Below are 144,179 nucleotides of genomic sequence, written 5' to 3'. Positions count from 1 at the left end.
TTGTGTATTTCTGCTGATAATTTTTATACTTTTCATTGTTTTTGTTGTCTCAATGTCCATTTTTAAATTAATTTTGTGTATTTTTGTTGTCCTAATGTTTGTTTTTTAATTCATTTTGTGTATTTATGCTGTTGATTTTTGTATTTTCTGTCATTTTGTGAATTTTTGTTGTCTTTTAGTCCATTTTTGCTGTTGATTTTTGTATTTTTTGGCCATTTTATGTGTTTTTGAATTCATTTTGTGTATTTTTGTTTTCATTTCATTTTTCCTCATGTGTTTGTAGTTGTCTTGTATGTTTTTCATAAATATATATATATATTTTTTTTTTCCTTTTGTGTATTTTTGCTTTTGTTTTGTGAATTTTCCTCTCGTTTTGTGTGTGTTTGTAGCCACCTTGTGTGTTTTTTTTGTCTCTTTCTGCTGTTGATTTTTTTTACTTTTCATTGTTTTTGTTGTCTTAAAGTTTTAATTCATTTTGTGTATTTCTGCTGTTGTTTTTTGTATTTTTGTGTAATTTTGTGTAATTTTGTTGTAATTTTGTCTTTCTGCTATTGAATTTAGTATTTTTCTCTCAAATTGTGTATTTTTTATTGTCTTTTAGTCTTTTTGCTGTTGATTTTTGTATTTTTTGGTCATTTTGTGTGTTTTTGAATTCATTTTGTGTATTTTTGTTATCTTAATGTGTGTTTTTTAAGTCATTTTGTGTATTTTTGCTGTGGATTTTTGTATATTTCTGTCATTTTGTGTATTTCTGCTGTGGACTTTTGTATATTTCTGTCATTTTGTGTATTCCTCTGAGTCGCCAGTTGCCCACGTCTGATTTAGATCACTTACGCTGAGTCAATGATGACAACAAAATGAATATGGTCACATCAAATCTTTGATTCATGATCGAGGCTATGTGTTTGTTATTAACAGTAGAATACATCATTAGGGCTGTGTTCGTGTTGTGTTTATGACCCTAGAGCATAAAGGTTAGCAGCACAAACCTCTTGCTCTTCACTTTTTACGTGTTTGCAGTCCAGACTATAATTATTTTAATTCCATTCACAGATTTCACAGCTCCTCCACTTCAGCTTTTTTGGAAGACATAACATGTATTTTAGAAACATTCATTTGAGGCCTAATCAGCTGAATTATCAATATCTTGTTCCATAATAATGTCTTTTGTGCCTCTTGTGAAAAAAAAAAGCGTGAGTTATTCATCTGTTGGAGAGCGTGTCGCTCACATTCCTCCTGTCATCCTCCTCAGGCCTTTTCCCTCCATCTGTTGCTGTGCATCTCTCACTATCTGCTATTTACACACACACACACACACACACACACACACACACACACACAACAGCAGTCCATTTTCCTCAGACAAGAGTTTTCCTTTGTTTTTTATGGCTTATTTTCCTGTGCACTAGCTTAGAGCATATCTATATTCATTGGTCTCTCTGTCTGGGTGTCGGGCTGTAATGAAGCATTTTGCTGCTCTCTCTCTCGCTCTCACCTTTTATTTTATTCTCTGTCTCTGCTGGATTTACTTCTTGTTTGTTGTTTCCCTTTAAGCTGCTTTTCAACCAACCAGCATCTTTGTTTGCAGAGTCAAGCTTCTGCAGAGTTTCTTTCTGTAGGTTTTATACCAAAAACGCAACAATTCATCACGCTTTAAAGGAAAATATTCACAATTTCTACAATCCCTTATGAAATAAATAACATCTTTTTCTTGGCCAAGGTTATATTATTTTGGTTTAATGCACTGTGGATTAGGGATAGACCAATATGGATTTTTTAGGGCCGATAGCCGATGACCGATACGCACTGCCGATTTTCTTGAGGCGATATTTGTAGCCGATACTTTTTTTGCTCCCTCAGTTTACATCATAAGAATTACACAATGATGATAACAAATGGTTTGAGTCTCAATTTTTAAAAAAAAAAAAAGAACATTTATTGAAATTAAAGGTGAGGTAGAACGACAACAAGTTAAAAATATTTATTTTATTTATTTTCTCTCTTTTTTAGCCTTTTTTTCCTCTTTTTTCCGTCTTTTGACGCTTTTTTCTTTTTCTTCTTCTTTTTTTTCTTTTTAAAAATGAAAATAAGAAAAAAGTGAAATAAAACGCTCTTCAAGCTTTTTTTAAATGTTGAATAGACGAACATAAATTACATCCACCATAATTATCAATACTAAACAACCCGAATAAATACATAAAATACAATATGCAGGAAATGTTATAATTTACTACAACATGTTTCTTTGTGTATGTTTTTCCTTTATTTCATTTTTTTAATTTGGACCAGTTGACCGACACACTAATGATTAATTATTTCTTTGAAATACATATAACATATAACATACATACAACACTTTGTCATTGTTAAATCCCAGCATTCTTCTTATTTGTACATTATCTTAATGGATGTCTGTTCTCATTAGACTTTTTAATCTCACTCTGCTGAAAGTGTTGATGAAATAAAATAACAAACAAAAAGTTGAAAAATATTAAAAGGAATAACCATGAGAGGAACTGTAGCCACAGACAGGAAGGGGGGGGGGGGGGATTGGGATTAGGGATTCTTTGTTGAAAACGTATTGGTCCATTTAGATTGACTGATGATGAACAAACCAATCACAGCCAGATATTTGATGAAGTCGTCGTTCTGAGAAGGTAAACAAAGAGTTAACAGTGATGAGTAAAGTGTAAGAAATGTAAATAATGAGTTACAAAAGGTGGCAAAAGATGGTCCAAAAGTGGCAAAAATGTGGCAAGAGAAGAGTGAAAAGTGACTGAAATGGTCAAGAGTGGTAAAAAATGTAAAAAAAAAAAAAAAAAGGAACCAGGTGGTATGTAATGGCTAAAGGTAGCTTTTAAATGAGCAAAATGTGAAATTTTATTGGGTTAAAGGGAGCTTATTTGGATGAAAAGTGGCAAAGAAAGGTTAAAGAATCGACAAATATTTTATAAAATGGGCAAAATGAGGAAAAGGGATAATTATTGACAAAATGAAGCTAAAATCTAAAAAAAAAACTCAAATTTTTGGGAAAATGGTCAAAAATGTGACAAAGGAAGTTGCAAAATGGCTGGAGAAAAAGGTAAAAAGGGGTTAAAAAGTTTCCCCTTTTAAGGTTTTCTGGGGTTATTAAAACATAAAAAACCACATGTTGAGAATCACTGACTTAAAGCTAATATCCGGAGTTTCTGAGAATGCTCTCCATGTCCCGCCCTAAACAGCCTCACTTCCTCCCACTGCCTCTGCCAATCTACCAGAAGCCACGCCTCTATTTTTCTGCACGTGCATCACGGAACATAAGGTCACATTGATATACAGTATGTCTATGTGTCAGGTTAGAGCCTAAATCATATTTACACAGTTCCACATTGACTTTGATTGACAGACTCAAAAACAGGAAGTCGAAGCCTATTGGCTGGGTACACTTGTTGATCGTTTCCATTTGTATAGGGGTCTATAGGACGAAGGCGGGACTTACTGTATATACATTTATGTATATGAATGACCACCGGCAGTAGACCATAGTCAAAGACTAGTTAGGTATTTTTTTGCATTTCAAAAGAATGATACATAAACATAGATTTCTCAGAAACTCCAGATATCAGCTTTAATAACAGCTTTATCATGGCTTTAGTAAAATAATTTAATAAACTCTCACTTTTAAAATCTCTGCTGCAGGGCCATTAGAGAGGAAAAGGGAACAATATAGAAGGAAAAAGCAGTAAAAGCTCTGGGTCAGACATGAGTCTGACCCAGAGTAACACGAAGAATCAAGAGAAAAATGTATCTGAGAGCAACGCATCTCTGAGGTCTGGATCAAAAAAAGTTTTCATGGCCTTTCAGTTATTTTTTTCATGCACGTCCACATCAAAACATCCTGCACCGTTTGCCAAATGATCTGAGCAGCTCACTTCATGTTGACTTCAGTGAAGACGGTGAGGAACAGCACAGACTCAATGACGCGTGTCATTGCAGCTGAAGGCTGTATCGCCCACAGAATGAGCTTCACCGTTGGTTTACAAACACAACTTTATCAAATACCTGGAACTGTTGGAGGGAATGAATCTGCCTCACCTTTGGAACACATGTTTGCACTTAAAGTAGCCGTATGTAGAATTTGCAAAAAATTTCTTGTGGCATATTACTTGTGACAAGTTTTTTGTTTTGTTTTGTTTTAGTTTTTTTTAAATAGGATAAAACCTTGTTTTTTGTTATTGTAAGTTTGTATTTATTATTATTATCATTAAAAACAATAAAGAAACAATAGGTTTTGTGTGTGATCTTTATTTTGTTGATGTAAGTCACCCAACCAGTGGAAAAAATGTACTACAGGTTGGTTGGGCCGGCAATATTTATTACTGTATATATAACTATGTACTGTAATCTAAAAAAAAATCACATATGGCATGACAGCCAAGGACTCAAATTTAGATTTTAGGTATTTCAGACATATTCAAAAGTTGAAAATTCACAATAATTCTACATACTGTATGGCCCCTTTAAAGGTCCACTATTAAGCTAATGTTCACACATCTCCATTTGTTCTAAGAACCCCTTATTTTCCCAAACCTGCCTGTTTTCTGGAGTTTTATGCCTCTGAAAAGTCACTTTCATGACGCTCCTAAAAACAGGCTGTTTTGGGGCCTTCATGTATATGCGTGAGTGGGAGTGTCTGTTGACGCAGACTTCACACCACAGCTTTATCACCATAGCGATTTTCTTTTGCTATCCACACACTTTGTTATTGTTTTCAGCCAAAAAACTTCACATTACAGTAAAACACATTGCTGTGTGTGTGTGTGCGAGAGCTGTTTCAAACACTCACCGGAAGTGTTAAAGCTGCAGTATGTAGAATCCTCTCTCTGCTCCATTTTAAAACCGAACCTGAATCTTAGCAACTTTTTTCTCATTATAGACTCGTGACAAGTGTTTGGACTTTATCTTGTGTTTTTTTGGGGGGGGTCCCCCAGTCTGAGGCAGAAAAGGTGCTGCAGTTTCCTTTCGTTACATTACTGCTGCAGTTCCACTGATAGAACGTATCACTGATGAGAGAACTACAGAGTAATCTGAGTAAAAAGAGAAACTCATGTCATAAAGGCAGAGATACACCACGGAACTCCAATAGAACTCATAATCATCATCTTTACATACTTCATCAGCACTGTTTAAAGGCTTTGAAGACAGTCAATCAAACATTATTATCATTATTATTATTTCATTTCATTTATTTGTTTCCAGCAGGAACAAAGAATAAAAACTATTTGTGTAAAAGGAAACCCCAACAGTGAAAACAAACAAAAATGTTCTATACTATATTAAGATCCATATACACTATAATCAATAACAATGAATAATATGTTAGCTAAAAAAGGAGTAGAAAGAAGAAAAACTTCCCTTTTTTAAATTTTTTTTTTTACTAATTTATCATATTGCTTTCTTATCTGTTTGGACTTTTAATAATTAAAAAAAAAAAACAAATACTAAACACATTAATCTGCTTGACATTATTATTATTATTATTATTATTATTATTATTATTATTATTATTATTATAACATTTGTGTTACCGTTATAATCTTACAGTAGCATTTTATTATAATTGCATATTATATTTGATGTAAATAATGTAATTTTATATGACAAAATGTTTATCCAATTAATATTAATACTAATATTTAGAATATAACTATATTAGTATTTGCATTATAGTCTTACAGCAGCATTTTAATTATATATTATATGATGTAAATATAATTATTTTATGTGATAAAATATTTATCCTGTTATTATTATTATTGTTGTTGTTGTTGTTTTTTTCATCATCATCATTATTTGTATTGTCATTATTATTGTTGATAAATTACAGAATAGAAATTTAATATAATTCTTTGCATTATCTTTCTTCTTTTGTTTAGTGTTTATTCTTTTTATTTGTGATATTTATTGTAATTTCCTCCTGGGATAAATAATAGTTTTATATGAACAAATGTTTATCCAATGATATATTATTATTATTATTATTATTATTATTATTATTATTATTTATTTGTGCTGGCCATGATCATTAAAACTCTGGATACATGATTTAATATGCTTTTCTCAGGCAGAAAAATAATCCTTTCATTTAATGCTTTTTCTAGTGTTAACTTCATCTAAACATGTTGTTTTTGTTGGGTTTTAATCCTACAAATCATGTGGATTAAGCTTGTTCATACCACCAAGCTGTCGCTATGACGATAGAACCTGATATCATTTAATATCTGCTGTCAATCAGAAGTGAAATAAATCAATAAATATATGGATCAAATCAGTTTGTCAAACCTTAATATGAAAGTAGAATCAAACAGATTTCTGCAACAACCCCTAATTTTCCATCAAAACCCAAAGACATGTTTGTTTTAGCATATTATAAACATTATTAATCACATTCTTGATTAGCATAACAAATATTCACACACTGGAACATTTCCAGCACGACTTTTATTCTTCCAACAAAACAGTTTCACACGTTCCTGCTTTGTCACAACATTACAGTCATTATTACACATTGGAGTCAGAATTGTTTAAACACGAGTTTACATTATGGTCATTGAAACATATGGCATACGTATAGTCTTCAACAAACTGGAAAATATTCACATTATTATTTTTTGTGAACACGTTTCTATTCTTTCTTTTAAACTCACCCCAAAAATCAGCGTCTAGTGTAAATGTTGACAACTTTTTACACATGTGAACGTCCACGTAAACATATATTCAGTCATTAAGGCCAGATTTACACGTGAAGCAGCAGTGATTGAGACGTAAATCAGAAGCACAACGCAACGGTTTCTCTCTGTGGTTCACCGGATGGTTCTGAATCCTTGGATGTTTCACTCAAACATTGTCCTTCACTTTTTCCATCCAAATGTCTCCTTTGCACCCACGACTCTTGCAGTCACACTTCAGAGCATTGCAAACAGACATTTTTTTTTTTTTTTTTTTTGGTTTCTTACAACAAGAATGCACTCAAAGAAAAAAAAATAATAACCTGCATGATGTCATTTCAGCCTGAAGGAGGAAACATTCGCTTACTCTACAACTTCCAAGTGCAACTTTACCTTCTTCAATATTCAAGTTGGATCAAGTTGGACTAAAGGTTCTGCTTCAAAATGTGAGCGTGTGACCAAAGCGTGTGACCACAAAGCGTGTGACCAAAGTCCAATGTAGAAAAATGTCCAATAGAATTGGTGTATGGTTCATTCTTTGGTTATTTCGTTTCAAAACCAAATAAACTGCGGTTATTTTTGTTTTACTGATTTAAAACCAAAATACAAATACAGAAAAAACAAAAATCTGCAATTTTGCAGAAATGTGTTTTTGTGAATATTATTAATTTTTTTAAATTATCATCCTGAAATAAAGACACAAGAGTAAAATGGATGATAAAAAACATAACAGTCATTCATTTACAACAGTGAAGTGTAGTTTAGGTTAAAAAAAAGTCTTTAATTTTCACTTATTCAAAAGGGACTGCAATAAATGTTATTCTTCATCTTTTTCATCCTAAAAATCATATTTCTTGACAAAATCAATCAAATATTTTTCTTTAAAAGGGTCAAGAAGGGATAAACAAAACTTTGAAACTGTCTTTTTTTCTGTTTCTAAAAACAAACCATCAGGAAGTTGCCATTTCCAAAGTAAAAGCCACTTTAGGAAGTGAAAAATCAAATAAACCCTCGTGTTTTTTTGTGGTTTTAAAATAATTTTCTCATCGGAAAATCCAATGACCAAAACATACACCGAGCCGTGAAGCTCAAAATGCGTGATCGCAGCGTAAAACAACTTTTAGCTATCATCTAAGAATGTTCCTGTAAAATATCCAAACCACAAAAACAAAATTCGATTTTGCCATTTTCTCCTTTGAAATTTTAAAACACAAAAAAAACAATATGCTAAGGTTTAATTTATACACGACACATCAAAGTGATCTGCAATAAAGTAAAAGGACTAAAAGCAAAAATGATTTGTCAGGAAATTTACTTTGATGTTTCCTTGAGACATCAAAGGAACATCAAAGAAAGATCAAAGTAACATCGAAATGACATCAAAGTCAAGGACACATCAGCAGACGCCACTGAGGAAGATTAAAAAAAAAATTTCTACACTTCTGTTTTGGTTTTGAATCAGTAAAAAGTTATTTTTGTCTTCTTTTTTAAAAATAATATGTTATGGTTTCATTTATTCAGACAAACATTTTTCAGGAGATTTACTTTGATGTTTCCTCCGTGTATTACCCGGAAGTCAAGGAAACATCAAAATAACATCAAAGTCCAGGACACATCAGACGCCTCTGCGGAAGATTGACAGTTGGCAGTCGAAACATGTCAGGAGAAGTACATTTCAAAGTAAATTTTCTGAAAAATATTGTCTGAATAAATGAAAACTTTTAACATATTTCAAAAAAGAAGACAAAATGAACTTTCTGGATTCATTACAGAAAAACACTGCTTACATAAATGACTCATGTATTTTTAATTTTTTTTTTCCGACAGTTCCGTTTTGGTTTGGAATGAGTAAAAAGTTATTTTTGGCTTCTTTTTGAATAGTGTGTTAAAGTTTCATTTATTCAGGCACACGTTTTTCAGGAAATTACATTTGATGGTTCCTTGACTTCTGCATATTATACATCAAAGTAACATCAAAGTCAAGGACACATCAAAGCAATCAGCAGACGCCTCTGATGAAGTCTGACAGTTGGCAGTCGAAACGCTTCAGTAGATCAAAGTAAATTTCCTAAAAAAAGTTCTCTGAATGAATGAAAACTAACATATTTCAAAAAAGAGACAAAATGAACTTGCTGGAATTATTACAGAAAAACGCTTAAACATAAATAAATTACTTTTATTTATTTATGGTTGGTTTTAAATCAGTAACATAAAAAAAACCTTTTTTTTTTTTTTCAATTTGGTTTTGAAACCATAGAAGAAACCGTACACAGATTCAATAGTGGCAGTTTAGTTCATAGATAAAACACTGTTTTCACGTGTGATCTGCTTGAAGAGGAGTGCATTCGGTGCTCACCTGTCATGGTAATAATTACAATGATAATTACATTTATTACATTTGTGTACAGCGACAAGGAATGGACACGAGCGCAATGACTTCGGAGACAATGAGACATTTGAATGCAGTTAAGTCAGTTATTTCTTGCAAACTCTGCATATCAAACAAATGTAAAATGTATTCCACCACAACCCCTCCATACCCCCGTTTACCTTTATCCCCACAGCTGCATAATTTCACTGGAAAATGAGTCATAAGAAGAATAAGAAGAAGAAAAAAAAAATCATTAACATCAGCAAAAACTATTCCAGGCAGAGAGAATGGCTCAATGATCAGAGCAGCCAGCAGGCTTTACAGCTTCCTGTGTCCATTCTTATTGCTCTCACAACATCTAAAGTACATGATGTGGAAGTAGCACTAAAAACACATCTCCTAAGGACATAAATGTGAGAGGGTATGACAGCAGTAAATTGGCTTTTTCCTCCCCTGAGCCTCGCTGCAGATTGTGTGCCGAGCAATTTGAATTGAGCTGTAATTGCTTGTGTTGCTTTCGTCTCCTTGTGATTTTTTTTTTTTACACTAAAATTTAATCGCGTTACTTTTGCTTCTGGTTTGATTCTCCAACACTCACAGTTGTTGGAGAGACATTAAGTGGCATGTTTAAAGCAACTGGAGACTAAAATGTTTGTTTATTAATTTTTTTTTACAGATAAAGACATAGTGTCGGCCTCGTTGATCAATAAATTGAAGATAATTTCGTGGAGAAAAAGACAACCTGTGAAAAGGTTCAAATAGCTGCCCAATGGTTTGTTTTGATCTTCACTGAAAACACTCTCTTGTTGATATTGTCGGAAGAGGTTGGTGCATTGCATTGTGGGATGTGGAGTCTTTTGGACAAAAGCATAGCAGTGTTTTTACTTCATTCTAACTGTGATTTCAGAAAAGGAGGACAGTGGCTCTGTTACTTTTACAGTTTTTCACAAAATAAAATTGATATTTCAAAAGTTTCGACAAAGTATAATTGTGCTTTAAACGTGTTTTTATTGAAGGTGGTTTTGGAGCCTCGTAACTCCTGTGAAATCACTTTTCAAACCTCCTAAAAACACTCTGTATTCCTTTGTTGTTTCACGTCTAATGTGACAATATTTTTATGTACAATGCTAAGAAATATCTTCTCTTCTGTCCACACGTACCGCGCCATGTTTTCTCAAAGAGAAATGGTCACGTGACCAGGTACGTCACGTCATGTGACGTGAAATTACGGAAAAAAGTTTTTTAAAATTTAGATTCAATATCGAAACGTCTGAAAAACCTCTGAATGAAAGAGTACACATTTATTAGCGGTATTTTAGTGTTTTTACGAAATTATTTCCATCATCAGTTTTTATTGCGCTATTTACATTTTGCGCATTTCCAAGGGTATTGTGCATTGTGGGATGTGGAGTCCCGTAGATGGAAGCATATAGTATTTTTACTTCCTTACTGTGATTTCTTGTGTCTTCACCAAACAAGGACAGTAGCTGTGTTTCTCTTACAGTTTTACGCAAAATAAAATGGATGTTTCTTTACGCTTGTAACGTGTTTCCACTAAAGGTGCCATGTTTTCTCGGAGAGAGGTAGTCATGTGACGAGGAACGTCATGTCCTCTGATGTGTAATTGCGGAAAAAGTGTTTCCACTGAGCTTTTGCGATACATTTTAATACCAAAACATCTGTAAAAACCAATTATGGCATGAAATCTTTTTAGCAATATTTTAGGTTTTTTCCCTCGAAATGTAGGTGTTTCTATTACTAGTTTCTATATTGCGCTATTTAGATTTTGCGCTTTTCCAAGGGTAATGGAAATGCAGCTATTTTCGGAAGAGTTTGGTGCATTGCATTGTGGGATGTGGAGTCCTGTAGACTGTTTTTACTTCATTCTTGTGTGATTTCTTGAGTTTCTTCTTGTTCTAGTTTGTTCCCAGTATTCCCAGTGATATCACCTCACTCCGTGAGACATTTACATTTCTGCCAGTTTGTGATCTTTCTGTGTAAACACCATATAAAACATCCACCATTATTTTTGCAGCAACTTTCAGTGAAAACATCACATCTTTGGCACAATTAAGCAATAAAACAAATGTAATTGTTTCATTGCAATATTAAAACATGCAATAAAAGATTGCACTACATGAAGTGTTGATCTAAGATAGCAAAAATGCAGACAAGGTAAAAAAAAACAATACAAATAAAAAGGGACTCCACATCCCACAATGCATTGCGCAAAGCTTTTCCAACAGTGTCAATAAGTGAGTGATCAAAACAAGATTTTGAGCTTCAATTTCAACCTTTTACATTTTTTTTCCAAGCAAAATATCTTCCATTTATTGATTTATGAGGCCTGTCTTTATCTGTTAAAAAAATATTGCCACCATCAGCTTTTAAGAAAATGCGAATCAATGGTTTCATCTTAACACCTTATAGACAGAGGTGTGTAATGGTTGGTTGTTTGCTGAACAGTGGATGATCACACTTCGCTGTAAACGCTGAGAAAGGAAGAGCCGAGGGGTGGGGTGGGGGGTGAGGGGGGTACTGAGGAACGGATGCGACATGACTCATGAAATATAAATCAAAGTATACGCTCTTGCCTGGATGCAGGCGAAAAAGCAGTTTTTTTTTAATTTTACTACTATTTTTTAGGGTAGTGTACAGTAGGGCCTGTGGCGATGTGCTTCTCGTTACAACATCGGATGTAGTCTGAGTATGAAGAAAGAAGCCACAGATGAAGCAATGCTTCATGCCTGTTAGGGTGCTTTCACACATATAGTCCGGTGGTTCAGGCGGTGAATCTGCAACACTGTTGCATTTTAATTTGGTCTGGTCCACTTTCACATATGCTCTTTGCCAAGTGCACCAAGAGAGCAGGTGAAACATAGAGCAGTTAGATGTGCATGTGGGAGTAATACGGAAGAGAGTGAGGAAATGTTTGTGATGTGTTTGTTTGTGTGCTGACAAAGCGGATCTGAAAATGGATGGATGGATGAATATTTGTGTGTGTGCTGCCTGCTGGAGCGCTGGGTTGTGAGTGTGTGTGTGTGTGTGTGTGCCTGCTGCTGTGTGCTGCCATTGCCCAGTCACTGATGGAGTTGCTCCATCACAAGTCCTTCACTTGGTCCTGTTTGCTTTCTCACATGATTAAAAACCGCACCATGCTTCGCTTGAGACGAACCAGACCATCATTTTATAGAGGACCAGAGTTCACTTGTTTACTCCGCATCAGACCTTGAGTGAGCTTTCACATTATCGCAAAAAGACCGGATTATCCGAGGAAACAAAGAGGTACTGTATGTGTGAACGCACCCTTAATGTATCTGTTGGTTATGAAAACAAACAATGTGTTTGAAGCTGCCGCAGCACTTTTACTATTAAACGGAAGAGAAAAAAAAAGCTGTACAAAAATAAAAACGCCAGTCTTTTTTTTTTTTTTACATTTCCTCTGTGAATCGTCCTCCGTGGTTCATTCTACGCTGTGGGATGATTAGCCGTGTTACATGAAGGCTAAGAACGATACGAAGGCTCCGGTCGCTCCAACGTTCTCCATCAGAACGAACACGGACGGCAGCAGGAGGGGCAGGAGGGGCAGCGCTCGGCTCGCCCCCCCTCGCTCACTTTCTCTAGCTCTGGAGCCAACGTTGGAGTCCTTTTCAGAATACGGTGGAATGACATTAAATTCCTCGCTTGCCTCTTCCTCCTGCTCTTCTTCCTCACTCTCTTCAATCTGTAAAAGCACAGAAAGTGGGAAATATTTCCACTGCATGACTCACAGCTTCAGGATCGTTACACTTTAAAGATATTTAATAATATTTGTTGCTATATTAAAAAAAAATGAATGAATAAGGAAGTTTACTCTCTAAAACACGTGTTAAACTCAAAGCCAAATCCAGCACTTTGGAGCAGTGTTTCTCAAATGGGGGTACGTGTACCCCGAGGGGTACGCGATGGCACTACAGGGGGTACTTGAAAGAGAGAGAGAGTGTGAGTGAGTGAGTGAGTGAGTGAGTGAGTGGAAAATGATCAAATAAAGAGTCAGTTTTGGTCCTACCAAGTGTGAGATGACTGGAAATGATAAAAACTATCAAAATAAATCTATTCAGGAGCCACTGAATCAGTGTTTTTCAACCTTGGGGTCGGGACCCCATGTGAGGTCGCCTGAAATTTCTATAAGATTATTTTATGTTTTATATAATTATCAAATAAGATTATCTTATGCTTTATAAGATCATTTCAGAACATTATCTTTTGTTTTATAATATTATCCTATAAAATTATCTCATCTTTATCAAGATTATCCTATAATATTATCTTTAGTTTTAATTAGATTATCCTATAATATTATTTTTTGTTTTATAATATTATCCAATAATGTTATCTTTTGTTTTAATTAGATTATTCTATAATATTATCTTATCTTTTATTAAGATTATCCTATAATATTCTTTTATGTTATATTAAAATTATCCAAAAATATTATCTTATGTTTTATTAAGATTATCCTTTAATATTATTTAATGTTTTATTGAGATTATCCTATAATATAATCTTGTCTTTATTAAGATTATCCTATAATATTATTTTATGATTTATTAAGATTATCCTATAATATTATTTTATGTTTTATTAAGATTATCCTATAATATTATCTTGTGTTTTATTAAGATTATCCTATAATATAATCTTGTCTTTATTAAGATTATCCTATAATATTATTTAATGTTTTATTGAGATTATCTGTTAGATTGTATATTTCCTAAAACCATGAAGCACTCAGTGTTTGCATCTCTGATGAAACGTAGCTGTTACCACCTGATATACAGACACTTTATTTATGTATCATCTCATCTGACACTACGACGCCGCATATGGTGAGAAGAGCAGGAGCTGTGAGGACTCACACTGTTGAATTCTGGGAGGGTGTTGACTCTGACGTGGACTCTCTCCTGGTAGACTCGAGGGGGGGGCTGAGACGCTGGCACGGGGGGAGTGTTCTCCACCAGAGGAGTCGCAGAGATCCCCATGGAGCTGATGGCGTTGCCTGCAACAAAACCAGCAGGAGGCAAACCTCATTAGGTTCACATCCATGTTCACATTTCACAAACTAAACCAAGCCAACAGCAGAGATTCTGAGCTTCACTGGACAACCAGGAAAAAGACGTTTTATTTTTGTGACATAATGTGCTGTAAACCAGTGGTTTCCAACCCCCAGGCCGCGGACCAGTACCGGTCCGTGGGCCAGTTGGTACCGGGTCGCACAGAGAGAACACATAACTTAAATTGTTTTCGTTTTCTTTATTATCTGAGAATGATGTTTCATTCAGTTTAAGCTTTTTTATTTTTCATGCACTTTATATTTGTTTTTGTGGCATATCTTATGTTTAACCTTGACGCTGCTAATGAAGTTGTATACAGTGGATTCACGTTTAATATTTAGAAATTAACAGTTTTTTTGTTTGTTTTTTTGCCACATCTTAAAGGCCGGTTCGTGAAAATATAATATAGTAGTAAATATAATAGACATTAAACCGGATCAGTGGGGCTTATTAGGTTTAGGGTCAATTATAATTGTAATCGCTTCATTGATAAGTAATTACAGTTATGGCGTAATTATAATTGTAAATATAATTTTAAAAATCTGTTGCTGTTGTAATCACCATTAAATTGTCATTGCGTTGAGATAATTCACTTTGTAATTGTATTTGCTATGAACATTTTTTATAAATTGTCAATTGTAATTTAATGCTAAATTGTGGGACCATGTTACAGTTCAATATGTACAGTTCTACACATATGTAGTTAACAATTATTAAAATATGTTTTCATTGATTACGAAGCCTAACAAGGAAACCAATAGATAGGAAATAAATTATTATTATTATTATTATTATTATTATTATTATTATTATTATTATTATTATTATTATAATAATAATAATAATAATAATAATAATAAATGCATTGGATTTACACTCCAGACACAGTGGTGGTAAGCTACTATTGTAATTTCTGTAATAGTTGAGGTCTAAAATGGCTGATTTTGCAGCAAGAAAACTGCAGCAAAAGTTACAGCATTATGAGGTTTTATTATTTTCTATAACTTTACCTAAACTGGTCAATTTGCCTTTGAATTAAATACAGAAAAGAGCTCAGATTCACAATAATTTAACAAGATATGGATTATTTCTAGGGCTGCCAACGTTGCTCGTTTATTTTCAATACCGTTTAAAAAAAATGTAATGCACTTATATTAACGATAAGGATTAAATGTCAGATATATTTTATTTAATGCCTAAACATGATTCTATGTTCAGAAACAGCTGTGTAAGTGAGGGCTGGCTGCAAAAAATAAATAAAGATGTTGCGCTTCAGCTGTCAGCGCAGTGTGCTGAGTGAGCGAATTAAGCACAAGCATCCACTACTGAATCAATCCTTTTTCTGCACAAGAACATGGATTATCCTTATATTTGATATGTGGATTATGTAAATAGATCCACTGCGCATCTGTGTTTGACGTGCTTTTTTTAACAGTTGTTTATTAATAAAATCAGACTTACCACTAAAACAAACGTAAATATATCATTTGTATGAGGAAAACATAGGTTTTAATAGTTGGTTTCAGGTCTTCAGGGCTCTGACATAATTACCTAATGTCTGTCAGACCTGTAGGTTTCACTTTTGTTTTGTCGGGTTCTGGTCAAAGCTTGAATAAAGTTCATATCATAAATGGTTTGTTTTTAAAAGCTAATCGGCAAAACGCCAAAAAAAAAAACATTTTTCTCTCTTTTTCTTTCTCCTCGTCCTCCTCTGCACCTGATCATTCATTTTCCGTTTTGGTCGACTAATCACTGCCATAGTCTTGGTCGACCAACCGTTTCCTAGGTTGACTACAGCCTTGATTATTTCCATCACATTTTAAAGGTTTCCAGTGCAGAGAATATTACAGAGAATCAGTTTATTAAAGTTTTTGAAACAGAAACAAAAAAAATCCTAAAATACTGCAGATCAAACTGATAATAAGTGATATTTTGTGAGTTTCTTCCAACAGGTCGTGACAATCGTATTCACACGTTTGGTGAATGTTTTCTAGAAAGTGAGAAACTTGTGAAGTCAGATCCTTTGATGCTCATCCCTTCCATCTGGCTTTGGGACCAGATCAACATGAAGACATATTTTGTTTATGGGACTTGGCAAACACAGAGATTGAGGATCAACATTCACATTTGGCAGGCGGCTGCACACCTGGGAGGAAGTCTCCTGCTATTTAGTTATTCATAAGGAAACATTGTGGTTCATTGCTTCGCTCTTGCTGTCATCAATTATGATCCATCTCTTTCAAATTTATAATTATCTTACATTAATTGCCATGTGAAGCTACATTTGAAATGTAACATTTTGTCTGTTATAGTAACAGAATCCTGATACTTGCCAGTCAAACTGAATTATTATGCCACAAAGATAGAAATACATTTTAACAATTTAAAGCTGCTTGAGATAATATTTTTTTATAAATAAAGACATAGTGGAGGCCTCGTAGATCAATAAATCAAACATCATTTACTCAAATAAATGCAAAAGATGAAAAATGATGCTCGAAAGTGTGTTTTTATCTGCACTGTAAACACTGTTGGAAAAGTTTCCTGCATTGCATTATGGGAGGTGGAGTTCCATATAAGGATGCATGAAAGTGTTTTTACTTCATTCTAACTGTGATTTATTGTGTTTGCTCCAAAAAACTCTGACAAGGTGACTTTCCAACACATTTTTACTAAAAGTTGTGGTGAAACAATAGAGGAAAAAAATAATTTTAATTAAAGGAAGAAAAAAAAACTTTGCAATATCTCACAAAACTAGTTACAAATTTAGTTACAAATTAAAGTGTAAGTACACCCCCAGGTTTGTGCTGACCTGCCACTGGGGGGAAATTCAAAAAATGCCTTGATTATTGGCGTTACACCTTGAATAGTTAAGCCACGCCCAGTCACAGCAGCCCCGCCCCCTCAGCGCTGCACAGTTTTACATGGGGCTGTCAATGAATACCCCCTGAGGGCTGAAAGAGGAGGAAACCTAGTTCCTCCTCCCATCTTTTATAGGAGGGGCGGGGCCAACAGTGATGTCACTAGTTTGTTCTCTAGCAAAATGAAATTGCAATAGCCCACATTCAACCCATAGAGGACAGTCACTCCGATAATTCACAACTAAAAACGATCAATTCAAATACTTTGACTAAAATGTGAAGAGTGGGACTAGGATCAATAAACATTACTTCATAACTAATCACAAATGTGTAAAGTATAAAGTATAAAGTGTTTTTAAAGTGGACTTACACTTTAAATTGGACCAAAACAGGTAATTGAGGATTAGCTAATGCTTAGCAACAGGAAAAATAGACCAACATAAAAAAAGCACATCACGTAAAATAAAAAACCACAAGCTTCAGTTAAACTGTTCAAAAAAAAAAAAAAAGAGCAAAAATTCAGTTAAAAAACCCATAGAAACTACACTTAATAAAATAAACACAGTTTACTCTGCATCATGGTTGTATATGTAAACAACACTATTTGACATTTTTACTCACGCAAACATTTGTTGTTGCTGAACATGTGCAGGATGCGCTGGCAGGCCTGCAGCTCGTTCCCACTGCCGTCACACGTGCACCACTGGGACACCTCGGTGCTGCTGTTGCTCACGTAGTTGGGAGTCATGATGGTTCCTGGGAACACAAACAGGTGAAAAGTCATAACGCAGTCGCTACTTTTTACGCTTCTTTGGAAAAAAGTACATCTCAATTCAGCTCTGTGTTTTCTAAGGGTGAAACGAGTCATCCATTAGATCGATGAAAAAAAGGGAGAAAAAAGAAAAAAAAAGAAAAGAATTGATTTATATTTCTACGATCCAGCTACATCGATCTGTGCTCGACACGTTGACCTTCCTTATGGCATTAATCGATCACAATAAAATCGTTTTAAAAGGTAATTATTAGCACTCCCCTAGCATTAGCATCAGCCTAACTTTTGCATTAGCCTACCAATAACATTAACCTAGTATTAGCACTAACCTAGCATTAGCATTAGCTTAGTGTTAACATTAGCCTAGCATTGGCATTAACATAGCATTAGCACACACCTTACATTTGCTGAAAATTAGCAATACGAATGAAATAATTAGTGCCTCCCGCATCCTCACTAATTACCATGTTGTAATTAATGACCAATTACACAATTACAATTATAAATGATCCCAACGTTGATTGCAGGTATGGAAAACTGTGGCCTTAGATTACCCAACATTTTTACCCAAAAAATGCTGGAAGTAAAGTTTCACATTTTTTTTTTTACAGGCTGAAGCTTTAAACCAGCAGCTTTTTTTAGACGACCACATGTGTGAACCACTGAATGGTGATTCTGAGCCGTATGAAATGAATCTTGTAAAGTGTCGGTATCACTGTTAGACACCTGCTGATAATAAGTCCTGGGAGGGAGTTCAGCCACTTCTGACTCTTTAATTTGTTTTCCTCCATCTCACCTATGAGTCCAGCGTAGGCCTTCAGGCACATGGCTCGACTCTCCCGCACACAGCCAGAGGGAGAAAGAGGCGAGGGCTGGCAATTCTGCTGGAAATCAGCAAAGCGGGATCTGAGATACACACACACACACACACACACACGATAAAAGAGGAAAAAGAAGATGTGTGTAAGAAGCACAGAGAAACTGAAGATGCATTTATTTCTTTTGATGATTTCATTTTTGGGTTTCAAAACAAACAAACAACAACAACAAGAGCAAATGTTTGGAAGCAGACAGCTGGGCTCCTGCACAGATTGTGTCCACGGAAAACATGGGAAAATATTTATTTTTCAACCCTGAGTTAATGCAGCAATCTGCTTTTTGTTGTAAATATTGTTTTTTTTCTGGTATTTTACAACTTGACATTTAATTAGTGTCTGCGGTGATAACGACAGCGGCTGCTGCGTCATTTTAATAGCTTTTAAATGTAGTTTATGTTGATGTATTTTACAACATTGGCTTCTATGAATTATACACTAGCTCCCATTATGTTTAGTCTCCAGTTCAACATGCTGCCGACTTAAATCATCTGTGTGAAACTAGGCATAGGAAATATACTGTATCCAGATTCAAGATATATCATAGCGCTGGGCGATATGTATATACAGGATGATGGGAACATTTTACCTTTACATCTTAACTAAACCTCTCATTATTTCCAAATTCAGATTTTATTTTCATTTTATTTTTCTTGTTTTTATTAAAACGACTCTCATCTAGGGCTGGGCTGGGCGATGTGGACCAAAACTCATCTCGATGTTTTTGCTGAAAATTGCAATAAATGATATTAAAAAAAAGATATTTTTTTTGTTCAAAGTCTGACCAGAAAGACAATTCTGAATACAAAAAATAGTATAAAAAAAAGGATATATATATATATATACTGTATATAGGTAATATTGTAATTTTTTTATATTGCCAAAATAGTGAATTCAATATATCGATATACAGTATTGCCCAGCGCTAATACATCAAGATTTCTATTTTGGCAATATAGCTATATTTTATAGCTTATGTTGTATTAAAATACTTGTTTTTGGAGAGCTCACTCACATGTGCTGTCCTTTTTAAGAGAAAAAGCCAAAAAGTGGCACATATTGTGCAGCTGTTTGTAAAATAAATGGTGCCTGTGTGGCACAAATTTAACCCAGAATTGTCTTTCTGTTAAGACTTTATTGAGTTAAAAATATCAGGATGCATATCATACAGTGTATTGCCATTTTGAGAGAAACATTTTGAGATATGAGTTTTGGTCTTTATCACCCAGCCCTATGTGAAACTATCTGTGTCTGTGAAGCATTTGTTTTAAATACAAACATTTTTAAAATCTGCTAAATAAGCTTGTATTCCGTCTGAGTTTACACCATAGTTAGCTACAGCACACATTCCACGTGTTTGTTTTTAAAGGCTTGTATTTGGAAGAAGAAGAAATAAAAAAATACCCCAAGGCGAAAAGAATCGTTCCGTGAAACATGCAAACTGTCTGTTACATCTTATCGTAAGTAGCTGAATCACTCACAAGTTTATCAATTATGAAAAAACCGACACGTGGGTTTAATGTGGCGCCACATAAATGTGAAAGGGAAGCTTTTCTTCAGCTTTACTTCAATTTATTTAAACTTGTATTGTGTTTCGTATGATATGGCAGCAAAATAACAAATTACATCAAAACTAATTAAGTTTCATCATCATTAAACGTGAGTTATACCGACTCTGAAGGGTTAGTCTTACTCTGAGGGGTTATACTGACTCTGAGGGGTTATACTGACTCTGAGGGGTTATACTGACTCTGAGAGGTTATACTGACTCTGAGGGGTTATAGTGATTCTGAGGGGTTATACTGACTCTGAGGGGTTATACTGACTCTGAGAGGTTGTACTGACTCTGAGGGGTTATAGTGATTCTGAGGGGTTATACTGACTCTGAGGGGTTATAGCGATTCTGAGGGGTTATACTGACTCTGAGGGGTTATACTGACTCTGAGGGGTTATACTGACTCTGAGGGGTTATAGTGATTCTGAGGGGTTATACTGACTCTGAGGGGTTATACTGACTCTGAGAGGTTGTACTGACTCTGAGGGGTTATAGTGATTCTGAGGGGTTATACTGACTCTGAGGGGTTATAGTGATTCTGAGGGGTTATACTGACTCTGAGGGGTTATAGTGACTCTGAGGGGTTATACTGACTCTGAGGGGTTATAGTGATTCTGAGGGGTTATACTGACTCTGAGGGGTTAGTCTTACTCTGAGGGGTTATACTAACTCTGAGGGGTTATACTGACTCTGAGGGGTTATACTGACTCTGAGAGGTTATAACGATTCTGAGGGGTTATACTGACTCTGAGGGGTTCACCTTATGCTTCCTCACTTGCATGTTCTTGCGAAAATGCAGTTTGTTTAGTTCTAAAACGAATACAGAAACCATTAAGTTGAGGTTTTTAAGGTGTTTCGTGGATATTTAAGTAATTTTTGTTTACCTGCACAGCTCGTCTCTGGTGCAGAAGTTCTGCAAACTGAGGCAGTTGGGCTTCCCCACTCTGTCCTCTCCTCTGACGTTCTCCTCGTAGGAGCACGAGGGGACGATGGTCTTCCTCCTGCGCTCCCCACACAGCGTGTCGGAGCAGGGACAGAAGAGCAAAGCGAAGCTGTACTCCTCTGGTACGCGCTCCAGGAAGCGCCGCAAGGCTTTGTGGCATTTCTGGCGGTTACAGCTGTTATCGGAGGCGGTCGTTCGCTTGGTGCACGCCACCACGTACTCTGAGCGCAGCGAGCCACATTTCTCATACAGACCACAGTCCTGAGCCGCCTTCAGACACTGGTTCTGTCCGTCAATGGAGAGAGAAGAACCTCGAGAGACGTAAAAAATTACTAGAATATTTGCATTTCCTGAAGAAAATGCAAGTGAGGATGCAGATGCTGGCCCACGTCGCACTGTGTTAGCATTAGCTAGCATTAGCATAAATTAGCATGAGCTAGCATTAGCATAAATTAGCATTAACTAGCATTAGAATTAGCTTGCATTAACATTAGCTAGAATTAGCATTACCTTAAAGTTCCATCCATCCATCCATCCATCCATCTTCATACCCGCTTATTCCCGTTTATCAGGGTCACGGGGTACCTTACAATTAGCTTAATATTAACAATAACCTAACTTTGGCATTAGCCTACCATTAGCATTAGCCTAGCATTAGCATTAATCTAACATTAACCTATTAGCACTAACCTAACATTAGCATTTGCCTAGCAATACCCTAGCAATAGCATTGACCTAGCATTAACATTAGTCTAGCATTAGAATTAACCTAGCATTCACCTAGCATTAGCACTAACTCACCATTAGCATTAACCTAGCATTAGCACTAACTTAGCACTAGCCAAGCAATAGCATTAACCTAGCATTAGCCTAGCAATAGTATTAACCTAGCATTAGCCTAGCAATAGCATTAACCTAGCATTAACATTAGTCTACCGTTAGAATTTACCTAGCATTAGCATTCGCCTAGCATTAACACTAATCTACCATTAGCATTAGCCTAACATTAGCACTAACTTAGCATTAGCACTAACGTCGCATCAGCCAAGCAATATCATTAACCTAGCACTAGCCAAGCAATAGCATTAACCTAGCATTAGTTAGCTTCTAGCTAGCGTATAACTAAATGAGCTGCTCACTCTAAAAATAGGATCAGAGCTAAAAAGTCAATGCAGTTTCACAAAAAATGTAATATCTCCAAAAAGTTGAAAAGTTTCAAATGATAAAAGTACAAGCATAAATCTCTGGAGCTTTATGAACGTTTTGATAGCTTATTCGTCAGAATCTGACAAATGGTGTAGGAGGAGTTAACGACAGACGGAAGAGAAATATGTATAACAATAGTGAGGATGGCGTCCTAATGAACAACAAAGGTGTTAAACGGAGGTAAAAGGATTCTATTACCTGCCACAATGGAGGCCATATGTGACATCTCCAGGCTTCTCACAAGATTTAACTCCAGCTCTTCATATGGAGACACTTCATATTCATCATAGGCTAAAACAAAAAAGCACAATGAAACACATGTGGAACAGGAAGTGGTGATTTATAACAACTTCTTTAACCCTCCTATTATCCTCAAATATTACTAACACATTTGATATTTGCCTCCACAAAATGATTTTTAGAAAGTTGTTGACTCAGGCCTTGTCCGCACATAGCTGAGTGTTTTATAAATGTATATCCACCCTCCTTCATTTAAAAAAAAGTTACGTCCACAAATCATCGTTTAAAAAATAAAAATCCATCCACACCAAACCCATAAATGTGTTTTCTACAAGTGAATGGACGTCACTCTGTTGTTGGCAGCTTTATGTATTGGGGTCCCAAGTGCACCGTTATAGCTTGCACACCTGCCTAACAATGTTTGAGACTCCGTCCATGTATGAGGCCTGTCTGGTGTGAGCCCAACCCGTCCATACAGCGGGCCCACCGGAGAGGGTAGATGGCACCACGGCCCCAGGGACACGCTGAGCAGCACGGCCGGAAACCCAAGGAGTACGGTGGCACCTCCCACTCTCCAGGCACAGGGGGTACCAACCACACCCCCCAGCAGTCCAGGGGGCGACCCCCGCCGCATGCCGGCCCCGAGCGACCCACGTCGCCACAACAGAGAGCAACCGCGCAGCAGAGAAACCCACGGCCGCCCCAGTACCAGCACAGGCCCGCAATGCCCCACGATACAACACCGTCCACAGGGTGGTGGCCCCCGGAACCCCCGACGAGAGAGGACACCTTCAACCATTCACAGACTGACAAGCAGGCATAGTCAAACACCCTCAACCGGGCACCGCGACCACACACCAGCACAGTCCTCGTGATGTTTGGAAATTTAAAACTGGAGTTTTCCCAAATCTTCACTTTGTTTGGAGTTTCCCAAAAGCCCTGTTTTTAATGACCTTATCCTGCATGTTTGTGTAAATGAGAGGCCAAACCACAGACAGATATATTCGTTTTAGCAGATACGCGTGGACAAGGCCTCACAGAGTTATACACTTCTAAACTTTCTGCGCCGATGGTGCTCGCTCGTGCACCACGCGAAACCCCCTATGCTGTGAAAAATTCCTGGTGAGAACCCTGGAAGGGTTTCACCCACCTGCAAACCTCACGGTCCAGTAGACCCTGAGGCAGGGCTCCTCTCTGCGGGAGCCGCGCTGACACTTGCAGACCTGAAGGGGGCGATGGCGCTGCAGGGAGTTCTGGGCTTCCAGGCACTCTAAGCGGGCGTCTGAGCTGAGCGGGGACACGGCCTCCTCAGCGGTGCAGTACTCCAGTAGGCGGTACAGGATCATACAGGACTGCTCCTGGATGCAGCCCTGCTCCGCCACCAGGCAATCTAAGGACGCAGACACTGGAGCAAACCCTGAGGAAGAGGAGGAGGAGGAAGAGGAGGAGGAAGAGGAGGAAGAGGAGGAAGAGGAGGAGGAAGAGGAGGAGGTTAGAGCACAATGGGGGAAAGATCTTTACTGAAGATGATAGTTGTTATCCTGCATCTTCTTCTTTCTATCTTCTTCTTAAGAGGAAATCCTACTTCTGCCTCAGTAGCAAAAACAGACAATGGTCCTAAAAGTGGTGCTACATACTGTATGTGCTACAGATTTTCAACTTCGTAAATCGCTATTTTGCGAAACAAGGTCAGATGAACTACGGCCAGGCCCACAGAACATCTCCGGGCCGAATAGCACGTACCACGTTCCAGATATTTCAGACCCTGGCACTCCCGTGGCACATACGGAGTAATGGGCCCCTTTCATATACTGGTATGTGTCAATGTGTCCGTACCACCAACTGTTGACTCACAAATAAATGAGAAAATGACTTTAAATGGCAATTGGCAAAAAATAAAAGAAGAATATATACTGAAAAATATAGTGAATAAAAAAAACAACAGACAAATAACAACAAAATACACAAAATGACACCAAAAACACACACAGTACGAGAGAAAAATACACAAGATCACTACAAAATACACAAAAATAACAGCGAACCATACAAAACGACATAAGAAACAACCAAACGACACCAAAAACACACACTGAAAGATAATAATTGAAATAATACCAACAACACACAACGACAACAAAATACACAAAATTACACTAAAAATACACTAAAAACACACACACTTACACTAAAAACCCACAAAATGACACAAAAACACACAAAATTACACTAAAAACACAAAATCACACTAAAAAATACACTAAATTACACTAAAAAACACACAAAATGACACAAAAACACAAATGACACTAAAACACAGAAAATGACACTAAAAACACACAAAAATTACACTAAAAATACACCAAATTACACTAAAACACACAAAATTACACTAAAAATACACTAAATTACACTAAAACACACAAATTGACACTAAAACACACTAAATTACACTAAAAACACACAAAATGAAACAAAAACACACAAAATGACACTATAAACAGAAAATGACACTAAAAACACACAAAATTACACTATCAATACACTAAATTACACTAAAACACACAAAATTACACTAAAAATACACTAAATTACACTAAAACACACAAAATTACACTATAAATACACTAAATTACACTAAAAACACACAAAATTACACTATAAATACACTAAATTACACTAAAACACACAAAATGACACAAAAACACACTAAATGATGAGAGAAATCATCTTGATTAGAACATAAACTGAAAATACAAGGGTCAGTCTTTGTCCCACATCAGGAAATGGTTAAAAAAAAATTATAGAAATAAATCTATTTAGGAGACACTAAATAATATTTCTTTCCATTTATTTACAAAGTTAGATTCTTTAAAATGTGTGTTATCAGTCATTCATTCCAGCGTTATGTTCTATAGTGAATTTTTCCACAGAATTCTGAGGGAAATGTAGGAGTCGGACATGAGGGGGTACTGGCATTTAAAAGTAAGAGAAAGGGGGTACTTGAGCCAAAAAAGTTTGAGAACCACAGAAGTCTAGAAGTAATTATAGACCTAAAGATAAGATGGTAATTCTTCTGAAACAGCATTTAATGAAAAGATCCAAGTAAAGGTTTTTGTTTTACACAGCGAAGCTGAATTAATTTAAAATCAAGTCAGAGAATTAGAGAATCTTCGTTAGAAACAGGAGGAAACTCATAGTCCAGGAGTCATTTTAATGTACAGTTATTAAATATAGCTATCCTACGTCACACTGTTTACAAAGCTGCTGCTTCTGGTAATCTTCCACTAGTCATTCCTCTCACATCTTCTCTACGATGTGAGTTTCGTGCAAATCTCTTATCGCTGTTCTCACGGCCGTTGGATAAGGATATCCCACACATACCGACTTCTTTTCTTACTATCAAACTTCAAGCCTGACTCACACGTACATACATAAAAAATACTGGGACAATCATGTTGTCATCTTAAAAACACATTTCTAACCGTGTAGAGCAGGAGTAGGCAACGTTTATCACAGCGGGGCCACAAAGATGTGTTTGCTTGATCAACATTCATTTAAAATAATCAGCGATCTGAGCATTAATACAGGAAAGAACAAAGAGTTTTTATCCTCATTTTGTGTTTTTCTTCTGTTCTGTGTGTTTGTTGTTGTCTTGCTCGTTGTTGAGGCATTTTGTGCATTTCTATTATCCTTTTGTGTATTTTTCCTGTAAAATATATGTTTTTGGAGTCATATTGTGTATTTCTGCTGTCATTTTGTGTTTTACGGAGTAATTTTTGAGTATTTGTGCAGTTGTTTTGATTGTTTGTTAGTACACTTGGTTTTCAGAGTCATTTTTCTGTAATTTTGTATATTTTTCTGTGTAATTTTGTTTATTACTATTGTCATTTTGTTCATTTTTGTAGTAGTTTTGTGTGTTTTTTGAGTATTTTCTGTGTTTTTCGCTTGTCTTTTACTGTATTTTCCTGCAATGTTGTCATTCTTTGTGTTTTTTTAAATGCATTCTTGCCTTTATTTTGTGTATTTTTCTGTCGTTTTGTACATTTACTTTGGGGGCTGCATAAAATTAGACCTAGGGCTGAATGTTGCTTTTGTCTGCTGTAGAGTGATCACTTATAACTGATAAAAACTATAGAAATAAATGTTTTCAGGTGGCACAAAATACTCTGTCTTCATTTTAATTCATATGTTAAGGCTTCATTTATACAGACAACTGTTTTTCAGGAAGTTTACTTTGATCTCCTGACATGTTTCGACTGTCGACTGCCAGTCTTCTTCAGAGGTGTCTGCTGAATGTCTTCTCTTCTTCATGGCGTCTATGAAACAGCGGAGTTTTTAACTTTTACTGCTTTTTAGAGCAATACAAAGCAGTACAAATTGTGATTTAAATCATCCTGAATGCTTCACCTCCTATAGAACTCAATGGATCAAAAGGGGCGATTGGCGTCATCAATGACATCATTTCAACATAGCAGCGCAGAGACTCGAAAATAATGAAGTAGTCCTATTTTAAAAGTTAATAAAACTAAAATGGTGCAAAATAATGTGTTTTGTTTGGCATAGATCTACTAATAAGGACATTTCAAAGGTTTCACATTTGTGAAAACAGTGGAGGATCCCTTTAAGTCTAGCTAAATTATGTTATCCTGACTTGATTAAGCTTATTCAGATCTCTCTATTCAGTTCTTTTCTATTATAAGATTTGACAAAAGGTTGTTCCCTCTCAGCCTGGTTCAATCAGTGTATTTTAGTTGTTTTTTTATTCTAAATTCTAACTTTACTCTTTGCCAAGTCATGGTGACTTCACTGTTTGTGTTTAAATTTAAAAAAGGACCATCTGTATTTTCATCGTCATCATCATCTGAGCTCTCTGAATTCCCCTTTGATATAAACCCAGGCAATGCCTTTAACCAGAGCTTCACACGCTGACAATTCATCAGAGCTAAACGGATTAATCCTGTGAAATCACAACCGTTTGATTACAAGTGAGTGAGCAACAAATAGTTTTGTGTTCAACAAATGTGTTCCTGTGCTGAGGGGAAAAAAATCAGCGTCGGATCCAGAATAACTGGATGTTGTAAAGAAATAATAAATAAATAAATGAATAAAACTAATCATTAATCATCATAATGATAATCGTAGCTGCATGACAATCTTTCAGACGTGCCCGAGGACGAGGAGAGGCAGCTCTCATTATATAAAATCATTCATTCAGTCGGACAGTTTTAGGATAAAAGTGAATATAAATGTGACTCATAATTGTTAATGGTGAGAAAAGATAAAGTGAACTATATGCACACATAATCATGCTCCTACGACGGAAGAGGATGAGGGACACTGAAAGAAACTAATAAAAAAAAAACAAGGTCCAATATATTTTATTAGTATTAAAGCAGAACTAAGTAACTTTTTCACCTTAATAAATTATTCTCATAGTCCCTGTGAGGGTAATACAAGTGTTTATGGGGTGATTGGGGGGTCTTTTTGGCCAGAAAACTGCACTTGCAACTTTCAAGACCTACTGCTTTACGGCAGCCCAATACAAACTAATGCTAGATTAAACACAGATTAAACACGGTTGTCTACTAATTCACTTTTTCCAAACTTATATCAGGGCGGAGCCAGCAAAAAAAAGGCAGAGAAGACCTTTGTCTGAGGAACAGAGCAACTCCATGCAGTGACAGCTCAGCAGCAACACAGCAATCACAGCACACTGTCGTCGCGGTAACAGGCATGCACACACACTCACAACCCAGCGCTCCATCGGGCAGCACACACACAAATATCCATCCATTCTCAGAGCCGCTTTGTCAGCACACAAACAAACAGACACACACATTTCCACACTCCCTTCCGTATTACTGCCACATCATTCACTTAATTCTGCTTTAATGTTCTGTGAAAAAAGTCAGAATTCTGAGGAAAATAGTCAGAATTTTCAGTTTAAAGTGAGAATTCTGAGATTAAAGTAAAAAATCTGGGGAAAAATTTCAGAAAATGAGGAAAAAAAAACATTTCAGAATTCTGAGATTAAAGGCACACTGTGAAACTTTTGGCCACTAGGGGCGCTAGACCTGTAACTCACGTCAAGTCACCACAAGCGCCACAGCATTGTCGCAACATTCAACAAACAGTCAGTCGGGCCAGCCTCTATTGTCTTTTGATTGTGTATGCAGACAATAGTTGACCTGGAACTTCAGGATAAGGATTGGCTCTAAGGGCTGGGGTGCAAAGTGGGGCTGGGCTCGCGCTGTGGCTGAATGAGGCCTGGCACTCAGCTCTCCTCGCCACGACGGTGGCACTCCCCCACTGCTCCCTGGCCTCATGGCTGTCATCGGCACTCTTCGCTGGGGGTCGTCGGGGCGGACGGGCGACCCGGCGTGCGAGAGGCGGAGTCCGGCGTCAGGCGGAAGGTGGGTCGGCGGAGGGGGCCGGGTCTCAGCGACGTCTTTTTAGCCTCCTCAGAAGCAGTTTTAAACTTTTTGCTTGCCTCGGCCATGACCAGGAGCCTTTTAGCCCAATGACTATATACGAGTCTGTGGTCACGTGACTTTCGTAAAGTGATACGTTCTCCAGGCATTGTCAAGGTCACATGACCTTGCCAAAGATGGTCCGTCTCTCCAAACATACATAGTCGTTATTTCAAGAGGGAAGCCACACTTGGAGCATTGATACTGTCAATCGCTGTATATTGGCCTGAGGAATTATTTAAAATAACTCATATGGGTCAACTCAAAATGTGCATGGTGTGCCTTTAAAATCACAATTGTAAGAAAAAAAGTCAGAATTCTGGGGAAAAAAGAACATTATTAATAATGTAAAAATATTGGACCTTGTATTTTGTTTTTCAGTGGCCTTAATCGTTCTCTGTTAGTCACAAAACACAAAAACTGATGCCAATTTCTTGAGGCAGCTTCACCTGTTTAACCCTCACGTGCACACACACACACACACACACACACACACACACACACACACACACACACACACACACACACACACACACACATCATTTACACACACACTTTGTGTTTGATCAGTCACACACTTCGATTAAACTCCCGCTGACTGATGCCACGGCAATCCAATTCAGCTGCTTCATGTTCTCCAATCTGCGGCGCCGTGTGAGGTCCATGTCTCACTTAAGGACGAGACGTATCATAAACAGAGGCTACGCTTCATCGGCGCTGCGGGAAAACTTTTAACGCCACTGCAGGAACCCGATGGGGGGGGGGGGGTGGTGAATTGACAACACGCGGAGAGCAATGAGTCACATGTTCACAGTCACTGCTCGCAACAATCTATGGCGATGGTAATGATTGGTTCCACAGAGCACAACATGGAGCACAACATGGAGCACGACACCTCCATGAGAACAGCATCACGGTGAATGGAATATGTCGCTGTAAAATTTACCTTCTGTTTGGTTTGTTGATTATTTCTCTTTGTGTTTTAAAGAGAGACACTCAGCACTTTTAGTCTACAGTTACACACACACACACACACACCCACACACACACACCACACACACACACACACACACACACACACTCACACACACACACGCAGTGCCTCACACACGCATTGATTAACACAACCAGAATTAGGTACTGAGTGGCTGTGTGTCTGCCCCCCCCCAGAGACAATTCAGAATACTTTTAATAACTCCAATTACTTAATGTCAGGATGATAAAGAAGCGCTGAGTCCACATTATGCAGTTAATTATACAACACAATGTGAAAGATTGGCCTGAATGTGGGAAGTTGTTGGTCAAATATTCTTCAGTCGCGTTCACACCGAACGCGACTGAAGTGAGTGAAGCGACTCGATTACCTTCAAATCAAGTTATCTCCCCTCGAGCGACGTGACTTGCGTGATTTGAGCGACGAGGTCAAGCGCGACCTCGTCGCTCAAAGTTGAAAAATTTGAACTTTTAAAGCGACTTCAAGCGACAACTCCACCGTCCTTCACTGTCTGTAGAACCGCGGCAGCAGCCCCTCCCTCCCACTACAGAGCAGACAGCTGCTGCTGCGGAGGGCTGTACTACACTTCCTCAATTTATCGGGGCAAAATTAAAGCTGAAAACTTCTGGAACAAGCCTACATTCTGAGTGAATTTATCCTTTAGTGACTCGTAAGTTGATCATTTAATCCGTAAAAGCAGAGCTGTCTGATAAGTGCTGTACACCGATTTGATCGGCAATATTGGATCAGCCGATATTTAGCATTTTATGCAATTAATGTGATCAGCTGTAATGTCTTATTTCGCTGATTCAATCAATGACGTCATTGTCGTGATGCAACTTTCTGTAGATGCTCCCATTGCATTGTTTTATCGTCTCATTTACACCGAAGAGTTGTTCGCGTTACGTGACACGGCTTTATTTTACTCACATTTGTGCACACAGGTGAAAACCTGAGTGAACGGTGAAAATGTCTCTCAGTTGGAGCGGAGCAGCTGAGCGCCTGTGTAGTGAAAAATAATCCTACGTGTGAAAGCCTCCTACAGGCGCATGCGTACTAATAGCGTAGTAAATATTTACACGTATACGTACAATATTTTACTATCTTAAATTTTCCTACTATGATAAACACTAACTCTAACCTTAAAACTAATCCTAAAAATTAAAGGAAATATTAATACCTTTTTCAACATGGCGGACGCGGCATGCGCAGTTCGCCAGGCGTCCATGACCATTTGTGTACCGTAGAAAACTTTCACGGTAGGGTTAATCTACACTGCACCAAACTCTTCCCCAGGATACCGGCTCTGAAACCGGAGAGAAGTGTCTGCGTGAGGTGCGTTTGCGTTGTGTGTGTGTGTGTGTGCTGTGTGTGTGTGTGTGTGTGTGTGTGTGTGTGTGTGTCAGCTTGAGCAAGTAAAGTGAGAGTAATAGAGCGGAGCGATACACTCCCGTTTACTTTGGCTTTTATACCATAGACTTCTGTCCATTTTCAGGGTGATGATGGACACAGAAGCGTGCGTGTGTGTGCGCCCCCCACCTCCGCTGTCCACCTTTGAATACACGGAACTCTAAGCAACAGCAGGTTTTGCAATGCCACAGTCAAGAAAGTCTGTGTTTGCTTCACTAATGCTAATGCTAATGCTAATGCTGATGGAGGCTTTACGTACTTTAATTCCAGCGTGTTCTGCCTCCACAGGACTCTCTGTAGTCGACAGCTGCTGTTCAGGGACTAAATTACTGATTTAGCTCAGTCAGCATCGCATTTTAAAAAGTGGAGCCTTTTGCGCTGCAATGTTATGTTCAGGTCCTGCATGGAAATAGCTAACTCTTCCACTCTCTCACAGTCACAAGGATGCATTTAGGTCCCAAAACATGGCACCGTTTGATTTGCCGTGAATCTGTATCAGGTAGTACCAAAGGAATTTGGTCGTTACCGGAAAAAAAACAGAAAACCTGAATTTATATGATCAAATCAGTGATGTTTTTTTTTTAACTCACTGATTGGTTATCGGTGATCGGCCCAAAAATCCTGATCTTGTAAAATAAATTAAATATTTAAATTAAATAAATATTATATTATATTATTATTAATGTTTTGAGAATAACATTAAAGATTCAATTCAGAATGAGCAAAAAAAGTGAGAATTCTGAGTTCAAATTCATAATTCTGAGATTTAAGTCAACATATGGAGATTAAAGTCGGAATTCTGAAGATAAACTCAGAATCCTGAGTTTAAAGTCGACATTTTGACATTAAAGTCAGAATTCTGAGAAACAAAAAGTCAGGATTGTGAGTTTGAATTCAGAATCCTGAGTTTAAAGTCGACATTTTGACATTAAAGTCAGAATTCTGAGAAACAAAAAGTCAGGATTGTGAGTTTAAATTCAGAATTCTGAGTTTAAAGTCGACATTTTGAGTTTAAATTCAGAATTCTGAGTTTAAGTAGGAATGCTAGATAAAGTTAGAATTTTGACTCTCAGCACTTTAGTCTTCAGTTACACACACAACATGCGCACATGCAGTGCTTTACACACGCATTGGTTAACACAACCTGAATTAGGTACTGACTAGCTGTGATGCCCCCCCCCTCCCCCCAGAGACAATTCAGAATACTTTTAATAACTCCAATTACTTAATGTCAGGATGATAAAGAAGCACTGAGTCCACATTATGCAGTTAGTTATACAACACAATGTGAAAGAGGGGCCTGGATGTGGGAAGTTGTTGGTCTGAGGAAGGGGAATGTGTTTAAAAAAAGGAGAAGTTAAGTGATTTTGAGATGAATTACTGTGATATCTGTAGCATAATGCACTCTAATGATTTCTCACCAGGGTGATTAATAGGATTTGTGAAGCAGAGCTGATGAAGGTTAACGCCAAAAACCACAAATCACACACACACACACACACACACACACACACACACACACACACACACACACCCAAAACATAGCAGCTCGTACAGCGAACAAAATGCTTTAGCAAATTTCCCTTTTTTTTTGTTCTTGGAACATTCTGGGCAGGCTGGAGGGCAAGAGACTTGTGGGCTTGTAATTTCAGATGAGGAAGTAAAACTACGACGTGAAGTGAAATGTACTCGAGAACTGTGACAGTGAAGACAGCACTTGATTTGCAGTAGAAAAGAATGGAAAACAGGCCACGGCATTTGTTCCCTGATATTGTTTGCTTTAGAACACAGACATGGACAACTGACGACCCCGGGGCCACAGGAGGCCCTCGGGCTCCAAAGTTAAGGAAATGTCTCCAAAAAACCATAAAAAGACAGAAAAAAACACTATTAAAGGACAATAAATAACAAAATGACACCATGGATAGAGAAAAACACATAAAAAAACAACAAAAATACAGAAAAGGACAACAAAAATACACAAAATGACACCAAGGATACACAAAAACACACAAAAGACTACCAAATACACAGAATACACCAAAGATACCAAAAAACACCCAAAACGCACAAACATGACACCAAGGATACAGAAAAAACACACAAAAAGACAACAAAAATACAGAAAAAACACACAAATGACATTGAAAATACACAAAACGACAACAGAAAACACTAAAGATACCAAAAAACACCCAAAAATGCACAAAATGACACCAAGGATACAGAAAAACACACAAAAGGACAACAAGAATACATAAAAAGGACCATGAAAATACACAAAATGATGCCAAAAATACACAAAAACACACAAAAGGACAACAAAAAAGTATACAAAACGAACAAGACATGACACAAGAACAAAATGACCCAGAATAGACTTCAAAAACACACAAAACAACAACATTAATACGCCAAAAGTATACAGAACGACAAAACTGACTAAACTAAACATTTGTGTCGAGGCCTTGATTTTTTTTTTGGCAAACAGAAATTGTGACACTTTTTCCAAATTCTCTAAATTAAGAACTTAATGTAAATTTGATTATTTAAATCAAATAAAAAATAAATGTGATTGTAAATGTGGTCTTTATTTAAATTGTTCCAACACCCAAAATAAAATGTGTGTTATTGGAGCTAAAGTAAAGAATCTTTGTGCTATAATGTATATAAATATTGGGCTGAAAGTCCCTGATTGAACACTTTACGTTGTGATACGCTGTAATAATGGCTGTGTTTCCTCAGAAGGACACGGCAGCTAATCAGTGCTGATTAAGCCTTTTATGTTTCCTTATCGACATGTTCTCCTTCTACTTATCATCAGCTCACAGTGTTCCAACATTAAACTTTTTCACATCATTATAGATAATATACTAAGGACAAATTGTCTTTGGTTTGATTATTATTTTTGGGACACCTTGGGGCGACCTTAAACAAAACGGGAGAATTCTAACAAGTATCTCCTGAAAGTCCATCTTTTTCCCATGATGCTTTGTTTTTTTTGCAGAATAAATGGTCCTATGGTTATGGTTAATGGTTAAGTGATGAATGACTGTTATGATGACTGTTATCTGTTTGCTCAGGCTGTGATTTACACTTTATGACACATGTAGACGGGAAAGCAATTTCATTGTTTGTTTGAGCTACTGTTACATGTTATTAGTCTTGCAGGTATGAAACTACTTTAATATTCATATATTGTATTTTATTACATGGATTTCCACTTGCCAATTAGAAGACTATGAGAGCAAACTAACAGTGTCTAGTGCAGACCACTGAATAGATGATGCATCCAACATTTGTAGACGTCAGCTGTCTGTGTCTGACATTTAAACCAGTAACGGGAAAAATAAAGAAAAACACACAGAAGGACAATAAAATATAGAAATGACAACAAAAAATACATAAAACACACATAGTTACAGCAAAAATACACAAAATGACACCAAGAATAGATAGAAATACACAAAAAGACAACAAAAATACACAAAATGACAGCAAAAATAGGCAAAAACTCACAAAATGACAACAAAAATACACAAAAGGCCAACAAAACACACAAAATGACAAGAATACAGATAAACGCACAAAATGACAACCACGATACACAAAAAGCAAACATACACAAAATGACACCAAAATACAGAAAAATACACAAAAGGACAATAAAAATATAGAAATGACAACAAAAAATACACAAAAACACACATAGTTACAGCAAAAATACACAAAATGACACCAAGAATAGATGGAAATACACAAAAAGACAACAAAAATTACACAAAATGACACCAAAATACAGAAAACACACAAAGGGACAACAAAAAATACACAAAGGACAGCAAAAATAAAGAAAAATACACAAAATAACACCAAAATACAGAAAAATACACTAAAGGTAACAAGAGTTACAAAAAATGACACCAAAAATACAGAAAAACAGTAAAATATGCAAAATGAACACAAAATGACTCATAACACATGGCTGTTGTGTTTTTAAACCATGTGTGTATTCCTGCTTGTGTGCGTGCGTCTTCCCACCTCCAGGTTAAACCAACTTGTTGGTTTTTTCCTTGGTGTATCTTTGCGTGTTACTTTCTAATTTTGAGTTGAATGGTTAAAAAGCAGAGGCTGAGAGGCTCCTCTCTCTGCCTCTGTCTCTGTCTCATCCGACGCTCATCCCGTGTGATGCTCGGGGGTCTTTGTGCGTGAGGCTCCAACCATCTGTGCCCCAAAAATCCAACTGTCATTCACAGTCACTTCCATCATTTCTTCTTGCTATCTATGATACCCGCCTTAGCACAAACTCCCACTGCATCATGATTGCATTTTTCAGCATCTTTCTCAAACTAACTGACCCTGTTTTTCCTTCACTTTTTCCCTCACCGCTGTAAACATTTCAACATCACATATTTCTGATTTGGATTTCCTTTTTCCTTTTCTAATCCCACTGAAATGCAGCAACTGCAGGATTCTATACCTCCAAATCTCTCTACGCCGTGCACTGGAAAACTAGGGTTTACAGGATTTCAAACGCTCATGCTTTCCATTGGACCTCACCGAAAATAAACACACACCGCCAAAGCAAACCATAATGTGTTCCTGGCAGTGCAAAGTCAAGATGTTTCTTTACATTTCATATGCCTGCTGCTTAAAAGGCTGGAGGGAGGAATACACCAGTGTGTCGACCTACGGTTCAATATCAAAGCCACAATCTGTCCTGGTTTTAGCATAATCTGCTCAAACTTTATGAATCCAAAGGTGTTGTTTGTGTAGATAAAATCATAATTCTAAGTTCAGTTATGAAAGGGATCCTCCACTGTTTTCACAAATGGGGCCGAAAATCTTTGAAATGTACTTATTAGAAAACTCATTAAACGAATAACCATAATTAAAAATGAGACTACTTTACAGTTTTAATACCTGTGTTCCGCCATCTTGAAATCATGTGATTGATGATGTCACACGGCCCCACTGCTTTGTCAACATGCCATTGTTTCCTATTGGAGTGAAAACATTCAGCCTGATTTCTAGATCATTTAGAAGCTTTTTCAGTCAAAATGCCAACTTGTGCCGCTTTTGATTGGTCTAAAAAACAAGGAAAAGTAAAGATGAAGAAAAGCTTTCCTAAGGGACCTTTACTCTCCCTTAAACAGTGTGCTGACACGCTTTGGTGGGTGGAGTTAGTGGAGTAATCACGGACTTGAAGACACACAACCCTGAGGATAGAAGTCCTTTTCGGTGGGAATCCTTTACGGTAAAGGTAAAGGTAAAAAGTAAAAAAGTAAGGTGCCTTTGGAGAGCTATCTTCTCTGCTTTGTTGTCTACTCTGAAACTCCAAAGCTGGAACTGTCGCCCCCTGCAGTCACATTTTTTTTTCAGATCGCAGCTGTTTTTATTGTTATTTTCCTGATTAATTAGTTACTAGTTACTTCCTACTTACTAGCAACCAAAAGCAGCGTGTTGTCATTTTAACCTAAAAGCTGCTAAATGATCTAAAAACAGGCTGAATGTTTCACTCCAATAGAAAACAATGGGATGTTTACAGGCAGTGGGGCCGTGTGACATCATCAATCACGTGATTTCAAAATGGAGGAACACAGGCTCTAAAACTGTAAAGTAGTCCCATTTTTAAAAGTTAATACAATGAGAATGGTGCATAATAATGTGTTTTATTAGACATAGATCTACTAATAAGGATGTTTCAAAGGTTTTGGCCACATTTGTAAAAACAGTGGAGGAATCCCTTTAAACTTGGTATGAATATTTAATTTATTGAGCGGTGCATCCAATCATGACCATACGTAACTTCTCTGTGATGCCCATCAGGTAAAATGCATCATCAAAGCACTCAGCTTGTCTCCAATTTGAAGCTTCTGCTGTTTTTCAGTTCTGAGTGTAGTCCTAAATTTCAATGCGCTGGCTGGTTTTAATACAGAAATATTTGGCAGATATGTATTTGGTGAGGTTTTGATGTGTCTCCTCAGGTTAATCCATATTTACTACTGCTCATTCAAACTCAAAAATCTGTTTGGTTTGGCTTTGAAGAAACAAACTGATGAATTTACCAAAAACATCACATACGTTTAGAGGAAACAGCAGCATGTGTCAAAAATACAGAACACACTGCAGGGATGGGATCAATTACATCTCAATTACAATTAATATTACAGTTATTATTTCCTCCTAAAAGTCAATTACAATTATGTTCTGAATGACTAAAGTTAAATTACAATTAATCAGAATTACCCAACATGAAATAAATAAGCCCATCCTCTTGTGTTAGCTTCCTATTAGCATCTCTATTGATAAAGGGTCTTAAATCAGCTGTAAAATGGACTAAAAAATATTATCTATCATTCAATTTGTTTTTCATCTCTTGGTCTCCTTGTTAGGCTTCATAATCAATTAAAATATTGATATTAATATTTTTGGTGTGGGTGTCTGAGCCTTTTTTGTGTCAGTATACATATTTACATTTCTTTTAAATGTAAATCTAAATGTTATATCTAAACATAAATGTTAAATGTAAATCTAAATGTTTTATCTAAATATAAATGTGAAATGTAAATATAAATGTAAAATGTAAATATAAATGTTATATCTAAATATGTGTTAAATGTAAATCTAAATGTTATATCTGAATATAAATGTTAAATGTAAATCTAAATGTTGTATCTAAATATAAATGTTATATCTAAATATAAATGTTAAATGTAAATCTAAATGTTATATCTCAATATAAATGCTAAATGTAAATATAAATGTTATATCTAAATATAAATGTTAAATCTATATATAATGTTAAATGGAATCTAAATGTTATCTCTAAATATAAATGTTAAATGTAAATCTAAATATTAATAATATAATTAATATCAAATATAAATGTTAAATGTAATAAATGTATAAATATAAATGTAATGTAAATATGTATATCTAAAAGAAAGGTTAATATAACTAAATTATAAACTGAAATAAATGTTGATGTAAATCTAAATGGTATAACTGAATATAAATGTTAAATGTAAATCTAAATGTTATATCTGAATATGAATATTAAATCTAAATGTAAAAGATAAATATAAATGTTCAATCTAAATCTAAGTGTTGTATCTAAATGTAATTGTTCAATCTAAATATAAATTTTATATCTTTTAAAATGGTAAAATGATCCTCAAGAGAACTGATAAACTTGATATGAAACATATTTTAATCATTTTTAACTACACGTGTAAGCCATAGAATTGTAACATGGTTCCACAGGTTTGTATTTAATTAATATATATAATTGATATATTTAATGGAATTTTCATGCCAATTACAAAGTCAAATATCTGAACTCAATTACAATTACAACCTATTTTTTCCAATTATAATTGTGTCAAAATTGTAATTAATTAGCAATTATGTGATTACAATTATAATTGACCCCAACCCAGGAACACAGTTAATGTTTTTTGTGAGAAAATAAGGTAAAATAAGCATTGTTTGCTGTCAAATTACAGTCAAACAGTGTCATTCTTTACAATTTTTCCATATTTTTGAGATACACAGTATATTTTTATAGCTTATTTTGTATTAAAATACTTGTTTAGGAGTCACTGCTTTGGTTAAAAGCATGAAAAACACAGTTAGATGAATTACCGAGTGCGTCCTAACTCGGCTGAACGATAAATTGCATTTGCGATATTATCGCAATATAAAACGCGATTGTCTAATCGCAAAGGCTGCATTTTTTTTTTTCTTCTTCTTCTTTTTTTTATGTATTTATTTATTTTACTTTTTGTCTTGTACTGTCCAGTTAAATTCAGAGTGTGTTTAAGAAGTGCAGTTCACATGTTTACATGTTTCATGAAACGTGAAGTTAGTTACATATGTTGAAGAGGTAAAGCCACACATTTCTTTGCTTTATTGTTGTAATCTGTGCTTTGAAATGTACATTTTATATTTATTTCAAGTTTAAATAAACCTGAAATTGTTTATTATGAAAAAGATTGATTTATTGCTTGTGTTCATTGAAAAATACATGACAAGAGGCACTTGAAAAAATTATCGCATATTAATCGCAATCGCAATATTGAGGAAAAAAAATCGCAATTAGATTATTTTCCAAAATCGCTCAGCCCTAGTCCTAACACAGATTTTCCCCTAAACAAGCCACACTACAGAACTCACTCACACGTGCTGTCCCTTAGGGGAGAAGAAGCCATAAGTGGCACATATTGTGCAGCTGGTTGTTAATAAATGTCTTTGTGTGGCATTTTTCATTCGCAAATTTAACTCAGATTTGTCTTTCTGGTAAGACTGAGTTAAAAACATTGACATTAATAGGAGAAAAAATATTGAGATATGAGTTTTGAGCCCTACTGTACATGTTTGCACTTTGAAGTAAAGTTAAACACACACGCTGCTCCATGTAAATATGAACTCATGGAACACCCGTAAGGAAATCTTCACGGCCTGAAAATGAGCTCTAATAAATATATGACAACAGTGTTGGGGCTCAATCACTTCTCCCCAAATGAGGTACGGAAATAGCAACACTCAATCAGTGGCTGCAGTCTGCTCCGTGTCTTTCAGCAGTATTCCACAGGGACTCGGCAACAAAGGGTCAAAATCGGGTTTCCTCCCATGTATCTGACAAACATCCTTCACAGTGACCTCATACATTATTCATAACAATACTTCAGGAACAAATAAAGGCTAAAACACACTGGTGTAGAGGAAAACTTCAATCTATAGGCCAGTAGGGATGTAACGATTAATCGTAAGGCAGTTAAAAATCAATTCATAGGTATCACAGTTGATATCGACTTTCTGAAAATTGAATCGCAGTACTTTTTTTAAACATATATATATTTATCCTTCTCTTGTCCAAATGCTGAGGTGGCGGGCGGAATCTGCTACTACTTTCTTTCTGGCCGCCTTCCACTCTTAAATATGTTCATAAATGATTCTTTACCCCTTTAGCACCGAAAGAATATCTGTAATATTATGTGAATATCTGTAAAAGTCACGTTTTTCTATTAGCTCTATCTGCTAGCATAGCATCTCTTCTTCACTGCACAGAATATCTGCATGCCAACCGACCACTGGGTTACCAGCGCCCTCTGCTGTTTTTTTTTTTTTTTTTTAAGTCCAATTGTTAAGGCACAAAATACATTTTCAGTTGCACTTTTAAAAAGAACTATATGCAGTTTTGCATTGTTTACTATAGAACCAGAATTTAAATGAATAGACTTCTTCTTCATTTGTATTATACCTTTATTTATTTCATTCAAGATTTATTTTTAGTTAAATTGCATTGTTTTGAATAGTTTATCAAGGGATTCTTTTGACAATGGAAAATAAAAGGAAAATAATACAGTATTTTCTAGTTTTTTCCCAAATAAAATAAAGGCATATTTTTCAATCATCATTTGTCTACAGTCCCATTTTGTAAAATAAACTGTGAGAGAATCGTATCGTGTACCCAGTATTGTGAATTGTATCGGAAGTTGAGTGAATCGTTACATCCCTATAGGCCAGTATTTAACGATCAGTTTTTTAAGAAAAAAAATTTCCAAAGTCAAATCTGCGACTTTAAACAAGTAGGAGGTGGGATTTGGACACAGTCACTCCTACATCAGGCACAAGACGCGCTGCACACAGTCACTCCAAAGCAGGGGTGCTCAGACTTTTTGGACACTGAGGATTTTACAAGGGAGACCCCAAAATCCTCACGTCAATAACACACAATTTACTGCCCTTTGTAGCCAATAGCCACCAAATAATGGTCTATTCTTTGAATATTTCATCATAAACAGAAACTAAACCCCAAAACCAAATATAATTGGGTGTGAAGTAGAACTGTTGATTGATCCTGGTCAAACTCTCAACATTTTAGTCAAAGTCTTTCACTTTGTCATATTTAGTTGTAACTGCCCTCTATGGCAGGGGTTCTCATCTGGGACCCACATTTTACTAAGGTCATTAAATTGTGACCCACTTTTTTAGAATTCAACCAATTAAATTTAGTTTTTCAAAAACAGCTGTTGAAAGCATACACACACATATAGATATATAATCTTTTTTAAAACATAAATCTATATATTTTTCCTTGCAACATGCATTTTACAGCATGCTTGTCTAATGAAAAGGTTATTTTAAAATAAAAGACAAGTCCAACATGAGAGACATTAAGTATTTGTTCATTTTTTACCACAGCTGTCCACGACCCACCCAGTACAGGTATGCGACCCACTTTTGGGTCCCGACCCACCAGTTGAAAATCCCTGCTCTATGGGTTGAGACCCAGCGATTACAAAAGATTTTTGCTATTGGCTGAGAATAATTCATCATGTGACCTTCTGGGACCAACTTGCCTCACAAACAAGCACTTTTAGCCCCGCCCCTTTTATAAAAACTAGCACCTGTGGGCTCTACAGGTCCCCAGGCCCCAGTTTGAAAATTAGAGAATATGTTTTCGGACCATGCAGGAAACAGTGAGACCATGCAAGCATGTTTACTGGTTCAACTTTCAAAATATTTAGCTGCAAGGATTGATCCAAACTCGTGACGTATCGAGAGTTTTAAAGGTTCAACGTTCACAGACACTAATGTCTCATGGTCTCCTTCACCTTTAATACATTTTCTCTTCATTCTCGGTAACCACGCTCACATGCACAATGCGGCTTTTCAAGCATCACTGGCGTGCTGATGATAACAAAGACTGTTGCACTCACTCACTCAGTCAATCACAGAAAAGGTTATAAAACTAATAACCTCTGACCAGCAGGATTTATATCCTCCTGTGGGAGACATTTGATTCACTCGTGGTCACATCACTGTCTAAAGTCATAACGACCAACGTGATGATTGAGGTTTCAATCAATATAATAAAATGTCAAATCTCTCACATCTTTTTTTTGTTTTTTTTTTTTTTTTTTTAGATACACAAACATGATAAAAGTGCTCCCCTGCGTTACAGATTAAGTTCTGGCTTTTTCATGTACGTGCTTCACTTTAACACTTTAAGTGCTACATTTTTCCCATGCTGTGATACTGTAATCAATAGCTCTCTTTGGAGTGATTCCAGGGAACCAATAACCAGCGTGACCTCTGATGTCATCCTGATGTTAAACAGAATAATTATCCTTACCATTTGGTTATATATTATATTAATCAAACACACTGTGCGGACTGCAGCTTTTTCTTAAACACATCTTAGATACATTCAGTTGATTTAAATTAAGATGATTTTATCTACCAGTTAGAAAAGCACTTCTTAAATACTATAATAAGTGTTTACAGTTTCACTTTAATTAGAGGCTAAGATGATAAGGAAGGCTAGCAGTAATGTAAAAAGGTGCAAATGTTTAAGTTTCAACACACAACACTTTATTTCTCCTAATTTATGCAATTGTTTCATTTTAATTACATTTCATAGAAAATTATAGTCTTCTTATTTTACTAGCGACAAACAGACAACTTTTAATTAATCGTATATAACATGTAACATTCATAAAATGTAACAATTGTCATATTTTATGAAAATCCACCTTGCGTTTTTAAAAATGATCTTTATCATTTTATACTGCAGTGGTTCTCTTTGTCTGATTGCAACATTTTGCTTAGATCTTGTATTTTCACTTCATTGTGTGTTTTTTGTGTCATTTTTTGTTTTGTTGTCTTTTCTTTTTATTATTCAGTATATTTTTCTCTTATTTTGAGTGTTTTTGGTGTCGTTTTGTATGTTTCTCTGTTATTTTTGTGTCTGTTGCAATAATGTTGTGTATTTTTTCTCTCATTCAGTGTCTTTGTTGTCGTCTTGTTTGTGTTGCTGGAAAATTGTAAGTATTTTTCTCTCTTAGTGCATGTGTTTATGATGTCATTTTGTGTATTTTGTTGTTTGTGAGTTTTTTTTTTTAGAATTTAGTGAACTTTTTCTCTTATTTTGTGTGTTTTTGTGAGTAGCTGGTAATATTTAGTATGATTATCATTTTAAACTAAAAATAAACGAAATAAAGCCCCATATTTTTAATGCTTTCATCCCCCCACACACTTCCACACTCTGGTAGTGCCATCAAGTACCCCTAGGGTGTTGAGAAACACTGTATATAACATACCACACACATAGACCATATCTGCAACAAAAATATAATAATGTTTCAGTGAAAATAAACATTTAAAGATGGTAATTCAATACTAAAACTAATTATGTGTATATATCTTCCTCTTTTTTTATTACACTTTATTTATCTGTTTATTCATCTCCTGCTGCTGAAACACTGCACATTTCCCCTGTGGGACAATACAGGTTATCTGATCTGATCTTATCTGATCTGATCTGATCTGATCTTATCTTATCTTATCTTATCATGTCATGTGCAGCAGTATTTAGCTTAAATACTAACTATATCTCTCATATAGCTACTGTATCTTTATGAGTTTGAATCCTGGAAAGTAAATCAGATTTTAGATGGAGCTCATTGGTGAGTAGAGCTCCTGAGGGCCCCTCACTTGGTCCGTGCGGGCTATCTGGTGCCCGCGGGCACCGTGTTGGTGACCACCTGATTTATCTAACATCTACAGAATAAATAAATAAATAAATAAATAAATAAATAAATAAATAAATGAAAACAGCACAAAACAAGCAACATTTGATGGAAATAAGTGTAAATACAGAGCGCTCACCGTGAGAGAAGACATGAAGCAGGAGTCCAATGATCATCATCATCCTGTTAGTTGACATTGAAAAGTTACAGAGTGAGAAACTCATGGTGGTCTTTGTTCTCCATCCACATCCACCCTCTCCTCTCCTCTCCTCGTGCTGCTCCCGGACGCACGGACGGACTCTGTGACCGCGGAAAACGGCGCAAACTTCTCCACAAATAAAAACCTGAGCGACTCAAGTTCTCCTGTGGGTTTGTGACATCCCCATGTGATCCCACGGTGTGGTTTGTGACCTCTGGATAGATGTTAATCCATGGAGTGGTGGTACTGACTGACACTGAGCTCTCATCAGTCACACTGGCTCCGAGCGCGCGCCGCGCACAGGCGCATGCACGCGCCGCTGCTGCTGCCGCATTTGGCTTTTGCGTGCGCAACTTCAGCGCTACTGTCCGGTCAGAGCGCAGATTCCCCCCGTCTGCCAGAGAACACCCGTGGGATGCTGGAGTGTTTCCTGTTGGAGAACAGCCGCTTTGTGCAGCCTCAAGCAAGGTTTTCAACCTCGGGTCGGGACCCCATGTGGGGTCGCCTGGAATTATAATGGGGTCGCCTACAATGTCTAGTTGCGGTGCGACAATGGCTCAGTGGTAGAGTGGGTCGTCCATCGAATCCCGCTCTATCCAAGTCGTTGTGTCCTTGGGCAAGGCACTTTACCCACAATGGATTGGCTGGTATGAATGTGGTGTGTGAGTGAGTGTCGGAGGGACTGATGGCGTACTATGGCAGCCCCACTTCTGTCAGTCTGCCCCTCGGCAGCTGTGGCTACATTAGTAGCTTACCACCACTGTGTGTGGAGTGAAAGAATAATGCACATCAATATAAAGCACTTTGAGTGTCTATGAAAAACTGCTATATTAAATCCAATGCATTATTATTAGTAATTGTTAAAAAAAAAAAAAAAACATATAGGTAAGGATTTATTTTTTATTTATTTTCTAATTATTATCATTATTTTTCAAATACACATCACACACAATTAATATCAAATAATTGTTTCATAAACTTTCTCAAATATGTATCGAGTTCAAATAAAATGTAGTATAAAAATATCTGACAGATCAAATACTCCCATCATATCTACGTTTTAAAATGCTTTAAAATCATATTTTTACCAATCTTAATGTATATATCATGTTTTATTTCCATTTATTTAATGGTGTAATGAAAATATGTGTTGATGTACCTTTTTATGTAATGTTTTTGTATATTTTTAACTGTCTTTGATTTTTTTTTCTTTCCTTACATGTACTAGAATCTTGATTTTTTTTTAAATTTTTATGAAGGATTAGCTAATGGGGATCCAATTAACTAATAAAAAAATAAAAATAAAAAACATATAGATACTGTAAATATATAGACGAGACTCGCGCCAACCACAATGTGTGTAACATATACAGTAATGCAACAATGATTAGTAATGTTTACTGCAGTACCATACATGACCTGCTGGGTGCAGTGTCGCTTCACCATTTACATTATGAAGAAGAATTGTGCAACAGAAGAAGAACCAACCTAAAGTCTCAAAAGTTTGGGACCATTTCATTGAAAACTTATACTACTACACACCTGAGGTAGAACTAACATCTGTGACATTATACTAACAGTAATATGTTAGCATCAAAGCAGCAGAAAACTATTTTATTATGAAAAAATCTCAGTAACGTGGCCTTGAAAGGAAGATAATGGTCACAAAATAACTTGTATCTTTAAAAGAACAACAAATTAATATATATATTTTGTACTGTCTGTGTTTTATGGCACTTTAATGTTTATTCACGTACCACCTGTGAAAATTTGCGTACCCCTGGGGGTACCCGTACCCTACTTTTGAAACTCAATTTAGTTCAGGGGCCAAATACAGACCAGTTTGACCTCACGTTCCATGTATAACTGATATATAAATGATAAAGTAGGTGAGTATAGCAATCCCTGCAGGATCTTCACTTACGTTTCCATGATTTTAGGAATTTTGGGATTTTCAGGAAATAATTTGTGGAAAATTTGCCAGATTTTGAAAAAAAAAGCTGAGCTTTGCAAATCTTGTGAATTTTAATTGAGTTTTTGTATTTGGGGAGGAGCTGAGATATATCTACAGTTGAATTTTTTTGTGTGTTGTTGGTATTATTTTCATTATTCTATCTCAGTGTGTGTTTTTGGTGTCATTTTGTATGTTTCTCTGTTATTTTTCTGTATTTTGTAGTGATCTTGTGTATTTTTTCTCTTATTTACTGTGTTTTTGGTGTTATTTGTTGTTATTTGTTCATTTTATTTTTCGCTTATTTTGTGTGTTTTTGTTGTCGTTTTACGAGTTGCTGGTAATATTTAGTTAATTGTCATTTTTAACTAAAAAGAAACATTATAAAACCCCAAATTTTAATGCTTTCATTTGTGAAATGTTCGCTTTCTCTCGCTCTCAAGTAGCCCCTGTAGTGCCATCATGTACCCCTAGGAGTACACGTACCCCCATTTGAGAAACACAGGTCTAAAGGGCCAGTTTTGGCCCCGGTGCTCTGAGTTTGACATGTGACGATGCTCAGGTGATCTTAAATGTCACATCAAACCAGCCTCTCCGTCTTTCCATATTTAATACATATCAGTTCTCAGCAGACCTGAAATTATGAAATCTTCCTGAAAGCCTGACACGCACGCTTTTACTCCTAATCAATGTCATTTCACCAATATACTGTAAATACTTTGTACAATCTCACATGTATTTGTTTCAAAGGAAAAAGTTCTGTTTAAACAGTTTTGTAAAAGTTTTCTCTCTTATTCAAAGCAATAACTTGTGCCCCAAAATGTCCCTGAATAACCCAATAAAACTAAAAAAAAAGGGGATTGAAATCAAACAAACCCATGGAGGTGTGGAACAAAATGAATGTAAATGTGCATGAGAGCACCGTGCACTGACCGTGCACTGTGATTAAAACACATGCAGCAAAGGGATTAACGGATTAATTTACACATCATGTATAACTGAATAATAATAAGAGGCAGTGGCAAGTGGACAGTGATGGTCGTTAAAATGCACATCCAAGCAAAAAAAAAAAAGGACTGCAAAGCAATATTTTTAAACAGCAGCAGTTTATGGTACACTCAATCTAAAACATAGTTTATGAAATTTAACATTTGTTAGTGAATGATTGCTTAGTTTCCAGTAGATTTCATCCTTTTGTTATACTTTGTTTCCCAAAGAAACTTTCATTGTCTGCACTTCTCATAAAACACATCATTTATTTGTATCTCTATCTATGTTGTGTATATTTCTCTCATTTTTGTGTCTTTGGATTAAATGTGTGTATTTTTTGTTCTGTTTTTGTGTATATTTTTCTAATTCTTTGTGTATTTGGATGCATTTTTGTATTTTTGTTGTCATTTTGTGTATTTCTCTCTCATTTTTTGTGTCTCTGGAAAAAGTGGGCATTTTTGTCATCATATTGTGTATATTTCTCTTGTTTATGTGCCTTTGTTGTAAATTTGTGTATTTTTTGTTCTGTTTTTGTGTATATTTTTCTCATTTTTGTGTCTTTCGGGTAAATTTGTGTATTTCTGTTGTCATTTTGTGTATATTTCTCACATTTTTATGTCTTTTGAGCAAATTTTATTGATTTATTTAATTGATTTTGTTGTTTTTTGTCTATTCTCTCTTTTTTTGTCTTTGGAATAAATTTGTGTATTTTTGTATATATTCCTCCAATTTTTTGTTGTCTTTGGGGTACATTTGTGTATTTCTGTTGTCGTTTTGTGTATATTTCTCACACTTTTTATGTCTTGGGAGTAAATTTGTGTATTTTTGTTGTTTTTGTATATATTTCTCTCCTTTTTATGTTTTTGGAGTAAATTATTACATTTTTTATGTCAATTTATGTATAGTTTTCTAATTTTCATTTTTTATGTCTTTTGAGCAAATTTTATGTCTTTTTGTTGTTGTTGTTTCAAACTATAACTTTCATTTATTTAGTTTTTTTTTTAGTGATTTAGTTTTTCATTTTTTGTTTTGGAGTCATTTCTAATTAATTAATTTTGTGTATGTTACTTCATATTTTCTATATCCGTCTCTCTCTATTTTATGTGTTTTTGGTTTTATTGTTGTTAGTTTTTAATGATTAAATATAATGTGTGCATGCATGGTGCAGACTCACACTTTATTTTGTGTGCTGTTGGAATAAAAAGGAGAGTTGAATAGATTGTTCAGTCACCCGTTTTATTACAATAAATATCAGTGAAATCAGAGATTTGCCGCCCTCTTGTGGTCATTTTTGTGTAACTCACGTGTGGTATTAAACAGGTGTGTGTAGATGAGTGAGTTTATGTTGAAAACTCAAATAAATCCATCCACAGCAAAGGTTTGGCTCAACTATAAATAACTAAGAATTAAACAAAGAGTGTTTTTATTCTCTCATTAATGGCAGAATAATACATGTTTATAAAAGAATAACTCACAGTTTTGTGTTATGTATTTAATTATCTACTTGTGCAGGACATAAATGTGTAAAAACTATACTATATTAAAACTGTTTTAATTCCAATGCAAACATTAATAGCTTTCATAATTAACGTGACATTGTTACAGTAAAATACCCACAGTTGTGTTTGGCAGAAATTCAAAATGAACGTTACATTCATATTGTTGATGATATTAAGGGTTAAAAAATTAAGAATTAAAAAAAATAGCTATTGGTGGTTGGCAAAAATTTATGATGTCAATGCAGAGCACATTACGGTAATAAATATACGGTAAAAAAATTAAACAAAGTAGTTTTTACTGTCAAGAAATACCTTTGTTGCCAGAATTTTAGCGTAAAAACTACAGTAAGACATTTAACAGTTTTATTATAGGGAAAAGATAAGTAAGTATGTAGTAATAAGTATTATGCAAAAAAAAAAATAATTACGGAATTTTAGCATAAAAACTATAAAAAGACATTTTATGTTTTTTATACAGGGAAAAATATTTTGCAGGAAAAAAATTATCTGGTTCGATTGTCAAATTATTATTTTTGCATAAAAACTATGGAAAGACATTTTGTGCTTTTATTACAAGGAAGAAAAAATTACTGTAAAAATTTAAAAAAAAATTAGCGAGTGATTTTCATAATTTTAGCGTAACAACTAAGAAATTTTATGTTTTTATTACAGGGGAAAAATATGTTTTATGCTAAAAAAAAAAAAAATAAGAAATTAGCTATTTCAATTGTCAGAATGTTTGCGTAAAAACTACAGTAACGCATTTAATGTTTTTTGATGCGGTTACAATATTTGCATTGCTGTTTTTTTTTCATGTATAGTCCCTGGGGGGTTTGAACACAGAACGGTTGCTGGACTGGTTCGTTTTCATTCCATGCTCGTGTCTTTTCTCCCAAAGGTCACGTAAAGTCAGGCAGTTTTTCCTTGGTTTTGCACTTTGTAGTTTTGAGTTTAATCATTAAAAGGACTCCTGACTGCTGACAATGCAAGACAACTGTATTATACCAACAAACTAATAAAACATCTTCAAAGTTGGAAGAAGAAAATTATGTACGAAATGTGATTATCTAAAAAATTAAATGAAAAAATTTAAGTCATATTGAATTACAGTATGAAGACTACTGGTCACAAATAAAAATAATAAAAACAATAAAATGTACTGTATATCTTTATATATACTGTAAATTTCTCTCATTTTGTGTCTTTATCTTCATGATTTTCTCTCATTTAATATGCTTTTTGTTTTAAAAGAGAATAAAGGTGCACAAGTTTTGATTAATATACAAAATGTGTTCATTTAAAAAAAAGTCACATTGAATTACAGTACTATATATATATATATATATACTACTACTAAAATATAAAAGCAAAGACATGTACATATCTATTTGTGTATATTTCTCAATTTTTTTTCTGTCTTAGGAGTAAATTTGTGTGTTTTTGATTCATAAAGGTGCGTATGTTTTGATTAATGCACAAATGTGTTCATTTAGATTGTTTCTGAGTGTTTGAATGATCAGAATGATCAGACCTCGTTGTACAATGTTTGTTTTTTGTTTTTTTTGTTTTTTTTAATTTGTGACCAGTGGTCTTCATAATGTAATAATTTTTTTTTTTTTTTAAATAAACACATTTTGTACATATGTACCTTTATGGTCTTTTGAATCAATAAGTTCTGATGAACTACGGCCTGGCCCGAGGAACGTCTCCACGCTTTATAGCACATATCTCGTTCCCGAGAATTCAGTGAAATGGCTCGGTACCACCGAGTAAAATAAAGTAAACTGTGCGACGTAAAAATCATAATCTACGTTGAATTGCCTTTGAAATGATATATCACATGACTATGTTACGATAAAGTTAAAAATTACCGGAAAAGGGCATTAATGCGTACACATCCATAGATTATAGTTACCACATTTCAGCCCGATACGTTCACCAATAACAATAACAGAGGAGTAGTGATTTTAACTAGTGTACATAACTTTTTCACTTCCGATACGATACCGAAATTGCAGCCTTGAGTATTGGCCGATTGCGTTATCGATCCGATACTATATCAGCACAAACCCTACATAGTTATTTTGTAGTGGAATGTTAGAAAAGGCTTGATCAAGTGATGTCACTCAAACAGAGAACAATAGTCAACAATTCAAGTTCACTTCATTATTTTTTACTGTCAGTATATGGTGGGAACAACTGAGGGCGGGGCCAAAAAAACAATAACTTATTGAAGCGCTTATATTGGAGATTTTAGATGTAGTCCGATAAAATCTGATATTCGTTTTCTGGCTGATATCAGACCAATATCAATATCGGATCGGGGCACCCCTAATACATACATACATAGATACTGTACATACATGTCATTGTTTTTATTTTATTTTTATTTGTGACCAGTCGTCCTCATTTAATGCAATGTGACTTTTTTTTTTTTTGCTTTTTAAATAAACGCATTTTGTACAATAATCAAAACGTATGCACTTTTATGCTCTTTTGAATCAAAAAGCATATTAAATGAGAGAAAATCATAGATAAAGATCAACAGAAATACACAAATTTACTCTAAAGAGACAGAAAAATTAAACAAATAAGAATAAATACACACATACATGTAATTCTTTTAATGAAAAAAAAAAAATTGTGACCAGTAGTCGTCATCATACTGTAATTCAATGTGACTATTTATTTTTTTAATAAACCCATTTTGTACATTAATCAAAACATATGCACCTTTATGCTCTGTTGAATCAAAAAGCATATTAAATGAGAGAAAATCATAGATAAAGATCAACAGAAATACAAATTTATACTGTTATACTAAATACTAAGAGAAATATTTCAAATACATATAATAAATAAATAAAAATACATGTCATTGTTTTTATTTTCATTTGTGACCAGTAATTTATAATTTGTGACATTCAATGTGAGTTTTTAAAAAACTTTTTATTTATTTATTCAATTATCACAATTTCAACATTAATCAAAATGTATGCACATTTATGCTCTTTTGAATCATTTTGGTATTAATTTGGCTTAATTATGTCTGTTTCATTTTCTTTCTTTTTTTTTTTAGATCTTTTATATCTTTCATTTACTTGTTTTAAAGAAATATAATAATCTGTTTCCATGTCTTGTTCTACATTACATTAGTGTTTGAATGACCAGGCGTTGTTGTACATTGTTTTTATTGTTTTATTTGTGACCAATAGTCTTCATACTGTAATTCAATGTGACTTTTTTTTAAATATATATATATATACTGACATTTATTTGTTTTAAAGAAATACAATAATCTGTTTCCATGTATTGTTGTACACTAGTTAAATCTTATAATTATCTGAGTGTTTGAATGACCAGGCCTGGTTGAAGTCCTTGACAGGGAGAGGAATGAAAGTCGCGGTGACTTTCCTCACCATAAATCTGTCCCTGTCTTGTTTCTTGTCCTCTAGTCACAGGACGTGACTTCTGACTCAACGCAGAATACAAACACACACGTGCTATTAACTCGTCTAAATGTCTGTCCGTTTTAAAACTCGCTCGATCCACGTGGTTTTAATTTAAACGTTTTACGAAAGAAAAATTCACCACCACGTCCTGGAAAGAATGTTACGCAATCTGACGTCCTCCCAATCGGCGCGACTCGATTGGTGGAAATCTGCCTGACGTCACGGGCTAGAAATCACAGTTCCCATATGTTATCGCGATATGTTCTGTTACATAAATCCCTCGCGCGGCTCCTCAGTCGGCCATTTCGTTTTGTGCAGGCCGCCAGCAGAGCTCAGAGGGCAGAGGGGACTGCGGCGTGTTTCTGATTCACCTGAAAAAAAAAAGCAACAACATCGAAACATGAATGAAACGGCAATTTCATTCGCCAAGGACTTTTTGGCCGGCGGTATCTCAGCTGCCATCTCCAAAACAGCCGTCGCTCCCATTGAGAGAGTGAAGCTTCTCCTTCAGGTAACGATAAAAGCGCTGCCTTTCCGGTACGCACTGCGTTAGCTTGGCCCGGCTAGCCTGTGTAACCTGTTGGGCAATGGACGCATTCCAGGGTTTAGTTCAACTATCATGTTATTACTAATGTTGTTTAAATTAACTGCATTACGGTGGGGCTTAAGTTTCAACGTGTTTTGCTATGAATTCTGAGTTATATGAGTAGGTCATCCATGAGATGAGGAATGACCTACAGGAGCCCGGCTGCTAACGCTGCTACTAGCTACATACGTTAACCTTAGCCGGTGTAAGCTAACAAAGGACAAACGCTGTGTGACATTGGAACATTATGTACAAACAAGTTTCTTTTAAGCTTTTTCGACATTTATGGTGTTATCCATGCGTAGCCACGGGTAACCGTTTTACTTTGCACACATTTGATGAGAATAATGAATGAGCATCTTTAGGGAAGCTAGCAGGATGTAAAGGCCCGTCATCACTTTCACATCCCGTTCAATTATATTTACGTTCCTTTCTCCACGCAATACGTTTTATTATTTAATGTATTATCTATTATTTAACACTATATTCTTAAATAACTAAGCAGGATGAATCAAAGCTTCTGGTTGATCCTTAACCTAGTCAGATACTCATACTCAAGTCTTGAGTTTTTTTCCCCCGTGGGTCACAGATAGTTGACCTTGTCACTCTTTACCTCCATTTTTAACATTCACCCCCGTCTATTTCCAGGTCCAACATGCCAGCAAGCAGATCACCGCAGACAAACACTACAAGGGTATCATTGACTGCGTGGTCCGGATTCCCAAGGAACAGGGATTCCTCTCTTTCTGGAGGGGTAACCTTGCCAATGTCATCAGATACTTCCCCACCCAAGCCCTCAACTTCGCTTTCAAGGACAAGTACAAGAAGATCTTCCTGGATGGTGTGGACAAGCGCACCCAGTTCTGGAGGTACTTCGCAGGTAACCTGGCATCCGGTGGCGCTGCCGGGGCCACCTCCCTCTGCTTCGTGTACCCCCTCGACTTCGCCCGTACCCGTCTGGCGGCCGACGTGGGAAAGGCTGGAGCCGAGAGGGAGTTCTCCGGGCTGGGTAACTGCTTAATGAAGATCTCAAAGTCTGACGGCATTAAGGGTTTGTACCAGGGCTTCAACGTGTCTGTGCAGGGCATCATCATCTACAGGGCTGCGTACTTCGGCATGTACGACACAGCTAAAGGTATGTACCGCTATCTCTTACGCGTGCGCACTATTGACATCGTCTGGTGCTGTTTGTTCATGGTTTCATCTCTTTTTGTCTCCACAGGTATGCTTCCAGACCCCAAGAACACCAGCATATTGGTGAGCTGGATGATCGCACAGTCTGTGACGGCCGTTGCCGGCCTAACCTCGTACCCCTTCGACACAGTCCGTAGACGTATGATGATGCAGTCCGGACGCAAAGGAGGTGGGTCTTTAAGTCATTGCACTATTTTTTTTTTTTTTTTTTTTTTTGGTAAATCAAACTTTTGTTCTTCTTGAGCTAATATTTTTGTATTTTTTGCTTTTAGCCGACATTATGTACACCGGGACCATCGACTGCTGGCGCAAGATTTTGCGCGACGAGGGCGGCAATGCTTTCTTCAAGGGCGCCTGGTCCAACGTGCTCAGAGGAATGGGCGGAGCCTTTGTGCTAGTGTTGTACGATGAGCTGAAGAAAGTCCTGTAAATCTTCATTTTTGTTTGTCACATCACTGTCCAATTTGGCTAAATGTAACAACTCTCTCCATGTCTATGGACTCTGCATTCTGCCTTATTTATGGGGAACAAAACTAGTGTCTCACCAATAGCTGTTGGCGTTGGCTTGTATTTGCTCATCTTTGATTTTAAAACGTTCCACGCCCCACTTTATCTTTACCAATGTCATTCCTGTAAAGCGATCTGATACCTCCTCCATTCACTAGGTTTGTATGATCCCGAGTTAAATAAATCTGTTCTGGGGAACAAACTTAAACCTCTGTCTCTGACTGATCATTGGTTAAAAGGGAAATGCATGAATCGGCTTACACCGCACTGCTATATTTACACACGCTTATCTCCCTGAGCCGTTCTGGTGAGACTGGTTTGTCACGGCGAGGATTGGAGCGACCACATCCTCGGAGTGTTGGTACATTTACTTTAGCTCTATACATGGATTTAAATAAGATGCTTTTTAACTGAAATCACAATTATTTGGATCAATAGTTTAATCATGATTATGGAATATTATTTAGCTGACATTTATTTGATATGGACATCATAATTACATTCGTTTTCCAGATGTATTGTTGCTATATTTCACCACCTGTCCACAGGAGGCTTTTAAAACATTTAAAATTAGCATAAAATAAAGTAAAAAGCAAATATGCGCATTAAAATTTGATTAATTTTGCAGCCTCTTAACAAAGTTTTTGTTCAGTGAAGAATTTTAATAAATGTTAAGCAGGGTTTAATTTATCTAATTTAATTAAACCTTTTTTTCTCATCACCAGGAGAATAGTTTGGTACAACTGTGTTAAAGCCACGTTAAAATATTTAAAAAATCTGAGATTAAATTCACAATAAATAAAAATAAAGTTGTAGTTTAAAGTTTGACAATAAATTTAATTTAAAAAAAAAAGAGCCCTTTAATCTTGAAATGTTAGAATTTAAATCTCATAAATTAAGCATTTTGCTCTTTACATGAATTTGATATTTTCAACTGAGATTCAGTCTCCACCCACATGTGATAAGGTTTTTATAAAGTAAAATATTTAAATAAATGTTTGGCAGGATTTAATTTATCTAATTTATTTGTACCATTAAATAACTATTAGGAAAATAAAAGTTGCATGGTTTGACGGCGTATTAGGGCCTCATTAAAAAACCACTACGAGATTAAAGTTGTAATAATATGAGAATAAAGTCGTAATATTTTGAGAATAATCATAATTTTGTGAGAATAAAGGCGTCATTCAAAGAAAAGTAACTTAATTGCAACTTTTTTCTTGAAATAATACGACTTTAATCTTGAAATGTTATTTTAATTTCACAAAAGTACAGTTTTATTAAGATACGACTTTGTTCTCATTAAAAAACACTTTTTTTTTCCCCCTCAAAATATTATGACTTTAATCTCGTAGTGATGATTTTTTATTTATTTTATTTTAATGTGGCCCTAATACTGTACTAAGGTTTCAGTTTGTCTTTGAAATAAAACATTTTTGACTCCATGTACCAGAAGTAATCAACAGGGGGCGCTAATAGTCAAGTTATGACAGTTACATTACAGCAATAAAGCTAACACAAGCTTAATGTGATTTATTTCACAATAAGAGTCACACATTTCTAAGTGCCGTCAATACGCAGCAGATTTAATGTTAATTATTGCAACAATTTGTTTTAATGGATGTTTAATTTATTTCCCAATAATCAATGGACAATAATCCCAGTATTTAAGGCATTTTTGTCATTTATTCAAAGTAAATACTTTTATTATATTTTTTAAATTGGTTTGCCCTCTCACCTAACAGTAAATACTTCAAAAATATACCTTTTCACAATAAAAGCTAATCGTTCAAGTTAATTTAGCTTAATATTTTCTTACTTTACTAAAGGAAAAAGGGTGTAAACTGGAACAGAATTCTGTTAAATTTGCCTTTTCTTAGTTGATTAATTTAGGTAAACTGTATACACTCCAGTATCACATGCTTGTGTGTGTGTGTGTGTGTGTGTGTGTGCTTTTTGTCACCTTTTATAGCAGCTTTTCTGATAATTTGCAGCCATTGTAAAAAAAAAAAAAAAAAAGAAATAAAAATGTCAGTGGTTGTAACTTTGCATTTCTATAATAGTGATCGTCACAATTATTATTGTTTTTATATTATTTTTATTACACTACCTTTAAACAAACATGTTTACAGTGCAAAATGAAGCTTTAAATAAAAGTTATACTATAATTAATGTACCAAAGGCTAACAGAATAAATACATTATTACAGAGTGCAGAGCCTGTAATTTAAATGTAAATATTGCCAACGATCAGGTAAATTTAATCATGGCTGCCAAAATCATGACCATGATTCAAATTTGAATAATTGTTCAGCCTAATTATTCATAATATTTGATCTGAATTGACTAGATTAAAATGAATTGCTAATTATTATTTGAGACAACATGAATTATTAACCAAATGGATGCTGTTGCGTGACGCTTCCAAACGTCTTAATTCACATCTGTTTGGATCAGCTTATTCTTGGGGCTGGTAAAGGTTTACATGTACTGAAAAGACATTGAAATTTCATGTTGAAGTGGCAGAAAAGGGCGTAATGTAGCAAAAATGCATTAAATATGGCAAGAAAAAGTGATTAAAATAGGTTAAAATATGGTACGTTTGGTGTAGTCTTAGTTTCTTGAAGGCATCGGGCTGACCCCCACCCAACCCAAATAGGACCCTGACCCCAAGGTTGAGAACTCCCACGGTGTAAAATGAAATATAACCATATATACTGTAATAAATGTCTGACTGGCAGCTTTTCTGTATTGTCTCTTACCTTGTGCCCAGTGCATTCTGGGATACCTTCCAGCCTGTTGTTGATGATCTCATCATTTCTAACTGGGTTTGGAGTCAACAGACACGCTAACGTAGCAGGCTAATAATCTGAGCAGGCCCTGATTATGGCTTTGATTACACTTTGATTAGATCAAAGGCAGGCTGAGGTTTGCACTCCCCTGTATCAGGAAGTCTGGAGATGTTTTACAGTTTGTTTGGTGAGCAGAAAAAAAGTGCACGAGAAGAGAAAAAGCAGCACAACCTTCTGTGAAGTACAGGAAAGTACTAGTTTTTATTCCTTCATAATCAAACTTCACAAACAGCTTGAACTTGTACAATACCTCAGAGAGTGAAAATTACAAAAAAAAGTGCTGGTAACCTTTACAAAAATCATCCTTACTTAGCAACAATCAGTTTTATTTCTTCCACACTTTTTTTTTTTTAGTCTTTTGTATTAAGGCTTAATACTTCTGTATAAAGTATATGCAAGATAAGTCTTCACAGTTTTTCGAAAAAAGTCACAATAATATGTAACATAATGAAGCTTTTACGGCTATTTTTCTTTATAATAACAAATACACATCACTGGTAAATATATGTGAAATACAGGGCTTATTGTAAAATGGCAGGTAATGTTACTGTTTGCTGAGATAAATTGATTCCACACGTGTTATAGAAAAGTTCGGACATACCGTTGCTATAACTGAAGGAGAAGATGATGAACATGGAACAACAATGTGGGGGCAGGGAGATCGCCTCCAAACTTTGGCACAATTTGGATCAATTATCGCCGAGGTTGTGATTTTGTTTTTATTTTGTTGTTTTTTTTTTGGAAATGGTGCAAAATGGAAGAATAAGCTAAAGTGACGTTAAAGTGAAAACATGCTGTGGAGTAATTAAGGTGCTAAATCAGATATTACACTGTCAGCCTTTTTTTTTTTCTGCTCACGTGCGACTGACACGAATAATAAGGTGCGTTTTTGTAAAAGACTCATAGCATGTCGGATATTTTTCAGACGTCAGCAAAAATAAATACGAGTTTCTGTTTGTGTTCTTCGAGAACAGGAAGTGTCAAACTCATTTTAGTTCAGGGGCCAAATTAGGACCAGTTTGCTCTAAATTTGCACTTCCACGTATTAATAAATGATAAAAAATGTACGGCACTGATAATAATAAAAGCAATGAGTGACATTAATCAGTCACTGCAGGATCTACACTTTCAATTTATTTGATTTTGTGACACATTTTTAAGTAATTTGGGGAAATTTTGTGGAATAATTTTAAGAAAATTGCAGGATTTGGTAAAAATTGAGAATTCTTTTAACAATTACAGTTTTAAAATGATTGCCAACCGACAACTTTAACATTATTATTCCCTAGTTTTTAACATCAGTTCAATTCACTTTAAAAATTATTGATTTTTTGTTACCAATTTTTGTGTAATTTTGTGCAAGATTTGTCCAAAATATTGATTTTTTTCCACATTTTTCAATTAAAAATTACTGCATTCATGTGATATAAAAAACAAATAAATGCAAGCCACTTAAAAATATTGTCCATTTGGTGAATTTGAGATATCTCGACAACTGAATTATTTGGTAATTTACACCAAAAAAATTCATGTTTTCTGTCAATTTGAAAAAAAATCTTAGGATTTTGGAAAAATTGAGAATTCTTTTAACAATTTGAGATTGAAAATGACTGCCAACTTTAACATCATTCTGCCTTAGTTTCTAATATCAGTTAAATTCACCAATTTGTGTGTAATTTAGAGGAATTTTGTGCAAGATTTGTAAGAAAAATGTAGTTTTTTTCCACTATTGCATTCATGTGATATAAAAAACCAAAAAAAGTAATTTGAGATATCTGGACAACTGGATACTTTGGTAATTTACACCAAAAATTCACAGTTTTCTGTCAATTTGAGAAAAATCTCGGGATTTTGGACAAATTTAGAATTTTTAAAAAAAAATGTGAGACTTGAAAATGACAGCCGTTGAGAAAAACTGTCATCGCTGTAAATATTGTGGAGTTTCATTGAATTTGTGTATTTGGAGGGACTGATACATCTACAACTGGTAATTTACACCAAATATTCATGTCTATTACTGTCATTTTGACTTTCTAATTGGATGCTCTAAAAGGGCCACATTTGGCCCCCGGGCCTCGAGTTTGACACGTGTTCTAAAACAACCTGAATCGACTTCTTTGGCCAAAAGTCTTGAGGCGACCTCGTGCGTTCCCATCAACTTTTAGAAGAAGAAGAAGAAGAAAAAGAGTGGATTAGATTTTGTTTTTTGTAGTTGTAGTTGTAGTTGTTGTAGGCGTGTGACTCAAACTGTGGTATGTGAAAAGTAAAAGCTGTACTTATGGTATGTGTCATTTGATTTTTGATATTTTTTTTTTTACATTTTTTTCCTTTTTTTTGTTTTTCTTACTTAAGTAGTAGTAGTTATTGTTTTTGTTTTTTTGTTGTTTATTTTTGAAACTGTGACAAAAATAAAAACTCGACAAGGTAAAAGGAGATGGAATTGTAAAAACTATAAGCAGAACTAAGCCAAAGGTATATTATTCACAAGATCCTCTAAAGCTGCACTGGTTTTACAGGTCAACAGATGAGAGCTCTAGCCCTAGACTTTTTACCAAAAAAAAAAAAAAGAACAAAACATATTCACCCTCATGCATACTGTACGGTTAAAGTGACGCAACAAGCTTGCTTAAATAGTCTACATCACACACAACAAAAAAAAAAACCAACAAAAAGAAGAAGAAGAAGAAGAAAAAAAAAAAGCAATTTGGTTTTTAGTGCAAACACAATTGGCTGGTTTCAGCTTTCTCAATAATAAAAACAAGCTCACCAAAGGAGATTTTACAAGAAAGGCACATACTTATGCTTCCTCGAAAACACACACACACACACACGACATATTTAGACACATCTGTCATAACGCCACAAAGCGGTTCGGGGGGGTAAGGGGGGCGGGGTTAGGAACAGGAAAAAGCTACTACATCCACATTTAAAAATGGTGACGGTTTTTGCTGTTTGTGAGCGCGCGCACGCAAGAGAAAGAGGAAAAAATGTACACTTATAAATAAGTGCTTTTTTTTTTTTTTTTTTTTTTTGGGTGGTGAAGTATGATAAACAGTTTTTTTTTGGTGGACGCGGATTAGTAGTAGCCAATAGTGCTGTGACAGAAAAAATATAAATAAGGTGTTTTATTGTGTCACTTTAATAAAGCATTGTTTTTTTTTTGTTTTTTATTGTAACATCCCGAACGAAACAAAAAAAGAAAACAACAATAAAAGTGACAAAATACGCAATATTCTTAAGACAAGTATTTTCCTTTGAATAAAAGGGAAATGTGTGACGGCAGTGGACAGCTGGGTTTCTCTTTTGGCTTTTTGGGGTTTTTTTATGTTGTCGTGGCGGAGCTGTTGTGAATGAACGAATGAACCCCTTATTTCTGTCTTTTAACGACACATCTCGTTCCAAAAAAAAAAAAAAAAAACAATCAACAGGAGGAAACAACAAGGTTTATTTAAAGCCCCCGGGTAGAAATATGGATATTAATACCCGGGTAGTGCTGGGTTTTCATTAGAAAAATAAGAAACGCGAGATACAAAGAACATGTGTATGTCATGTGCATCTAAATATGATTGTAACGTGTACCTTTTCAAGTTAAAGTCCATCATCACTGATTACTCAGCATTCCCACTGATTACTCAGCATTCCCACTGACTACAGGTACAGTGACGTGTGTCCTATTACTATGGTTCAAATGTGTCGAGTGACTTATATATTGCTTTTTTTTTTTATTTGATAGAAGAAGACCAAAAACAATCAGTCTAGTGCAAATCTCTTTTCTGGTTTGAGAAGTGGTGGAGACACGACGGTCGAACAAAGCAGGTGATGTTTGTGGGAATCTTTTTGATGGACAATTTCTCTTCCTAAAACAAAAACAAAGCTAACACCGTCTCAGCCATGCAGCAAATTTACGGGGAACCAGCATTTTCTCGTGATTTTCATAACTGCAGTTAAATTAAGATGAATTTAAAAGGTGAATCGAATAAAGAGTAACTAAACCCCCGAGGTTTTGCTGACCATGCCTTGATTATGGGCGGGGCATCTGGAGCAGTTAAGACACGCCCACTAGTCTACACCAATTCAATTACGATTACAGTAACCAGCATTATTTCTCAATTACTATTAAATTACAATTATTTTTGATCCGCAGAAAGTAAATTACAGTTACACTCTCAATTACTAAAGGTCAATTACAATTAATGAGCCTGAAATAAATAACCTAATAAAAGTTGATCTTCAGTCCTCTTTCTGTTACCATCAGCTGTAAAATACACTAAATATATTATATATATATCATATATAGCTTCATTAGGCTATGCAAATATAAGTTTTACTACTTAAATGTTCTTTGATTTATTCTTTTTTTGACCAAATTTGTATTTAATTTGAGGAGATTTTGTGGAATAATTTAAGAAAAATTGCAGGATTTTGGAAAAAATGTTGAATTCTTTCAACAACAATTTACAACTGAATTATTTTGTAATTTAAACAATGACACATCATTTCTCTGTCATCTTCACTCTCTCCAGGGGCCGAATCCGACTCTCTGAAGGGCCTGATTCGGCCCCCGGGCCTTGAGTTTGACACGTGATCTAAAATTACATTTATGTTTAATTACAACGCAATTAAGATTACGTTGAATGGCGTTTTTTTTCCCAATTACAATTAAAATTACAGTTATTAATTTCCCCCCCTAAAGGTAAATTACAATTACATTCTCAATTACAATCAATCATAGTGACTAAGTCTTTAATAAATCACTCTTTATTAACACCCTTGTGTTAGCGTCTCTCATGTCTTAAATCAGCTGTAAAACACACTAAAAATATTACATATCATTAAATTAGGTTTCTCTTTGCTACATTGCTAACTAGCTACTCAATACTCACTATACTGGAAGTTTTTATGGAAGGGGCGTGGCCAAAAGTGGTGTTTTGTGATGTAAGAAGCCACCAAATTCTCCCAAATTACCACAAAATGTGATTGTAATAGCGAGGTTTTCACCCATAGAGGGCAGTCTTTTACATTTTTACACCATAATATGCCAACATTTAAATACTTTCCACAGCTGCAACTGGTTTTTTATAGAAGGGGCGTGGCCAAAAGTGGTGTTTTATGATGTAAGAAGCCACCAAATTCTCCCAAAGTACCACAAAATTTGATTGTAATAGCCAGGTTTCCACCTATAGAGGGCAGTCTTTTATATTTTTACACCAAAATATGGCAAAATTTAAATACTTTCATGCTAGTTTTTTTTATAGAAGGGGCGGGGCCACCTGTGCTTGTTTGTGACGGTCCACTGACGTCATAGAATCTTGTTCAATTATTTGTAATGGCAGGGTTTCAACCCATAGAGGGCAGTGACGCAGACAAAACTTAATACTTTTGACTAAAAATGTTGAGAGTTGGACCAGGATCAACTACTTAATATTCAAATATATTTGTTTTCAGCAAGTTTTTTTTTTGTTTTTGGGGGGGGGGGGGGGGGGGGGGGGGGGTGTTTAGTTACTCTTTAAGATTTGTCGTTTATGTGTCGCCTGTGCAGTTGTGTTGGAAACATTTCTCAACTTGGAAATAATGGAAAACTCACTCCAGTCCAGTGTTTGACAAATCATATTAATAATAATAAAAAAACAAATGTCCTCGCACCCACATCACACACACACACACGCACACACACACACACACACACAGAGAAAAGAAAAGAAATGATAAATCCCCCCTATGTCAAAACAGCAGTCAATACATTTCAAACAAGCTTGTTTCATAACAATAATATTAAGATGAATAATAATAATGATGATAATATTCATATAATAGTCAAATACAAACCAACTCGGAACATAAATTATCAAACACAAACCGAAAACACGTTACTGCAGCATATAATTCAGGGTTTGCTTAGTTGGGATTCGACTACTTTGACTAACGACGACGGCTCGGCTTCGGGATCTTATAGAAGTCATTTGTAGGGAAATAATAATAATAATAAAATATCACAAAATACATACACAAATATATATATGCACAATTCATAGTGCATGTTTACCAAAAAAAGCGTCGAAAAACAAGGCAAAAAAAAAGCCGAAAGAAGAAGAAAAAGAAACAATGAGCTGCTTTAAATTTGGGGTGCCTGGGTTCTTATTAAATTGATATTATTATTATTATCTATCTCCAGCCCAGGAACGACGTTACAGTGATTGAGTTTCTCCCGTTTGGAATACACAGGATGACAAATATACAGCAGATTCGCTTACAAATTAGACCTTACAGTCAGGAAAAAAACAAAACATAAAAACAACATCGTTCGTGGCCAAATGTCGAGAAATTGTGGATCTGGAGCTGGATCTGACACGGTTTTTGATACAAAAATATACTCTCTGGTAGTTTCTTTGATAAATATTTGGGACCACATTGCAGCGCCTTACATCCATCGTACGCGTTTGGTTTGACTTTATGTTTATTAATCTTGTTGTTGTTGTTGTTGTGTTGATGGCTGGCTCTGATGCTTTTGCTTGTTTGTGTGTTTGTTTTTTGTTTTTTTAGCAAACATGAAAGGACGTAATATTTGTTCTTAGATCATCTCAACAAGGTTGGATTTACAGTGACTGAAAGTAGTGAATCTTTACTCTTTTTTTTTGGCTTGAAAACTACAAAAAATAACCTACAAATATGTGCAAAATTAACATATTGGTCCCTCTCAAGTATATAAATGGCTGTTAGAGTGTTAATATGTTTTGGGACAGTGCCGACGTATAATAACCAACTATGCGACGTTTACAATCCGCCACCGTTTTCAATGACTGCTGCTGCGTATGAATCATTTCAATGTATTTGCGGTTTTTATCCTAAAAACACGTGTTTTGTTTGTTTTTGTTTTTTTGGTCTAAACAGGCAAAATGAACACAACTAAATAACCACACGTATGCATCCTCACGAGCACTCAAAAACAGCAACACCGTAGAAAACTAAACCCAACTATACAAACCCCGTAAAATCCTCCAAAAACCCTTCTTTGGTTTTCAAATGAAGAAAAAAAAAAAAAAAATTGTCTAATGCAGCTTTTGTCTGTTAATGTTGCGCGTGGCCCCACGTTTTAGCAAATTACCACCAACGGCACCTTTTCGTGGGTGTTAACGGCGCTAAAAATCTCAATCCAAGTCTGGCAGAATCAGCGTTTGGCTGAGAAAGTGGTCGACGCCGCGAAGAAGAAAAAGAAAAAGAAGAAGAAGATGAAGATTAGGAGCCTCGACTTTTCTCTCCCTGCTGTTTTGTGTTCCATTAAGCCACGTCTTTACAATGAGATGGTGATAAATACGCGTCAGTGGAGTTACTTTAGTGTGATCTCGTGAGGAATTCGATCAAACAGATGAAGAAGAAAGGGAAATTTGCTCAATTTCATATTGATTTCCCTTTTTTTTTGGTTTTTTTCCCCTACAATGAGACCAGATGACTGTCAATACTTCATTGAATGCATCACTTGGGTACGTGTGGAACAAAATAATAATAATAATTATTATTATTGCCAGACTTGGAGTAGTTGGAACGTGCTGGACTTACAAACAGGAATGCATGTTTTTTTTTTTTAGTTACAATAAAACATGATAGTCTGATCAAGTGAAGGGACGTGTGGTGACTTTGGAACACAAAAGAAGAAGAAGAAGAAGAAGAATCTGGGTGTGTTTTGTTTTTCTCTCCTGAGGCTAAAATACGCCCGAGGAAATAATGGAGCTTTTTTTTTTAAAACAAAAAAAAAAACAATTAAAAACAAATAGCTTGTGCTTGGGGAAGAATAAAAAGTAGAGCCAGTAGTGGACACAGAACTGCATGCTTCATTAGGACTGATCAGTGTAGAATATTATGGAGCTGATGAAGAGGACGTTTCATTAGAAAAAAAAAAAAAAAAGCTCATCAGGCGTTTGAGTAACGACTGCAAAAAAAAAAAAAGAAAAAAAACAGGAAAACGCAGTGAAAATAGCTTTAGCTTAGCTGCGTTTCTGTTTTTTTATTTTTTACAGTGAAAATGAAACTAAAACGTGGATATCTGACATTAAATCTGTGTGATAGCGAACAGGGACTAGCTTTATCACATCCAGGGCTGGGGTCAATTACATTTTTCAATTACAAAATACGTCTTCAATTATCCATATTCAATTACAGTGGAATTTCGATTACAATTTTTTCCCAATTAAAATTAAAATGATTATTTTTTCCCCCTGAAAGACAATTACACTGACATTCTCAATTACTAAATTTCAATTACAATTCACCTGAAATAAATTAGCCCATAAAACATAACCTTTCTCTTGTGTTAGCTTTCTGTTAGCATCTCTTAAATTAGCTGTAAAACACATTAAAAAATATTATCTATCATCTAATTTGTTTTTTAATCTCTTAGTTACATTGTTGGGCTTCCTAATTAATAAAAATATTGATATTAATATTCTTGGTGTGGTCTTTTTACCCCTAGATTATTGCCATAAAACACATTTTAATAATTATTAACGACATATGTGTAAGACATAGAACCGTAACGTGGTTCCACAGTTTTGCGTTTAATTAAATTGTAATTGTACAACAGCAAGAGATTTATTTTAATCACAATTATGTTGTAACTGTAATTAATCATCAATTACAGCGATCACAATTAGAATTGACCCCAACCCTGACCACATTGCCTATATTTGTAAAATGTCACATTAATGCTATATATAATATTTTTGATGTCTGTTAAAGGAAGTTGTCAGTTAATCATAGCAGTTTTCTCCTAAAGCTACGTATTATGGAGGATTTAAAGATATAAATGAAACAGCAATCACATTTCTTACGTAAAAAAACACATTAATAGTGGAATAGTTCATTTTTATTATACTTCTGTATCACTTCTAATTAGACAGTAATTTAGATGTCACCCCCCCCCCCCCCCACCGTCAACCCCCCCCCTGTAATAAATCTGGCATGGTTATCAGGCTGGATAAGGTTACATAGAAAACACTGGTAATTAGTCCACAGGGGACGATATAATCACCTTTTATCTCTCAATCTCCAAACTTCATGAGTGTTTTTTATTTTTTAATATCTCCCCCCCACCCCATTTAATTTGTTTTTGTAATTTTTTTTCCTCTGTTGTTCATCCAACCTTTCAATATCCCATTCCTCTAAAAAAATAAAAAATAAATAAAAAGGACGAGCAAGCCGTGTTTTTGGGTGGGCAGCCAAATCTAACGATATATCTATATATGGTTGTGGCTGTACACACCTTCATCCAATTTACAATTACAAGCGCTACATAAACAAAACAAAAGGTTCAGCGATAAGATAAATAAAAGGTTTAATGATCGCACGAGGGTTGCATCATGTGATAAGCGCCGCAATCAAGGTCAAAGGCACAACGTGGACTTTGACCCCAAAAGAACGCAGTGTTCCCCCGCGTTGATTAAACAACACTGATTTCACATGTCATTAAAACAAAAAAGAACAAAAAACATGCCACTCAATTGTTTTTTGATTTTTTTTTTTTTAAAGAAAAAGTTGATTTTTTAATCTATAATTTTATGTGAACCTTCACCTTTTCCAGCTGATTTGTTGCTCCCCCTGCTGTTCATTAAAGGGCAATGACATCTCCCCCCCCTCCTTTATATACAGTACATATATAATACATATATGGCTTGTTTTTAAATGAAAAATAACTAAAAAAAACACAACTGGATGATGGCAACAGCAATTTTTAATTATTTCAGGTTCTAATTGTTGTCTATATTTTCTGCTGCCGTCCAAACTACATAATGCATTTATTTATTTAGATGTCAAATTGTGATTGCATTTCATATCTTTGTGTCCTCCACATGGTATAGATGCAAGATCTTTATTTTAAAAAAAGCGTATTAACTGTATATGAATAAAACATTTCAGCTATCGTAAAGGGTTTTATTATTATGACGCTGCGCTCCCCCCCAAACCTCCAGATTTTCACTGTAAAAGTATACATAGTATATTTGTAATAGTCCATTGTGTATATACTGCATTCGTCTGCACTGTAGGAGAGAAAAACTATGAATATTCTGTAATATTTGCTGTATGTAATGTACTGTATGTATGGACAGGCACTTGATAGGCATAATTCCCTATATTCGACAAGGTATTGTTAGACTCTTAACTGCAGTTATGTTATTCTGGATCTGTGTGGAGATGGTAGCATGTAATATAGATATCTCGTATATATGTATTTCATTCTTATGTGTTCTGTGAAAGAAAAAGCAAAAAAAAATTAGGAAAAGCACGTAGTTAGATTTCAACTTTCAAGCTTGAATCGAAAGCAGAAAAAAAAAAAAGCTGAACTAAAAGGAAACCATTTCCTTGTTTTTCATCTCAATGCGAAAAGGTTTGTATGTATACGCGTATATAATACACTGAAGGAGGAAAGTCGGAATTCCAAAAAAAAAAAAAAACAACGACGTACAACGGCAGACCCTGCGTCTCTACGCTAAGATAAAAACCAAACCGACATGGAATATATATTTTTGAAACGATACAAACAGCTGCAGGCTCAAGATTAATAATCTACTTTTTATTAAGGTTTGTTTTTGTTCTGGAAAACATGTGTACAGTACACGTTTGCAAACGGAAAAAGTTACTAAGACTAACGACTAGAAGAAAGCACGAGTGAGAGAGAGAGAGAGAGAGAAAAAAAAAAGGACTTCTCGCAACTTTTTCAACTCTCTGCAAAAAACACACCGAGGAAAGGAAAAAACCAAGCACCATCACGAGTTCGCAGAAGGAATATTTCAAACTATGGACAACAGTGAAGAAGAAGAGTAATGTGATGCTAATGCGACAGCGTTCGAAGGGGAAAGAGAGGGTGAAACGCTATTTCCAAAGCCTGCTCTTGCTATTAAAACATCGTATAATACAAGAAGAAAGTCGACTTGACTTGACGACAGGACGCGTTATTGTTATCGCCGTCGTCGAATAAACGTTGAAAATCGGCTACGTTTTTGTTACTCCCGAAACAAGTGAAAGAGAAACAATCGATAGTGTATAAGTACGAAATTAAATAGTTTCAACAAACCAACATCGAGCTACTTCACCTACTATTTAGACCAATGATACCACAAAGCTGGTTGTACTCATCTAGCTACAGTCAATAGTGCATTTGATAATATATGTGTTTACACAAAATATGTCAAAATTTAGGTGCCATGAAGGAATGCTAAATTACCAAACACACACACACACACACACACCACACACACACACATTTACACTGAAACATATCAATATCTCTGCCTTTTGCTGTAAAGAAGAAGAAGAAGAAGAAGAAGAAGAAGTGGTGACGTCATCATCAGTTTGTTTGGCAGTGTTTCGAACCTCGACGCCGTCGGAAAGAGATCTCGGCAGTTTGCGTACATATTCAGTTATTTAGTGCATTGTCTGTTTAAGGCATGAGATTACCCTCCACGTGCTGTGTAGAGACAAATGTAGCACTAGCACTAATAGCATGCAGCAATATCGCCAAAAAACCCTCCCTCCCCGGCACCAGCAGCTACAAACAGGAACCACACAATTTTAATTAAATATGCACACGTGAAATACGAGACAAGCCCAATCAAAATAATGTGTAATAATAAATGTGCTACTTTTACTTTTTTTTACTTTTTTTTTTTTTTTTTTTTTTTTTTTTTTAGCATAAAGTCAATATTTTTGTCTTGTTTTAAGCTGAAAAGCAAAAGCTCTGCTGGGGACACTGAGACTGAGCTCACAGTGATGTTAAATCTAAAGTAGCCATTCCATGGATTTCGCATTAAAAACACTTGGGCAGCAACTGTCGGCGGAGAGCTGCTTGTATAGTACCTGCGCTGCATATTGCAAAGGAAGCCCTCCAGCTCAGATACACAACTCGTCAACAAAATGATCAGGCTGTACACCACACGCGCACATGCACACACACACACGCACAGACACACACAGACAGATACGCACAGACACGCAAACACTTAGGACGACAAAAGTGTGTACAAAGTGACGCAAGGATAACAACAAAGCTTCAACCCATCACCTCCACACACACACACACACACACACACACATCAATTGTATGTTACACACACTCATAAACACACAGTATAAATGTATTACTATTATCTGCATTTTTCCTTCTGCCGAAGTTTCTTACTGTTGTTTAAATTTTAATTTGGATTAAGATGTTATGGTTTAATTTATTCAGACAAATGTTTTTCAGGAGGTTTACTTTAATCTCCTGACATGTTTGATGTTTCCTTTGATTTTTCCTTGACTTTGACGTTACCTTTGATGTTACCCTTGATGTTACCTTTGATGTTACTTTTGATGTTACTTTCGATGTTACTTTTGATGTTACTTTTGATGTTTCCTTTTATGTTTCCTTTGATGTTTGAAACATCAAAGTACATTTCCTGAAAATGTTTGTCTGAATAAATTAACCCTGAACAACATTATTCAAAAAGAAGCCAAAAAGAACTTGCTGGAATTATTCAATTTGGATTTTCCAGAAGGGAAAAAAAAAAAAAAAAATCTGCTGCGATCATAAACGGACTCTTCGAGTTCAAAGGTCGATACAGATAAAATGCACACGTCGGCACAGAATCAAAAGAAAAAATATTGAAGTGTTTAGACTGTAAGGTAACAGCAAGCTCTAACGAGAAGCCGAGGATTGTTGCGTCGTCCAATGAAATCGTCTAAAACAGGTGACGACAACCAAAATGTTAGGTTTAAAAAAATCTCTTTTCTAAAAACTATATCTCTGTTAACAGTAGTGCACTTATTGGTTAAAGCAGTGCAACATATACGCAAGGAAAACAATGCAGTCCACTTTATCGACATTTTTAACAGGTTTTCTTTTCTCGACTGAAAGAAAAATCAAGGTTCATTTAAGAAACGATTAAATATTAAGCACAAGCGTCTTTTTTTTTTTTTTAAAGATAATGCGCAAAAAGGAGCACTTTTGTTTGTTTTTTTTAAAAACTAACAGCAGGTCTTTTGAAGACCTCCTCAGTGCGCACAATTTTACGCTAACGATACAACTACGACGGAAGTGTTTGCAAACCCTTCAGATCGCAGTTGCAGGCAGTTTCATGCATGTGTGTGTCTGTGTGAATGCACGTTTGGATAAAGAGTAATACAAATATATATTCCAGGCGGGGGTGTGTGTGTGCGTGTGTGTGTGATTAAATGATGCACAGATGTTGACTTGCACACACACACACACACACACACACACACACAAGCTTCCCTAATCTGTACACGCTTTAGGATGTTCAGGGTTTTTTGGGGGTGTTTTTTAGTATTTCAGGAATGTACGTTCTCGTCCGTTTGCGGTTTATGGTACGACTCGAGCATGTGTGATTACAGTCGACGGAGTGGCGTGGGTGACTTTTCCCCCTTTTTAAAACACTGCAGAACATTTGAGCCTATCTGAACACACGCTGGAGGACTGATGGATGTAGCTCCCCGCGGCTAAATTAGCTTTGCATTTGTAACAAAGAGGCTACACCCATATTCCAGGTGTGGGATGGCGATGTTATTATTATTTAAACTGAATTATCTTCTCTTAAACAGCACCAATCAATTCAATCCTCCTGGTGTTGGATTCCATTATTGATTTAAAGCCTTGCGGGCCACTTAGCTAAAGTCATTTAAAGAGTAACTAAAGCCACTGTTTTTTGCTGAGCTGCCACTAGGGGAAGAAATTCAAAAAATGCCTTGATTATGGGCGGGGCTCCTGGAGCAGTTAAGACACGCCCAAATCTCCAAAGAACAATCTATTTCAGGGTGTCAAACTCAATTTATTTGCTTTTGTGACCCATTTTTTTTGTAATTTGGAGACATTTTATGGAATAATTTTAAAAAAAATGGCATTTGGGAACAATTTGGGATTAAAAAATGACTGTCATCAAGTGCTAAAGTTTAGGATCTGCAACTTTTAAAGGAGTGGGGGCCACAAATATAGGATTGTTGGATCCGAAGGTCACATTTTTCTAAAGTTTGGAAAAAAGACCAATCTTTTGTTTGGTTCTCCGATCATTTTAGTTAACATTTGTTGTTCTACGTATTCTTTTTTGTGTTTTTGGGGGTCTTTGTGTGTGATTTTGTTGCAGTTTTGGGGGGGACTATACTACAAAGCTAGATAATTATATCCTGGATTTATCTCCGTTAGCGGGCTTTACCTAACTTGTCTTTTAACTTGTCTGTGGCTCTGATGTTACGTTCATACAGATCAGCCTAAATCATAAGGTGGAATATATTTATATTTTATATTATCTTACAGGACTGAGACTCTCAGTGTCACCACAGAATACATTAATGAATTTATCAGTGTGAAAGTGCCCAATGCAAGCAGGCTTCATCAGTTGACATATTTTACTTATTTTAATTTAATCAATCTATCAGATAAAAATCTATATATTTTCTATATGATGTCATCGGTAAATGAAAGGATTGCATCGATGTTTAAATATTCTCTCTCCTGTCAGCGTCACATCAGATCCACGCAGTGACGTGTTCAGAATGATCCTCCTTTTATTGGACAGCTCGCTTTATAAGAGAACTGATTGGTCAGGAGGCGGGGCTTTAGTACTCGCTCAGATCTTATCCAGAACAAAAGCTGGTCATGACCAGGTTAGTCATTCAGCCTAAGTTACCATGGTGAACTTAGGCTGAACGTTAGCTAGCTTCATAGGACAGCACACACTGATTGAATCCAGGAAGTTAGCACGATAAGAGGTAATCTAGCTTTGTAGTACAGGCCATTTTGTGCATAATTTCTTTTCTTCTGTCATCTTGTGTTTTTGGAGTCAGTTTATGCAGTTTTTTAAGGGGCCACACAAAATTGGGCAGCATGTGGACCCCGCACTGCCAGTTGCATATCTCTGATGGGGGGGGGGGGGTATACATGAGCCTATTGTGGAGTTTCATTAAATTTGTGTATTAATGTGTAGATATCAAGCTGAGATGTCTACAGCTGAATGAGTTGGTAATTTACACAAATAAACAAACAAATACATGTTTTCAGCAGAAAAAAAATAATTTTGGGGTTTAGTTTCTCTTTAAATAACTTCTTTCTTTAGTTTTAGCTTTGAAATCTTTATCTTATAACAGTCAGGTGCAGGTAAAGAAGCAGCAATTTACGAAAGAGAGAGAGTTGACTTGTGTTTTTCAGTCGGCCAATGAACGTGGATGAGAGGAAAAAAGTTCAAAAAGTCGAAGGCAAAAAATAGATTTCTCTTTTTGTTTCTTTCCCCTCGTTGGGTCCACACGCCTTAACAGTCTGTGAGGATATTAGTGGCAGTGTTCGCCATGTGTTCAACCCCGAACGTTAGGAGGAAAAAAAAAAAGAAGCCCATTTTTTTTACCTGGCGACGGACGTCACGGACAGTAATCGGTAAACTATGAATGACGCATCCTCGTCACGACTTTGACAGGAAGTTACACCTCAGTAATGTGAGCGGAACTGGTACCATGACAACAGCTGCATTATAATCCTTTGATCACAGAGGAAAAATAAAACCCAGTGTCAAATTAACTACTCTCCTTTTTTTTTTTTTTAGTTCATAGAAGAAGGCAATCGTGTGACCGTCAGTATTTTAGAGGGAATACGTATAAGCCCGACTCCAGGTGTCCTTTCTTTTTCTTAACTTATTATTGTTGTTAATTATACCACAGTAAGTTTGGACGTCTGTAGTTTCCAAACTGGTCAGTATGGGTTCAAAACTGCCATGACTTTGTGTTTCACGGCTGTCTTTACACACACACACACACACACACACACACATGCGCGCACACTCGCAAACACACGCACGTGCACGCACACACATCTGTGCACGTGTGAATTCATTCAGTCGTATCTACACTAACGGTGTGTTTGTGTGTATGTGTTTCTCTCGTAGGCCTTTCGGTAGTGTTCAACACATAAATCAGTATTTTTAGGAAAGCATACATTTAGAGGCCTGTAGTTCGGATCCATCCAGTAGATCAATATCAAACTACTAAGCCTTAAGGCCACCATCTTTTTTTTTCTTTTAGAATAAGAGAAAAGAAAAATCTTTTTGGGAAACTTAATGTGCCAGTGTCTATACTCATAACTCTTCATACCTCACAATAAGAAAAAGGAAAATCTAGTGCCATTTTATTTGTCATTCTTTTTGAAAGAAGTTTTTTTTCTCGTTTCTTTTCTATTTGTACTTATCCATCGGAGACATGCATTCGCATGTGGTCATTGAAATGCTCCATTTGGTCAAACTTGACGGGGCAGACGGAGCAAACGTAGGAGGTCCCTTCTTGGCAGCCCGCCTCAGCAGCTACACCCACTCCCGTTCCAACCCCAGCCCCAACTCCTGCGCCTCCATCTTACTGGCATGGAGAGGGCACCACTCGGCCGGCTCCGGCACGCCACGGGGATGGGATGGGACGGGGCCGGGCGCCCACGCCTCCGACAGGCCCGTGATGGCGCTGCCCGTGCTGTGCAGGGCCATGTGCCGCTCCAGCAGGGTCTTGTGCGAGAACTTCTTCTTGCAGATGTAGCACTCGTAGGACTTCTCGCCGCGGTGCAGACGCATGTGGACGTTGAGCGAGCTCTTCTGGGTGAAGCGCTTGTTGCAGATGCTGCACTGGTACGCGCGCACCCCTGTGTGTGTCACCATATGTTTGATTAAGTAATCCTTGAGGGAGAACGAGCGCCAGCAGATGCTGCACTGATGAGGCTTCTCACCTGGATGTACATGCACGACACAACAAGGAGGGAAGCACAGACACACAGAGACAATGAAATCACTTCAAAGCTTCACGGATACAAGAATCCAACTCTTGTTACTTTGCATTACGACTCAGCGATTCAGTAACGACGCAGCAAAATACAATGATGCAAACACACAGCACTGCATATGTTTTAGGGACAGCTTGGTTGCAGAGAAATATTTTGGCCAAATGAAGAATCAAGTTGAAATGTCAAGAATAAGTTGAAATACAATGTCAAGATTAGAGTCGAATTGTCAAGATTAGAGTCGAATTGTCAAGATTAAAGTTGAAATTTCGAGAATAAAGTTGAAGTTTTGAGAATAAAGTTGAAATATAATTTTGAGATGAAAGTCGAATTGTCAAGGTTAGAGTCGAATTGTCAAGGTTAGAGTCGAATTGTCGAGAATAAAGTTGAAGTTTTGAGATTAAAATTGAAATATAATGTCAAGATTAGAGTTGAAATGTCGAGATTAAAATTGAAATGTCGAGATTAAAGTAAACATTTTGAGAATAAAGTTGAAGTTTTGAGAATAAAGTTAAAATATAATCTTGAGATTAAAGTTGAAATGTCGAGATTAGAGTCAAATTGTCAAGATTAAAGTTGAAATGTCGAGATTAAAGTAAACATTTTGAGAATAAAGTTGAAGTTTTGAGAATAAAGTTGAAGTTTTGAGAATAAAGTTGAAGTTTTGAGAATAAAGTTGAAATATAATCTTGAAATTAAAGTAGAAATGTCGAGATTAGAGTCGAATTGTCGAGATTAAAGTTGAAATTTCGAGATTAAAATTTTTGTTTTGAAAATAAAGTTGAAATATAATTTTGAGATTAGAGTTGAATTGTCGAGATTAAAGTCAAATTGTTGAGAATAAAGTTGAAATTTTGAGAATGAAGTTGAATTATAATGTTGAGATTAAAGTAAAAATGTCCAGATTAAAGTAGAAATTTCGGGAACTAAATTAAAATATAACATTGAGATTAAAGTTGAATTTTTGAGAATCAGGGGAAACATAATACCGAGATTAAAGTAGAAAAGATGAGATTAAAATTGAAATAACATCAAATCTACAGAAGCTGACTAGGACCAAATCACCATATGACAACAAACATCAGATCGTGGTCGTCTATAAAATGCCATTTACTGATGAATGTGTTAAACTATGATTCAAAGTTGCGTTTAATAACAAAGATTATTTCTCATAAACACAGAGTTGTAATATCTTTAATTTGTTCAGAAAGAAAAACCAGTGAAGTTATGAAGAGGCGGAGCCTTCAGTTCATCTACGGAAACACATTAGGGTCAGTTTGGATGGAGACTGTTGTTTTATATGGTGAATTGGTCCTCGTCAGCTTCCTTAGATTTGACTTTATTAGAAAACCTTCTACTTTTATTACAAAATTGTATTTTGTACACTTCATTCTTGATTTGCCCAAAACTATTTTCTTATTCTTATTATTTCTTCTGTATAAATTATAGAGTTGTGTGTTTGTTTTAAAGCAGCACAGACGCAGGCTTTTTTTCTTCTTTAATCATAATAAAAATATGAACGTACTGGCTGCAGACAAAGCCACTCATTGATGTGTTGGGGACACTCTGTGGAGACGTGCGCCATTATCATTAACGTCTTTTACTGCCGTTATTAGTGGTGAAAAATTAACATATGAATTATGCAAAACAAACAGGTAGCTTTGGAGACTGATAACACTGCAAACAGGCAAAACGGCGGCGTGCACGTTAATGAAGAGCCGCGTATCAATTGATTTCTGCTGCACTGACTGAGTTATTGTTCAGCTACCAGCTTTGCTTTAATGAAGCCAATAATTTGTTGGGAGACTTTACTTCTTCTTCTTCTTCTTCTATTTTTTTTTTTTTTTCCTCCTCAGTCATTTTTCAGCTTCAGATGCAGCCGACACTTTACTTTGCAGTTTTTTTTAAAGACACAGGCTTTAAAACGAGCAACTGCTGTGATTGCATTCAATGTTAAGTACTTATATAATAATAAAAAGAAGTCAAATCCTTTTAAATATTTCAAATTTTTAACAATTCTCTGTCTAAAGTAATGGATGTATAATTTAATTTCCCATTCAGTATGTCATCACTTCACCGAGAACAATCATGTGAGTGTAAATGTAGTTTTTAAAGCCTTCATATAATAATGTAATGAATAATAATGGCTTTTTGAGTATGGCTTGATTTCTGGGCGGTCGTCTCATTAAATGGTATTCAATTCAATTCGCACTTTTCTCCGATGATGATTTTACCTTCATGTGCCAGAGGAAAGCAGCGCCCTGAGAACTGTGAGCTTTTGTAAATGAAAAAAAAAACGATAAAGACACTTAATCGAAATCCTAAGTTTTTAATGCTGATTTTTATCCTTTTTTTGTAGTAAAAGTAAATTTCCAAAATAGGAAATGCTTTAAAGTTACATTAAATAACTGACTTTAATGGGATTGTGTGATTAAAAAGTTGGTTTATATATTTTTTATTCTATTTCACATTAAATGTGAGCAGCCTGCATTAACATTTGCCTTTTAATTATGCTACCATATTGTAATATTGTCAGCACCTATTTGGAAGATTTTAATACATTTGAATTAATCGACTAAAGGTATTTAATTGACTTTAAAATACGTTAAAAAAATTTCCTCATATTAAAAGCTTGGTTCTAACTGATAAAAATTATCAAATTTCAATGTGTTGATGTTCATTTTTTTTTTTTAAATTTCTAAGATGTTTGAGGGTTTAGATTTTTTTTTTTTTAAATTAAGCGTAAAATATTATATTTCCAATTGTCGACGCCTTAGTGAGAACAAACTAAACACGTGAGTAGTAAACTGGAATATTAAAGGGAAATAAATTGCAGTATTAGCAGTTTTTGTACGAGAAGAGGAATATTAACACAGCGCTCAAAAGTTTGCACAACTATAAGGACGGAAGGCATTAAATTCACATTCTGAACTGAATTTTTTGTTCTTTATTTATCTAAAATCTTGCTCTAATATGACATCGTAATATCTAACATGCATGTTTTGGAATTTATCATCAATTTAAACGATAACTGATTATGTAGGTAGCAAACGGATGAATATCGAATCAAATTACGCTCATAATTTTGTTATATATATTGATTTGATGTAGATTGATGTAGAAAATGACAATATCACCTACATATATATTATTCTATGCTTTATTTTGTATTAAAATACTCATTTTAGGAGTCGCTGCTTTCACTACTTCTCAGAATATCATGAAAAGCTCAATTAGATGGATTACTGAATGCGTCCTAACCCAGACCTTCCTCTAAACAAGCCAGACTACAGAACTCACTCACACGTGCTGTCCCTTAGAGGACAAAAAGCCAAAAGTTGTTGTTAATAAATTTCACCCAGAATTGTCTTTCTGGTCAGACTTCATTGAGTTAAAATTATTGAGATTTATATCGTATATCGCCATTTTAAAAATAAGGATGCGTAAACACATTTAATTACGACATTTTGGAGATTCCACGTTGGCCGCCATTCATGACTGACAAAACTTCCGGATAACTTCAAAATAAGAGTCCTATGTTAAAAACAACAACTAATGGAAGACAAGAAGAGGTGCTTTTGTTTGAAAGGGGAAGTTTGTAATTTTATAGCTTGAAGCCGAAGCCAGGACGATTTTAACGTTCCGCTCGCAATGCATCATGGGGCGGTTGAGTATGACTCGTATGCCCAACGTGCACAAATTTAGTTAAGCGTTGATGAATCCTGACTAAATATTCTTACTTATCCAAATCATTTTCATCTAAAGACAGATTTATTTGTACTTACCAGTGTGGACAAACATGTGTTTGACGTAGTTCTGCTTTGCAGTAAAGGTTTTACTGCACAGAGTGCATTCGTAGGGCTTCTTCTCCCCTGGACCGAGTCCTCCTGCAGATTGTTGCTGCTGAGCTGGCGCTTGTGGTACCAACATGGAGTTTGGGAAGGATGGCATGGCGGGGGGCGGCACTGCCACAAACTGGGTTTGCTGCTGGCCGGTAAGGTACGGGAAAATCTTGTGGTCTCTAGCCGGTTGTGTAGGAAAGAGTGTGGGCAGGAAGTTGCTTCCGGCGGTGCCCATCACTTGGGGGTTGCTGGTCACGGTGAGCGGCATCCTCAAGTTGCTGGTGTGAGATTCTGTCTGGCGTATGTACCGGGACAAAGGACTGAGTTTGATTGAGTTTGGCTGGGGCTGAATCATGCTACTGTCACTAGTGCTGTGGGACGTGTCCCCGTCCTCCGTCTCTTGCGCGTGCTCAGGGGACGAGTCGTTGACTTCGATCTGCACTGGAGCGCCGTTGCCATGGTGTCCGTCCCCGCCGCCATCCTGACTGAAGGCGGACAGGTACGGCTGCTGCTCCATGGTGTCCGGCTCAGTGCTAATGGAGGAGCTCACCCCTGAGTCAAAACTTTCAACCTTGGATTCGCTCTCGACGCCCTCGGTGTGGTCGTTGTCCTCCTGGCCGTCCCCCATGGTGTTGTAGCAGCTGTAGTCGTCTTCGGCCTCCTGCTTGATGTGCATGCGTACCGGGCGCGGTTGCTTGCGGCAGTGGGTGGACTCTGCTGAGCTGAAGCGGTCGACCTGCTGAGATGGGTCCTCGTTGCGGTTCATCCAAGGCAGATCCTGAGATTGCTGGTCCTTCTGAGTGCTGAGATTTGGATTGTAGTTTGCCGTCAAGGGGTTAATGTAAAGGGGACGCTCGCGGGTGCCGTTCTGCAGGGAGAGGCTAGTGTAGGGGTACATGGACGTGTACTACGATCCCACTTTGCTGTGATGTCGCTTGCATATAACCTGACTCCGCGTCGCTGCTGGGCCCAGAGGTGCCAGACTCCGGCGTGCCACGAGGCGTCTCCTGACCGGAGTCTCCCGGTATGACTTGGAACCCCCCCGGCCCGGCCAGGCCCACATTCTGGGACACGATGCGGGTACACTCATCGATGACTGTCTTAATCTTAGATGCTGGCGGCAGTGAGGATCTGCAAGGCCTCTGACTGAGACACCCGCAGGATCCCACTGTACATAAAGTCAATCAGCTTTTGGATGGATTGCACTGAGACCACGGAAGGAATCTCGATGTCGCTGTAGCCCAAGAGCAGCTTGTCCTGAAAGAAGGGGCTTCCAGCAGCCAGCACGCAGCGGTGAGCTCGCAGCATACTTCCATGGATCCGAACGGTCACGTCACAGAAGTGCCCACGGTTGCGCTGCTCATTGAGGGTCTCAAGTACAGAATTGCTGAAGTTGTGGAGATTGATGTTATGAATGCGCTCGGTCATCCCCTTGCAACTAATGTCACCTGGAACGAGGAAGCAACACAGCTCACCAACACGTCACATCTAACATGCATTCACCCTAATATACAATTATTCATGTATTCATTCCAACTGTGATCAACATTTGATAACATAATGTAAAATCAAAACACATTTATTTGTAATTTTTAGCATAATCTCGCCCGAGGCTCCGTTTGTAATTTCTTTTAGAATATTCACAATCCTTAAAAAACAACATCATAAAGCCATTAAACAAGCAAACAAACAAATTATGAAAATAGCGTCAGTTGGGGAGCATGTGCTTCACCAGCTGCTATTTCAAATGCTGATTTAATGTCTCAGTTTTAATTAAATACGTACTTTGTCGTACTGTCATATGTGTTTAACTCAAAGTATTTGTCGGTTGTGTCGTTTAATGGCCGGACTGCAGATGGGAAAGAGCTTCAAGCTAAATCTGCTGTTGCACATGTTGTCTATTAATCTGAGATAAACGTATGTAACAAATGGCCCTAAAAAAAAAAAAGGAAAACACTTTATCGTCAAGAAAAAACACTAAAATGATTTGCTCTTGTCTGTTGTTTCAGCAACACCTGTGAAAACTGCTTTGGTAAAATTGCTAATGCTAATATTTGTGATTGTGTAAAACTTTAGGGTTTTTTACTCTATTTAAAAAACCTTTTCCACTATCGTTACAGCAGGTTATATAATGTGCATATTGAGAGTGATACAGAACAAAAAAATGCCACCATTTTAGGCAAATATTCTGTCATTCTGCTATCTTTTGCTAGCATGCTAACCCTGGGAAGTTTTCCTAATTATTTTCCTTCAGCTATAGCTCCTTATTTTAAAAGTACAATCTAATTAACGTAGTTATTGGTAAAATGTAATTAGGTTATGTTATGTTATGTTATGTTATGTTATGTTGTTTAATGGTTGGACTACAGATGGGAAAGAGCTAAAAGCTAAATCTGTTGTTGCACATGTTGTCTATTAATCTGAGATAAATATATGTAACACATGGCCCTAAAAATAAGACAATTATGAATGAGAAACACTTCATTGTTCAGAAAATAATTTTGAATAATTAACTTTTATCTGTTGTTTCAGTAAAACTGCTTTGATAATATTGCTAATGCTAATATTTGGGATTGTGTAAAACTTTATGGGTTTTACTTTATTTAAAAAACGTTTTCGACTGTAGTTACAGTTGGTTATATAATGTGCATATACCTAAAACTGTAAAGAACAAACAAATGCCACCATTTTGGGTAAATATTCCTAACTTATCTTTTGCTAGCATGTTAATCCATCTACTTTGGTCAAAGCTCCTCATTTTAAAATTACAATCTAAATAATTATTGGTAAAAGTTTAAATTAAATACGTATTGATTTGAACTGTCAAAGTATTTGTTGGTTGTGTTGTTTAATGGTTGGACTACAGATGGGAAAGAGCTAAAACCTAAATCTGCTGCTGCACATGTTGTCTATTAATCTGAGATAAATGTATGTAACAAATGGCCTTAAAATAAGACAACTATGAATGAGAAACACTTCATTGTTGAGAAAAAACTCAAGTTACAGCCGGTTATAAAACGTGCATATCTGAAGCTGCAAGGAACAAACAAATGTCACCATTTTAAGCAAATATTCTGTCATTCTGTTACCTTTTGCTAGCATGCTAATCCTGGGAAATTCTCTTGATTCGTTTCCTTTATTTATAGCTCTTCAATTCTCTCTACAATCTCTACAATTACATATCTAATTGGTTATTGGTAAAAAGTAATAAGGTTATGTTATGTTATGTTATGTTATGTTATGTTGTTTAATGGTTGGACTACAGCTGGGAAAAAGCTGAAACCTAAATCTGCTGCTGCACATGTTGTCTATTAATCTGAGATAAATGTATGGCCTTAAAAATAAGACAACTATGAATGAGAAACACTTTATTGTTCAGAAAAAACTTTAAAATAATTTGCTTTTTATCTGTTGTTTCAGTAACACCAGGGAAAACTGCTTTGATAATATTGCTAATGCTAATATTTGGGATTGTGTAAAACTTTATGGGTTTCACTTTATTTAAAAAACGTTTTCGACTGTAGTTACAGTTGGTTATATAATGTGCATATCTTAAGCTCAACAAACAAATATATGGTTATTCTGTTATCTTTTGCTAGCATGCTAATCCTGGAAATGTATTCTACAAGCTAGCTATAAATATGAATGAGAAACACTTTATTGTTTAAAAAAAAAAAAAAAACCTCTAAAATAATTTGCTTTTGTCTGTTATTTCAGTAACACCTGCTTTGATAATATTAATAATGCTAATATTTGGGAATGTGTACAACTGTATCGTTTCATGGTATCAACTATAGTTACAGCAGGTTATATAATGTGCATATTTAAAGCTGTAAACAAATACCACCATTTTAGGCAAATATTCGGTCATTCTGTAACCTTTTGCCAGCATGCTAATTGTGGAAAATTATTTTTGATTCATTCCCTTTAGATATAGCTCCTCGTTTTAAATTTCAATCTAATTAGTTATTGATAAAATCTAATAAGGTCAAAAAACGAGGACATTTTAAAATGGTTCCTAATTAAAGCTGCTGTTTTCCCATTCAGTGAACATTAGTGGGAGTTCCTCCACCAACCGTTAGGTGGCGCACTGGGCTTAAAGGACAGTTGGCCCTCATTGTTGGCCATGTGTTCTCTGTGATGGCGTTTCCAAAATATCCTAGCAGGAGTAAATGGGCTTCAGAAGGAAAATCTACGTGTCAAAAAACCCTCATTTTTCTGGATTTAAATGTGAAATATTCATTTTTAAAAAAAACCCAAAAAAACAAATAACAGCGACGTGTGTTTAATTAACGACACTGAAGCCGGTTTGCTTGTCACATAAAAATGATTGAGTGTGACAGAAAGTAAAAGCACATGAGCTGGTGAAGGACACGGCCATCATTTAGATTTTAATGATCAAATCATGGAGGGGGAAAATCCAGACTTCTGTGTATAGAAGCTATATTTGTTTAGGGAAAACTAGAACAGAATTTGCTCTTAACACCTGACACAAGTTATTTAGGTCGAGGCACATGCACGGATTAAGGTTACAGAAAGGTTACAATATGGAGATATGAGGACTTACAAGTTTGATGACGTTTTTGGTACGAAGATGAGAGTGTGTGGTGAGTGGCTGGTGATGAGGAGCGGGTCCGTTTGCTGGTGGAGATGGTTCTGAGTTCTGATTGCAGGCCTGGTGCTAAGCAAGGCTGTCAGTCCTCTCGTCCAAATCATGTGTTGCTCTGTCAGGTTCAGGAAGGAAAAAAGAGGGGGAACAGAGGGGAGGGAAAGACGTAAATCTCAACGTTTGAACCAACAACAATGTCCACACTCGACCTTTTCTGTGCTGCAATGAATGTGTGGCAAACTTTCTTTTTTCTTTTCTTTACAGCGAGCAAAACAAACGCGTCTGTGTGCAAATAAAGTACAATGTGAGTATCATTTCATTGACAGCCAAGAGTTATCTGAAGCAACAAAACCACACCCTGTCTCGACAAAGATCATCTAAATTTTTCTCCTAAATTTACACAAGAAAGCCCTTTATTTGTAGAAACGCTCTTAGACCCATGTGCGTTTGTTCGTGTGTGTGTTTTACGTCGTTCGAAGCCAAACTCCAAACACTCAGATGTCTAATACAAAGATGTAGCAACATTAAAATAGTAAAATAAAAGAGTACGATACAAAAATGGCCCCAAAGGCCTTGAAAAACACGAGGCTCGGCTTTAAAGCATGTGACGTGTTGTGCTCAGAAAGGCTGAAACTTTAAATGTTCACAAACGCATAGTTGTGCAGATATTTGACCCTGCCAAAAAAAAAAAAAACAAAGCAATGAAGAACCAGCCACATCGGCACAAACAAATCCCAAAATAAAAAAAATATCAATTAAAAATGTGTTGAACTTATGCACAATGCTTTTTTTTTTCTCCAAACTAATTCCCTTCTTATTCATCCCACGTTGTTCAAAGTGCCATCAAGTTATTTCAACTAATGACGGCTTTGAACAGTACCTGTAAATTATGCAGCGTGCAAGATGTGAATATTTATCATTTAAAATGAGGGTTCAGAACAAAATTCCAAGTCTACTGCTATCATGTTTTCTTTCTTTTTTTATTAAATGGAGAGAAGAAAAAGAAGAAGAAGAAGAAGAGAAGAAGAGAAGAAGGAAGAAGAAGAAAGAAGAAGAAGAAGAAGAAGAAGAAGAAAGAGAAGAAGAAGAAGAGAAGAAAGAAGAAGAAGAAGAAGAAGAAGAAGAAAGAAGACAGAAGAAGAAGAAGACAGAAGAAGAAGAAGAGAAGAAGAAAGAAGAAGAAGAAGAGAAGAAGAAGAAGAAGAAGAAGAAGGAAGAGAAAGAAGAAGAAGAAGAAGAAGTGTGGCCCTCGCTTGCTACAACGCGAACATCGGGTGCTTTCAGTGAAATACCAGAAACTACAATGTGTGCTGCTGGTGAACAGATTGGGGCCAGGATTTGACCAGACCTGCACATTACTGTCGACACAAATTATTTCTCTACGGCTCTTTGGTAGCACTTTAATACACACACACACACACACACACACACACACACACACACACACACACACACACTGTGATAGAGCGTCTATCCCAGTCGATCACACACCCATTCACTCCTTCTGGCAATTTAAAAAAAAAAACAACCATTTTCACAACGAGGAGCCTGAGCCAACTCAGACAACCCCACAGAAACACGAGGAGAACTGGGATTTTCTATGATCATGAAGAAAAACAGACAGAAAATTTACGATTTGGAACTGAAAATTTTAAAATCAAGCTCCAATACGACACAGAAATACCTCACATGCACGTTTTTTTGGAACAATTTCAAGCATTTATATTCTAGTTTTCCTAAAAAAAAAAAAACCTGAGTGAATATTTAGTTCACGTGTAAAACTCAAGGCCAAATCCGGCCCTTTAGAGCATCTAATGTGTCTTTCTTGCAGGAGGAAGTAAAAATGACATAAATATTGTTGTAGATATCACAGTCCCTCCAAATACACAAGCTAAATGAAACTGCACAAATATTTGCAGGGCTCACTGTTTTCCTGTTGCTTATATCACATGATGGCTGTCATGTTTAATTCCAAATGTTCCTAATTTTTCAAAAATTCTGAAGTTTTTTTCTAAATATTCCACAAAAATTCCCCAAATGAAATAGTAATTGCTCTCAAAACCAAGAACATTTTAAGTGAAAGTCATGCAGGGACTGATGTATGTCACTTATTTCTTGTATATTGTTGGTGCTTTACATACGTATATGTATAAGGACAAACTAGGGCACATTAATATTAAATTAATGCTTGTTTTTTTGCCTAAAATCTGCTTAAACCTCCTTAAGATCAAACTAGTTCATATTTGGCCCCTGAACTAGAACGAGTTTGGACGCCCCTGCCTTAGAGCATCCAATGACGTAGAAAACATGGATTACCAAATAATTCAGTTGTAGATATCTCAGTCCCTCCAAATACACACATTTAATGAAACGTCATAAATATTTGCAGAACTCACAGTTTTCCCCAATGCTTACATCACATGATGGCTGTTATTTTCAAGCCTCAAATTGTTGAAAGAACTACATTTTTCCAAAACCCTGAGATTTTTCTGAAATTATTCCACAAAATTTCCCCAAAATACATAAAAATTGGTCACAAATTAAAAGAAATTTAAATAAAGATCCTACATCAACATGATATATGTCACTTTTTGCTTGGATTACTGTATATCAGTTATACAAGGAATAAGAATGTTGAAATAGCTCTTTCTCTCCAACCTAAAGTCTGTGGCCCACTTAAGGTCAAACTGGTCCGTATTTGGCCCCTGAACTAAAAATAGACGAACATGGCACATTTGGCTCATAATCTCATTCAAAATCTCATGCTACGTAATCACGATTGCTTCGGAGTTTGTACAAAATAAAAAAATGAAAAAATATCTAAAAGACACAAACTAAATGTTTTGGGACCATATCACACATTTTTATGGTATTTTTCCCCCCATTAAACAAGCGGATGAGTTTCTAGCACTGTAGCTGTAGCTAACGAACATTCCACGACGCAATCTCGCGTGATTTCAGCATAACCCTCCTGACTTCTGTAAATCATCTGAAGCCTATGAATATAGATCTAATAACAGTAGTTGACTCTATTAACCCTATTTAGCATGTTTGGTACGACTTTGGGAAGTTTAATAGCTAGAAAAGTCATTTAAAAAGGAAAGGAAGATTAAACGGAATTGGAGAAATTCTGAAAGGGAAACGTTAAATAGAAAGGTCAAATGCGAGGCTTTCCTTCTGTGACACGTTGAATTTCCTAATGTATGCTGAGGCCACAGCTGCCTCCGTGTCACACTTCTTACCCTAAATGTGCCTCAAAGATGATGATTGTATCCATAATTTAACACGAAGCAGCTGAAAATCAGGAAAGGGAACATAAGAGGGAAGGAAGGGGAAGAAGACGCTTTGCCTACAGGCCTCAGATTGAGAATTCCACGACACTATTAAAGATATATCCCCTCTAAAACATGATGGAATCTTCCATTGCCTAAGGTCTATCTTTGGTGCTTTTGACGTGATTAATCCTGTCATTAGACGAACAAATAAAATAAATAAAAACTGGTGAAAATATTAAAGTGCAAAGTAACCAGTAGCTTAACTTAAACATAAGCATATTTATTCTACAATTTACATTTTACAATGGCGACGTAAACGCGAAGGCTTTAATTAATCTTTAATTCAGAATAAAAATGAAATCCTCTTTAAAAAAAGATTAAAACTGACCTTGTAAACACCTAATTCCAAATGAAAATGGCCATTCCGACTAAAATTTAAATGCTGGTTTATTCTGATTTAATTATTCTGAATAATTCCTTGGTTTTTTAAACGTTCATTCCGCTTTAAATGAATTCTGGTCATTCTGCACATGCTCGTTCCCTGTTGCCAATAATATACTGATACAGTTTCGTCAGCACAAAATGGCCAGAATTAATTTAAGCAGAATAAACTATACAGAATCATCATCTATCAAATCAGAATTAAAATCAGAATAAACCAGCTACCTACTTCAGATTAAAGTTTAATTCGAATCAGCCATTTTCATTCTGATTTAGGCGTTTACAAGTGCTGGTATTGGAGATTTTAGATGCGGGCCAATGTCATCCGATACTCGTTGTTCTTTGCCGATATCGGAGCGATATCTGATATGAATATCGGACCGGGACAACTCTAAAGAATTTTACACAATATGTTTTGTTTTATCTTCACAAACTCGACAAGAGAAACCCGATAAAGGCGAATAAACACGTTTTCCATGTAAACCTCATTCAGAATGACCATTTTCATTAAAACACAAAGCAGAACACTTTAATTCCGAATTAAAAAACATCATGTAACCATGGCCAATGTATCACAGTGATGGTATTGGAGATTTAAGTTGTGGACTGGAGTAATCCAATACTCGTTGTTCTTGAATATCGACACCCCTTCAAATTATTACACAATATCTCATTTTATCTTCACAAACTAGACAAAAGAAACTCGATAAATGTGAATAAACATGTTTTCCATGTAAACCTCAATTCGAAATGACTGATTCTATGTAAACATAAAACAGAATACTTTAACTCAGAATAATTAATTCCGAATTAAAAAAGCTCAGGTAACCATGGCCAATGTATCAGAGCGCTGGTATTGGAGATTTTTGATGCTGGCTGATATAATCCGATACTCCTTCTTTGACGATATCCGGCCGATATCTGATATGAATATTGGATCGGGACACTACTTAAAAAATATTACACATCTTGTTTTATCTTCACAAACTAGGCAAGAGTAACACGATAAAGGGCAATAAACATGTTTTCTACATCATCACAAAGCAGAATACTTTAATTCGCAAAATGAAATTGTGAGTCATTTAATTGTGACTAATTTAATTCGGAATAATTAAATTCAGAATTTAAAAAAACATCATGTAACCATATGTGCCGATATAATGCGATACTCCCAAAAATATTACACGATTCATCTTGTGTGTATCAAACACAATAAAGGCAAAAAATCATGGTTTCCATAGAAACCTCAATTTGGAATTCCTAATTCCATGTAAACACGAAGCGGAATACTTTAATTTCGATTTATTTAATTGTGAATAATTAATTCTGAACGAAAAAAAACATCATGTAACCATGGCCAATGTAGCAGAGTTGGAGATTTTAGATGCGGGAAGAATCCAATACTTGTGGCTCTTTCCCGATATCCGATATGAATGTCATATCGGGACACCCCTGAAAAATATTACACGATTCATCTTGTTTCATCTTCACAAACTTGACAAGAGAAACCCAAACTGACAACTGAAGTCGTTTATATTTCCAAAAACACGATTGAATGAAAACCCTGAACTCTAAACCAAGCTTTGGAAGTGGAGACGTAACAGGTGTAAAAAAAACTCTCTTTATTCTCACCAACCGCTGCTGAAACAAGACGCTATACTATTCACAGCAGAAAATGTCTTTTTCTAAAGAGCCTTTCCTTCACCACAGTCGGCTCACATGTGGGGATGAACACACACACACACACACACACACACACACACACACCCCTGAATTCACTGGTAAACTATCACCTTGTAACTGAGCAGCTCAGTTTGAGGTGTAACTGTACCCTGGTGCCAAGTTTCCTTTTCCTTTTTTTATGTTTTTTTTATTGGGTTACTTTTAGATAATGCAAACCTACGTGACACTTGTGTGCTTCCCTGTCCCCCCCCCCCACCCCCCCACCACCAAGGCGTGGAAATCCACCTGCCTTCGGGGTAAAGTGAGGTGAATGCAGGCAACAAAAGAGCAGGGCCGAGGGAAGCGGGCTTCAGTTGCCCAAACTGCCACTCACCACAGTGATTCCATTTTAGCCGTGACACAGTGGGTGAGCAGCAGCCAGCGCCTACCTGCAGTGAATTCTAATCAGCCCAGGGGTCTGTCTCACCCCCCCCTCCCCTTCCCCTCCCTCCCTCCCACCCTCCCTCCTGTACCCTGCCTTGGACTAAAGGGGCTGATGATCCTTCAAAATTAATTAGATCCTTGTAGGAGGCGCCATTTTCTTTCACTTGCTAATACTGCACCAAAAAAAAAAAAAAAAAAAAAAAAGATCAAATCAAACTAATTTCACGAGCCCACCTCTCACATTGATTTATTTCTTTGCACGCCGTTACCTGTTTCCTGTTTCATCACTCTCCCTCTTTTTGTCTTTTCTTCCATTTGTCCCCCCTGTCTGTACATCCCTCCTCCTCCTCTTCCTCCCCAGCACCCTCCGCCCTCCCCCGTGTCCCCACCCACCCACCCCAGCTCTGTGTCTGCCTCTGTGGAGTTTGCTGTCAATAAATCCCCCAGAGGTCAGTTGTCTGCTGGAAATCAGACACAATGCTTCAGACAGCCAATGCAAGGCATGCTCTGCTGCTGCCGCCACAACAAAGACAGTGGAGGGGTTGGAGGATAAGAAAAGGAGGGAGGGAAGGAGGGAAGGAGGGTAGAAAGTATGGGAGGGGGTGCTAAAAAACCCAAATTAAGACAGGGAGAGATGAGGGGTGGAAATTCAGCAGCCAGACAGCAGGTTAATCAAGCACCTGAATTAGGTGACGAGCTGGTGAAACGTGCTGCATCAAATGTGTGTGTGTGTGTGTGTGTGTGTGTGTGTGTGGGGTGAGGGGGTTAAAATGGTGAGGGTGGGGGATGGGGGTGATTGTACATAAGAGGCATGCTTTTTTGTTTTTTGAAAGGAGCACTGGTATCGCTCATGTGAATAATGTACATCTTGAATATGCAAATACACACACACACGCAGACAGAAGAAGAAGAAGAAGAAGCCTTTTGGTACATTTGAATCTGGAGACAAAAGGGCCAACGAGGGCCATTGTGCATCATCAGCTCCTGTCCGCACACACACGCAGCATCTGGATGAATATGACGCAGATGTGCATTTCACCAGCATCGGGTTTTTATTTTTTTATTGTGTTTTGTTCCACGTTTAATGTCAATAGGAAGTTTGTTGGAAATGATCATCATTCTCAAGTCCAAAAAACTGCATTAGCATATAAACAGAGGTGTAAATAGCACTGATATATCATATAGTCAAGTAGAAGCACTGGTGCTTGATTGAAATTATACTCAAGTACAAGTAAAACGTAGCTCAATGAAATAGAACTCAGCGTAAAAGTAACTAGTTACTTTCCCATGTTTATTTTTGGTTAGTAATACAGTAAACACCTCATATATAAGTGAAAAAGGGACGAGACCTAATCTTGCACTATCGGAACTTAATTTATTTTCAAATGCATTTCTGTAAGTCCGCCTAAGGGTTAGGGTTATTAATTTATAATTGCGTACAGTATAACTATGGTAAATGCATTTTTGTATGTGTTGTATGTCAATATGTATATTTATATAAAAAACTGTACTTTTCTTTTTTTAAACCTACATGGAAAAGAAGGTGAACTAAAGCTCAAAGTATTCTCTGTTTTTAAGGTTTATTTTATTTTATTTTCCTCTGACTTTTGCTTAAAGAACGAGGACTTGTAAAGATCACAGGCATTTACTATTTACTATTACTATTTACTTCATTATTCTATCTGTAAATTACAAATATAAAATATGCCACCCTTTGTAAACTTTGTGTGATTGTTCAAACAAAAATACGGAAAAATTTCACAAAGGCATCTGTGTAAAATAAAAGGTTTGTCAAAATGTAGAATTCTTTAAAAAATAAAAAATAAATAAACACCAATGAATTCAATTCAAAATAATAATAAAAAAAAATCCAAGGCTCTAAGTATAGATACATTCATGAACTCTAAAACGGAATAAATAACCTCCTTTTAATGCTGTTTTGGCGCCGTGCATTACGTTTAATCTGATTGGTCGGCTATGATGTGATACGTTTGATTGATGTCTGGCCATTTAATTTTTTGTGTCATGTCACAATGTCTGTTAATCATTTTAAAACAAAAAAAAAGATAATTTACTCAAGATTGGGTGTAGAAATGTGATGAATTACTAAGTACAAGTAAAATGACTGATTTAGGATCCATAAATCAATTTAATTACAGTAACGTGAGTATGTGTAATCCATTACTTTCACTTCTTCATATAAACAAGCACTAGCTACAAATGTTTGGATGTAAATATGGAGAGAATGCTGTCAAGTGATGAGGCATAAATGTGATCTGACGGGCCACGATGTGTTACATAAAGGCACAGTAAACGTGCACTTTACTCAAAACAATACACAGAAAACTCAAATTAAAATGCCAGCAAGCGCCGTCCGTCATGTCGCGGCTGGCTTTGATCCTCGCAAATAGAAATGATTAGAAATGAGTCATTTCGAGGCCAACAACTATAATAATATCATCATACTGGTCGACCTAACTGGAGTAATTCTGAATGTCAGCCTTACTTTTTTTTTCAGAAAACACCTTGGAGGAGGACTGAGATAATGCAGAATTTGAAATCTGACTGTAGAAGAGCTGAGCGTAAATGGAGATCAACAAAACTCCAAATTCATCTAGAACTGTACAAAATAAGTCTGCGAAAATTCAATGATGGCTTGTTCAAAGCAAGGCAGCAATACTTTTCTGAAAATATTGCCAAAAATGTCAACAACTCTCGCACGTTGTTTTCTGTAATTGAAAAGCTCACAACCCCCCCAGATCAGATAGCCCCTGAATTACTGTCAGCTGGAAAATGCAATGAATTTGCTGTATATTTCAATGAAAAAATACAATCAATAAGGTCAAATATCAGAACAAACCAGCAAATCACAAAACGCTTGAACAGCTTCAACCACTGAGGGATGAGTCAACTACAATGTTAGAGTTTATTACAGTGAACCCAAAAACAATAGAGGAGACTGTTCAGCAGCTGAATCCATCAACGTGTTGCCTTGACACAATACCCTCAAACTTCTTTAAAACTGTTGTAAAGTCAATTGTCACTGATTTGTGTCAGATAATTAACTGCTCATTCCAATCAGGCACCGTACCAAAATCCCTGAAAGTAGCTGCTGTGAAACCGCTGTTAAAAAAGAGAACACTGGATGCCTCTATACTGGCTAACTATAGACCAATCAGCAACCTTCCATTCATGGCCAAGATCATTGAGAAGGTGGTCTTCAACCAACTGAGTCAATTCTTAACATTCAACAAAATATTTGATAAATTTCAGTCAGGTTTTCGTTATCATCACAGCACTGAAACTGTTCTGATCAAAGTGATCAATGACATAAGGTTGAACACTGATTCAGGAAAAGTATCTGTTCTCATTCTGTTGGATCTAAGTGCTGCATTTGACACTGTAGATCATACAATTTTGTTGCACAGATTGCAAACATGGGTTGGATTAAATAGAAAAGTAATGCAATGGTTTAAGTTCTACTTGAAGGAGCGAAGTTATTTTGTAAGCATTGGAAACTTTGAATCTGACAGATTACCAATGTCCTGTGGGGTTCCTCAGGGCTCTGTTCTTGGACCTCTTCTGTTTAGCCTTTATATGCTTCCTTTAGGACAAATTTTACAGAACTGTAAGGTTGATTATCAGAGCTACGCAGATGACACACAACTATATCTATCACTGAACCCAGATGACCATGGTCCCATTGAGGTGTTGTGTGACTGTTTAGAAAAAGTAAACTGCTGGATGAGTGAAAACTTCCTTCAACTAAACCATGACAAGATGGAGGTGATTGTCTTTGGTAACAAGGAAAAGAGGACTGCTGTCAGCAAGTATCTTGAGTCTCGATCTTTAAAAGCTAAAGACCAAGTCAAAAACCTTGGTGTTCTGATTGACTCAGATCTTACATTCAGCAGTCAGATCAAATCTATCACAAAAACAGCCTTCTACCACCTAAAGAACATCTCCAGAGTGAAAGGTTTAATGACTCAGAAAGATCAGGAGAAACTGGTCCATGCTTTTATCTCCAGCAGACTGGACTATTGTAATAGTCTTCTGACAGGAATCCCCCAAAAGAGCATCAAACAGCTACAGCTGATTCAGAACGCTGCAGCTCGGGTCTGAACCAGAACAAAGAGGTCAGAGCACATTACTCCAGTTTTAAAGTCTTTACACTGGCTCCCAGTCAGCCTCAGAATAGACTTTAAAGTTCTGCTGCTGGTGTATAAATGTGTGACATGTTAGTCAGGTATGAACCCAGCAGGTCTCTCAGATCTATGGACACAGGTCAGATAGTGGAGCCCAGAGTTCACAGTAAACATGGTGATGCTGCTTTTAGTTGTTATGCTGCAAAGAAGTGGAACAAACTGCAGCAGAGCTGAAGTCAGAATCTAATGTGAACATTTTTAAATCAAAGTTAAAGGCACTTTTTTTCTCTACTGCGTATGATTGAGAGAGAAATTTTTGGTCATGTTGTTGATGTAATGTGTTTGTTGATGATTTTACTGGTGATTTTAATTGATTTTACTGGTGATTTTAATTGTTCTTATTGATTTTAAACAACTGAATGTTTTATCATGTAAAGCACATTGAGTTGCCTTGTGTATGAAATGCGCTATACAAATAAATTTGCCTTGCCTTGCCTTGCCTTTTCCTCTCTGTGATGACGCTGCTACCAGCATACAGGTAAATAATGCAAAGAACGCTTAATGATAATAAGCTGCGGAAAACAGCATCAAAGCCTCGAGATGTAATTGATTTGCCTTTAAAGCAGCCATTTAAATCTTTAATAAGCACTCAAAAAATATTATGTTAAGGTTGAAATTGTGGAAAAGCAACACAAACATTTCTAAGCCTAATAAGTTAAAGTTTCAATTATTTATCAAGTTTACATTGATCTCCTGACATGTTTCGACTGTCCACTGCCAGTCTTCTTCAGAGGCGTTCGCTGATGGCTTTGATGTTTCCTCGACTTCCGCGTAATAATTCCAGCAAGTTCTTTTTGTATTCTTTTTGAAAAGTATGACATGGTTTCAATTATTCAAAGAGAATTGTTCTTCCGCAGACACCTCTGAAGAAGACTGGCAGTGGACAGTCAAAACATGTGATCAAAGTAAATTTACTGAAAAAATGTTGTCTAAATAAATGAAACCTTAAGATCTTATTCAAAAAGAAGACAAAAATAACTTGCTGGAATTATTACGCGGAAGCCAAGGAAATATCAAAGTGATCAGCGGATGCCTCTGAAGAAGTGGACAGTCGAGACATGTCAGGAGCTCAAAGTAAATTTCCTGAAGAACAATTTGTCTGAATAAATGAAACCTTGACATATTCAAAAAGAACTTGCTGGAATTATTACGCAGAAGCCAAGAAAACATCAAAGGGACCAGCAGGTGCCTTTGAAGAAAACTGGCAGGGGATAGTCGAAAAATGTCAGGAGATCAAAGGACACTTCCTAAAGAACAATTTGTCTGAATAAATGAAGCCTTACTATATTATTCAAAAAGAAGGCAAAAATAATTACGCGGAAATCAAGGAAACATCAAAGCGATGAGCAGATGCCTCTGAAGAAGACTGGCAGTGGACAGTCGAAAAATGTCAGGAGATCAAAGTACATTTCCTGAAGAACAATTTGTCTGATTAAATGAAACATATTATTCAAAAAGAAGACAAAAAGAGAACTTGATGGAAATCTTGTGTCCAAGTCTTCCTAACAAAAAGTTATAGGACGATAACTCAAAAGTTTAAAAATGTGTTGGATTTATATAGTGTCACACCAATAACTCCCCCACCCCCCAACCCCCTCTCCCCAAGTATTATTTTTGAATAATAGTGTCTCTTCAGCAACAAAAGACCATTGATCCCTTGTTTGCAACTACAGTTTAGATGCGCTGCTCTTCACTGGGGAGACTTTAAAAAAATATGGAAAAGCTGTAAAAAAAAAAAAAAAAAAGTGCATTTCATTTTATTAATTCACAACAGCGCTTCGCCTCTCATGAGTGCTCTTTTACTTGGTCGCGGCGTCGAGAAGTAATCACACCACAGAGACAATATGGGCCACGGCTCAATTGAAATTGCTTGAATATATAACTGTGTTGTGCAGTTTTCCTTCCACGTGTCATAACACAAACATAAAGCTGCCGTTAACTCTTCACCGGTGGCGTTTGGTTTGGAAGCTCCTGCCACTGAAATGTCTTCATAAACGCAGCGGAACTAGAAAGAAAAAGAAAAACCTACTCCGGCTTTGATGGAATAACAATAAACACTTCCAGGAGGATATTCAAAGTCTTTTTTTTTTTTTGACAGGACAGCTTGTTCAACTTCGTCATTTTCTGTCAGAAACACGCCCACTGCCATCCGTTATCCAAACAAGACTCATTGTGAGTTGTTTACAGATGGGAGGATAATCTACTTAAGTATACTTAGTTTTCAGGCAAAAATCCACACTCCTTTATGTAATGACTTCATACAGTTTGATTATTCATAAAGTTTCCATCTACAGGCCTTTCGAATCCCATAATGTATTTTCACAGTTGGGAGAACTGCAGAGGTGTAAAGAGTACTGATGTATCCTAGAAATACTGTGACTTGATTGAAGTACACGTTTTCTTTTTGGCAAAATTGCAGTGCCCGCAGGAAGTACGTATTGCTATAGAAAAGTGGGAGGTTGAGTAGCTTTTACATTGTGTTTGAATTGGAACATCAGGGACATTTAGGCTTGTTGTGAAATGTGTAGAGTGATAACTTTTGTGTTTTTATATATTTAAATGAATAAATTGGGAAAAAGCAACGCACCAGCATGAAGTTATGCCAAGAGAAACACTTTGAGACACTCAAGTTTACAAGGGAGCTTTAATTCCTCTTTAATTCAGAATAAAAGCTAAATCCTCTTTAAACTGACCTTGTAAAACACTTGATTCCCCATGCAAATTGAATTCTGAATTAAACACACACACACACACACACACACAGTTCACCCAAAGCGAGCAAAAAGTGAAGCCAGGGGTAGCACACCTCCAACCCGGCCAACTGCGTCGCCGCCACCCGGTGATGACGTGGCGCCTCCTCCCGGGTCAGGCTACCCCCGGCCGGACACCGTCCGCCCTCTGCCCCGCTGCCCACAGAGTGATTGGCTCTGGTCAGCCCACAGGCTGCCTCTAACCCGGCCAACTGTGCCGCGTGATCAAAGCCAGCAAAGGCTCAATCCACAGGGATGATGTCATCAGTTCCAAAATTTTATAAAATTGTCCGCTCCCGGTGGACAATTTTATGAAAATAATTTATTAACGGTATCATTGTAGTCCAAACAAGTATAACGTCACACACCCTTGAACCAAGCAGCAGCCATGTTGAAAGTCTCAGCTCTGTCTGTCCCTAAACGCAGAGATATTTGAGCCACACACACACACACACACACAGACATTTCTTGCTTTATAGATATAGATATTACTTGTACTTGAGTACAATTTCAATCAAGTAGCAGTACTTCTACTTGAGTCGCATACATCAGTACTCTATACACCTCTGCAAGTAAGTCATAAATAAAATACGTAAAAGTATAAGTAAAAAGTAGCTCAATTAAATAGTAATCAAAGTAAAAGTTAATAGTCACTTTCACCCCCCACATTTATTTTTGATAATAAATCTTGCCACGGTTCCTTTGCATACAATAAATATCACGTATAAACTTATAAAGGAAGTTTACATGATTGGAACTGAATTTATTTTCCACAAAGGCATCTGTATAAAATAAAAGGTTTGTCAACATGTACAATTCTTTTTAAAAAAAAATAACACCAATAAATTCAATTGAAAATGTAAAAAAATTCTCAGGATAGATAGAAGTATTACCGCGCATTAATACGTTTAATCTGATTGGTCGGCTATGATGTGAGGCGTGATTGCTTGGTTATTGTCAGTTTCTTACATATTTTGTATTTTATCTATAAGTGCAAACTGGGGCACAATAATGTTGAAATTACGCATAAAATCTGTGGCTCACTTGAGATCAAAGGGCTCCGTATTTGGCCCTTGAACTAAAATGAAATAAATTTTTTTTTTGTTTTAAAATGATTAACGGACATTGTGAAAGTAGAAAAAAACAGAAATGACCAGACATCAATCAAATGCATCACATCAGGGATGTTAATGAATTCATTTTAGTTCAAGGGCCAAATACGGAGCCCTTTGATCTCAAGTGAGCCACAGATTTTATGCGTAGTTTCAACATTATTGTGCCCTAGTTTGCACTTATAGATAAAATACAAAATATGTAAGAAACTGACAAGCAATCAGTGACAGATATCAGTCCCAACAGGGCTTTCACTTTAAATGTCCTAGATTTTGGGAGTAATTTCTATTTAATTAAGGGAAATGTAAGGAATTTGTAAGAATTTTGAGTTTTTTTCAACAGTTTAACACTAAAAATGACTGCAATCATGCGATATAAGCACCAAGAATTCATGTTTTCTCTGTGATTTTTACTTCCTCCTGCAGGCCGACTTAAATGCTCCAAAGGGCCAGATTTGGCCCCTGGGCCATGAGTTTATCAGATGTGTATCACATCACAGCCGACCAAGCAGGTTAAACGTAAGGCACCGTGAAAAAAAACAGCATTTAATGGAGGTTATTTTAGCCTGAGAGTTTTTTTTATTATTATGAATTTAATTCATTGGTGTTATCTTTCTATAAAAGCAAGGAATATCTGTCTGTGTGTGTGTGTGTGTGTGTGTGTGTGTGTGTGTGTGTGTGTGTGTGTGTGGGCGTGTGTGTGAGTGTGTGTGTGTGTGTGTGTGTGTGTGTGGGCGTGTGTGTGTGTGTGTGTGTGTTTGTCAAATATCTCTGCGGATCCCGATCAGACTGACCTGAGACTTTCAACATGGCTGCTGCTTGGTTCAAGGATGCTGCGACGTCTGATTTGTCTGGACTGCAATGATATCGTTAATAAATCATTTCATACATGCTTTACAAATTCTGCGATGACTGTTCATCGGAGCCACCGTAGCCACGTGCGCACCAGAGCCAATCACTGGAGAGCCCACCTCCTGAGTCGACGGACAAACCGGTGCTTCACGTGACCACGGATTTGTACCTGTAGCATCGTGAGCTGGCGCGGTACTGTATATAGTTTGCGGTTCGCTGCCGTTCTGTGCATCTGAGGGTTGTAGTCACGTAATTGATAATTAATTACAATTATGGTGTAATTATAACTGTAATTTTGAATGAAACTTCTATCAGAAATTGTCAATTATAATTTAACGCAAACCGCGTTACAGTTCTATATGTACAGTTCTACACATATGTAATTGACAATTATTAAAATATGTCTCATATCAAGCTTTCCCACATTTTACCATTTAAAAAAAATTGAAATCGAGGGGTACACTGACACCAAAAATATTAGAACCAATATGTTCAATGATTAGGAAGGCTAACAAGGTAATCAATAAATAGGAAATAAATGAGATGACAGATATTAGTTTTTAGTGTATTTTACAGCTGATTTAAGACCCGTTAGCATTACAGATGCTAACAGAAAGCTAACACAAGACAAAGGTTAACTTTTCTGACGTTATTTATTTCAGGCTCAGTAATTGTGATTAATTGTAATTGAACTTTAGTAATTGTAAATGACATTCTGAGGATAAAAAATAATTGTAATTTAATTGTAATTGTATATGGGACAAATGCTGGTCACTGTAATCGTAACTGAACATGGATAATTGAAAACGTAATTGTAACTGAAAAATGTAATTGACCCCAACCCCTACATGTACTTGTACTTGAGTATAATTTGAATAAATCAACTGTACTTCTACTTGAGTATAGGATACATTCGCACTATTTCCACCTCTGCCTGTATCTCTCCATTCATGCGTGGACAGTGCGTTACGTAACACGTGTACGTGTAGTTGAACATTGTTGAATCTGTTGTTGTTTCTCCCAAAAAAAAACAAAGAGTTTGTGAACAAGTGACGTTCTGTTCTTTAGGGATAAGCCAGGAGAAGAAGAAGAAGAAAAAAAAAAGACACTTTGTGCAGATTTGTGACAGCGCAGCGAGCGTGTAGTTCTTCCACGGTGGAACACCCTGCTGTCTGCAAATGTTTAAGTAAAGTCAATGCTTTGGTGAGCACGCCATCAAACAAACAAACTAAACCACTGAAGCTGCTGTCATATGTCGGAAACACCATTCATGTTTATTTTCAAAGCACGTATAGGTTTAAGCCGCCTCCTTATTCCTGGGGCTGCTGCTTCCTTATAGTTAGTGCAACTTCCTGTTTGTTAAAAATAAAATAAAATAGAAATATGGAACCAAAATGTAAAAAAATGTTTTTATCAGATAAAGACATAGTATAGGCTTCATAGATAACATGTATCAAACTCATGGCCCGGGGGCCAAATCCGGCCCTTTGGAGCATCCATTTCGGCCCACAGGAGAAACAGTTGAAAAAAACAAGACTAAATTCTTACAGAATATTTATTTTTTCCTTAAATTATTACATAACATTTTCCTTAATTAAATAGAAACTGGTCACAAATCTATAAAATGTAAAGTGAAGCTCATGTTGGGACTGATGTTTGTCACTTATTGCTTGGATATTGTCAGTTTCTTATATATTTTGTATTTTATTGCGTACAAGCACAAACTAGGGCACGATAATTCATATTTGGCCCCTGAACTAAAATGAGTTTGACACCCCTGGTGTCCTGTGAGAAATGTTCATTTGTGGGGGAAGGGGTGTGTGTGGGGGGGTTCTTTCCCGCCTTTAAATTCAACACTATATGACATCATCCATTTGGGGAAAAAGGGAGGTTGACGGTTGAAAGCCAGTATGTTTGCTAAAGAACAGGTTGATCTCTGCTGCAGAAATCATACTAACAAATGATTTTATAAATATCTAAATATTAGGATCATTCCATGTCGTTTCAACACGTTTTCAGGACATCCCACGCACTTCGGTTTAAAAAAACTTTTTTTTACCAATTGTTCCGTGATTATCCAATAGACACATTGTCATTTTTTTAGTTTGATCTGGCGAATACTTTTTGAGATATGGACAATTTAGTGAGGGGGTGTATGTGTTGATTTCTGCACGTCCTTATTTTTTTTTTTTCCATTTTCAGCTTCCAATATCTCAACAACTACATTACAAAGGAACCTGTAATGTTTTATAGTAATACAGCTCCACCTCCTCTCTCAGAATACACACAAAGATCTGCTCTACATCCTATCAGGTGGACATGTCGGAGTGTGTTTGGGTCTGGAACATGTTTGGGTTTTCAGTACAACAACAATTTAGCATATGTCTCAGCTCCCTGTAATGTGATCAGCTTAGAGCTATGAACATAGACTGTTCACATCACTAATGATTAGTCACATATACAGTATGTATTGATTCTCAGGTGACGCACTTTTTTCCCACTATTTTCATTGACACATAATGTAAGGAATGTAAGAACAAATCTGATCTGTTTTAATGTTTTTCTTGTTTATTTTTCTCCAAACAAGGACGACAGTGATTGGTTCATTTCAACTCCCATTTTTGTTCTAGTTTGTTCCCAGTATTCCCAGTGACATCACCTCACTCCGCCAGATATTCAATTTTGGATTCTGATCCGTCTACGAGACTCCACATCCCACAATGCAACGCCCCAAACTGTAAATTTCAATTTTTTACACCTTTTTCTTCCCGAGCAAATGATCTCCAGTTTATTGATGAATGAGGCCTACTCCATGTCTTAATCTGATGTAAAATAATTGAAATTTGGCTTCCATATTTCTATTTTAACAAACAGGAAGTTGCACTAAAAATGTGGACTCCCGTAGACGGATCATAGTAGTGTTTTTGTTTCATTCTTACTGGGATTTCTTGTGTTTCTTCTCCAAACATGGAAGACAGTGACTGGTTTTTGTTGGAGTTTGTTCCCGGTATTCCCCACGTAAACCCGAAAATAAACATCTGCCACTGTTTTGTCCCAACTTTTAGTGAAAACACCAGAAATGTGTGCGAAAATAATTGTGCAAACACCAGAAATCACAGTAAGAATGAAGTAAAAAAAAAACACTTCTATGGATCTGTCTAAGGGACTCCACATCCCACAATGCAATGCAATGCGTCAAACTGTGGAAATTTCACCTTTAGGTTCCATCATTTTATTTTATTTTATTTTTAACAAACAGGAAGTTGCACTATTAATACGGAAGCAGCAGGTTTTCCTTCATTCTTACTGTGATTTCTTGTGTTTCTTCTCCAAACATGGAGGACAGTGATTGGTTTGACTCACATATTCAATTTCAGATTTAGATCTTTCCGTGTAAACATCTTCCATTGTTTTGTCAAAAACTTTCAGTGAAAACACCAGAAATGTGTACGAAAATAATTGTGCAAACACAAGAAATCACATTAAGAACGCCTCCTTCTACGGGACTCCACATCCCACAATGCAATGCAGGAAACTTTGTGTGTTTAGAGTGTTTGGAGATGAAAACACATTTTCAAATAGCAATTTCAACCTTTTTCATCTTTTTTTTTGAGCAAATGATCTTGTATTTTGGTCAATGACATAAATAGGCATCATCGGGCATTAATATTAGGATGGAAACAAAAATAGAAATACTTTGAAATCTTATACAGGGCTAAACTAGAACTAATATAGGGGTATTTGAATAGATTTAGAGTCATTTTAAAGATTCATGGTCACACAGTTGCACCACATAATATTTTGACACTTTGAATAACAGGATATACATATTTGGTGTCTTTTTATGCATTCAAACCTTTTCTTTTTAACTAAAAGAAATGCAGTTGGACGTAATATTTAGGCGTCACATCATTACCCCATTTATTATTGATCAATGAAGCTTATGCTGTGTCTTTATCTGATTAATAAATGATCATCTCCAGTAGCTTTAAGCTTGTGGCCTTTCACAAGATATGCTATTGTGGCTATAAACGTGCAATTATTGCATAAAATTCAACTCCTGTTTTTTATGGAAAGTTAATCAGTTAAAAACATGGAACATGTGACGCTAACGGCGCTTTTTTAGTTTTATTCGGCAAACAAATGCCATCGGATTATGACTCTGTAATCACATTAGTGCCCATAATCATATTGACAGTCACGTCGCTAGGAATAAGGATATACTTCACATTAGTATATGAAAATTCCCAAATATCTGAGCTTTTGAAATATGATAGAAAATGACGTTCAAAACACTTTGTATGTTTAATTATTGGCTTCTTTGTTTTTATGCGTCCTAGATCGGAATTTGATGATAGCGTCCGGGAACTACGTTTATGAATGTAGGTGTGGCTCCACCTGCATAGTTTTCAACAATAGTTTTTTTTCTTTTCACACCATTAAAAAACCAGTACAACCACCAGTGGTGAATATACATGTTTATTACACCAAATGTTGACACAGCGAGCCGTGCCAGAAAGAGGCGGTGTCACGGTGGTTTTGGCACGAAGGTGAACTACCTCGGGGTTAGCGCAGGTGAACGCCGGTTTTTTTTTTTTTTGGATGTTAGCAGCTGCTGGCACGGCCTTCAAAAAAAAAAAAAAAACAAAAAAAAAAAATCAGCTATCCAGGAATCTTCTGCCAGAATTTGGCAAGCTCCATATTTGAAATTCGATAAGGTTTTAGAAGCTGGTGCACGGGGCACGAATGTGCAGCGAGAAATAAGACGGATGCCAATAAAATGGACATTGTGAGAAAGAGAGAAAAAAGAAAAAGGTTTAATGATGTTGCATACCTCCTGAGCCGGTAGCTACGGTAACAACATTACAAATGCCAATGGGCTGAGGAAGGACTGAGTCATAACTCAGGTGAACATAAAATATCTTTATAACATATGCTCGTGAAGAACTGACTTTATTCATAACAAGAAAAGAAAATATTAAAAACAGAGCTATTTGTTTAGCCTTGAGGATGTTTAGGGTATTTATACTAGTGTGGTACACGTGTCAAACTCAATCCTTTACCGCATGGGTTCTCAACCTTGGGGACACTGGGAGGGGGTCGCCAGATGCTTTCAAGAAATTTGTTTTTAACAATTTGAGCTCATTTTTCATTATTTTTTACCTTTTTCTTTAACTACACCAAACCTGCCACATTTCAACCTATTTTCATCACTTTTTCTTGCCATATTTTTGTTCCTTTTAATGCATTTCTGCTGCATTACTCCCATTTCTGACACTTCTTCATCAAATTTTAATGCCTTTCCAGCAAATTTTTCCACTTTCAAGACATTTTTATTACTTTTCCCTCCAAATGTTGCATATGTTGACCCATTATTGTCACTTTTAAGCTTTTTTCACCATATTTCATGCCTATTTCTGCCAATTTAACCACATTCACAATTTTGCCATTTCCATTATTTGCCAGTTTAAAAAAAATTTCAACACTTTGAACCCTTTTTACCACTTTTTCTGTCCGTTTTTGGCCCTCATTTGCAAATTTTAACCAACTTTTGGCACCTTTTCACCCCATTTCATTTCTGATTAAAACAAGGATTTACGTCTTTAAAATGGCACAAATAATAATAATAATAATAATAAACTTCATGGATAACAATGGATATTATTCATTCTCACGAATTTGGCCCTAAATTACACAAAAATTGTCACAAATGTAATGAATTCATAAGTGAAGATCCTGCAGGGACTGGTATCTGTCGCTGTTGTTGGTGCTTTACATACTTTATATATAATTTACATGTGGAAGTGCAAACTAAGGCTCAATATTTCTGGAAAATGCTTCTTTTCCCACCAAAAATCATGGCCCACGTGAGATAAAACTGGTCCTATAGTTATGACCCCTGAACTAAAACTAGAGCTTGACATCCCTGGTGTAGTAAATAAAGATTATATATGTATCATTAGTTCATTTGACACATGATCCATCTAAATATGTAATGCTGACTCACTGAAACTCAGTCGACCCGGACAGCGGCCTATACTCGCTACTGGTCAAGCGTTGTGCAGAATTATAAGTTATATCTGGACTGGAGTTGTTGGCTCAAAGTGAAATTCCTCTGGTGAACCAACAAGTGAAAGCAATCAAACGTGCACGTTGTGAAACTTTATTTAAACAATAAGGTGTCGCAACAAAAGACTTGTTAAGCAAACCAAATGTCGAATTTCGCAAGACGTGAAAGAGGCCAAAAAAAAAAAAAAGATTGAGATTTTTCCCCACGTTGTAACACGAATCAACTCGTGAAAAGGCCAACAAGAAAGAATGCAACACAATGTTTGGAAATCCGAGGCCGGCTGAAAAGTGTCCAGTAAAACGTGCAGAAAAGTCATCAGACCCATCCATACAAATCAGGCTTCAGCCGGCACAATAGGAGCATTCATGTAAGGAGAGGATCACTTTTTTAATGGACGGAGAGATTTCTGCTCAACCACTGACACAGAGGCATGGCCGGCTCAGATTATGCAGATAAAAACTGAAAAAACTCTGCTTATGAGGCTTTGTAAGGACAGTGTGCCACGGTCATTAAATCGTGACCCACTTTTTTTTTTTTTTTCAAAAATAGCTGTTTAAAACACACATACAGTATATAATGTTGGTTTTTTAAATACAATTCTATTTAAATATATAAGTGAAAAGCACATATTACAACAACAAAAATACAAAAATGTCCAAAAATATACAAAAACTACTCCAAAAGTCCAATGTAAACACAAATATGCACAAAGTTACTCACCAGACGCGTAAGAGGACGACAAAAATACACAAAATGACACATGCATCCATCCATCCATAAACTACAAATACAATATATAAAGTAAACGTTAAGAAATGACACAAAATGACAGAAAAATACACAATATCACATATTACAGCAACAAAAATACAGAAATGACAGTAAAAAAATCAATAAATACACAAAAGAACTATAAACATGTACAAAAATGACAACAAAATAACACTTAATGACTCAAAAAAAAAAAAATTCATTAACCAACAATAAACACACACAAAACAAAAGAAAATATACAACAACTAATATAAATACAATGACTTCAAATAACATGATTTAACCACAAATGGTACAGAATAACTCGTAAACACACAAGAGCACTAGAAAAATACACAAAATGTCAAATCCATCCATGAACTATAAATACAGTATTGAGTCAAAAGAAAAGTTTCTTTCAAAATAAAAGACGAGTCCAACATGAGGGACATTAAGTATTCATTTATCTTTAACCAGCTGTCCGTAACCCACCCAGTACAGGTCCGTGACCCACTTTTTGGTCCTGACCCACCAGCAGGAAAAAGTTAAAAAAACAAAAAAAAAAAACTTGCCAAATAATTCTCAGTTTCTCTAAATACGCACATTTAATGAAACTCCACAATATTTGCAGGACTCACAGTTTTCCCAATGCTTATATCACAGAATGGCTGTAATTTTTATTCTCAAAAAACCTCAACATTTTTCCAAACTCCTGAAATATTTATTAAATTATTCAACAAAATGTCCCCAAATTAAACAACGAGGAACCTGAACCAACTCAGAAAAAGAACTCATAGGGACTTGGCTTTTCTATAATCACAAAAAAATGATGGAAAATTCATGTTTTCAAAACTGAAAAAGCAGTTTTGAACCTTTTTTGTTAAAATTTAAAATCAAGCTCCAATATGACAGAAATACCTCACATGCATGTTTGTTTTGGGACGATTGCATGCATTTACTGTACACACTAAGTTTCTCAGGAAAACAGGTATCTAGCACACATGTGTCAAACTCAAGGCCCGCGGGCCAAATCTGGCCCTTTAGAGCATCCAATTCGGCCCACAGGAGACAATAAAAAAAATGACTATTATTGTGTAAATTACCAAATAATCCAGTTGTAGATATCTCAAATTCATCAATTTAATGAAACTCTGAAATATTTTTAGGGTTTTGCAGTTTATATCACACGAATGCAGTCATTCTAAATTGTAAATTATGGAAAGAACTCTCAATTTTTCCACAAATCCTGCATTTTCTTACAGATAATTCAACAAAATTGGTTACAAATTCAAGAATTTATAAAGTGAAAATCCAGCAAGGACTGATATTAAAAACTAAAGCACAATTGATGGTATAATTGTGATTGACAAATGAAAATTGAAAATTTCTAAATACGTTGTTATCGTAGGAATTCTTATTATTTTTCTTCCGCAACTCCTTTGTTCTAGAACTCCTCCATGGTTATTAATGCAGCACTAATGACACGTATGTCATCTCACAGGGGCAATGTCAAGGATGTGCAGTCGACCTTTTTTGGAGCCAAAATGTCAAGGTCAAGGTCAGGGTCGTGTCATGTGTCAAAAAGCAAAATGTTCCATATCTCTATGAATATTTATCGTACAAGTTTGACGCTTATATTTATGAAAAGCTCATCTCAAGTGGAGTATTTTATTTAAATAGACCAACGCTGTACGACCTACCAGTAAAAAGATCGATAGGGGTCAAAGTTCATGAAGTCACAAAAAAAAACAATAAAATACTTTATTCCCTATAACTTGGCCACAAATTCAGATACAGTGGTAACAACTGGTACCATTGAGCAACATTTCCTTTCAATGTGTGACCTTGACCTTCACTCAAGGTCATATTTAAGGTAAAGGTCAGTTTTCTGTTTTTCTTGCAATATTACTTTCAGTTTAATTAGTAAAAAGAACAAAGTTAGATTCAGGTTGTCTTTTTTGACGATTTTTCCAATTTTAAATTGCCAAATACATATTGGCCTTGTTCGTTTTCCCACCTAAAATCTGCGGCCCACTTAAGATCAAACTGGTCTGTGTTTGGCCCCTGAACTAAAGTTAAAAACTAGCTTAGCTTGTCTGTGCGTCTTCTTTTCTAAACTAACATTGCACAAACTTTATTGTTTTAATTTTACGACTCACTTCAATGTCAGGTAGAAGTGAGTTGGATCCTCCAGTTGGTGTGGTTATACTAGTTCTAATGCTGTGTACACAAACCCACTCTGTGTTTTTTCATACCAACTTTAAAAATCTCTCTCTCTCTCCTTGGCTGCGTATTAGTCACACAAGGTTTGGTGAGCTCTGTACTTTTTCCCTGTTGTTACCTGCTGGTGGTTTGGCTGGTGAAAGCACAAACTGTATATTTTTTTTGGAAGCCTTTCTCGTCCTTTTTTTTTTTTTTTTTTTAAATTCACTGTTTGCTTTGTTTGTGTCCAATAACCCCCCCCCCCACCCCCCCCCCCCCCCCACACTTCCTCCAAAAAAAATAAAAATACGATCCTAAATGGCATCTCCTAGAAAGATCAATAATCCTGTTTGAATCCGTAATATTTAATTAAAATGCATTCATGTGTCAGAGAGATAATTAGTGCGTTTATTTTATCTACTTTTTGCTATTTTATTTTTTTTTTTTTGCCGACTGAGAAAACCAAGTGTTGCAGTACAAAGCTGTAATTAACGCAAACCCCAGTTGGTTTGTCGTGTGTTTAGGTTAAGGCTGGCGTAGGTTGTTGCTATGCAATGTGTCACTAAATCACATCAGCTCATTGTATCTCTGGTAACTATTATATAATGGTGATCTATAGCCTCAACCACATTATTTCTGAGTCATTTCCTTAACTTATCTCACGAAAAGTTCGTTGAAAATGAGCTGTAATGGGCGGGTGTAGAATAACAGGAGGAGAGCCAAGTGTTGCCTGAGGGCTGTTTGATTAAACCTTATAAAAAATAAAATAAATAAAAAATAAATGTATTCTGTATTTGTACAGCATAACTTTCTTTCGGTTGGAACTGTTTGACTTAGGGATAATGATGCTCTTCTAGGGCCTCTAACTTTCCGCGATCGCAGAGAATAGACGTAAAATACTGAATTAGCATCTGATCACTTTTTTTTTCTATATTTAAAAAAAAAATATGGCCCCAACTTGACAGAAATTCCACCCATACATTATTTAGGACATTAACACGCATTTATACTGTATGTTTCACCAGAAAACAGGTGACTGAATGTCTAAAATGTGCAACAAATGGACAATTATGTCCAATTCCGCACATAATTTAGCTAAAAATCTTGCACTATTAGAGTTAACATTGACATTGAGATGAAAAAAATCACAAATTTCAGAAATACTGCTGTAAATCTGGCCAAAAGCAACATACAACAATTTACATACTTTTTTAAACGTGATTTGTTGCCAAAAGTTCCTGTTTATTATTTAGCATGCGCAACTCGACACTCGGCGCCCCATAAAAAATGTTAAATCTAAATGTTAAATATTGAATCTAAATTCAAAAGCTAAATGTTAAATGTAAATTTTAAATGTTAAATCGAAATCTAAATGTTAAATGCTAAATATAAAAGGTGAATTTACCTATTAGCTAAAAAGAAAAGCATTGGATTTATATAGCGCTTTATCGTAGACACTCCAAGCACTTTACATTGATGTGCATTATTCTTTTCATTCCGCACACGGTGGTGGTAAGCTACTATTGTAGCCACAGCTACCCTGGGGCATACTGACAGAAGCAAGCCTGCCATAGTGCGCCGTCGGTCCCTCCGACCACCACCAACACTCATTCACACACGTACATACTAGGCAATGTGGGTGAAGTATCTTGCCCGAGGACACAACGGCAATGACTTGGCTAGAGCGGGATTCAAACCCCCAGCTAAATATTTAGTTTCACTTGTGACATTTAGATTTAACATTTACATTTATCATTTACATTAAACATTTACATTTAACATTTACATTTAACATTTACAATTAACATTTAGCATTGGATAGGATTCTAACCCCCAGCTAAATATTTGGTTTCACCCGTGACATTTAGATTTAACATTTAGATTTAACATTTAGATTTAACATTTAGCATTTAGATTTAACATTTACATTTAACATTTACATTTAACATTTAGCATTTAGATTTGACATTTAGCATTTAGATTTGACATTTATCATTTAGATTTAACATTTACATTTAAATGTAACTTTTAGATTTAGATGTAATATTAGAGTTAACATTGACATTATATTGGGGTTATTGGGATTGGAGGTTTTTTTTAACGCGTTTTTCCGTAATAACATAAAATCGTCGTCCCTGGACCAGCTTTTGTTTGTTGTGACGTTACAGTAAAGAATCACGCTCCGTGGTTTATGATCATATCACTGATGTTGTGCTTCCTCTGTCACGCTCACATGGAGAGATTTAGTCTCTGCTTTGCTGCTTCATTATGATTCATGTTTTTTTTTTTTTCTTTTTTTACTGCAAGTAGAAAAATCCAGTACACCTTTGAAAAGCTCCCAGTGCATCTGTGTGTGTGTGTGTGTGTGTGTGTGTGTGTGTTCCTCTGCTGGTTTGCGTCTTCACCCCGGTGACCCCGCCTTCCTCTAAATGCATTTTGGGATACGCTGGACTGACCCTGAACAGAAGTAGGAATGAAAATGAAAAAGCAGCGTGGATGACTGAATGTTGAAATATTAGCCAATAGCAAAGCCACGAGCAGTCAAAGGCTAAAAAAAGGACGTTGTCCATGTAAAATACACTTATTTAAGTTAAAAAAAAAAAGTGAATAAAAAGCCGAATGCGAGTTTATTCAGCAGCTGCCTTTTAAAATCTTACCATCTTTCCACAGAATCCTTTCACGGACATGTGGACAATGTAATAATGATGGTGTGACAAAACGCAACCAGAACAATTCCACAGTTTTCCTTCTCTTTTAACGCCAATAATCATCATCTGACTCTTTTATTATAACAAGTCCAGCAACTTTGATAAAGACGAACATTTGTTTAGCCATTTGTTTGGTTTTAGCCTTGGATTCTTTCTGTTGCCAGGACCAACTGTCGTATTAAAAATAAAAAAATAAATGTTAAAAAGCAACAAAAAGAAAAACTAAATTATCCTTTGAATGTTCATTTTTTATTTCACAATAGGTACCTGTTTTTTTTCCAGGCCTTTTTCATTTTGAAAAAATATTTTAATCATGTGGAATTGTAAGGGCTTTAAACTGTGCCTGACAGCAGATCCTCTTTTCATTTCACTGAGGGCATGTTTAGAATAAACTCATATGAAATGTTCTTTCATAAGGCAAAAAAAAAAAGAGCCTGGTCGTGATTTCCCACAGCTGTTTAAAAAAATAATCATAAACTCATAACAATGAAAAAAATAAACCCAGGTTTGAAGTTTGGGTGAAAAACGTTTTCCCAAAAACGAACCAATCATAATTTAAATAAAATGATATTTAAAAATAAGAAAACGAAAAATAAACATAGTTTTTAAGTTAGTGTGGAAAACCATTAAAAGCATAAAAAGTAATAGAAGAAGAAAAAGAGCTTTTTTCTCCAAAAATGAGCCAATCATGTGTGAATAAAATTATATATATATATATATATGTGTGTATATAAAAATCATAAAAAAGAAAGAAAAAACCCCACAGTTTTTAAGTTTGTGTGCAAAACCATTAAAAGTATAAAAGGAGCCAATCATAATTTAAAGAAAATTATATTTAAAAAAAAAAAAGGAATCGTGAAAAAGAAAAGAAAAACACGGATTTTAAGTATAAAAAGAAGAAAATTTTTTTTTTTTTTTTTTTTTAATGAGCCAGTCATAATTGAACATTATATTGAAAAAAAAAAAAATAATAATGTGCAAAGCCAATAAAAGTATAAAAAGAAAAAAGAAGCTTTTTTCCAAAACTGAGCCGACCACGATTTAATTAAAAAAAATGATATTCAAAAAATAAAATCACAAAAAATAAAAAAATGAACAGTTTTTAGGTATAAAACGAAGAAAAAGAAAAAAACAAATTCAATCATAATTTAAATAAAATTATATATTGTTTTAAAAATTAATGAAAAAGAAAAAAAGAAACAGTTTTAAGTATAAAACAAAGAAAAAGAAAAACAAATTCCAAAAAGGAGTTAATCATAATTTAAAGATAATTATATTTTAAAAAATAAATAATGTACAAAGCCATTAAAAGTATCAAACAAAGAAAAAGGAGCTAATCAGAATTTAAATAAAATGATATATTTTTTTAAATTCATGAAAAACAAAAAAAAAAAGAAACAGTTTTTAAGTATGAAAAAAAGAGGGGGAAAAAAAACCCACTTTCTTTCCAAAAATGATCCAATCCTAATTTAAAATAAAAAAAAAAAAGTCAAATTCCCTGAGTGTTTACACAAAGCTGTGCTCACCGGTGCACCTTGAGTGCGACTGTGCTCGGTTTTAACATTTTGGCGTCTGCGAGTGCAGTTTTACTGGCACGAGGCTTGAAAAGTATTCCTCATGCCAAGAAGGGAGCTGAGAATTCACTTCTTCTTCTTTTTTCTGTGTCTCACAGTTAAGAAAGTTACTACTAGAACCTTTACTTTTCACATACTTTTCCCTCTTTCCAAAGCGTGCGAAGGCAAGCATGACTCGTAGGAAACCATATGGGTAGCAGCCAGGGTGAAGTGAGGACACACATGCACCTTGGCACACATACAAGTTCACTATTAGAATGCAGGATACATTTTTCACATCAGCTGAACATCTCGGGCCCTGCACGTGTGTGCGCTCGGACAGAAAGGAACCAAATTAGTTTCAGAGCAGATTTTTTTCTGTCACGCAAATACACTTTTAGGTAAAAAAACTCAAAGGCAAAAATGCATCCGAAAGTGGTTTGAGTACAGAAAAGACGACTTTTAATGAACAGCTTTGAACAAATCAACAATCTGTTTGCAATTTTATGAATATAAGGTATAGTGGAAACACATGGGACCCTCCCCCCTCCCTCTCCCCCCTCTGTACGCAGTTAGCAAATCAAATAACAGTTAAATAACGACCCTGGGCACAACATGTGTTGCCAGAATGATGTACAACGAATGTACAGTAGAACACACACTCCTGAAGCAATACACTGTGATAGTTTACATATCTAAAGGAGGTTTTATGTTCAATTGTATACGTGTTATCACTTTATACAGGGTTCTTGTTGTCAAATTGAATTAAAGATGCTATAAGACTCTTTATTTCCATTTGAAATTAATTTTAAGACCTACTTCACAGTAAACACAATTGGTAAAAAAAACATTAAGGGTTAGGGTCATTTCATCACACAAAAATAGACAAAATGCCAGTAAAATACACGACAAAACAGAATAAAATAATCAAAATCACTCCAAAAACACAGAAGAATACACAAAATGACAGTAAAATACAAGAAAAACAGACTAAAATAATCCCAATCACTCCAAAAACACACAAAATGACAGTAAAATACAAAAAAATAACTAACATGTTCAAAATCACTCCAAAAACACACAAAATGATAGTAAAATACACAAAAAACAGGATAAAATAATCTAAATCACTCCAAAAACACACAAAATGATAGTAAAATACACAAAAAACAGACTAAAATAATCCAAATCACTCCAAAAACACACAAGAACACACAAAATGACAGTAAAATACAAAAAAAAACAACTAACATGTTCAAAATCACTCAAAATACACACAATATGATAGTAAAATACACAAAAAACAGACTAAAATAATCCAAATCACTCCAAAAGCACACAAAAATACACAAAATGACAGTAAAATACACAAAAAACAGACTAAAAATATTAAAATCACTCCAAAAACACACGATGACGACAAAAATAGCAAGAAATCTATATAAACAACGAAGATACACAAAATAAAAAACCATTAAGAAAAATATTTGTCGGACAATTTTCATAAAATTTCATTAAATTTACAAAATCATACTTAAGTGTTAAAATGTAAAACTTTTCAAACATTGATTTAATTGATTTTAATAACAACTAAGACCTTATTTTTCGATTCCTGAATTTAATGCCTTTTAAGACTTTTTAAAGCTTCCTGACAAAGTGCTCATTGAGTGTCGATGTAATGGTTTCATTTCACATTTCTGTGATAGTTTCAGTGAGCCAGGAATCCAAAACAAGTCCAAAAGGCATTTTTTGCACCACATGTGTCAAACTCAAGGCTCAGGGACCAAATCTGGCCCTTTGGAGCAACCAATTTGGGGCCCAGTGGAAAAAATACAGTAAAGAAATCACAGAGAAACCATGAATGCACAAATAACAACAAACACGCACAAAAACGAGAGAAAACTATCAAAAACAACTATAAAAATATGCAAAATGACTCCAAAAATGCGCACAATAACAAGATAAAAATCCCCAAAATGAATCCAAAAACACAAATCCAAAAAGCACACACAAAATGAGAGAAAAATATACAAAATGACAAGAAACCCTTCGTTGTTTCCTGTATTAATGTTCAGATTGGTCATGATTATTGTAAATGCTGACATGAGTGTTGATAATGTGGCCCTCAGATCAGATATTATCACATTTTTGTGGCCCCTGGTGTCATAACAGTTGCACATCTCTGCCGTATGGCAACATATAAAATGTTAGATGTTGGAAAAAGTGAACAAAGAATAGTTTCTCTGGTTTACTTACAGGAAAACGTGCTTTTAAGAATAAACCTGCAGCATAAACCCATAAATAAAGAAATTCTGACATTTTTTATGTTAAACTGCTGAAAGAAACGTAAAATTCATGTAAAATCTTTAAATTTTCCTGTTTCCTGTTCCTGTTGTTGCTTTTCTATAGAGCACATGTTTTAAACTCAAGGCCCAGGGGGTCAAATCCGGCCCTTTGGAGCATCCAATTTGGGTCCGTAGGAGAAAGTAAAAATGACAGAGAAAACGTGTAAATGACTAAATAATCCAGTTGTAGATAATCTCAGTCACTCCAAATACAACAATTTCAATGAAACTCCACAATATTTGCAGCACTCACAGTTTTCCCATGATTAAATTACACATTAGTTGTCATTTTTAGTCTCAAATTGTTAAAAGAACTCTTAATTTTTTCCAAAACATGCTATTTTTCTCAAATTATTACAAAGAATTTCCCAAAATTAAATAAAAATTGGTCACAAAATAAAATAAATGTAAGTGAAAATCCCACAGGGACTGATATCTGTCACTATTTTGGCTTGGATTAGTGGATATGTCGCATGATTGCAGTCATTTTTAATGTTAAACCTCAAAATTCTTACAGAATCTATACATTTTCTTCAAATTATTACATATTTTTCTTAATTAAATAGAAATCTAGTAAATTTAAAGTGAAAACCATGTTTGGACTGATATATGTCACTTATTGTTTGTATTTTATGTATACGTAGAAGTGCAAACTAGGGCAAAATAATGTTAAAATTACTAATTTTCTAACATAAAATCTGTGGCCCATTTGAGGTCAAAATGCTCCGTATTTTGGCCCCTGAACTAAAATGAATTTGAAAGCCCTGGTTTACACTTTTTTCAATAGTTTGTTGCTTTTCTATAGCGTAGTTTGATCTTATTAAGGGCCACATATTTTATGCTGGAAAATGAGTCATTTCAACATTATTGTGCCATAGTTTGCACTTGTACGTAGACATAAAATACAAACTATGTAAGAAACAAACAATATCCAAACAATAAGTGACAGATATCAGTCCCAACAGCATCTTTACTTTAAATTTACTAGATTTGTGATCAATTTCTATATAATTAAGGGAAATATCATGTAATAAATTAACAAAAATTGAAGGATTTTGTAAGAATTTTTAGTTTCTTTCGACAGTTTTTTTCAACACGATCTTCACTTTAAATGTACGGTACTAGATTTGTGGCTAATTTCCATTTAATTAAAGGAAATGTTGTGCAATAATTTGAGGAAAATGAAAGATTTTGTAAGAATTTTGAGGGTTTTTTTCAACTGTTTAACATAACAATCATGTTATATAAGCACCGGGAAAACTGTTTTAATAATAATGTAAAATTATGCACAATATGAATTACTTTTATATATTTATTATTACTAATGTTAAAAAACATGCACTGTATCCAATGTTTATTATATAAATACACCTTTATTAATACACTCTACAGAGTGATAAAAAAAAATAATTAAAAAGTGGAAAAACAAACGTTTAACTATTTACAAAGGACCTTAAAGTGACGGCGAACGTAAACGCGCGCGAGAATTCACCTCATAGAGGGACCGCGAGCGCATGCCCGCTCGCTAACTACGGGTTTTATGCGCGCGGTTGTTATTTTCACGCGTGTGTGGCTTTTTTAAACTAATGTGACGCCATAGCCCCTCCCCCCTCTGCTCAGTGCAGACGAGAAAAAAAGAGAGCGAGACAAAGTGGCGTATGGCGTCAATATGGCGTCAATTTAGTGCCAAAAACCCAAGCGCATAAAAACTGTCATCGTACACAGTTAAAACACTTTCTGCGAGCTCGCCATCTCAGTCTGTGCGCTCGCCATCTCGGTCTGTGCGCTCGCCATCTCGGTCTGTGCGCTCGCCATCTCAGTCTGTGCGCTCGCCATCTCGGTCTGTGCGCTCGCCATCTCGGTCTGTGCGCTCGCCATCTTGGTCTGTGTGCTCGCTGTTACTTCTGTGATCTCTCCGTAAGTGTTGAGTTTTGAGTAGATTACATGAAGGCATAAATACATGGGTTTTAAGTTAAAAATATTGATTTTTTTTCAGCTCCTCTATTATACTTTCCACCGTGATGATCCGTCCTACTGTACCGCTGATTGGCTCTGACGAATGGCACCTCACACGTGCGCAGAAAGGCTCTTTGCGTGAGCAGAAAGGCTCTTTGCGTGAGCAGAAAGGCTCTTTGCGTGCGCAGAAAGACTCTTTGCGTGCGCAGAAAGGCTCTTTGCGTGAGCAGAAAGGCTCTTTGCGTGAGCAGAAAGGCTCTTTGCGTGAGCAGAAAGGCTCTTTGCGTGCGCAGAAAGGCACCTCGCGTGCTCAGAAAGGCACCGCGCGTGCGCAGAAAGGCACCTCGCGTGCGCAGAAGGCTCTTTGCGTGCGCAGAAAGGTACCGCGCGTGCGCAGAAGGCTCTTTGCGTGCGCAGAAAGGCACCTCGCGTGCACAGAAGGCTCTTTGCGTGCGCAGAAAGGCACCTCGCGTGCTCAGAAAGGCACCGCGCATGCGCAGAAGGCTCTTTGCGTGCGCAGAAAGGCACCTCGCGTGCGAAGAAGGCTCTTTGCGTGCGCAGAAAGGCACTGTGCGTGCGCAGAAGACTCTTTGCGTGCGCAGAAAGGCACCTCGCATGCGCAGAAGGCTCTTTGCGTGCGCAGAAAGGCACCGTGCGTGCGCAGAAGGCTCTTTGCGTGCGCAGAAAGGCACCTCGCGTGCGCAGAAGGCTCTTTGCGTGCGCAGAAAGTGGTCTAACTGGCAGTAAATTGACACCATACAGCCGGCTCTCAGAGTCGTTTTGTTCACGACCGACACATCACGACAGTGACTGGCTCTGGTGCGCAAGTGACTGTGGTGGTTCCGGTGGACAATTTTATGAAATCATTTATTAACGGTATCATTGCAGTCCAAACAAATCTGACGTTGCACACTGTTGAACCGAGCAGCAGCCATGTTGAAAGTCTCAGGACAGTCTGATCCTGATCCGCAGAGATATTTGAGGAACACACGCACACACACGCACACACACACACACACACACCACCAGTGGGGCCAAATTTGATTGCTCCAAAGGGCCAGATTTGGCCCCCGAGCCTTGAGTTTGACATTTGTACAGTTTAAAGCTGACAGAAAAAGTTTTCCTAAAAACCTTAAAGCCTTTGCTCCAAAATATTTTCATATTTAATAAACAAAATCACATTTTTTTTTAGTAACCTAAACAAAGGATATTGTTTGGTTTTCACTTGGATAGCTGGAAGGAAATCACCACAGCTCTTTCTTTCTTTGTGACTGTGTGTGTGTGTGTGTGTGTGTGTGTTATTTTTTGTGTGTGTGTTGCATAATGCAGCTAAACGAGGTCATTCTCTTCTTAATTACAAAGGCGGCCTATAAAGTCTGACAATAGGGGCTGTGGATACGCCGCTCATATTTTTAGACGTTTAAAATATCTGTGATATTATAAAAGAGAAAGGTGTGTGTGTGTGTGTGTGTGTGTGTGTGTGTGTGTGTGTGTGTGTGTGTGTGTGCGTGTGTGTGTGTGTGTGTGTGCTAAAGTGGAAAAGTGTGACTCGAGTTTCAGTCTTCGTCTTCTTTTTTACCTTGAAGGTAGTTTAGATAGATATTCACACTCACCACTGATTTATGATATGATAATAATAATTATGTAAAATGAAGGTGTACAGTAAGGATTTGTGTGTGTGTGTGTGTGCGCATTGAGTATTAAAGTATATTAAATGCACGCGTGGTGAAATGAAAGAGAAGTTTTGCAATATATGTGAGAAAAACTTCCATCGCTTCCTTAAAAAAAAAAAAAAAAAAAACAAAGATTAAAGTGTGTAAAGGGCCTTAAAGGATTTAAACTGTGAATAAACACGGTGTGCACTCACGTTACACATGAATTCAATTCCAAGGAGAAATATTCGTCTAATGATTATCAGAGGTAAATAAATTAGCAGCAAAATAAAACATGGGTAATTCAACAATAATTAAAAAATGGAAGACGCTTGGAGGAGGAAAAGAAGGAGAAGAAGAAGAAAGAAAGAAAGAAAGAAAGAAAGAAGTGCCAGATACAACAAGGCCAAGCAGTTAACAAGCGCTGTGACATTTTGGATGCAATCCACAAAGTGGCCTGTTATATCGATGGATCTCTACTGCATTCCCAAAATGGCTGCCAAAATATGTTCAACTAGGGCTGAGTGAAGTGCCAGAATGAACTCAAGTGCAAGTCTTTTGTCAAAGCAATGGGTAAACACTCAGCTGGAAATTAAAAAAAAAAAAAAAAAAACACACAACAATCCTCATTTTTATTTTTTAATTTTTCTCCCTACGTGACAAAGACGCCCAATGTTTGCTTGGGTTTTTTTTGTGTGTGTGTGTGTGTGTGTGTGTGTGTGTGTGTGAGTAATTGCTTTAATTTGAATGTATTTGTGTTTAAATAAAAGAATGGAGCGCTTTATGACCAGTACGTGCATCCTATTTTTCTCTGACATTATTTTCACTACAGTCACTGTTCATTTTGTCAAAATATTCATTTTCTTCAACTACATTTTTTAAGGAACAATAACACATTTTTAAAACAAAGAAATGTGAATGAAAACTATATGAAAATAAAATGATATTCTTGTCAAATAAACCAGGGGTTCTCAATCTTGGGGTCGAGTAACTAAGAATATATATATTTTTTTTTTAATTTGAGCCCATTTTTGCGTATTTTTACACTTTTTCTGCAACTAACCAGATCTTCCATATTTTATCCTATTTTCATCACTTTTTCTTGCCATATTTTGGCTTCTTTTAATGCATTTTTGCGACATTACTCCCATTTCTGCCACTTTTACATCAACATTCAATGCCTTTTCTGCACATTTTTTCCATTTTTTTCTACCTTTTCTACACTTTTCCACCTAATGTCTCATATATTGACCCATTATTGTCACTTTCAACCTCTTTTCACCATATTATGTGCTTATTTTTGCCAATTTAACCACATTCTCTATTTGTTATATCCATTATTTGCCAGTTTAATAACTGTTCCTACTTAAATTACATTCCCCCAACCTCCCCCTCCTCCTCCCACTTTCTGCCAAGCACTTTTAAACCAATATTGACGCTTTGAACCATCTTTCATCTATTTTTCTGTTTGTTTTTGGCTTCTCTAATTTGCAACTTTGAACCAATTTCTATGGTTTTTAAAATCCCATTTCACCACCTTTTCCACCATTTTATTCCTGATTAAAACAAGGATTTACATCTTAAAGATAAATACTGTATATACTATGGAGCAAATAATAACAAACTTTCTGGATAACAGTGGAATGTCACATACTGTATGTTGACCCATTATTGTCACTTTAAACCACTTTTCACCATATTTCATGCTCATTTTTTGCCAATTTAACCACATTCACCATTTGTCACGCCCATTATTTGCCAATTTAAAGTAATTGTTCCTACTTATAAATTACATAACCTCAACCCCCCCATGTCCACCACTTTTCAACCAATATTGACACTTTGAACCATTTCTTAACCCCTTTTTTCTGTCTGTTTTTGTCCACTCTATTTACCAACTTTTAACCAATTTCTATGGTTTCTAAAATCCCATTTCACCCACTTTTCCACCATTTTTGGTCACTTTTAACCCATTTTATTTCTGATTAATACAAGGATTTACATCTTTAAGATGACTATTACTCAAATAATAACAAGCCAGTGGAGTGTCACATGTGTTGACCTATATATTGTCACTTTAAACCTCTTTTCACCATATTTCATGCTCATTTTTTTGCCAATTTAACCACATTCACGATTTGTCACGCCCATTATTTGCCAGTTTAAACTAATTGTTTCTACTTTTTAAATTGAATTTCTAAAATTTCGTCACATGAGACAAAATCCAATGAGAACTCATGTGATCAATCAATGGGAATATATATATATATATATATTTTAAAAGCATAAACTCTTATCCTTTACATTACAGTCAACCATATTCAAAACAGATTGAATCAACTAAAATCTTAATATGTTAGTTGACTATAACTGAAATTGGCCTAAAACTAAGTTGCATTTTAGGCAAAAGACCAAAACTAAATCGTTAACACTACTTACAGTATTTATTATAAAACTACATAAACTTGTACGTAATTTATTGCAAATTATGTACAACATTTTAGTTTTGTTTTTCTTATGTGGACAGCAGTGGCTTTAAAGCACTTTCTTTGGAATAGTGAACTGCCATCTGTGTGCATGTACAGTATGAGATCCTACTCTCTTTTTTTTTTTTTTTTTTTTTTGGGTTGGATCTCGTTACTTGTCGTGCACGATGGCCCTTTGCACACTTTCACTTCTGCTGGGGGGAGAAATGTGCAATAGCAATGTGACTTATTCAGTTAAAACCTAAATAAATAAATGAATTAAAGCGGTTTTATGGACACCGGCGTGTGTTTGGTTGATAATAAATCGCTGAAAGTGAGGAACGAGGGTGACGAGGACGCGTGAAGGGGAGCAGAAGTGGGCTGTAGTAGCAGGGTAGCAGGGTGTGGTGTAACTGAACACCCTCCCATCATCATCATCACCCATCCCCAAAAGCCTGAGTGTGTGTGTGCTGTGCTTTCATGTCTCTTCTTCATACAACGTCTTTTCCTTGATCTGCAGACACACACTCTTAAATATTCATTAGTCATGAGGGCTTTTTTTTTTTTTTTTAGCCGTGACACAAATAGCGGGCAAATAATGGCTCCAAACACAGTGAATATTAATGCACATGTGGAATATATACATATAAATAGTCATTAGAGACCTGAGTGAAATGAAACTGGGCAGCTGATACTGGTCTGGTGCAAATAACACTCCCAGTAAGTACAGGGTAAGCACAGAATGGCTGGAAGGAAGTCCTCACGTTACTGTTATTAAGTTGCTTTTATGGGCACTTGTACGTGACCTAAACCAGTCATTTTACGTGTACTTAAGTATGTCTTAAAAGAAGTAAATTAAATTGGTATATTTCTACACCCAACCGTTACTGAGTAAATTATTATTTTTTTTTGTTTTCAAATGATCAACGAACATTGTGAAACTACAAAAAATAAATAAATAAATAAATGACCAGACAACCATTAAGTGCATCACACCATAGCCGACCAATCAGATTAAACGTATCAATAGCGTTGAATGGAGGTTATTTTCTCAGTTTTAGAGTTCATAAATGTAGCTATACTGTATATAAAGCATGAGAATTGTTTTTATTTTAAATTCAATTCATTAGTGTTATGTTATTTTATTTTTAAATGTACATTTTGACAAACCTTTTATTTTGAAAAACAAAATTTGTGCAAAACTGTGTCTTCCTTTTTAAGTTTTTATACATGAGATGTTTATTGTATGCAAGGGAACCGTGGAGAGATTTATTACCAAAAATGAACATGTGGGGGGAAAAAACCAGTAACTTTTACTATGAGTAATATTTAATGAGCTACTTTTTATTTGTAATTAAATATTCTATGTATTACTTAGTTGCAGAGGTGTAAATAGTACTGATATATTCTACTCAAGTAGAAGTACTGCTACTTGATTTAAATTGTATTCAAGTACAAGTAAAAAGTAGCTTAATTAAATAGTATTTAAAGTAAACGTTACTTGTTACTTTCACTCCCCATGTTTATTTTTTGGTAATAAATCTTCCCACGGTTCATTTTTCCACAAAGTCATGTGTATAAAATAAAAGGTTTGTCAAAATGTACAATTCATTTGATTAAAATAAAATAACACCAATAAGTTAAATTCAAAATAAAACACATTCTCAGGCTCTAAATCAGTGGTTCCCAACCCTTTTTTGGGTCGTGACCCCCATTTTTATATCAAGAATTTCTGGTGACCCCAAGGACAAATGTTGTTTTTTTGTTTTAGTTTGTTATACTGTAAACTAATACATATTTATACTACAAATACAGAGCTGCCAGTGGTAGTAACAAGTTGTGCCAGCTCAGATATTTTTATATTGCATTTTACTATTATTATCATTAGCATTATTGTTATTATTATATATTATTATTAACTACATTTATAATTAACAAAGTGAAAGTATAGATATACAGTGGTTTAAGATTGTGTCTTGTTTCAATTTGTAAAAGAATAACACATTTTTAATCAGTATTTTTTTCAATTTTTTATCAATTAATAGACGTTTCAGGCGACCACACATGGGGTCCCGACCCCAAGGTTGGAAAAACACTGCTCTAAGTCAAGCCCAAGTATAGTATAATACAAAAAATAATCACAAAAAATAATAATTTACTTTGTAACGGTTGGGGGTAGAAACATAACAAATGACTTTCTTTTAAAACATACTTAAGTACAAGTCAAATGAATGATTTAGAAATATACTCAAAAACCCTTAAAAGCAACACAGTTACAGTACTTAGTACTTTCATCACTGCTTTCTTTTGGGGTTTTTTAACCTTGGGTTCGGGACCCCATGTGGGGTCACCTGGAGTTTAAGTGGGGTCACCTGAAATTTCTAGTAATTGATAAAAAAATGTATGAATAAAAATCCATTTTTGTAACACAGTTTAACAGTTTAGTCTGAGCACATTGTCATTCCAGTAACTTCTACTTGAGCGTCAGTGCTCTTTACACCACTGTATCTCAGTTAGAAGCTTCAGCTGTGGTTGTTGACCCTGGGGTGAGGGTGGGAGGGGTGGGGGGGGTGTCACGGTGAGAGATACTCACAGCAAAGACAAGTATCATCCAACAACACAGGCGCGTAGCTACACAAAAACACACACTTCTTACATGTGAACACACACGCCTTCAGGTTCAACCCAGGACAGATTATGACAGTGTTGCCAGGTTCGAGTCCCGCCCCCCACCCCACCCTTTTTTTTCTTTACGCTCAGCTCTCCAAACGTGTCTCATTCATAAAACAGTTACATAAGCCAAGGGTTCTCAACCTTAGGGTCAGTAGACACTGTGAAGGGGGTCACCAGATGCCTCCAAGAAACTAAAATATATATATATATTTAAAACAATTTAAACCCATTTTTGCCTTTTTTTTTAATTTTTCTGCAACTCCACCAAACTTGCCATATTTTAACCTATTTTCATCACTTTTTCTTGCCATATTTTTGGTCATTTTAATGCATTTTTGCTACGTTACTCCCATTTCTGCCACTTTTCCATCAAATTTCAATGCATGTTCTGCAATGCAAGCCATGTTCAGCACTTATAAACCCTTTCCACCACCTTTCACACCTAATGTTGCAAACATTGACCCATTATTGTCACTTTTAACCTCTTTTCACCATATTTCAGGCTTATTCAACCACATTTGATTTGCCAGTTTAAACTAGCTGTTCCAATATGGACACTTTGAACCCTTTTTGAACATTTTGAGCACATTTCTACTTTTTTTTAAAAAAATTTTCTGCAACTACACTAAACTTGCCATAATTGAACCTATTTTCATCACTTTTTCTTGCCTTTTAATGCATTTTTGCTCCATTACTCCCATTTCTAACACTTTTCCATCAAATTTCAATGCATTTTCTACTCATTTTAGCCACTTTTTTCCACCTAATGTCACATATTGACCCATTATTGTCACTTTTAACCTCTATTAACCATATTTCATGCTTGTCTTTTTTTTTTTTGCCAATTTAACCACATTCATGGTTTGTCATGCCAATTATTTGCCAGTTTAAACTAATTGTTCCATTATAAACACTTTGAACCTTTTCCTGTCCGTTTTTTCCGCTATACAGTGGGGGTCCCCGGGTCTTTGGCACCTTTATTTTGGGGGTCGCGTTCTAAAAAGAAAAGGTTGAGGACCACTGACATAATCGATCCTACAGCAGTCAGTGCATGTTTAAGTTCAGGAAGTGATCCATAAACTAAAAGAAGTGGCTCCCACGCGCAGGTGTGCGTGCACGCGCAGACAAAAAAAAAAAGGGAGATATGATATACATCTATGTAATATAGGCTCGCGCGAAGCTTCTTCTCCACTTGTGCACAAGTTCTTGTGCGCGTGCACGTTATTCACACGCGGCAGTGAAGGCCCAGCTTTTTTTTTTTTTTTTTTAATAATGGACTGTGTTACATTCTTTATTGGGACAATGAATGCACGAGCTTTAGGGGGGCAACATCTGTCTGCTCAGTGCACACGCACGCACGCGCACGGTGTCCTCTCTCACCCTGCCATGCTTTCAGACGCACGCGCACGGGGGGAAAAACCCCCAGAGCAGGACTGAAATCAAACACTTTCCAAGGATTTTTTATGTATTTATTTATTTTTTAACTTTAAAATTTCAACATGGACGCGTAGTTAACTTTTTAGTTTTATGGTTGTTGTTGTTGTTTTTTTCCCCTAAAATCACGAGCTGCACCGTGACTGTTAGTTTACGTTGAGCAAGAAAAATATCGCAGAAAGAGAAAACATATCTGGCAACTTTAATATCGACTCTAAATAACAAACAACCCCTTTTTACGCAAAAATGTGGAGCAATTTTATATAAAATAAGCAATTTATTCACGTGAAATGTAATATTTATAAGGGACCCCCCCACACCCCCCACTCTCTCCTCCCAGGATGCACTTTTGATTTCCTCTAAAAACTGATCAAGCCATACTATTGTTATATGAAGCCTTCCTTCCTTCCTGACTGTAACCTAACCTCGTAAATGCCACATCGGATTGATATTAAACACACACACACACACACACACACATCTGTCTGATCTCCTGCTACAAACACACATCTGATCTCACACGATCAGCCACGTTCAAATCAAACGGATAAAATAAAGGGGTAGAATTATTATTATTATTACTAATATGATTAAATATCGATAATAATAATTCTTCATATCGATATTCAGTGTCATAATGTGCGTGTGGAGGCGCGGAGAGGCGACGAGGAAACGCATTTCCTCTGACCTGAAAGCCAAATGCGCACGTTGTTGTTCCGCGCGCGCGTGTGTGTGTGTGTGGCTTTCACACGCACGCACACGCGCGCACAGAGCCGGTAGCCCACTACTTTGACCATTGTTCTCAAGTGTCCCCCCAGCAGAGCCCCGGGGCTGAGGGTGAAGAAGGGACACCAATGACAGATGGAAACTTGCGTCACGTCAGCGCGTTTAACGCAAAAAAAAAAAAAAAAAAAAAAAAAAAAAAAAAAAAGCCACCACGGGAGGAGAGCGGTTTATCTGCATGAATATCTGATCCATTCTTCTTCACATCATAATGAAGTTGCTTGTATTCCTGCTCAGTGAAGCCCAACCATAACTATTACTACTACAGGAGGAGCAAAAAGTCAGCGCAAAATCATATGCGTTCCAGTCAAAAGTCAGCATGCAACAGCCTCATTTAACCCACACATGAAACCATGAAATAAATACTAATAAAAACACGGCGTGTCCACATTTCCTCTACTATACTTTCTACTTCATTTCTTACCTGCACTTCCGAAGCTCGTAATTCACAAATAAAAAGAAGAAGAAGTGGCGACAGCGTCTCTTTCTCTCTCTTTCTTTCCGTGCGTCTTCCCCCGACGAAGCGCATTCAGTTGATCTTATTCTAACGTCTTCCTTCACTTTGTTTCATTTCTCACTTCCATCTTCTTTTCATCTCATCAATAAACACACGCTGCAGCCTACCTTCATAGAGCAGCTCGGTTCAAGTGTGCCCTCCCATTTTTTAACTATACATCGAGTACTTTGAGGGTGAGGGAGGGAGGGAGGGAGGGGGGGGGGGGGTAACAGGCACGCCTTTTCACTTAAAGCTTCTATTGGGAGAACAGGGCACAGTGTATTGGTTGGATCAGAAAGCTGTCAACAGGATCGCGCCCCAATCGTTAGACAGCGCTGTGGTTCTAGTAGTAGTAGTAGTAGTAGTAGTAGTAGTAGTGATCGTCCCACTTTGGTGTGTGCGTGCGTGCGTGTGCGTGCGTGTGAAGTAATAAAATAAGTAGTCGAGGGAGAATTTATTTACAATCCATGGATGATGTGCATTAAAAAAAAAAAGAAATCTCATTCATAAAAAAATGAAAGTCATTTTCATTTTTTTTTATTATCTTTCCTGTTTTTGAATGAAAAGTGTGTGAGATTAGAATTTAAAAATAAATAAAAAAAATGACGCCCAGAGAGTCATCATCATCATCATCATCATCATCCCTGTGTGTGTGTGTGTGTGTGTCCATCACGCGTCTGAACTTTGCATTGGAGCCAGCCTCTGCCAGTTACAGTAAAAGCCCAGCTGCGCCGCGGCTTCCCATTGGTCGGCGGCGCGCGTCAATCATCGGCGCGCACCCAACAAACTAGATTGCTCCGCGGTGTCTTCTACTTTCTACGCATTTCTATTTTCCCCCTCATTTATTTATTTTTTAACGTCCCGAGCTGACCTCGACTTTGAGAGCAGGGGGGGTGGGGGGAGGGGGGGGGGGGTGTAGCCCGACCAATCACATTAAACACAGCCGGTCCTTCTTTTTTATTCCTCTTATTATTATTGCTGCTGTTTTAGTCATTTAACAACAAGCGCCTTCATGTGAACAATTGGGGCTGATGTAGTAAAAGAGACACCGACGGGTCATGTGGGGTGGGATGGGATCCCCCCCCCTTATTACCCCCACCCCTTCCCTGTCTAGACAGTGACAGGTGTGTGCGTGTGACCGTGGATCAGGAATAATGGAACACGTTGTGTTGGTGATACTTTGAATAATAATTATAATAAAATAAAATGTGTGTGTTTAGTGGGAGGTCAGCTGAGGTTACGCTTGATCGCCGCCCCGATGAACCGGCGGTAGTTGTTGTTGTTGTTGTTGTTGCGTAAAAAGGAAGAAGAAAAAGAACTCTCTCCGTGCGTAAAAGTGGAGACGGTTTTTACGCGCGGAGTCTCCAGCTGCACAGAGGAAACCAGCGGTTGTGTCGCCATCTCAAACACGTGGGGGGGGGGGTTGTGGCTTCCACACGGACATTGTTGGTGTGCACGAGCACGAGCACCCGGGGCACTCGCTCTGACCGTGCGCGCCACCTGCAGGACTGTGCGGGAGGATTTAATAACCGCGGGTTCAACGGAGGACAGGCTTCCGTCACAGCTTTGACCTACATTAACCAGGAACTCCTCCACTGCCTGTGATTCCACTCAAACACGGTCACTACAGGTACTTTTCCTTTCAGCTGTTCATACATATCATGACTTTTCTTTTTTTTTTTTTTAATTTTATTTCCGTGAAAGAAGCGCTCGGGAAAACAAGAGATTGGCGCGGTGCACGTGCACGGGCACGCCTCCCCGGCCCGCACCACGTGTAGAGAGGATTCATCATGGAGAACATTTTGTTTCTAAAGACACTGAGAGGTTTTACAGCTTTGACTTTTGTGGCGATTTGCTTTCAAATAATGTGAAATATTCTCAGTTTATTCATTGAAGGAAATAAAACAACCTTAAATTATATCTTCATCCTATACATACATTAATAAAAGCTTGTTATTGAAATATTCTGCCTGTAATCTTCAGTTAAAATGTTTTCTTTCTTTTTTAAAAAAAAAAGGCCTATTTATGACAATGATGTGATTAATAAATTAGAGTTTTGGCTGAAAAAATAGAAATATATGATATTTTCCTGTAATTTTTGTTGTTTTTTTGTGCCTTTTTGGAGTCATTTTGTGTGTTTCTGTTGTGATTTTGTCCATTTTTCTGTCATTTTGTGTTTTTTGAGTAATTTGTGTATTTTTGTTGCTTATTTGAAGTCATTTAGTGTGTTTCTGTTTAGTTTTCTTACATTTTTCTGTCTTTTTTATTTTTATTTATTTATTTATTTTAGTAATTTAAGAATTTACAGCAACCGTAATATAGAGATTCAGCCTACACACACATTGGTAATAATAAATTACAATTTTGGATGATATAATTGCAAAAAAACTAGAGCTTGTTATAAAAATATTATGGCTGTAATCTACAATTAAGTAACAAGTAATTTAGCATTTTTTTATTGTATTTTTGTATATTTTGTGCTGATTTAAACTCATTTAGTGTCTCTCTGTTGTGGTTTTGTATATTTTTCAGTCATTTGGTACATTTTCATTATCATTTTGTGTTTTTTGAGTCATTTTGTGTATTTTTGTTGCTCATTTAAAGTCATTTACTGTGTTTCTGTTGTGGTTTTGTATATATTTATATTCTAAGGAATTACAGCAAACTCAAATTACAGATTCAGTTTATACACACTTTAGTAAAAGCTTGCTATAAAAATATTCTGACCGTAATCGACAATTAAGTTACAATAAGTAATTTTTCATATTTTTATCATAGTTTTGTATGTTTTTCTCTCGTTTTGTGTGTGTTTGTTCTTTTTTTGTGCTCATTTGAACTTATTTAGTGTGTTTCTCTTGTGGTGTTATAAATTCTGCTGTCATTTTTTGCATTTTCATTATCATTTTGTGTATTTTTGTTGCTTATTTGAAGTCATTTAGTGTGTGTCTGTTGTGGTTTCGTGCATTTTTCTGTGTTATTTATTAAATTAAGAAATTACAGCAACCTCAAATTCTAGATTCAGCCTATACACACATTGGTAAAAGCTTGCTATAACATATTCTGGCTATAATCTTTTTTTAAAGGCCTATTTATGACAGGAAAAATAATTTGAATAATACATTTTGACTGAAAAATCTCACTATCCGTAATATATTTAACACAAGATAGAGTAATTTCAACAGAATAAAAACACATTTTGCTCCAAAACAGACAATTAAGATAGAAAATGACATTGAAAAGCAAATAAGATACAAAATTCCTCCAGAGAAAAATACACAGTATACACAATTAATAGCTAATGTTCTATTATGTATTTTACTTTATTAATTTAAAACGAGCAGTAACTAAGTAAAAAACCAAACAAACGTGCGTTTACGAAGCTTATTCAGTGAATCAAGTGTGCTATTTATCAATTTATTAATAATAGTTACTAAATATTTAAAGATAGGATAATAATACACAACACAATTGGCTCTAAATTGGTGTTTGTAACTCACAATTATATATATATTAATCATTGATCAGAAAAAAGAATTAGGGTTATGCACATAATCAATCATTCTCGTTGATAAAATCACCACATATTTTGCCAATTATGATCTTGCACACACCAGCTTATTCTTAGAAAGCATAAATGGTTATTAATTATAATATGTTAGTCATTTAAGGTTTTGTTTGGTTTGAATCATCTCACATGGTCACAAATTCCCACTATTAACATTATTTCTCTGTTGAAAATATAAATAAAACCACTTAGACGGATTAATAATGTTTAAATGTTAAATTAAACCTTGCACTGACGCACACGACCACTCACTAAGTACACACGGATTATTTTACTGACAGTTATTTTAATTTTAAGCTTCAGTGTGATGGATATTTATGTGTTTAAAACTGACTAAAATGTAATTTCCTATTGGTAAGTCATATTTACGTCCCCACTTTGCTTTAGAGTGTCACCAACAGAGGGCAGCACTGAGGCCTTGTTGGCTTATATTTATTTATATATTGATTTTCATTCATTTTTCTGCTTCTGTGCTGTAGCTTTAGTCTCATGTTGAAGTGCAGGATTTTATTTTGGAGCACGTTTTTAAAATAAATATTTACAGTGAAAAAACAACCTTTGCAGGCGTCTCTGAAAAGCAACATCTTTGTGTTTTTATCACACGTTCCATATTTTAATTCATTCCTTGAAATGAAAGACACAGGATGTTCACGTCTAGACAACGCGTTACTTTTTTGGTTTCAGACACATGATGATGATAGTTTTCATTCAGTTTGGGGAAAGAACAAAAAAATCACTGGTGTTCAAATTTAAACCTTGAATCTAACACACACACACACACACACACAGTGTATACACATGTAATTTCATTCTACGCCAATAAACGAAACTCATTTTGTTTTTGCTTCTGGTAGTTTTAGATTCATTTTTTGGGATTTTTATCTTATTGTGTGCATTTCTGGATTAATTTTGCATATTTTTGTCATAGTTTTGGATATTTTCCCTAGTTTTGTGCATTTCTGTGGTAGTTTTGTACATTTTTCTGTCATCTTGTGCATTTGTATTGTCATTTTGTGCATTTTCATTGTCATTTTGTGTTTTTTGAGTCATTTTGTGTGTATTTGTTGCTTATTTGAAGTCATGTAGTGTGTTTCTATTGTGATTTTGTACATTTTTCTGTCATTTTGTGCATTTGTATTGTCATTTTGTGTTTTTTTAAAGTCATTTTGTGTATATTTCATTGTAGTTTTGTATACGGTTCTCCTGTTGTGTGCATGTTTGTTTTATTTGTTGCTTATTTGAAGTCATTTATTGTGTTGTACGTGTGGTTTTGTACATTTTCATTGTCATTTTGTGTTTTTTGAGTCATTTTGTTGCTTATTTGAAGTCTTAATGTGTTTCTGTTGTGGTTTTGTATATTTTTCTGTCATTTTGTGCATTTTCATTGTCATTTTGTTTTTGTTGTAGAAAAATATACAAACCAACCTTTCACCTGATTCAACTATTCATTAAACTTAATGCAATCAATAAATAGGGAGAGTGGAGATGGGTTCATATCTGAACAATAGTGTGATTTATGGAGAACATTCCTGCACCTAATTAAATAACTGCTATGTATTCACTGAAGGTATCTGTTGTTTTCACACACACACACACACACACACACACACACACACTCTCATACATCACTAAGACAGACACACACTATCACCATGCTATGATCCAAAGCTTACATATAATAATAAATGTATTCACACCCATTCTCTATGAAAGCTATTATTTAAATCCATTACTCCACCATTATTCATTTCTGACATCCGTCGATCACTCAAACGCGGCCGTCCATCAATCACTCAGACAAATATTCCATCATTATTTTTCGACTAATACGACGCCATCGTAACATCTTCAATCATTTCAACAGAATCTCCCTTAAAAGCTAATTTAGTATCCATAGTTTGTTCATTCTGACCCACAGTCCAGCAAACATCTGGATTAAAAACAGGGAGGGGCCAGAGATGTTTTTTTAGTGGGTGCTTTTATTGTGAAAGGTTTATTTATTAGTTAGTTAATGCTGCAGGCTAACTCTGAAAAGCACGTTTTTCATTAATAATTAAGCCAAAAGCAAAGCAGAGAAACTATTCTTTGTGTACTTTTTTGTGTTTTTGTTGTCATTTTGTATATTTTCACTAATTTTGTATATTTTCACTAATTTTGTGTGCGCTTCGTGTCGTGTGCATTTTTAGTAATTTTCTATATTTTTTTAAATTGTAGTTTTGTATATTTTTCTCTTGTTTGTGGTTATTTGCGCCTTTTTTAAAAAATTCATTTAGTGTGTATTTATTCCAGTTTTGTGTGTTTATGGAGGGATTTTTTTTTATTTTGTCGTGATTTTCTGTATTTTGTGCGTTTTCGTTGTCATTATTTTTTGAGTCGTTTTGTGTTTTTTTTGTAGAAGAAAAAACTGTGTCCTAAAAATATGCCAACCAACAACAAAAGTGCACACAAAATTACATAGAAATACACAAACAATTACAAAAGTAAAAGAAAAATATACAAAACATATACAAAAATGCAAAAAAATGACTTCAAAAAAACATTCAAAATCCCATTAAAATACACAGAATCAGAAAAACACACAAAAGAATCAGAAAAACACACAAAAATAACAGATCAATATACCAAATGATAATGATAATAAACAAAATAACACAATTCAAAATACAAAATTACATAAAAACACCTAGAAAAGTAGCAGAAAAATATACAAAAATACACAAAATGACTCAAAAAAACATACAAAATGACATCAAAATACACAGAATGACTTCAATATACAGTAGATATATATATTTACGAAAACAGACAATCAATGCACAACACAGCAGCAGCATCTCCTCCTCCTATTGTCATATTAAACATTTCTTTTCACTCGACGCTCCACATCCAGCTGTAAAACTCCACTGTGGCGTGCAAGCGTGAATGAGCAAAGACACACCTCATTACTCAAGTTAGGTGTCACTTCATCAGCGTAATGAATCATAAGAAAAGTGTCACAAAGAGAGGAATGCAGTGTTTTATTATCTAGGCTGTAATCTGAGATAAACACACTTCCCTCTCACAGCCACAGGGCAGACGTACTAACGCACAACGTCACCTTGTTTGGATTCCCAGTAATTAAATACACAGCCCAGCAGAACATGTCATAAAAACCTTTCACATATGTCGTGTTGTTCTCTACTGCGCTAAACTTGATCTATTTCAAGCTATAAAGGAAACAAAGCACATAGAACTTTCTTTGTTGAGTCTTTTGTATCGTTTTATGTTTCTGAGCAGGAAAATAAGTGGCCATTAAGCAGTAAATAGCTAACAAGCTACCCCCAAAAAACATGCAGCTTTGTTTCTAATGCACAGGAAGTAAGTTTGCAATGCTCTTAAAGTACATTTCATCGTCATTTTGTGTTTTTCCAGTCATTTTGAGTATTTTGTTTGCTTATTTGAAGTTTTTTTTTGTGCATTTCTGTTGTGTTTTTGTTCATTTTTGAGTCCTTTTGTGAATTTTGGTGGTAGAAAAATACGTGTCAAAAAAATATACAAACCAAAAACGCTTATTTGAAAACATTTGGCGTGTTTCTGTTGTGGGTTTTGTACGTTTTTCTGTCTTTGTGTACATTTTCAATGTCATTTTGTGTTTTTTTTGAGTCATTTTGTGAATTCTTGAAAATTATGTGTCAGAAAAATACACAAAACAAAGCATGCTAAATTAAAATACACAGAACGACAGAATAACTGAGAAAAGGATCAGGAAAAACACAAAAATAAAAGCGCAATATACAAAACCATAACGGAATGAACAGAAGTTACTCCAAAAACACAAAATTATATAAGAATACACGAAACGTTCTATGTTTCAGATTTAAATATTTATCCAAAAAGTGTCACAAAGAGAGTAATTAAATACACAGCCCAGCAGAACATGTAATAAAAACCATTCACATGTGTCGTGTTGTTATCTACTGCTCTAAACTTGATCTATTTCAAGCTATAAAGGAAACAAAGCACATAGAACTTTCTTTGTTGAGTCTTTTGTATCGTTTTATGTTTTCGAGCAGGAAAATAAGTGGCCATTAAGCAGTAAATAGCTAACAAGCTACCCCCAAAAAACATGCAGCTTTGTTTCTAATGCACAGTGAGTACGTTTGCTATGCTGTGAGCTACCTGCGTCTCATCTCTGAAAGTGGCTGCAGGCACAATTTTGACAAGTACAGAAAATAAGATTTCCTCTTCTTCTTTGTCAGCGTCTCCTCTTCTTCTTCTTCTTTTTTAGTTATTTGGTCTTTGGTCCCAATTTGTCAGTTACTGGGCCTAAAATAGTCACTCTGTGGCCGAGCAGCGTGTCACTGACAGCGTTAGTGTTACATGGTGTTTTTTTGGGTTTTTTTTTTTGGAAATTCATGAGAAACGATCACAGATGAATGACTTCATATCCAAACGTGTTGTTTTCTTTCTCTATCCTCGTCTTTCGGAGTTTGTCTGTCTTCAGTGAAGTGCTGTCAGACACTTGGAACTATTAAAAAATGAGAAAAGAAAAGCAAACTGAAAGTGTTGGGATCCTGTTGAATAAACGAAGTGAAGCTGCAGACGTAAATCAATGGAGTTAAAGACAAAAAACTAAACCCGATAAAATCAAAACGTCTAAAATCACCTGCTTGTGCGAGCATAGACTTAATATCAGTGATATTAGCCACTGTTAAACTACTAGTTCTCATATTATTTTTTGGCTTACGAAGTGCATTTTACTAGTGAAGCAAAATGTGTTGCTAGCACTACAAGTTAGGATTATATGCTAATAAGGGGGCGGGGGCTACATCTCCAAAATAGGCATAGACCAAAAACAGGGTTTGTGCAGTCACAGAATGACTTTAAAACTAACCAAATGTATACCACAGAACCCGTAAACAAGCAGGAACAAATGTAGTACATACAGTGGAGTGAGTGAGCGTTTGTCAGGGTTATTATGGTTCTTTTGGTTTTTTTTATTTTGTTTTTCAGATTTTTTTAAAAAATATTTTAGTCAGTTTAACAAGTGATTGCATAATAACGGGGGTGACAAAGGAAGCGGTAAATGAACATACATCATTTAAGACCTAGTTTACAAAATATGGATATTCTTTATTGGTCCCACAAGGGGAAGTTTGACAACCATTCAAGTTATTTCATTCAAGATTTATTTTTAGTTAAATTGCATTGATTCTTTTGACAATAGAAGAGTATTTTCTATCGTGAACCCAGTATTGTGAGTTGAGTGAATCGTTACATCCCTAGTACAAACTTTATTATGCGCATGTCCCGTAAAATTAAACCAGGGAAATAGCACACGCTATTTTACTTTGCACCCGCAAATAAACCCCTTTATAACACTACAGAGTATGTACACCCCTTTGTACATCCACCCTTCAAACACATACTCATTTGGACATAATTGACGACTTTACTTAAGCTCCTCCCACTATATGAATACATACTTTCAATGCGCACCGTTCTAGTACTAATAAAGTTTTGGGTTTTAAGTAGTAAATAATTAAGTCTACCAGTAGACGTAATATATAACTGGTTAAAATGATTTATTGGTAGTACTAGTAAACTGGTAGACCTAAATATGTTACTAATGCAAACCCAAAGCCTTAGTATAGTAACACAAAATTGTCAACTAGTAGATCATTTTGCTTCACTAGAAAGGTTTACTCATGCACTAGTGAGTCAAAAACTTTACTAGTGAAACTGACATTTTGTTTACTAGTACTACTAGTGCAAAACTAGTAAAATCTCACTAGTAGTACTAGCTAATGCTAATAAAGTAGGAGGGATTAAAACCAAATTCAGCTCCCTGATTGGTTGGCCTTGCCAATGGCAAGCCTGAATTTGCTTTTACCTCCTCCTTATTAGCATATAATGCTAACTAGTAGTACTAGTGACATGTTTTGCTTCATTAGTGAAGTGTACTAGTTAGGGATGTAACGATTAATCGTAAGGCAGTTAAAAATCGATTGATAGGTATCACAATTCACATCGATACTGTGAAAATTGAATCGCAGTACTTTTTTTTTTTTTGCTATCCAGAAGTGTTGGCGGTGGGCGGAATCTGCTACTACTTTCTTTCTGGCCGCCTTCTACTCTTAAACATGTTCATAAATGATTCCTTACCCCTTTAGCACCAAAAGAATATCTGTAAGATTATGTTTTTCTATTAGCTCTGTCTGCTAGCGCATAGCATCTCTTCTTCACTGCTAGATATCTGCATACCAACCGACCACTGGGTTACCAGTTTTTAAGTCCAATTGTTAAGGCACAAAATACATTTTCAGTTGCACTTTTAAAAAGAACTATTATGCAGTTTTGCATTGTTTACTATAGAACCAGAATTTAAATTAATAGGCTTCTTCTTCATTTGTATTATTCCTTTATTTATTTCATTCAAGATTTATTTTTAGTTAAATTGCATTGTTTTGAATAGTTTATCAAGGAATTTTTTTCACAATGAAAAATAAACGGAAAACAGCATAGTTTTTATAGTTTTTTTTTTTTCCCCCAAAAAAATAAAGGAATGTTTTTCAGTCATCATTTGTCTACAGTCCCATTTTGTAAAATAAATCGTGAGAGAATCGTATCGTGAACCCAGTATTGTGAATCGAATCGTATCGGGAGTTGAGTGGATCGTTACATCCCTAGTACTAGTGCACTAGTAAACTAATAGTGAGAACTAGTAGAGCTAAACTATGGTTGAATCACATTTATGCTCAAACATTGTTCAAATTCATGCTCATTTTTAGCAGCTTTTTAATTAAGTAATGCATGGCTCAGATTTACATATTTGGATCAAACTGTACAGGTGTTTCATTGCAGACGACACAGACACATGTATTTACATAATCACACGTCCTATTGATGTCAAATCAAATATTTGTGGATTTGATATTTTGTGTCTTCTGTGTTTATTTTGATGGAGAGAAGGAAGAGTTCAGACGCAGGCCTTATAAATAGACTTAATAAAGCAGCGAGATGATGGATAAATGCTGACTTTCACCTTGCCGTCACGTTGAGAAGTCTCCCCCCCCTTCCTCCCCCGATTTAGGCACAAACTGTCTTAAATCGCCTAAAGGCAAAGTCCTCTACCTGTTCCTCACGCTTTATTTTGACGATCCAAAGGAAGAGTATGAAAGAAATGTTTACACTTTTTGTTATAATGCAAAGGAAAATTGTATTAAAGTTTATGATACGCATAATTTTCTGTTTAAAAAATCAAAGAAAAGAGACCAAATGTGAGCAGACAAACTTTAATCTAAATTTTTGGTGCTGAGGTTGCTGTTAACTAAATAAAGTTTGTCATTTTGTAGGTATACTACCCTATTTCATATAAAATGACAAAAACACAGAACAATAGCAACTCCCACCCTCGCAAAATGACTCCCAAAATACACAAAAAGACAATGAAAACATTCAAAAAAACGAAACAAAATACAAAACAACACAGAAATACTTTTAGATCACTTCATAAAAATACACAGAGGATGGTAAAAAAAAATAAAAATACACAAAACAGCAACAAAAGTAGCAGAAAAATATACAAATTGATATCGAAAATATACACAATGACTTCTAATATGACAACAAAAACAATCTGCACAACATAATGCACAAGAATTGCTCCCAAAACATAACAGAAATAATAGAACAAAATAAAAAAAAACAACACAAAAACACACAGAAATTACTCAAATCACTTCCAAAATGACAACAAAAACAACAGAACAATCTACACAACAATATACATGAATTTGACTCTCCAGAAACATACAAAATTACAGGAAAACACACAAAAAATAATAAAAAATACACAAAATGACAAAAAACAGAATTAACAGAACAATCTACACAAAAAAAATACTCAATTACAAAAAATACACAAAATGATTCCAAAATAAAGAAAAATAACAAGAAATTATACATAATGACGCCCAAAACACACACAATCTACACAGAAAAATACACAAAAATGACTCAAAACTGGCAAAATAACTCCAAAAACTAACAAAATGACAAGAAAAATAACAGAACAAAATACAAAACAACAAAGAAATTACTCCAAAAGCATAAAAAAATTACATACAAATACACAAAGGGACGACAAAACAATTTGCACAAATATTTAAAAAATGAAAACAAAAATACACAAAATCACTTCCAAAACAACAACAAAAATAACAGAACAATGTATACAACAAAATGCACAAAAATGACTTTCCAAAAACTTACAAATGACAGAAAAACAAACAAAAATAATAAGAAACACCAAATCTGCACAACACAATAACAAAAAACAAAAAAAAAACATGCTAAATTACAGAGAAAAACACAAAATAAAGAAAAATAACAGAAAATTATAAAAAATGACCCCTTAAACACACAAAAAACACTTAAATACTTAAACACTATACATTTTACAGAAAAAAGTGCACAAAATGACTACAACTAACATACAAAATGATGGAGAAATAAACAAAAAATAACATAAAAATATACTAAAAAAAATGGAAACACCCACAAAGCAGCAGAAATAAAGACAAAAGCCTTTGTTCTTTCCTGGATTAATGTTCATTAATTGGTCATTATTGTAAGTGATGACATGAATGTTGATAAAGTGACCTTCGGTTTCAGACAATGACGTTTTTGTGATAAAGTTGCCCATCTCGCCCTCATCACTGAATGACCTACAGGTGACAGACGTCCTAATGAGCCTGAGAGGGAACGTCAGAGCCATTCAGTGCCTGGACTTTGACATCCTCCCACTTTACATGTGATCAGCTCAGAAAGGACGACTGCTTTGTGTTCGCTATCAGCTCATGACTCATTGGAACGCACGACCCCTCACAGACTGTGTTTTATATGCAGAGGACGACTCGTAGGGTCCGCTTGTCATCCAGGAATTAGTCACTGGCTTATTGTATTTGTTGGTTTCTTTCTAAATGTTGAACATCTGCCAGTTCCCTTTTCAATTCCATTTTTCTGTTTTTACTTATAGAAGAAATTGGATTTCCCCCCCTCCCCATATGCTAATGCCAACTTCCTCCAAAGGACAACGTAAGAAAAGATATTCACATCCTGACTCCAAAGACCCACAAAAATACATTAAACCATGACAAAAATACACCAGGGCAATGAAAATACACAACATTACTCCAAAACTGACTATAAAACATTGAAAATGAAGGAACAATGTACAACAACAAGGTATTTATATACAAAATGACTACACAAATACAGAATTACTTCAGAAATACACAAAGCAGAAAAAAATACACAAAATGACAAGACCAGCACACAGAAACACAAAAAAATGATGACAAAAGCACATAAAATAACAGCAAAAATGACAACACAAACACAGAAAATGATGACAAAAAGACAGAAAATGATGACAAAAATGCCCTAGATGACTATAAAATTAACCAAAATAAAATGTACAATACAACCACCAAAACACACAAAATGAAAGACTGAAAAATACACAAATCTATGACAAAAATACACCAAAGGACAACAAAAAAAACACAAAATACTCCAAACATGACTATAAAACATTGAAAATGAAAGAAGAATATACAAAAATACACAAAACAACAGCAAAATAGACAAAATGACAACACCAACACACAAAATGGAAACCAAAAAACAGAAAAATACATGGAACAATAGTAAAAATACAACCAAAACATAGTAGATAACTATAAGATGTACCAAAATAAAATTAAAAATGTACAATTCAACCACCAAAACACACAAAATGTAAGATAAATATACAAAATGGCAACACAAAGGCAAAATAATGACAAACACAAACAATGGTAACAAAAATACACTGAATGTTAGTATAATGTACAAATCAACAACAAAAATATACAAAATGACAGCAAATACATAAACAATTACTGTAAAATACACAAAACAACAACGGAAACACAGAACATGAGAGATTAATATACAAAATTACAACACAAATCACACAGAAATATACAAACTGATGACAAAAACCCACAAAATAACAGCAAAAATACAAAAATTACAACACAAACACAGAAAATTATGACAAAAAGACACAAAATTACTCCAAAAATGCCCTAGATGACTCTAAAATATACCAAAATAAAATGTAAAATACAACCTCTTTGTTCTTTCCCGTACTCATGCTCAGATTGGTTTTTATTATTCTAAATGCTGACAGAAATGTTAAAAATGTGGCCCCTGGATCGAACATTCACATTTTTTCGTGGCCCCCGCTGTGATGAAAAGTTGCTCATCTCAGACACAAACCAATAGATCTGCACGTCATCCCTGGAGAGGAGGAAGCACAACACAAAGACAAATCTTCTTCACTATATAAAAAAGAATAAATAAATATATAAACGTGCTGTCCTCTTGTTTCAGTGCTTCAGATCAGCTTTACTGTGTCTCACTTTGAGACGGTGATGTTGTGTCGCCACCAATCCCATCCTAAATGTCACCGTGTGAGCTGCAAAAAGGCGTCTTTCACAGCGAACAGCTCATCAGGATTACTAACACAAAGGTATTACTCACAGAGCAGCAGCAAACAAACACTATCTCAACTGGGTTTTTCCACAAATCTGTCATTTTCATGGCTCGGCTTGTTTGAAAAGGGCACAATATTCCTGCTTGGATATCTGAAGATCAGACGAATATTCCCCTGAAGAAGAAAAACATGTATAAATGAATAATGAAACATATAATTACAGTGGTAGTGGATTTAATTAGGTCCTTTTTTAATTGTTGTTGATTGCAGTGAGTGAATTCCACCAGCAGATGGGGCTCAACTCCACATAATGACACATGACTATTCTAATAGTTCACAGCTCATAAGCAACATAATGATTTCCTAAATAATGTTTCAGTGAAAAAAAAATGCATATATTGATTTTATTTAATGTAAATCCTTAAATGTAATGATGCACACATAGAAATCTCACCATTAAGTTCTTTATTGCAATATTACACTATAGCTGGCATAAAAAAAGTAACATATTTCACATATTTATAATTTATTTCAACTAAATGTTGTGTTAAAACAAGTGGAATAGCATTTACTAATCAGTCATGGCATAATCTACCTACACTATGTCTATCCATACATTTTCACCGCATTATTACATAATCTAAAGCCCATTTTTCCTTTCAAACACACGTTTTTTTTCATGCTATCCTCCCACCTCCTCCCTAGCTCTGTTACACAGGATGATAAACCAAGAAGAAGAAGAAGAGTGTGGGCCACGTCATCACACGTTGCAAATTTTAGCCTCCTTTCAATTCTCCTGCTGATTTCACAAGCTTTTGAATCTGTGGGAGTTACTGATATGGTCAGGGGTGGTTAGCTACAGCATGTTAGCTTGATGCTAAACACATAAGAGTTCTGCTTTCGAGGCTGCTGCTGCTCATGCTAACATGTTGCACCTGTTGGGCTAGCATGGATGACTCATTCTCCAGCTAATATTCACGCTAACGATGAAGTAATGTCAGAATATTCCCTCCCATCTCCTTTCCTATCCACTTTTCCTTAACCCCCGGAAGTGTTTAAGTGGCAGCCATGACAAGGAGCGTTCCAATTCTCTAAAAGTTAAGCAAAGGAGGCTCAGTGCTTCCTTTTTTACCTCCTTTAGCCTAGGAAACACTGATGCATCCTTTACCAAAGGAGACGAGATAATGCTGACCCATAATTCTTTGCCGCTACAACATTTAAAGGGACCCGCTCATCAGAGTGTTCATGGAAACTCACGATGACAAAAAAAGAAGAAAAAAAAGGGTGTCGGAGACGTTTTTAGCCACATTATGTTTTATTCAACATATTTAATTCCCCTTGGAATGCTTTGTGCAGTTGTGTAGGCCTACATCTGGTATAAATGTAACAATTTCATACATCATCATATTTTGTTCGGAGTAATGTTGATGTCTGTGCATTCTAAATGTGACGTTCTGGTCTTTTCCTTTGATTCACATTCAAACCTTGTGATATTTCAGATGATATCAGTGTTTAGAGGCACAGGGCAAAGTGTTATAAATATGCTTTTCGTTGTCCACTTTTTTCACCACGCAGCCGTTCAGATTATTACGTCACCTTGTGGAAGTGTGTCTGATTGTCAAAACAACGTGATGGCCTTTTCCTAACTCCTTTAGGAAGTCTCCTAACAACCATGACGTCACAGGGTTAAGGAAAAGTGGATAGGAAACGAGATAGGAGGCAAATAGTCAATAGTTGCTTTTTTACGCTATAGAAAAGCAACAAACTATTGAAAGAAGTGTAAACCAGGGCTTTCAAATTCATTTTAGTTCAGGGGCCAAATATGGAGCCGTTTGACCTCAAATGGGCCACAGATTTTATGCGGGAAAATGAGTAATTTTAACATTATTTTGCCCTAGTTTGCACATATACGTATACATAAAATACAAAATATTAAAACAATAAATGACAGATATCAGTCCAAACATGGTCTTCACTTTAAATCTACTAGATTTGTGACCAATTTCTATATAATTAAAGAAAATAATATGTAATAATATGAGGAAAATGTATAGATTCTGTAAGAATTTTGAGGTTTAGCAATAAAAATGACTGCAATCATGTGATATATCCACTAATCCAAGCCACAATAGTGACAGATATCATTTTCACTTAACATTTCCTTTACTTTGTGACCAATTTTTATTCAATTTTGTGGAATAATTTGAGAAAAATCTCAGGATTTTGGGAAAAATTGAGAGTTCTTTCAACAATTTGATACTAAAAATGTCAGCTATTGCGTTATATAAGCATTGGGGAAGTGTGAGCGCTGCTTTCCTGCTGCCAGTACTTTTCCACTCTCTTTAGCCACGCCCTCTCTTAAGCCACACCCCCTCTAGTCACTCCTGCTTCTCGTGAGTAATCTACTCCGTATATAAACCTGTCTTGTAGCCCACACTCTCAGCTTGTCTCCTGGACTTTTTTCTTGGTTCTTGTCACGACTTCCTGTCCTGGACCAGGTAACTGGACTACAGGAACATTCCCTGTTTGACATGGTGCTAACGTTAGCAATGCTAGCAAAGTCAGAATAATAATGGCCGACTACACGTCTGTTAGCTCGGTGTGGGAGAAATTTGTTTGTGTCGATACAAAAACACACAAAATGAGAAATTAATATACAAAATGATGACAGAAACACACACAAAACGCACACAATAACTGCAAAAATACACAAAATGGCAACACGAACACACAAAATGAGGGCAAAAATACACAAAATTACTCCAAAAAGACACAAGATGACTATAAAATGTATTATGAAACAAAATAAAAATATGATGTAACCATAAAAACACAAAATGAAAGATTAATATACAAAATGACAGCACAGAATTGCAAAAATTAATGTAATGTACAAATCAATAAAAGACACACAAAATGAGAAATTAATATACAAAATAATAACACAAACGCACAAAATTACTCCAAAAACACACAACGATTAGAAAAGACAAATAGACAAGATGACTATAAAATATGCCAAAACAAAATATACAACACAACCACCAAAACACAAAATGTGAAAAATAAACAAAAGACCAAGAACTACACAAATTAACTGCAAAAACACAGAATGATGATAAAAACGCACAAAGTGGGAACAAAATACACAAAATTAATCCAGAAATACACAAGATGACTATAAAATATGCTGAAACAAAATAAAAATATACAATACAACCACCAAAACACACAAAATGAAAGATTAATATACAAAATGACAACACAACATACAAAATTACACAAAACGACAACAAAAACACAAATGAAATGGAAAATAATGTAAAAATCAACAACAGAAACGCACAAAATTAGATTAATATACAAAAACACACACAACGATGACAAAAACAAACAAAATAGCAACAAATACACAATGGCAACAAAAAACCCACAAAATGACAGAAAAATACGTGAAACAACAGCAAAAAAAAAAAAATCTACAAAAGGACAACCAAAATACACAAAATGACTCCAAAAATACACAAGACTATAAAATATACCAAAATAAATACACAATACAATGTAGAGATCAGGTTTATGGCTCTTGCTGCTCATGCTAACGTGTCACCTGTTGAGTTAGCATGGATGACTCATTCCCAAGCTAATATTTAAGCTAACGATGAAGTAACATCTGTCTTGCAGATTACGCTCTCCTTGACGCAGCTTGTGTGACTCTCCAGGATTCTCTGGGTTCTGTTTCCTGTCCTGACCTCATCTCATCTCGTCTCCTTGTCCTGGACCAGGTAACTGGAACATCTGTCTCTGAACAGGAACGCTAGTTCCTTGTTTGGCCTGTTGGAGGTTTCTCCCGCTCGCTTTGTTTAGGAACACGGTGCTAATGTTAGCAAATGCTAACAAAGTCAGAGTAATGATAATGGCTGATGTCACTGCAAATATACATCGCGCTACATGTCTGCTAGCTCGTTAGCTTGGTCTGGGAGAGATTGGCTGGCGTCGAACCACCCTCATGCTGTTTTTGGAGCGTCTTTATCTGAATTAAAAACGTTTCCATAATAAAATGTTTCACAAAGCGAAGTGCAAACCCTTTTTCCGCAATTATACCTCACAGGACGTGACGTACCTGGTCACATGACCACTTCTTTCTGAGAGAACATGGCGCGGTACATGTAAACAGAAGAGACCAACACATTGTACTATATATTCTAAAACAAATATCGCTTTCATTTTGCAAAAAACTGTAATAAAAACACAGCTTCTGACTAAATTACAATGAAATGTCATTTCATAGTTGTTTTGATAATGACCACGTCTGCACATCTGCTAGCTCGTTTTCTTGGTTGCTAGCTTGTATTTAGCTTGTATCAAACCACCTTTCATTACTCATGCTAAAAAACATAACATCCATCTGTGTGTTGCATGAGTCCTACCACACCCCTGTGATAGACACCACTGTCCAGTACTGGTGCCAAAAGCTGATTAAAACACGCATTGTGTGAGTGTGTTGCATGCTGGGACATGTAGTCGACGTGAGACTCGAGCATTGGGCGTGAATCACCGTGTGACGGGCCGTGCCCCGCTTAACCCGCAAAGAAGAGCTGCACATTTCCTCATAATGAGCCTCATGGTTTTTATCTGACTGTCAGATTCAAAGTTATTAAAAACCAATTTCACAATTATCTTCTCATAAACGCAGACTTGCAGGATCATTTTCCGCCGAAGTCGAGGAGGACTTTGTCAGTGTTTCTCACACTTGACCCCCTTTCTCTTACTTTTGAATCCAAGGACCCCCTTTTGTCCAACCACAAGATTTTGCTCAAAATTTTGTGAAAAACTAAAATTATAGATCATAATGATGGAATGAATGAGCGATAACACACATTTTAAATAATCTCATTTAGTAAATAAGTGACTAAAATAGTTTCTAGTGCCTTCAATAGATTTATTTCTAAAGTTTTTATCATTTTTATGGTAATTTTCCTCCTGGTGTGAGACCGAGACTGACCTTTGTATTTCAAAATCATTTATATCATAATTTTGGTGTCATTTTGTTGTTGTTTTTCAATGTATCTTTCTCTTATTTTGTGTATTTTGTTATATTTTGTTTTTATTATTCAGTATATATTTTTTATTTTGTTATATTTAGGTCTTTTTATTATTCAGAATATTTTTTCTCTTATTTTGTGTGTTTTTGTTGTCGTTTTTTTTGTGTTGTTGGTGTTATTTAAATTATTCTGTTTGTGTTTTTGGTGTTTGGTTGTTTTCTTATGTCTTTTTGTATGTTTCTCTGTTATTTTTGTGTATTTAGTAGTGATCTTGTATAGTTTTTTTTTTTTTTTTTTTATCATTTACAGTCATTTTTCTACTGATGTGGAACCAAGACTGTATTTTTGTCATTTTGTTGTTTCTTTTTGTTTTATTATCCAGTATATTTTTATCCTATTGTGTGTTTTTGTGTCATTGGTATTATTTAAATTATTCTCTCTGTGTGTTTTTAGTGTCGTTTGGTTGTTTCTTGTGACGTTACAGTATATGTTTCTGTTATTTTTGTGTGTTTTGTGGTGATCTTGTGTGTTTTTCTCTCGTTTAGTGTGTCTTTGTTGTATATTTGTGAGTTGCTGCTAATGTTTAGTATGATTAATATTTTTAAACCCCATATTTTGAATGCTTTAATTAGTTAATTTTCCCCTCGCTCTCTCTCCCAAGTACATCCTGTAGTGCCTTTGCATACCCCGAGGGGTACACGTACCCCC

At 35.8% G+C, this 144,179-nt stretch overlaps 3 protein-coding genes and 1 long non-coding RNA gene across 4 annotated transcripts; 2 read left to right on the top strand and 2 right to left on the bottom strand.

Annotated features, from left to right (window-relative positions):
* Positions 1-11,429: 11,429 nt before the first annotated feature.
* Positions 11,430-44,537, bottom strand: LOC114475865 (GDNF family receptor alpha-4-like). The gene is made up of 8 exons (XM_028467023.1): positions 44,179-44,537; positions 23,774-24,040; positions 22,582-22,674; positions 21,119-21,488; positions 18,601-18,710; positions 17,654-17,788; positions 13,977-14,116; positions 11,430-12,802 (listed from the first exon to the last, which is right to left on the bottom strand). Exons 1-8 carry the CDS (start codon positions 44,261-44,263, stop codon positions 12,572-12,574), a joined length of 1,431 nt encoding a protein of 476 aa, XP_028322824.1. The 5' UTR covers positions 44,264-44,537; the 3' UTR covers positions 11,430-12,571.
* A 7,882-nt stretch (positions 44,538-52,419) lies between these two features.
* On the top strand, positions 52,420-54,625 carry si:dkey-251i10.1 (ADP/ATP translocase 2). The gene is made up of 4 exons (XM_028467040.1): positions 52,420-52,641; positions 53,365-53,851; positions 53,939-54,079; positions 54,183-54,625. Exons 1-4 carry the CDS (start codon positions 52,531-52,533, stop codon positions 54,338-54,340), a joined length of 897 nt encoding a protein of 298 aa, XP_028322841.1. The 5' UTR covers positions 52,420-52,530; the 3' UTR covers positions 54,341-54,625.
* Positions 54,626-71,786: 17,161 nt separating this feature from the next.
* zbtb20 (zinc finger and BTB domain containing 20) lies at positions 71,787-124,515 on the bottom strand. The gene is given in 6 exon segments (XM_028467411.1): positions 71,787-74,003; positions 77,840-78,819; positions 78,821-79,006; positions 79,008-79,344; positions 82,465-82,620; positions 124,265-124,515. Coding segments are annotated over 5 exon segments (2,061 nt in total). The 5' UTR covers positions 82,613-82,620; positions 124,265-124,515; the 3' UTR covers positions 71,787-73,593.
* A 1,322-nt stretch (positions 124,516-125,837) lies between these two features.
* On the top strand, positions 125,838-142,195 carry LOC114475218 (uncharacterized). The gene is made up of 3 exons (XR_003675446.1): positions 125,838-125,966; positions 138,324-138,462; positions 142,111-142,195. It is a non-coding gene; the product is annotated as an uncharacterized LOC114475218 (long non-coding RNA).
* Positions 142,196-144,179: the final 1,984 nt, after the last annotated feature.

Source organism: Gouania willdenowi, chromosome 14 (genome assembly GCF_900634775.1).
Source record: "Gouania willdenowi chromosome 14, fGouWil2.1, whole genome shotgun sequence".
NCBI lineage: Eukaryota > Metazoa > Chordata > Actinopteri > Blenniiformes > Gobiesocidae > Gouania > Gouania willdenowi.
The sequence above is the reverse complement of the archived record's forward strand: the minus strand, read 5'-3'. Positions and strand labels throughout refer to the sequence as shown.

Coding starts and splice junctions, on each gene's coding strand:
- LOC114475865 (XM_028467023.1), bottom strand. CDS start 44,263: ATGAGTTTCTCACTCTGTAACTTTTCAATGTCAACTAACAGGATGATG. Junction 17,789..18,600: donor GGCCTACGCTGGACTCATAG/GTGAGATGGAGG, acceptor TTGTGTTCCCAG/GAACCATCATGACTCCCAAC. Junction 12,803..13,976: donor CCCTCCCAGAATTCAACAGT/GTGAGTCCTCAC, acceptor GTGCTTTTACAG/ATTGAAGAGAGTGAGGAAGA.
- si:dkey-251i10.1 (XM_028467040.1), top strand. CDS start 52,531: ATGAATGAAACGGCAATTTCATTCGCCAAGGACTTTTTGGCCGGCGGT. Junction 52,642..53,364: donor GAGTGAAGCTTCTCCTTCAG/GTAACGATAAAA, acceptor GTCTATTTCCAG/GTCCAACATGCCAGCAAGCA. Junction 54,080..54,182: donor GCAGTCCGGACGCAAAGGAG/GTGGGTCTTTAA, acceptor TTTTGCTTTTAG/CCGACATTATGTACACCGGG.